The sequence below is a fragment of the Lissotriton helveticus genome, chromosome 1_1 (genome assembly GCF_964261635.1).
Source record: "Lissotriton helveticus chromosome 1_1, aLisHel1.1, whole genome shotgun sequence".
NCBI classification, from domain to species: domain Eukaryota; kingdom Metazoa; phylum Chordata; class Amphibia; order Caudata; family Salamandridae; genus Lissotriton; species Lissotriton helveticus.
Genome location: NC_136057.1, coordinates 1,705,859,231 through 1,706,003,409, shown reverse-complemented (window position 1 = coordinate 1,706,003,409; position 144,179 = coordinate 1,705,859,231). Strand labels below are relative to the sequence as shown.

At 47.6% G+C, this 144,179-nt stretch overlaps 1 protein-coding gene across 1 annotated transcript; it reads left to right on the top strand.

Moving 5' to 3' along the window:
* The first annotated feature begins 63,718 nt into the window (after positions 1–63,718).
* On the top strand, positions 63,719–130,420 carry MMP19 (matrix metallopeptidase 19). The gene is made up of 9 exons (XM_078689078.1): positions 63,719–64,720; positions 71,627–71,715; positions 100,216–100,346; positions 103,952–104,164; positions 105,037–105,282; positions 107,434–107,559; positions 109,050–109,214; positions 117,460–117,587; positions 129,396–130,420. Exons 1-9 carry the CDS (start codon positions 64,631–64,633, stop codon positions 129,624–129,626), a joined length of 1,419 nt encoding a protein of 472 aa, XP_078545204.1. The 5' UTR covers positions 63,719–64,630; the 3' UTR covers positions 129,627–130,420.
* The last annotated feature ends 13,759 nt before the right edge of the window (positions 130,421–144,179 follow it).

Below are 144,179 nucleotides of genomic sequence, written 5' to 3'. Positions count from 1 at the left end.
GTTACCGAAACCACTGATGAGAAGCAAATACGAATACACATTTGTAGTACGCAAGCAGGAATGACAACGACAGACCACGAGACTTGATAGACTACCTTTATTGTACAAAATAGGGGTATAATCACAGTGTATGCGTGAGCATGGGCAAAGTGGGCACCAGAGCAGCTACATCATTGGCAGTTAACGAGAGGGCAGAATGCAGTATCAGAGCATCAACAGGGCATTGTGGAGTACAGAGCAGGTACATCATAGGCAGTAAACGAGAGGGCAGAATGCAGTATCAGAGCATCAACAGGGCATTGTGCAGTACAGAGCAGGTACATCAGAGGCAGTAAACGAGAGGGCAGAATGCAGTATCAGAGCATCAACAGGGCATTGTGGAGTACAGAGCAGGTACATCATAGGCAGTAAACGAGAGGGCAGAATGCAGTATCCGAGCATCAACAGGGCATTGTGCAGTACAGAGCAGGTACATCATAGGCAGTAAACGAGAGGGCAGAATGCAGTATCCGAGCATCAACAGGGCATTGTGCAGTACAGAGCAGGTACATCATAGGCAGTTAACGAGAGGGCAGAATGCAGTATCAGAGCATCAACAGGGCATTGTGCAGTACAGAGCAGGTACATCATAGGCAGCACGTGAGAGGGGCTAAGTGCATCAACAGTCCATTGCACAGAGCAGGTCCATCAGAGGCAGCACGTGAGAGGGGCTAAGTGCATCAACAGTCCATTGCACAGAACATGTCCATCAGAGGCAGCACGTGAGAGGGGCTAAGTGCATCAACAGTCCATTGCACAGAGCAGGTCCATCAGAGGCAGCATGTGAGAGGGGCTAAGTGCATCAACAGTCCATTGCACAGAACATGTCCATCAGAGGCAGCACGTGAGAGGGGCTAAGTGCATCAACAGTCCATTGCACTGAACAGGTTGATCAAAGGCAGCACATGAGAGTGCAGAATGCAGTATCAGAGCATCAACAGGGCATTGTGCAGTACAGAGCAGGTACATCATAGGCAGTAAACGAGAGGGCAGAATGCAGTATCCGAGCATCAACAGGGCATTATGCAGTACAGAGCAGGTACATCATAGGCAGTTAACGAGAGGGCAGAATGCAGTATCAGAGCATCAACAGGGCATTGTGCAGTACAGAGCAGGTACATCATAGGCAGTAAACGAGAGGGCAGAATGCAGTATCAGAGCATCAACAGGGCATTGTGCAGTACAGAGCAGGTACATCATAGGCAGTAAACGAGAGGGCAGAATGCAGTATCCGAGCATCAACAGGGCATTGTGCAGTACAGAGCAGGTACATCATAGGCAGTTAACGAGAGGGGAGAATGCAGTATCAGAGCATCAACAGGGCATTGTGCAGTACAGAGCAGGTCCATCAGAGGCAGCACAAGTACGTGTCCCTACCAACCCGTCACAGGAACCACAAGAGTGCCACGCAGTTCTCAATGGACACACCATGTGAAATAACATTTGAGTGAAGTGTTCAGCACCTCACATCACAGAATCAGGGGGACTGCGTGAACTACCTGCCTCGGACACACTGGAAGCACCAGCAACAGGAGTGTGAGACACAGCCACAGCCCGAGTGACACACACATGGGCCACGGACCCAGACACACTGGCAGCACCAGTAACAGGAGTGTGAGACACAGCCACAGCCCGAGTGACACACACATGGGCCACGGACCCAGACACACTGGCAGCACCAGCAACAGGAGTGTGAGACACAGCCACAGCCCGAGTGACACACACATGGGCCACGGACCCAGACACACTGGCAGCACCAGCAACAGGAGTGTGAGACACAGCCACAGCCCGAGTGACACACACATGGGCCACGGACCCAGACACACTGGCAGCACCAGAAACAGGAGTGTGCAATACAGCCACAGATGTAGTCACTGACACGTGACCCACTGACCCAGACAGACTGCCAGCACCAGAAACAGGAGTGTGCAACACAGCCACAGATCTTCTAACTGACACGTGAGCCATAGACCCAGATACACTGCCAGGACCTGCAACAGGAGAGGGCACAACTGAGACTGTGCCACTACATGATGCATGACAGCCAACAACAGACACAGTGCCACCATCTGATACATGAGAGTCAACTGCACCAGCGCCACTGGGACAACTGAAATGATGAGCCACAGGGCTGTATGGGCCAGGAGGCAGGGTGGGCCTGGGAGCTGGGGATAGCTGACCTTGAGCCAAATCGGGGTTGGCAGGTGTCAATGGTGTGTGTCTGCGTTTCTTAGGGATGTGTGAGTGCACCCTGGACAGGACAGGACTGCCAAGTGGTGGGGACTCTAAAGAATCACCACCCACCATAGGTGGAGCATCTGCAGCCGGGGATCTGGTTTCTGGGGACGTGCTGGAGCCTGCTTGTCGTTTGCTCTGTGCCTGCCGCCTGGACTCGGAATCATGTGTAATGGGGGATGCAACAACAGGGGACACCCTCCTCTGCTTCTGACTGGCCTGGATGGGAGTGGAGGTATGGGGGGACTCCGCCGCGGAGACATCTGTTTGGCGTTCAGTAGAAAACATCAGCCTCAGTGCAGCCAGGGGTGAAGTATGCCTGTCCTTGATTGCGCCATTGTCCATGCTAGATGCCTTGTCCGTAGGATGTGCCTTATCCTTAGGTGGAGTGTTGTCTCTGGATGTAGCCTGTGCCCTGGTCGCCGCCCTGTTCCTGCCAGCAGACTTGTCGTCTGTGGTGCACCTGTCTCCAGTAGACACCTGCTCTCTGTGTGTGTCCCTGCCCTTGGGAGATGGGCCTTGCTCTGCTGTGGGCCTGCCCTTGGGAGTCTCCCTGCTCCTAGGAGGTGCCTTTGTCTTGTCACTGTCCTTGGGAGTGTCCCTTTCCTCTGCTGTGGGCCTGCCCTTGGGAGTCTCCCTGCTCCTAGGAGGTGCCTTTGTCTTGTCACTGTCCTTGGGAGTGTCCCTTTCCTCTGCTGTGGGCCTGCCCTTGGGAGTCTCCCTGCTCCTAGGAGGTGCCTTTGTCTTGTCACTGTCCTTGGGAGTGTCCCTTTCCTCTGCTGTGGGCCTGCCGTTGGGAGTCTCCCTGCTCCTAGGAGGTGCCTTTGTCTTGTCACTGTCCTTGGGAGTGTCCCTTTCCTCTGCTGTGGGCCTGCCCTTGGGAGTCTCCCTGCTCCTAGGAGGTGCCTTTGTCTTGTCACTGTCCTTGGGAGTGTCCCTTTCCTCTGCTGTGGGCCTGCCCTTGGGAGTCTCCCTGCTCTTAGGAGGTGCCTTTGTCTTCTGACTGGCCTTGTCCAAGGTACAGTCCATGGACATGTGAGTATCCCTTGCCTTGGGAGTACCTTTTGTGTTGAATGCCTGTGTAGCCCCTGAAGGCATGTCCCCCAACAACACTTGTGGATCCTGTGTGTGTACTCCAGTGTATCTGACTTTGTCTACGTGAACAGATTTAGCTGATCTAGGGGATGGGGTCTGTGCCCTGCGTGCCCTGACGTGCTGTCTGACGCTGCTTCTAGTGCAATAACCTGTATTTGAGTCCTGCTCAGAATAATCACTACCCCCTGAGACATCCAGTGGTGTAGATGGGGAAACAGAAGTAGCACCCTGTTCATGCGACTGTACTATTGCAGACGACACACTGCTTGCCAATGACTGCACTGTCCTGTGTAGACCTGCAAGATCGCCATGCATCCCTTCCATGAATGCCACCACCTGCCCCAACTTCCTATCATGGTCCTGGAAAGCATTTGTCATATTGGTCTGCCCCACACACAGCTGTCGCAGCAGATCAACGGCCTCAGCACACAGTGTATTTTGGGTCACCGTGGCAGGGGCAGCGGTGCCTGCACCGAACGCCACTCTGCTCCCCCTACTCCTCCGGCCACGAACAGTACATGGTGCAGTTGGCGGAAGTGTGGGCCCTGTGTGCTGTCTTCCGACAGAAGGTGATGAGTGCCCACTCCCAGTCTGTGACAACAGTGCAGGCTCACCAAGAGTGTCCGACGAGGAGGACGATGGTGTCTCCACATGCGAGTCCTCAGGGACGGTCCTGTCCCCCTCTCCGGCGCTGGCCTCCTCTGTGTCAGTCTGCGTGTGTGCGAAGTCTGAGCCGGACTCATTTCCTCGACTACTCTCCACCGTCTGTGGCTGAGTGTCCTCTGTCATAGCTGAAATGCACATGAAAGATGTGTGAGTCATGGGCAGACTGACGTACAGAAGGACCAGGATTGCCAAATTACATAGCTGACAAAGATTTTGTAGCCCCCATCCTGCACACGGCCCACCTCTACCAGTCATCCTCACATTTCCTGCCATGGGGCCATGGACCACTAGGGGATGTGCTTCAACACTCAACTACTAAGCAAGTGGCGTGTCAACATGGCGGACCTGGATGTCAAATGACAACCACCCAATGGGACCAAAATGGCATCACAGAGATACATACGCAACACGGAACTCTATACTGTGTCTGTGCACCAATACATGCATAGTACTCACAGGTTTCCTACACAGACAGTATGCTCACCGCTAGTTTGCTGTTGATCGGCACTCAGACGTTCGGCCAGTTCAGGATGCGTCACTGCAATGATACGGTGCATGAGAGGGGTCATGGAGCGTCGGGCCAGACGGGGCGTCCTTGGAATCATGCCCAGTGTTACTTCCGCTACATTCTTGCTCAGCCTGGAAATGTCGTCCCAGCGTTTGTGGCAGTGTGTATGTCGTCTGTTGCACACCCCCAATGCCCGTACTTCCCGTGCTATGCTCCTCCACAGGTCCTTGCGAAGGTGCAGCTTGACCTACCATGATGGGAGACAAAAGGGTTTAAGTCAGTGGACAGTTGGCCTGTCACACACATAGGGGCAAGACGTAACTGTCAGCAGCCATGCACAATCAGGAACATATGCCTAGCCCACACTACACAGCTAAGATAGAAATAGGCCTGATTATTTGGCCCCCTCATGCACACCAACATGTCCCACACTGCACTTACCACCCATCCTGGTGCGCCGTAGAGGCGTCCATAGTTGCGGAGTACACCGTCCACGAGGACATCAAGCTCCGCGGCGGTGAAGGGTCGAGACCGGATCTCTTTGCCTCTCGACATGGCAAGTTCACGGAGTATGGCACTAGAGCAGCAGTCGGTGGTCAGCTCAGCAGCAGCAGCAGCAGGTCGAGGTGATGGTCACAGGCAGCAGTCGGTGGTCAGCTCAGCAGCAGCAGCAGGTCGAGGTGATGGTCACAGGCAGCAGTCGGTGGTCAGCTCAGCAGCAGCAGCAGGTCGAGGTGATGGTCACAGGCAGCAGTCGGTGGTCAGCTCAGCAGCAGCAGCAGGTCGAGGTGATGGTCACAGGCAGCAGTCGGTGGTCAGCTCAGCAGCAGCAGCAGGTCGAGGTGATGGTCACAGGCAGCAGTCGGTGGTCAGCTCAGCAGCAGCAGCAGGTCGAGGTGAACAGGCAGCACTGGTCCCCAGGGTAGGAAGTGTCATTTTGGCCAACACACATATATAGGGCCCTCAGCACGTGTCAGTGGCATACGTCGCCAGCAATTGGTCAGCCCTGGAAGCGTGTTCGTGAAATGGGCCAATGACTGGCCCTGTTGTTGCGGTGCACTGCTTCCGCTACTTGCGATTGGCCATATGCGGCCAGCGTCCCTCTTCCCATTGGCTGCATGTGCAGGGACCGTCACGGGCACAGATCGGCAACCGCACGTGCAAGCTTCAGGCACGGATGCTTCAGTTGCAACAATGTTCTATCACTGGCGCCTCCATGGCGGTGCACGTACTCAGCGCGGGGAGGTGCAGGCCTATACACCGTGTAGATGTACTCAATGGACATGCCAGTTCATGACCCCCCTTACAGTCACATTGCATCATCCACCGTACACCGGCCGGAGCGGCCGGGCCTAGGACGGCCGTGCCCGGCCATGTCCACAACCGCCGTGCCCGGCCATGTCCACAACCGCCGTGCCCGGCCATGTCCACAACCGCCGGGCCCGGCCATGTCCACAACCGCCGGGCCCGGCCATGTACACAACCACCGGGCCGGGCACGGCGGTTGTGTACATGGCCGGGCCCGGCGGTTGTGGACATGGCCGGGCACGGCGGTTGTGGACATGGCCGGGCACGGCGGTTGTGGACATGGCCGGGCACGGCGGTTGTGGACATGGCCGGGCACGGCGGTTGTGGACATGGCCGGGCACGGCGGTTGTGGACATGGCCGGGCACGGCCGTCCTAGGCCCGGCCGCTCCGGCCGGTGTACGGTGGATGATGCAATGTGACTGTAAGGGGGGTCATGAACTGGCATGTCCATTGAGTACATCTACAGGGTGTATAGCCCTGCACCTCCCCCGCTGAGTACGTGCACCGCCATGGAGGCGCCAGTGATAGAACATTGTTGCAACTGAAGCATCCGTGCCTGAAGCTTGCATGTGCGGTTGCCGATGTGTGCCCGTGACGGTCCCTGCACATGCAGCCAATGGGAAGAGGGACGCTGGCCGCGTATGGCCTTTGGGAAGTAGCGGAAGTTGTGCACCGCCACGGCGGCGCCAATTATGTTATCTTGTCAGACGCTGCACCGTGATGTGTTGTGTGCAGTTGCGTCATGAGGGTTGTGAGCGTGATAGGGAAAGGTCATATGTCATACAATATAGCATGTGTGTCCATACTATGCCCATCGGTCGGCACACAATGGGCAACAGATGTGCATTTGTACGTGTTGACGTCGGGTGTGACCCTACAGACGTTCTTACATCTTCACAACTACACAGTACATCACGGCTGTATGGCCAAATTATGCATCTGTTGTCAGTGTCTTGTTCTGGCGAGGTGACTACAGTGGTGGTGGTACACATGCATTCCGTGTATGTGTTTTGGACGTTGTGTCACCATGCATGTAATTACCGTATGCACAACATTATTGGTGTTGGCATTTGTGCTTGATGACATGGCGTGTGTATAATTATCGTTTGTGTGCATGCAGTTGCATGTGTGTCTGTGATGTGGCTACTAAACATTAGGGTGAAGACTGAAGTTTTGTCAGTAAGGTTCACATGTGATGGAGTTGTACACGTATGCGTCGTTTGTAAGTTGACCTAAGTTACATCTCTCTCCCACACAAGAGGGCTCCAAATGTGCATCGCCCATACACTGTGCTGGAGGATATGGTTGACGAGGAGGTGATTCGGAAATTCCGGCTGGATCGACGTCGGTTGCTGGAGCTTGTGGCTCAATTGTCTCCTCATCTGCAGCCACGTAGGACGTATCCTGGGTCGATTACACCCACTGCAAAGGTCATGGCGGTACTACATTTCTTTGCTACTGGCACATTTCAGTACACAGTTGGACATGCCGGGGGGATGTCACAGGCCATGTTCAGCACGGTTCTTCGGGATGTCTTAACAGCTATGATGCTGTACAAGAATGACTACATACATTTCCCACGGCCGGAAGAGTTGGCAGCAGTCAAAGCTGACTTCTATGCACTGGGCCACATACCTCACGTTGTGGGTTCAATTGATGGCACACACATCGCTATCATTCCACCACGGGCACGGGAGCAAGTTTTCAGGAATCGCAAACACTTCCATTCGCTGAACGTGCAGGTGGTGTGCCTGGCAAACAACATCATCTCCCATGTGTGTGCAAGATTTCCTGGCTCCGCACATGACGCCCACATCATGCGGAGCAGCATTGTCCCACGACTCATGGCAAATCTGCGACCCGGTCAAGCGTGGCTTGTTGGTGAGTGTGCAGTGGGGACTCTTGTGATCTCTGTGTTGCATGGGGTACCCACCATATCTTGTTGTGATGTTTGTGTCTGTCATCCCCCTACATAGGCGACTCGGCGTACCCAAACCGGCCCTGGCTCCTCAGTCCCCTACGTAATCCTACAACAGCGGGTGAAATGCGGTACAATGATGCACATGGAAGGACACGGAGAGTCATCGAACGTACCTTTGGACTGCTAAAGTCTAGGTTTCGGTGCCTCGATAAGACCGGAGGGGCCCTGCCTTACTCACCAGGAAAAGTATGCAGGATCGTGATTGCCTGCTGCATGCTCCACAACCTGGCAGTACGCAATGACATTGAACTGCTGTTGGACCCTGAAGACGAAGAAGTTCCTCGGCCTCCCATCCCACCCATGTCGACTGATGAGGATAGTGGTGAGGAGGAAGGTGTGGACCAGAGGCGCCAGCTCATAGATCTCTACTTCCCTTGAATGTGAGTAACTACCTCTAGTGGCGGTTGACAATGCCTCATGTATGTTTGCTGGTGTTGTGTGGATGTGGGCTTCATCAGCTGGGTGTTGTTTGTGATGGTTGCATATGTGTGTCTTCATGTCTTTGGACATACAAGTCTCCATGATGTGTGTGCTCTCATCCCATGCTTTTGTGATGGTTGTCGTTTGTGTAATGTTGCTGTGCATTGTGTTGTGATGTGTGTGAATCTGTTTCCTGACGTGTGTTTGCTGTCTCTGATTTTCCCTAGGTCACTCCCGCAGCGCCATGATCATGTACGACTATGATCCCTGAACCTGTTTACGTCTGTTTCTGAAGGCAATCATGTGAATAAACATGGAGGCAAAACATCATTGTGTGTGTAAGTGCAATTTATTTACAGGTTGTGCTTTTGTGCTGGTGAATATTTACAAGTAAGTGGGGTGGAGGGAGTTGGAGTTGAAGGTAATGGCAGATGAAATGTCCGTGCTGACACCACATTGGGGGTGTCAGGGTAGTCCAGCAGACCAGTGGGAATGATTGTCTGTGGGACAGGATACTTAGCAGGGTGAATGCCTGGCACAGGCAGTGACATTGTCATTGGCGTCCCCTCTTGGAGCGTGTGGATGGCGCTCCAACACTGCTCTCAGCCACTTCCTGCCTCGGCCGGCCCCTCCGTCTCTGAGGTGGAACAGAGTCAGCTGGGAGGGCAGGTTGTTGATGGGCCACATCCGTCGCCAGGGGCACAGGTGGTGGTGGCGGCGGTGGAGGCGGAGGTGACTGTGGCGGTGGAGGCGGAGGTGACGGTGGCGCTACGACAATTGGTGGAGGGGGGGGGGGGTTGTTCCGGCCAACCCATTCCCTCCACATCGTTGCCTGCTGGCCCATGATGTGCACCATCTGGCCAAGGAAGCCAGAGATTTCGCGCAGGATGTTGGTGCTGTCCACTGAGTCCTGGTGTGCACGATCAGCGTTTGCCTGGGACAGGTCGTATGACGCCTGACACCTGGCAAGGGCTTGTAGAGACTGTGCCACTGGATGGGGTAGCTGTCCTTCCTCTGCACGGCGGTGTGTGGCTTGCCTGATTGGCTGATGTCCCGTTGCCTGTGTATGTGGCCCACTCACCCTGCTTGTGTGTGAGGCCGATGGACCAGCGTCGTGCGCTGGGTTATGCTGGGTGGCAAAGGCAGGAGTCGTGGTACTGGTGGTACTGGTGGTACTGGTGGTGGTGGGGACTGTGCAGATCACAGAGACAGGTGTCGCTGGAGTCACACATGCGACGTTGGTCGGTCCCGGGAGTCCCTGTGAGCCAGATGGCCCTGGCTGCGTGCTTGGTCCCGCTCCATCCTCCGCACCGGAGCTGCCTGTGTCCTCGTCACCAGAGAGTCCTGTATGTGTGGGAGGCGAGGCTGGCGGCCGGGTACTGGTTTCCCCAGTCAGTTGACGATCACCTGAGGGACAAGATAGAGCTGGTCAGTAATGTGGACATTACATGGTCATATAGATTTGTAGACATTTCTGTTTCCTGTCGCACACACCCCACCCTCCACCACCACCACCCTCCCCGTGAACATGGGGGCCTGTTGGGAGTTGTAGTTTGGGCCTCTCGCACACCCCACCCTCCACCACCACCACCCTCCCCGTGTACATGGGGACCTGTTGGGAGTTGTAGTTTGGGCCTCTCACACACCCCACCCTCCACCACCACCACCCTCCCCGTGTACATGGGGGCCTGTTGGGAGTTGTAGTTTGGGCCTCTCACACACCCCACCCTCCACCACCACCACCCTCCCCGTGTACATGGGGGCCTGTTGGGAGTTGTAGTTTGGGCCTCTCACACACCCCACCCTCCACCACCACCACCCTCCCCGTGTACATGGGGGCCTGTTGGGAGTTGTAGTTTGGGCCTCTCACACACCCCACCCTCCACCACCACCACCCTCCCCGTGTACATGGGGGCCTGTTGGGAGTTGTAGTTTGGGCCTCTCACACACCCCACCCTCCACCACCACCACCCTAACCCGTGTACATGGGGGCCTGTTGGGAGTTGTAGTTTGGGCCTCTCACACACCCCACCCTCCACCACCACCACCCTCCCCGTGTACATGGGGGCCTGTTGGGAGTTGTAGTTTGGGCCTCTCACACACCCCACCCTCCACCACCACCACCCTCCCCGTGTACATGGGGGCCTGTTGGGAGTTGTAGTTTGGGCCTCTCACACACCCCACCCTCCACCACTACCACCCTCCCCGTGTACATGGGGGCCTGTTGGGAGTTGTAGTTTGGGCCTCTCACACACCCCACCCTCCACCACCACCACCCTCCCCGTGTACATGGGGGCCTGTTGGGAGTTGTAGTTTGGGCCTCTCACACACCCCACCCTCCACCACCACCATCCTCCCCGTGAACATGGGGGCCTGTTGGGAGCCATGTACATGTTTGTGAGTTGGTGTCCAACGTGCATGGGTTGGGGCGTAGGAGATGTTTCTTCTCAGTTGTGTGAGCCTGACCATGTCGTGCTGATCGTGGTGCTTGGTTTGTACTCACCAGTCTCTTCTCCTTCGTCAAGTCCGTCTAGGCTCTCTGGGTGTAGTATCACCAGCACCTTCTCCTCCCAATCGGTGTAGGGTATGGGCTCCGGGGGTGTGCCACCGCCAGTATGATTGGCTCTAGCAAAGTTTTTAGCTCGGATGCCCTTCACCCTGGTCTTCAGGTCATGCCACCGCCTCTGAATGTCATGCTTCGTCCTCGGCACAGTCCCCGACGCATTCACCCGAGTGACGATCCTGTCCCACATGTGGTTCTTTTGCGCCACGGACGTCTGCTGGACTTGGGCCCCGAAGATGTGGGGCTCAACACGGATTATTTCATCTACCATTACCCTCAACTCTGTCTCCGTGAATTTCGTTTTTTTTTGGGTGCCATGGTGTGTGGTGCTCAGTGTGTGAGTTGAGTGAGTTGGGGGGTGCAGGTGTGTGGTGTGTGATGTGTAGGATTTGTGTGGTGGGTGTTTGTGTGGTGGGTGTGGTAGGGTGGTGGTTGTGTGTCTTCTATGTGAGTTAGCAGTATCTCGAATAGGGCCTCTTGCTAGCAGCAATGCTGTGATGCAAAGGATTGTGGTAGTGTGTGGGTGTCATTTTATAGTCGTGTCTCAATGGTTGTTGGCAGTCAGGTGGTAGGTGGGCGTGTTGACTAGTGTGCATTATTGGATACTTGGGACGTGTCATGGTGGCTTGTGCTTGGTGTTGGTGTATGGGGGGGGGCGTTGTCAATGTGCGTATGTTTGCTTTGGACTTGCGGTACACTTTCTAACATTTGTTTGCCGCTAGGGATGTTGTGCGTGTTGGCCTTCCGCAGTGATGCTGTGGTTATCGTTGCATTCTTTCCGCCGCGGACGTGGATGGCTGTGCGTTCCGTGGTACGGGCGGATTTATCCTAATTGCGGCCACGGAGTATTCACAGGTATGGCGGTACATGTGTTATTTTCCGCGGTCATTTCCGTCCGCGGCAGTGGTTGTTCAGTGGTTGACAATGAACACAAGCACAGCACCACTCAACAACACACATAAATACCACAAAAACACTCTCCACCACCACAATATTAAAAAAAGAATAACAGATTAAATCTGCAACACCACTGCACCACTAACAACAAACACAGCATCAGTAACTACCACCACAACAAAAATCAGCACCACCACAACTACATTCAACACCACAGCAACACTCATAAGTCCACCATCCAAATCCAAAACAACAAAACAACAGCAAACTCAAAAATCACAAAAAAATTACAATACAAATCAAAGGCAACCCTAAAACAAAATTGACATAAACAATCTAACACAACACTCCAAATCCACCCTCAAAATACAATCTCCAACTACTACCTCAAAATCCACTTCACCACTACAAATTCACACTCAAAATCCAAACTCAAACACCAGCATCAAAATCTACACTCATTCAATATATCGGCATACACAGACACACAACACTACTACACCGCCCTCTCTCTAACACTATACCAACATCACTCGCTATACCAGCCTAAATCACTCTAACGCCTTCTATAATTACATGTTTACCTGTCTTCACCCGTACTAATCTTATGATCTATTCCAGAACTTCATTCTTTAAGTCCCAGTTCTCAGCAAAGATGCAATGTCTCAATATTTAAAGCTTTATTACTAAAGTAAAAAAAATATATTATTACACTTTTGATATTGATTTTTTAACAAAAAAATAAAACAATAAACATAATCTTCACAAAATCAGATTACAAACGTTTAATATAGTGCCATTATAAATTACAATAACTATTAGGTAAGTATTAATTACTTTTAACATTTAAAAGCCGGACAGCCGGCTCGCACAGGGCCAGATTCGGCAAATCTGGCTCTTTGCGAGCGCTTTCATTACATTTGGGATTCATCATCCCAAATGCAATATTCGCAAAATCTGAAATCGCTAAATTGCGAGGAATTGCATTTAAGGAATCTCTATTTGAGATTCCTTAAATGCAATTCATGAACCAATTTAGAATTGCGAATTCGCAATTTTTGGCCACTATTTACCGCGAAGTCTGACTTCGTGGTAAAAAGCGAAAAATTGGAAAAATGCGCTTTAGTGCAATTTTCTAACTTGGATGTTACACACACACATGTCCTTTGGACATGTGTGTGCGCAACACCAGTGTAAATCACCATTTCAGGGGTGCTACAGGGTGTTCTTTGGACACCCTGGCACCCTTGAAATTGCTTTCTTATTTGCGATTCGCTAATTGCAAATCGCAAATAAGGATTAACTCCCCATTCATTCCTATGGGCCTATGGAGTCATTCCTTAATTGCGATTAGCAATTAGCGAATCGCAAATAAGGAAGATGTAGAAATCGCTATAAATTTTAGAATTTCTACATGCATCCCGTTTTGCGAATCTTTAATAGCGATTCCTTAACAATCGCTATTAAGGACTTGCAAAAGAGGAGCATGATGAATCTGGGGGATTGTGATTATAAAAAAACAAAAAACATAATTTTGCTACTTTAAAAACGTCAACATAAGTTAAAAAATTAATACATTTGCAAAACCAATAGCTCCAACTTTCCTACTGCGAGACCTATTGGCAACGCCAGTGCTTGTTTTTGTTTTAATTATTGCTTTATAGACAAGCTTGGTCAAAGCCAACAACTCACCACTCACATTATATAGGCAAGACCTGCTGGCTTTGCCAGGGTTTATATTGATAAATAATCATCCAGGGATAGGTCATTCTGGGAGTTCAGATGCCTTAACTGAAGTGGAAGGGAGGAAGTCTCCTGTGCTGTGACTGCGATGGGGGAAGGGGACAGACAGATCAAATCAGCTTTCTTGCCATGGTGCCTGCTGCCTGAAAAGAAATGTAAATGTATGCAACTTGTAAATCTACAAATGTAAAGGCTGCTTAGTAGCTATTATAGACTTTAATTGATGGAGTTCACTTAAAGCTTCATGATTGCAAAGATGTACACTTCTCTAGATAGATAGATAGATAGATAGATAGATAGATAGATAGATAAACTGAGATAATTTTTTATTGTTACAAGTTATTTAAAACCATCACAATATAAAAACTGCAAACTGCTTAAAAGTGATGAAACAGTGCAAAAATATAATATAGCTTGTTCAGTTCGTCCATTTAGCAACCCATGACAGCCATGGTCTTCCAGCCGCACTATAGACTCAATTGCGAGCCTGATCCACCAAAGTGCAATGTGCAGTGTTATACAAAAAAGGGATTAGGACACATTTCAAGCCCAAGGCTAAAAAGGGCTGGTTGATGTATTAAGGGCAACTAAAAGTCAAGTGGGATGACCTGCAGTGGGCTGGTTGGATAAAAGAATTAAAAACATTTTCTAAAGGCCTAGCCAATTCAATGTAATCCTCATGGAATTGTAAGTCTTATAAAATAAGGAGAAGATAACTACTCAATCCTTACAAGAAAGGTTTGTTAGACTTCCAAGGGATCAATAGAGACCAGATGATCAATTAATAGATTATTATTGGTAAAGTGCATTGTGCAATACAAGCGGGAAGCTTTTCTACAGAGCATCAGGTGACTAAAATGCAATTTTAACCTTCGACTGATAAGGTGCCACTGCAACCAACTTGGCAAAATTTTTATAGCTGTACTCTGCTGGTCAGATTCTTTTGCAGTGCAGGGTGGACAAACCAAAGCCGCCCCCAGCTGATTAGACTTTGTCAGTTGACAGGCGCAATAAGATCAAGCTGGCAACGCTGCGGCCAGACTGAAACTGAGGTAAACGTTTATGATTTGGATACAATTAGGTGAGGCTGCAGCTTCATGCAGAAATCCATTTTGGCTATGGTATGAGTACCTGTTTTTGAAGGTGAAATCAAGGAACAAAGTGAGGTCCAGCTAGAATGGGTAGAATGGATAACAACTCTCCGGCGGGTAGAATGGGTAGATTCAGTGCTTCTCTAAGGAATTTCACATATCTAACTCATAGCTACAGTTCTATATCGCTCAGACATGCAGTGATGGCCGTGTTGAGAGGTATTGTAAGGGTGTTACGAGGTGAGCTGTGGAGTGTGTATCCTTTTAATGGAAAGTTATAAAAAAAAGCATTGGCAAAGCCATATATCTCGCCTACGCAAGATATTAACTTTGTCCATTTTTTTTAGCTATGTTGTACAGCAGTGAGGCTGCTTTGCAGCATGGTTGAAAGTTTAGTTTTTAAAAGTGCTTTGACACAGCCAGCACTTTTTTTTGACTGGGGTAGAGAGGGCGGGGCATGAGGCAACACGGAGGGCGGGTTGGGGGGATCGCTGTGACTTGACCAGCAGTGTCCATTGTAGGAGAGTAGGGCCTTCTTCCTATGGTTACCGCCACTTTTTGCTGTGATTCTCTGGTTTTTCGACTTTAGTGTGGCTGTGGACCTGCTAATCAGGCCCAAAGCCCAGCTGTTCTCTCTCTAAATTGATACCATGTACTTTAGGTACATACCAGATTGGTTACTGGGTCACCCTTGTGAGCCCCTGTATAGTGTACCATAGATACCCAGGGCATAGGTGCACCCTGGGCCTACCAGGGGCTGCAGCATGTATTGTGCCACCCCTGGTTTGTCTTCCAAACTGACACCACAGGTCTGTTCACACAGCCTGGGTAAGGTGGTGTAATCACCCCTTACTTAGATATAGTATATCTATATATACATAAAGACACATATATACCTATGTCACTCCAATGCCAGGCCGTAACAATCCTGGAGGCAGAGTGCTTGGTTTTATGTGAGTGGGTGCCCTAGCATGAGCTGAGCCCCTCTGCAGCTTTCGGAACCATCTCTTTATAGCTGTTCTATGATATGGCCATACATATACTCTTAAGTGCATTCTAATCCTTGCGGTTAATGCTAACTTTGGCTTTATCAAAACATGTTGTGTAAGGTGTCAAACACTTTGAAATACTACACCCCCGCCAGTTCTGGCATTGGGGTTGTAGCATGGGTTGTAGCATTCCACCCTCTAGAGGTAGAAGACATGTAGTTACTGGTAAACCCGGTTAAAGTTAAACAGAGCCTCCGCATCATAAAATGGATGCTGCTGCCACAGACACGAGTCTGCCCTCCTGCCGCTGGACGAAACTCCGTCAGAGGAGGCCTGGACAATAGGTTTCCTGTCCCGGGAGGTGCTGGCACCTCCCCAGACAGGCTTTAGTGTATTGCAGCAGGGAGGGCTGCATTCAGTGAATGCATTCCAGACACTGCCTGGGGCACACAAGGTGCTCCATACAATTCCCAGTTCAAACTGGTTGCTGGGGCACTCTGCCCCAGCTCTGGTGCGCAACTGGACAAAGGGAAAGGGGTGTAACCACCCACTTCCCAGGTCCACTCATAGGAGGGACCTTAAAGGTAGTCCAGCCCCTAAACTTAGTATAAGTATAGGAACCCAGTCACTAGGACTTTAGATTACCCTGGACGAAATTCTGAAACATATATCCTGGACCTTCGACATTCCATTTCGACTGGAAGACGGAAGATATCTCCCTTGTGGTCATGGAGTGACCACCCTGTTCAAACAGGCACCAACAGCAACTTTCCCGGTCTGCATTGTCGAGGCTCCCGCTGGATCCCAAAGAATCTGAGACACAAGACACAGACTTCCAGACATCTCTGACCCCGATCTTCGCTCCCAGCAAAGCTGAGACCCGTGGCGGACACGAGAGACGTGATAGCGGAACTCCTGGACATCCTGCATTTTGCAAGCTGCACCTACTTCCCGAGGTATCTCGAAGTTGTGCATTGGGGTGCTTGAAGCCCCAGATCCGAGCACCATTTGCACCGAAGCTCAGAGGCCCCCACTCTACGAGTGTCCCGTGGGCTCCGCTTTTGTATTTCAGCTCGACGGGTCTTCGCGGTTCCTTGCCCATTGGCTAGTGAGCCCCCCGAAGACTTTACTTTGAATCTAACTTTCTTTCCTTATTGCTCCAGGCTTGCTCCAACTTCCCTGCAAAGGAGAAGTTCCTCAGACCTTGCTGGTCTGCACCGAAGCCCATATCGACTTCCTGCGTGTGTTGCGTTTGCCAATGCTTGTTAGGTCCAATCCGGATACCGACGCCGCAGTCAACTAGATCCTTTGTGGGACAGCTCGAATCCAGCTCCTGGTTGTCGTCGACACCTCCTGGTCCTCGTGGCTGAAGAGACAAGCTTCACCTCCTCACCTGAAATCACCCGACATCTGGTGGCATCTTCCTATCGCCGCCCTGGTCACTGGCAAGTGACCCAGACTCTGTCCCTTCTGCTTTCAGGTTCTACAGATCTTCGATCCACCCTTGGATCCACCCGGACACTTTTCCTCTGGTCGCCTGCAGCACTTCTTTGCAGATCTCCATTGAAATCGACGACGAAACCCGACACCAAAAGAGACCTATGCACCCGGCTTCCGTGGGTGAAGTAACACGAGTACTCTGGTAGTCTCGAGGGTATTGGCCCTCCTAGTGTCTAAGTCCAAAAAGGTTCCATCGTAGTTTATTTAGAAGTATCCTTAAATTGTACATTTGTAACTTGTTCGTTTCCCATAGAAAGTCAATGGTAACCCGCGGCTGTGTTTAGTCACTGCACGCGGCTCCTGTGGGCCTCCTACATCCTAACCTTTGGTTGTTTAGAGTAGCCCCAGCGATTCCACAGGCCCCAAGCCTGCTTTCTAATTCTCATGTGGTTCTTATACCACTATTTTAGTATATGGTTTGTGAGACCCCTAGAGCAAAACGTATACTGTGCAACTTATCATATGCTAATTAAGTAACTTGTATTGTACTTCTACCTCTGACCTCATAAAGAGTGCAGAGGGGTTGTGTTTAGAATAAGTACCTATATATTTGATATATATACCTTGTGTGGTGTGCTTTCATTTGGTACTCCAATGATTATACTTGGTAAAACAACTCGCTTAATTCGCTCTCTGAAGTCTTAGCCTGAAGACTGCTCGTCACTGCTACCCCTAGGATAGCTTTTTATAAGGTTGACTTTACAACCACCATCAATAAGGGTCGATTAGACTGGTGCAAGGTGCCCACAAGAACTAGTGGACATCAAATGCCAGGCTAACTTTTCACATCCGTATCATAGCACTTTTTTTGTTATGCTGTATGGTAGGCTTGACGGGAAAAGAAATTCAACTGGGTACAGTCAGCATATTACTTAAATGTTTATTGTGGACGCCCATGTTTTTTAAGTTTAAATAAACTATATTAATAAAGATCTTAAACCTAAATCTTGTTGATCATATAGTGGCAGCCTATCTTATACTGTGTGTAATGGAAGTTTAAAATAATGACTTACCTATTCACAGTGCTTTCTATCACAGGCTTGGACCTCTTAGCACTAAAAATAAACAAATCACTATTCCCTCCTGCACCATCCAGGAATCCATTGTGTGGCTCTCTGGTTACACACACAGACCTCTTCAGTGATCATGTTAACCAATAGAGGTGCCATAAAATAGTGCATTTCACACTGATTAGTTTAACTTGCATTTCTTTTTCATTTATTTATTTATTTATTTAAAGCTTGTAATACGCGACAGCTACCCACAAGGGTTTACCCGCACTAGAAGAAATAGAAAGCAATGAAGCACAGAAAGATGGTAGGTTATTGGTTGAAGAGCCAGGTTTTGATGGCTTTGCGAAAACGAGCATAACAGTTCTCGGAGCGAATGTCAAAAGGAAGGGAGTTCCAAAGTGTGGGCCCTAAAAACGAGAACGACCTACCGCCCATTCTAGACAATCTGTACTTGGGCACACAGAATAAGTTTTGTGAGGAGGAACGGAGAATAGGTTTTGACAAGAGATTGCAAGTAACTGGGCGCATTCCCAGCCTTGATCTTGTGCATGTAGCTCAAGGCTTTAAATTTCACTCGGCTCTCAACTTTAAGCCAGTGAAGGTCTCGGAGACGTTTTGTGATGTGGGCAGTTTTATGACAGCAACAAATCAAATGTGCAGCAGCATTTTGTGCTAGTTGGAGTCGTCTCGTGACTGCCTTGGTCGCCCCCAGGTAGAGTATGTTACCATAGTCCAACCGAGAGGTCACCAAGGCGTTCACTACGGACCTCCGGGTATCAGTTGGCAGCATCCCCAAAAATTTTCCTCAGCCAGCGTAGAATGGTGAAACAAGTGGCGGCCACTTTATTGGCCTGGCATTGCATTGTGAGGCCATTGTCTATGATCACACCCAGGTTGCGCACTTGCTCAGAGGGGGATGGAAGCGGGCCAATCTCAGATGGCCAATGCCTAGAGCTCCAGAGGTCTTGTTTTTGCCCAAGGATCAGGACTTCCGTCTTCCCTCCATTCAGTTTGAGCAGGTTTAGATTCATCCATCTGGATATATCCCTGAGGCCAGACTGAAGGAGGGAGGTGGGGGCCTGGTCTGATTGTGATAGGGAAAAGACAATTTGCGAATCGTCGGCATAGGTAAACAAAGTTAGCCCAGCACGTTCCGCAATGTAGGCCAAGGGAGTGACATAGAGATTAAAAAGGAGGGGGCTGAGAATCGAGCCCTGGGGAACCCCACAAGGTAATGAATGGATTTTGGAGGTAGTCGAGTGTGAACAAATTTGAAAAGTCCGGTCAGTCAGAAAAGATGCCAACCAATCCAAGGCTTGTCCATCGATACCCATGGCGGCAAGGGAACTGAGGAGTATGCTGTGGGAGACAGTATAGAAAGCTGCACTGAGATCGAGCAATCTCAGTGCAGCTGTGTCACCTCGGGCCAACAGAAAACGGAGGTTCTCCGTGACGCCCAGGAGTGTAGTTTCGGTAGAGAAGCCAGGATGAAAACCCGACTGAGAGAAGTGTGATAGGTTATTTGTGACAATGAACTGAGACAGATGGTGATGGATGTGTCTCACCAAGACTTTGGAGAAGGCTGGCAGCAAAGAGATCGGACGAAAATTGGAGAGAACTTTAGGGTCAGCAGTGGGCTTTTTCAACAATGGAGTAACCATTGCATGCTTCCAGCAGGCAGGAACCGTGGCAGTTTTTAGTGAGAGATTAAGTGTAGTGCAGATCGTAGAGAGCTGTGGGAGATCCAGTAGACGCAGTATCGGGATGGGCAAGGGATCGGTAGGTGAGCCCGATTTCACTTTACACAGAATCTCAAGAAGGGCTACGGGGTGCAGGTCAGGCCATAGAAGTAGGGGAGCATAGGCGGGAGTAGAAAAATAGTTTATGACCCCAGGATTCGCGGATGGTATAGGAGAAGTAATACTGTCGCTTTGGTTAGAGATGTCTTGATATATCTTATCAATTTTTGTAATGAAAAACTGGGCAAGCTCATCGCATTTGCTGCTAGACAGGGGCGGAAGTTTGGCTGTGGTGTGAGAACCGGCAAGATTTTTGACCAAGCCAAAGAGTACTTCGGACTTATTTACTGCTTCAGCTATAGTATTGGAAACATAGTTAGCCCTAGTCAGAGCACAAGCTTTGTGGTAACGCTTCAATTCGCTTTTATAAGTAGAACCTGCCGTAAGGGAGTAGTCCTTTCTCCAAATTCGTTCTAGTTTTTTACAATAAGACCTATCCGCTTTTAATGTTTCGTTGAACCAAGGTGCCGGTGTTTTATGGTTTGCCATTTTCTTGTGGGAGGAAGGAAGGCAGATATCAATAGCATCAAGAAGCCTAGAATTTGTTACACCTGCTACTGCTTCCATGTCGGTCGACTTGAACAGGTTAGTAGGAAGATGGGTTTCAGGTGTGAATTATTTTATTTGTAGTTACCAGAAGGTGCTAGACCAATAAAATAGTTATAGAATGTTTTGCTCTTTCTAGCCATGCCTATGACCCCTCCTCCCTCCTCCACGCTCAATGACTCTGCCCCATTGCACACAGAACCTCAGCTCCCATACTTTTGTTAATGCATTGCAACCACTGAGTCTGAGCCTCTATCAGTTAGTACGGGGCTCCTCTGGGAAACATCAATCAGTACAGTGCTGTCTCATTGTGTTGCTGTTTCATTTTTTAAGTCTTAGCCAAAACTGTTTAATTGTACTAAATGTGTATGTATATTTATTTAAAGGGACTTTCAGCCAGCCTTCTTCATCCATTAGACTGTTGCTGTGTAATTAAACAAGATCTTTTGATTTTACTAAAATTATATAAATAATATAGTTAATTATATAGGTTTCTAGCAAGCCCTCTTTATTCACTGGTGAGTTGGTGTGTCATCCATATGTTTGAGATTTTGCCTAGAAAGCGCATGCACTGTCTCTGCAAAACATTTTATTTACATATAGTGGGCTTACAGCCCCCCCATAGATTACCATTGGTTATCTTCAACGTAATTTTCATTTCCTTTGTCCACGTTTCTCACGGTATACGTGGGTCATGTGCTTTTCCTGTGTTTGGCCCTCCCCTGGACCATGGACCAAGTACTTGTGTCCTTCCACGGCTCACATCTTTGGAGAAACTTTTTTGGGGTTAAAGCACTTTATAAGAGTGCTTGTGTTTTCAGTCCATCCCCCATATCCCCATTCATGTAGCTTCTGTTCAGTCCGATCCGCAGTCAAACAATGTAAGCAAATTAGCTCATCCATGACAGCAAATCGGTCCATTGTTGTGGCACAGAATATTTGTATCCTTGTACTATAAAGTGTGAGGTAATTCTGCATGCCTTCCAATAAATAACTCTGCAACATTGTTTCTTGTCCCCAAATATCATTTAACAAGTGAAACATTATTTCTGCTGCTTTATTCTACTTTCTCCAAAATTGAGTGCTCACCAGTGCAGCGCCTCTGTGAAATATTCCAAACCCCAGAGTGACTTCTCTTCAGAGATTAAGCACCCCGTAGAACTTGACCTGAGTCTTTGACATAGGCCTTTGACTGGATCGTGGATTTAGATCGCTTTCTTAGGGACAATATGGAAAGACTCCCACATCAGGTTGTCATTGTAGGAGATTTAAACGTACACCCCTGTGGGAATTCAGCAACCAATAGGCTTAACGGGTTGTACCAGACTCGAAGGCTTTCACTTTGATCATACCCCTCGTGGCAATTCGATGAATGCCTTTATGGATGATTTTGATTTACTTACTGCCATGTCCCAGGTGGATGATCACACCCTCTATGAAACACCTACCTTTAAAGGATGTGCGGGGGGTTCTTACATCGATCATATATTTTATACTAGCAACCTTAGTTCCCATATGTATGACTTTAAAATTTTAGAGAACTCATTGAGTGACCATAATCCTGTTTGTATTCATCTTTGAGGTACGTTCCTCAACGTACAAGAAGAAAGGCTAGACAGTGGGGTTTTAAAATGCATGGACGGTAATAGACGTTTAAAGTGGGAAATGGTGAACTCGGTCCAACTTTATGAAAAGATTAACAGGACATGTAATGATGAGTTATCCACCTGCGTTTCTCCCGCACCATCAGCACAGGAAATCCTATCAGCCTTTAATGGCATAGTCATTAAAGTCGGGGAAATGTTAACAGTACCCTCTACAGGTCGGATTTGCCAAAGTGGTTTGATCACGCTTGCTCTAAGGCAAGCCGTGATCTAAAGTCAGCCCTAAAAGCTAGACCAAGGGACCCGGTAAACACTAGGGCAGCTCGGCTTGTCTACAAAAGGGCTTTGGTTAAACGCAAAGTAGAAGTAAAAGCGTCCATTTGGGAAAACCTGCTAGACCCTGCAACACTTGGTACTAGTACTAAATTTTGGGGTATTATAAACAAACCCCTGTTTGAATCCCCAGGTGATTCCCCTCTAGGCACTAACATATCCGAAGATTGGGTCTCCCATTTTAGTTGTATTTTTAATAGTGATATATCTCAGCCTATATATGACAAAGGTGACCCAGGGACTAACCCCCTGCGCTTCACGATTTGTGAGGTGGAGAAGGGCATCATGGGCCTAACTAGTAAGAAAGCACCTTGGTCCGATGGTCTGCCGCCCGGACCTCTTTAAATCAAGGACATCACTCTGGGCACCCGTTCTCTCTGCTGTATTTAATGCAGCAGTTGACCATGCATGCCCAAAGTCTTGGGGGCTGTCTACAATAGTCCCCGTCTTTAAAAAAGGGGACCGGGGAGGAGCCAAGATGGCGACTGGTACGGACGTGTAGGTTCCCGGCTCCACCAGCTCTCTTCCTCCGCGCTGATATCCTGATCTCTATCCTGGTGATTTGTGGCGGCGGAACGTTCACTAAGCTGTGCTGACCTAAATTGTCTTCCCCCGGACTCTCAACTCGCCCGGCAGCCGAAGATATCTGTGCAGAGACTCCGAGCCCTGACCCCGTGGCTATACTTCCGTCCGTCTCCGAGTAGGGGAGGCATGGGGGCGGCCGGGGTGTCCGTGCGATACCGGTGCTGAGAGGGTGGCGATATCCTCCCGAGACGGACTCCTGATCGCGCTGCCTGCCGTGGAATACTGCGACCTGCGCCCTGTGCCCTAGCGCCTCGTCGAGACGCTCTGCAGATACGGCGTCTTTGTTTGAGGCGGGTGGCGAGCGAGAAGGAACATACGGCCATGTTTAATTGACGTTGGGTGCCTGCTCTCCTGGCCCGGTGTAACGGCCTGCAGCGCTTCGGTTCTCAGTGTCGAGAGCCCGATCGGCATCGATTTAACGGGTTTGGCGCCCTGTATTGCCGACTGGTCACGCCGCACCCGCCTCGGAGATTATTCTGTGACCCACTTCTCATGGCTGTATCTGTTGCTCCGGGGAGCGGGGGAAAGTGCCCGTCCCTGTCTGCGGCTTGGGTCGCCCGGAGTGCGCTGGGGGACGGCTCGCGAATTCCTTCCCGGGAGCATGATGACGAGGGTCTGCAACCACCGTTTTCTTATGGAACTATCCTGGCCGCCCTGTGACTTTCGAGCGGAAATATGTGCGGATTTTTCAGCACTGGGTGACCGCTTCGACATAATGGAGTCTGTTCTACGGCAGGAACGCAGTGTCGGAAGCCAGCCAACTTTGAGACTCTTTCCATCGGAACCTACTGGGGATGCATTGTTTTCTTTTACTCGTGGAGAAGACGTGATTGCCTCTGCCTCCACTGATGCCTGCCACCGGCCGTCCAATAGACTTGCCTGCGACACTTTGTTTCCCCTATCTCCGGGGCCTGCCACACTGTTGCCTGCGACAATGTTTCTACCTCGAGACCGGGACACGCGACTGCCGGCCCCTTCGCTGGATTTCCCCTTGTGGCCTTTGTTCATTGCGCTGGGGAACCTATACTTCCCCGATGGCCTGGGGGAACTGTTTAGTGGGGACAAAGGATTGTATGGTGATCTTCGACGGCCATTTTGTGTAACCATGTTACTGTCCTTCTTTATGCTGCCATTTTGTCTCTTTGTCTTGGTGGGGGCGGGCCTTCTTCATGTACCTCATTTTGGGAAGTCTCCGAGATCTGGCCAGGGCTAAGTTCCTCCTTTTATGTTGCCGGTTGCTTGGTTGGTTGGAACGGGATTGGGATTCTCATACATTTGTTTCAGTCATGCACGGCGTATTGTTTTTCCCCACCTGTCTCTACATTATTACTTAATTCTGAACTATCGCGGACTGTGTGGGGTAGTCCTTTTGGCTGGTGGGCTGGGACCGTTTGGAATTGCTCCTCCTCCCGCTTCACTTGTTCTTGTGAGAGTTGTAGAATAAGATGGCCTTTTCTCACTCTCATATTTAGGTGTTAGACACGTTATTTTCTTATTTTTCCTTTTCTTCACTTTCTTCTCTTGTGCTGCATTTCGGGTTCTTCAATGGGCGACAGGCACATTGTCGGGGGGGGGGTAGGCCATAGCCTCCGCATTGTTGTAGGGTGGGGGGATAGCTTTAGTTTTCCTTATTTAGTTTCTATGGGCCTTTTTTCTTAACTTTCTGCGCTTTCTTGTTCTATTTTCCGTTCTGGGTCTGCGACAGGGGTTAGTAGGGAGTGGGTGGCGCTGGTGGTGGTACGAGAATGATTCCTGCTATTGCGTTTGTTTTACACTGTATGGCCCCTCTGATGGGGTGCACATCGCTACTGTTGCTATTATTTATGCTGCCTACTCATGTTGTGGAATTATTGTACGGACTCAGTTCTCTTTGCACCTATTCTTCATTGCTTTATATTTGATCCGAAAAACTTTAAACTTTAACCTTTAATGCTCCTTCTCCTTGGCGACTAGATTTCCTCCAATGTAACTGTTATTAATTGTTGCTATACCACCTGAGACCGCTGAGAGACCGCATTGCTAGCACCTATGCTCCAAAGTATTGTGGCCGGCCTGACGGTTGTAGGCCCGTATTTGTTCCCTTTTTCATGCACAATAAAGGTTTTAAAAAAAAAAAAAAAAAAAAAAAAAAAAAAAAAAAGGGGACCGTAACAGCACATCCTGCTACAGGCCAATATCGTTAATCGACTCAGTCGTAAAAGTAGTAGGTGGTGTAATCCTGAACAGGTTAACAACCTGGGCTGACGAAAATAACATAATCTCCCCAATCCAGTATGGCTTTAGACCAGGCCATTCTACCATCTCTCAGTGCCTCAACTTATACATGGTTTTGGGGAAATACACGTTGGCATGTCAGGGCACAGTCCACATGGCTTTTATGGACCTCTCGTCAGCCTTCGACTGTGTCAACAGGGCTAAACTATGGGAGGCTATGAGAAAGATGGGGGTGGAGCAGACCCTGGTAAATTTCTTGGCGGATTTACACCAGGACACCCGAGCTAACGTGCGATACACCCAGGACCTGAAGGTGACCAGGGGATTCAGAGTACACCGGGGTGTAAGACAGGGCTGCATCCTGGCCCCGTTTCTTTTTAATTTATATATTAATAACTTGGAAAACACACTTTTAAAAACATGTGTTGACTATCCCTATGTCGGACGCAAAGGGCTACCTGTCTTACTTTACGCGGACAATGCCGTCTTACTGGCAAGGACCGCAAAAGGGCTTCAATTGCTGCTTGACACCTTTTTTACCTTCATGAAATCCCGGGATCTCTCCATTAATAACTCAAAATCATTTGTTATGAACGTAGGTACAGCACATAACAAGGAGTTACCATTCTATGTAAATGGGGAGAAGATATCCACGACAAAAACTTTTTCATACTTGGGGGTCCTGTTCGATAACCAACTGAAATGGGGCCCCGCTTTACAGAAGAAAAAAGGGGAGATAACACGGGCAAATGCAGCAATTTTTAATTTTGCGAGGAAAATGGGGAAACGGCCAATTGCCGCTCTTTTAAAAGTATATCAGGCCAAGAGTGTGGCAATAGGCTGTTATGGAAGTGAGTTATGGGGGCACACAACTGTTAAGGACTTGATAGTAGTGGAGAACAATTTTATGAAACAGCTCCTGGGGTCCCGAGAGGAACTGCAAACTTCATAGTGCACGAGGAGCTTTCTCCTTATTTAGGTGACATCATTGCACTTCGGCCTTTAACATTCTGGCTGAAGTGCTGGCTAAATAAGGACCTCCCGCTAAACCACCAGCTACTGAGAGAAGCACTGACATGGGATAATCCCGTGGCTAAAATATCTGAAAAAATGTTTCTCCGCACTGGGGCGTCCTGAACTCTTGTCAAACCCCTACTCCATCACTGTAACCGACGTAGAGTCCGTGAAAAACACCTTTTCTCTTTTGCAGCTTTTTCAGCGGGAGGAGGTGGAACTAAAGAAAAGCAGTAATAGAAACTATGTTGTCCTACAGACCACACTAAGCATGGAACCTTACTTAACTTGGCCAATGTCGAGCTTTGACCGTTTCTTGTTAATTAGGTTTCGGCTGGACCTCTTTCATTTGCTGCTAGCTGTTCCAAGAGGCAGCCACCAAGGCCAAGTGCTACCTTCCTGCAGCTGCGACTGTGTGTCTCCGCAGGATTTGGGGCACTTTTTATTTTTTTGCCCTTTTTATGATATTCCCCGGAGGGTTTACCTCAAGCCTCTTCTCAAAAGACTGAACTTTATCCAGGATAAACCCGCCCTTTGTTACCTACAGCTGCTAAATAATGAATGCACTTTATTTGTAATTAGTTTTTTAAAATTAGCCTTAAAATTTAGAGTCAGCATGGATGGTTAACGCTTGAAACTGTTGTATGTATCTTTTAACAGATCAATTGTGTTTTATACCTGGGGTCAAAGTGGTTTTTAATCATTCAGTTTTTATGATGTTTATTAAACTGTGCTTTTATGGTTGTTTTCTGCTAATAACCGAATAAAGATCTTCTGACTCTGACTCTGACTGCATTCCTCTACTCCACTGAACTCTATGCCACTCTTCTCTGTACCACTATACTCAAAAATTCAAATTTCAAAGCTTTATTCGATTATTAAAAACAATCACAAAAGCGGGATACACAGAATACATGATATTAAAACACCAGACTTTTCCTATGCGACACAGCTTTAAGTAAAAAAGTAGCAGTAAAAAAGCAAGTATCAACGGAGTCAAGAGCAAATAACAATTTCATGGCTTGGGGAGTAGTGTACACAGAGTGTTTTATAAAAACAGGTCTAAGATAATAGCGCCGGAGGTGTAAGTAAAAAGGGCAGATAAGCAAAAAGTGCAGAGTGCATTGCCTAGAATGGCCATCACAGGGACAAGGGGATTGGCTATGGAATTTCATCACTGGGAAGGCCACTAGGTTATGAACAATACCAAGTCTTAATCTCGTAAGAACAAACAGATGTGATTGCTTGGTAATAAACTTGAGATACATAGGCATGCCCTGATCCTCCAACAAATTTGAATGATAAAATACAAAGGTTGACATGGAGCCACATTTTGCTTTACGTAAGCTGGATTTAGTCCCAATAAAAATATTTTTAAGTTCTTTTTTGGAGACAGTAACAGCACTGTATGGATCTTTAACAATGTCGAGGTTAAGGATAGTGCTGTAGGAGGAAGAAACATAACTTAGCCAGGGGATTTTGCAGGCTTTGCTCACCGCCGGTGTGTGAGTAGTGTGCAACCCCACCCCCATTTGTAACTTTAAGCTCCCTTGAGCAGCGGGCTGACGAGCCTGGGATCCCGCACCTACGCGCCTGAGTGGTACTATACCTGGCAGATATTGGCAGCCATCGGCAACCCCAGTACACGGCCTATCCCTGCTGATGAGGGGTAATACCCCGAAACACGTGTCCAGGGATGGCGAAGACAGCGAAGATAGCAGGAGATCGAAAGATGATGCATCGCAAACACTTTACTACATTGACCAGAGTCCTTAGGGGCGACACCGCCGGTGTGTGAGTAGTGTGCGACCCCACCCCCATTTGTAACTTTAAGCGCCCTTGAGCAGCGGGCTGACGAGCCTGGGATCCCGCACCTACGCGCCTGACTGGTACTATACCTGGCAGATATTGGCAGCCATCGGCAACCCCAGTACACGGCCTATCCCTGCTGATGAGGGGTAATACCCCGAAACACGTGTCCAGGGATGGCAAAGACAGCGAAGATAGCAGGAGATCGAAAGATGATGCATCGCAAACACTTTACTACATTGACCAGAGTCCTTAGGGGCGACACCGCCGGTGTGTGAGTAGTGTGCGACCCCACCCCCATTTGTAACTTTAAGCTCCCTTGAGCAGCGGGCTGACGAGCCTGGGATCCCGCACCTACGCGCCTGAGTGGTACTATACCTGGCAGATATTGGCAGCCATCGGCAACCCCAGTACACGGCCTATCCCTGCTGATGAGGGGTAATACCCCGAAACACGTGTCCAGGGATGGCGAAGACAGCGAAGATAGCAGGAGATCGAAAGATGATGCATCGCAAACACTTTACTACATTGACCAGAGTCCTTAGGGGCGACACCGCCGGTGTGTGAGTAGTGTGCGACCCCACCCCCATTTGCTCATTTTAAGACAATCTACAATGATCTGTCTAGTAAAATCAGTTTCTGCTTTAGCCCATATAGACCTCCAAACCATTAGGGGTCTCATTCCCAACAGGTCGGTTAAATAGTACAGGCTCGCCTCACTATGACACAGTTCATTGGAAGCCGAGGATGGCAGGCAAAGGAGTCTTTTAAGGAACCCGTTCTCTGTAACTTGGAGTTCCTTATGAGGGCTGTAGCCCCATAAGCCAGACCCATATAGGGCAATAGATACACACCTATGCCTATAAATGTTAAGCATGTCCGGTATGCGGCGGCTACCGAGCTTGGAAGCAAAACGGAAGACTCCAGTGGAGCTCTTAGCCATCCTAGCATTTACATTAGAAAGCTCCTGTGTCCAGGTCCCTTTATTATTAAAAGTCACTCCGAGGTAGCAAAATCTATCCACCACCTCAATTTTTTGATTATTAAAATGAAACTGCTTTATTAAATTCATACGTTTACCACAAGCCATGATATAGGTTTTAGAATTCTTAACTTTCAGCTTTCTGTCCTTGATGAAATCATAAAAATAATTCATTAATTTTTGAAGCCCATTTTGGGTGCGCGAGAGTAATACCGTGTCGTCGGCATAAAGCAAGACGGGCACGTCTTTGCCACCAATCTGAGGGGAGTCAGCCTCAACCTTCTTCAATTCAGATTCTATAGAATTTATAAAAAGGGAAAAGAGCAAGGGGGCCAACACACAACCTTGTCTAATACCAGACTTAACCTCAATTTTCTCTGTACATTCCCCAGCGTGACCAAAGCGGATCTGAGCTGATAATTTACTATAAAGTCTAGCCAGGAAATGTATTATTGCTGGCGGGGCGCCCATACCTAAGAGAGTGGACCATAAAATATTATGGTCCACTAAGTCAAAGGCGCTCGAAAGATCAGCGAAACAGAGAAATAAGGATCCCTGTTTTGCTTTAGTATACTTTCCAATAAGGAGGTCAAGATTAATGCATTGCTCTATTGTCCCTAATCCTTTGCGAAATCCATATTGGGATTCTGCCAAAATTTTGTTTTCCTCTGCCCATTCCTCCAGCCGCACCAAGAGAACCCTACTCATGATCTTAAGGGAGGAATCAAGAAGGGAGATAGGGCGGTAGTTCTTAGCCTCTCCTCTATCTCCCTTCTTGTAGATTGGTAATATTATAGATTCACTCCAAGTAGGTGGGGTACTCTCTAGGACAGAGGCATTAAACACCTGGGTTAAAAGTGGACTCCAGAGTGTCTGGTTGGATTTGTATAGGTCAACCGAGACCCCGTCGGGTCCTGGGGCCTTTCCCCCTTTACTTTGGCTAATAGCCGTGACAACCTCAGGAAGTGAGATGTCCAAGGGCAACTTCGTTCTGGGCAACAGGGTAGGAAGACTAACACTGTCCATCCTAGGCGGATTAAAAATCCCGGTAAAGTGAGCAACCCAGTTTGCCTCACTCACCTGGGCTGACATGATTGGGAGAGCTTCTTTTGCGAGGAAGGGACTATTAACCGTTAACCAAAATAGCCTACTGTCGCGCAGTGCTGAGGCTTGGTTGAGGGCAGCCCATGCTTGTTCCCTTAACTCTTGTTTCCTCCGTGTCAGGTTCTTTTTATAGGTGAGTCTGAGGGATTTAATAACCTCCCTATCTCTGGGGTGTACGGCTAAAGCTAGCTTAAGTTCCCGCAGGGATTTGGTACACATACTATCGAACCACCCCACATTTTCCTTCTTAATTCCGGCTTTGGTGATAGTAAGACAATCTTTTATAACAAAACCTAGCTCCCCAAAATAAGCTATAATACACTCACTAGGGACCTCTGGATCTAGACATTTATAAATTGCGGCAAACCCTGCTTCAATAATTTTCACCTGTAGTTTCTCGGAATTGTCTAAGCACCACTTTATACGGAAACCATTCTGTCTGCAGGGGGTAACGTCTTCAATTATCAGACGGTGGCTGTTTGCTGGTAACCCCCAGGCGGAAATAGACATGGTGATGGCATTGTGGTCGCTACTTCCGAGGTCAACAACAATGGGGACCGTACAAAAAGAAACAAGATGCGTAGAGACCAGTATATGGTCAATAACAGAAGCAGAGTTCAATCCTACAAAGGTAGGAACAGGTTTGCCATCAGCGTCTGGAGCCGGGGGGTGTATCATAAGGTCCATATTTAACATAAATGAATTAAGAGAGTCTCCATAAGGTGAGTGAGCAAAATGGGCCCGGGATTCCCCATTATCCCCGTCGAACCCGCAGATCTTAGTAAAAGAATGAGGGCAGGTACGAAAGTTAAAGTCCCCTCCCCAAATGAGGTCCATTGGTTTTTGTGTTCCCTTTCGAATGATACTTATAGCAGAGCCCAGCTCCTCCACCATTAGGGTGTCGGATGCATCAAACTTGTTATTATAATGATTGATTATCATTAACATTTGTCCCGTGGCGAGTTCTAGTATTAAAATTTGGGAGTGTGGACCTACGGGCTGGTAGAATTTCAAATGAGCTGGGAATTTTACAGATAATAAAATTACCAGCCCCCCTTTAGCCCTGCCCATGCTAGACCTTTGAGCCTGGTTGTTATACGACACAAAACCATCTAAATTGACGTCAGTAGTTACCCAAGTCTCTTGTAGGCATAGGATGTCGAAGTTAGAAAGAATATCTCTCCAGCCTAAGATCGTAACATGTCGACTCCATCCAGCAATATTCCAACTAACAAACTTAAAACCTGAGGGACAGGGGGGGTTTAAAGAGGGCTGGAATGGGCGTAGTAGAAGTTTCAATAACAACAGGGGAAGCCAATGGAACAGGGAGTACAGTAGGGGCAGTTGCAGACGCTTGTGTAGAAATATTGCAGGGACCAATTATCGGGCTTAGACCCATGTCAACGGCTAAATTGGTTTTTGGAATTCCTATTCCCTGTGAGCTTAAATATACCAGGGCACTAGTTGGGAGTTTTACAGGGGTGTGGGAAATAGAGGAACTAATGCTAGTTGATGCAAAACCATTGCCAAGAACAGGTAGAGTATGATCATGGGCAGGGGGCAGTCAATCAACCCCCTCAAGTCCGCTCAGACAGCTAAATCGGTTGAGGTCATGGAAAGGTGACTATACTCTATGCCACTGCACTCTACGCGACTCCACTCTACTCTGCACTACTCTGCTCTATGCCAATGTACTCTACTCTGCACCACTCTATGCCACTGCCATCTATGCCACGCCACGATGCATCAATCCACTCTGCTCTACACCACTCTATTCTACTCTGCGCCACTGCACTCTACTCTGCAACACTCTACTCTATGCCACTGTACGCCACTCTGCACTGCGCCACAGCACTCTATGCTGCACATCTGCACTCTACGCTGCACCACTGCACTCTGTGCTGCACCCCTGCACTCTATGCTACACCACTGCATTCTATGCTGCACCACTGCACTCTACGCTGCACCACTGCACTCTACGCTGCACCACTGCACTCTACGCTGCACCACTGCACTCTACGCTGCACCACTGCACTCTACGCTGCACCACTGCACTCTACGCTGCACCACTGCACTCTATGCTGCACCATTGCACACCACTCTGCACCACTCCACACCTCTGCACCACTCCACACCACTGCATACTACATCACTCTACTCTACTGCACCCTGCGCCACTCCACTCCAAGCCACTCTACTCTGTGCGTCTCCACTCTGCTGTACTTCGTTCCCCTCTGGGTCTGAAGACATGCCAAGGATTCGTTAGGACCACAAAGGCGTAAAACATGTCGACCCCATTGAAAACTCCCCAACAAAAAACCTTAGAGCTATCCTGTTCCATTGAACCCACACTATAGCATTTTCCTCTTTTTAACCCGGGCAGGGGGACCATTATATTAACCCCTTCCATGCTGCCATCGGCCATTGGCCGACGGCTGCACTACCTCGCTGGTGCTGCCGTCGGCCAATGGCCGACGCGGCCCCGCCCGTTTTGCAGAAGTGCTGCACTTCCGCAAAATCGGCGGCGCAGCCGAGGGGTTAAATTACATTCCGGCCACTCCTTAGACAGTTTTAATTCACTTAACTTTCACTCCATCCTACATATCTTACACCCCCAAACACATCTCAACCTACACATCATGAAAACAAAAGAACTCCTACAAAGAGCCCTCTCGCGGGGCCCGTTGGGCATTGAAGCACCGGCACTACGAGGAGTATGCCCTATGATGAAGCATGACACAATACTGTACTGGTCATTAGAATCCCCGCCTGCTTTGACCCTCTCCAACCTCTCTCTTTAGGAACAGCACCCCCTTTTTGTCTAACAGATATTATTTAGGCTCATGGGTGCTGTGCCTTTAGTAACTCTGTGCCCCCCTCTCATATGTATATTATTGTCCTATATCAGCCATCAGCTAACTTCACTTTGAGTAACAGCATTTTTACCTTTCAGAAGGAGCACACCCACCCACACACAAAGGAGCTCCCTTAAGTGACAGCAATTATTTTTTTTTCAAGACCAATAGTTTTGCTTTTAGCCATTTAAAAAATATATATATTGTTGAGGATCCAGCTGTTACCTCAAAATATATTTTTTTCAAACCTCGAAAAAAGAATCATTGAGAATACCCCCTGGTTTTGGGTGTTTGGCTAGTACAACCTTTCATGGGTGGGAGAGAGTGAGGATATTGCATATGGCAGCAGACTGTTGGTGAACAAGGGCTCAGTGTTTCTTCAGGTACAGGGAAAGTTAGGGGACGGAAGGGCCCTCACGCACTAGGGAGAAGGCAAGCGTGTTTGAGCGAGACGTTCATGGGAGAGAAAATGTAAAGGTTTCATCACCAATAGCCCTGCACCCTACTTGTCCAGTCCCCCCATCTTACTAGTGGCGAGTCCTCCCTTGGCCCCCTGTAGTAGTTGGCAGCAAAATACTGAGGGGGTGGTTTTTAACAGAGACCCTAGTGCAGGAACTCGGCAAACGCGGGAGTTAAATAACTCTTTAAAAACTGTCTAGACTGGTTTTGTGCCTGGTTTGTTTTCAGGCCCGACTCTTTGAAATGTTGTCTTTCTTTTCCTTGTGTTTAGTTACTCGCTCTTTATTCCTTCTGCTGCTTGCAGTCGTTTCATGAGTTACTGAATCAGTTCTTACAATTTCTGTAACGTACGCAAGCACCGCGGCTGAATAAGTGTTAAAAAACATATCCTACACTTCCGCAGAAAGTGCCAGTGCACGGAGCCGGGCAGACACAAATCCCACATTCACCCACCGCGACTGGTCACCTGATCCGAGCCGCAGCCGGGATATGCCCAGGTGTGGCCGCCGCTGCCTTAATTCACAAGGGTCCGTGTGGGGGCCTCGGCGCCAGGAGTCCAGTTACCGTGGGGGCCCAGGAGAGACTTAGGGTACATTCCCACCGCCTGCCCTCTGCTGCGCGCGGTAAGGCGATCCCTGCAGGACGGGTGCCAGCGCCGAGGCCTGCAGAGAGCGGCCGCTCCCCCTCGAGTCCCCCAGAACCGCGGCCGAAACTCTGACAGAGGCGCACTCTTCCCACCAATCACCGCTCTCCTCTCATCTGAACACGCCCGCCGTCAACATCGATTTACAGAAAAAGAACACACGCCACCGTCTGGAGCAGACACCTGTGGAAGGGCGTGTGCCGGCGTCCATTTTGCCACAAGACCACATCCATGTTCGACCTTAGTGTGCGCTTTAGCCTTTATAGAATCTTATAGAGTGCTTTAAATGGGCCGGTACTCACCGGTACTGAGTACCGGCACTTCTAAATTTTCGGCGCTTGAGTACCGGAACTTCTCTTTGTCCAAAGAGAGTACCGGTACTCATGGGCCAAGCTAAGTGATATTGGCATTTACAAAAAAAGAAGAGCAATACAGCTGAGAACGAGTGTGTCTGTTTTCCTGAGGCATTTATTCAGAGTTGGCAGGAAGTTTGGGAGGGGCAGACTCACACTGTGATGCCTGCGGCAGTGTCCCCCTGGTTCTGATGACCGAGATAATCTGCTAAATGGCACCGCTGTCTGAGAGCCCTGCTTGTTGGGCCTTTTAAAGACACGCAGCACCTGCTCTCAGACTCACGCTGTGTGGTACACAAACTTTACAAGTTCAAACTGCCTCCGTTTGCAAACATGGGTCACTTTCCTGGTGCTCGGGCATATTTTCTCTCCCAGTTCCACCATGTCGGTATGCACCTGAGCTCGTAACAGCCAGGCCTCTTTGTTAGAGACAGGCTAACTCTCTTCTGAATTTGCTGATCTGCCGGACTACTGGGGCACTTTGAAGGGCTGGCCTTCACAGATAATGAACTAGTTCAACTATTTATGCTGACTGGTAGCCTGGCCCATCAGAGCACAGAGGGTGATGACGGGGTGTGTGGCACTGTTTCTGCAACCACGTGATCAAAACAAACCGGGCCCAGGTTTGTGACTATACCCATGGCAACCTTTCACTTCTGCTTGACCCCGAGCTCTCTGACTGCCTCTGGGCACTGTAGTGGAGATCACGCTGGATGTGACCTGCTGTGCTGTCAAGCTACTCCAGCAATGAATGCCGAAGCAACGCGGCACTGGTAATGTGTGACATTGCATTTCTGTGGGGTGATGTGGGAAAGGAACTGAAATGCGTTAACCTAATCTGTGATGCGTGGGCTGCCTGTCTATGCTTGCTGCACTTTCTTCGTGTGTTAGAGGGAATGGGTGGGCTCTAGATCTCCTAGAACTCCTAGGGCCACTGGCACAAATGTCACTTTCTCGTTTAGTTGCAAGAGGCACAGCAGGAACTTTGAGGGGAGAGAGATCAAAGTGAGGGGGTTAGGGAAGAGAGCGGAGTGAGACTGGATGGATGTACAGAAGGGAGGAAGGGAACTGGACTGGTTTGATCATTTGTGCCAGGGTTGCTTTTGGTCCTCAGCCTAGCCTTAGTAGGTGGGTTCTCTTTTAATGCCTGGGAGGTGTATAAAAGAGATGTATTTATGCAAGCAGTGGATACTTTATGCAGACCTGCATTTAAGAAGAATGTATTTGTGCAGATGAGGCCAGGGATGGAACGGGCATGGATAAATGCAGATGGGAGCTGTATTTAAGTAGGTGAAGGGAAGCTGTACTTATGTTTTAGAAAAACTATGGAGATGTATGTATGCTCGCGAGGAGCTGAATGAAGCAGGTTAGGGGCTATGTGGGATGTGTCTATGTAGGTGAGGGTTTGCAGGGATCCCCCACGACAGGGGCTAAAGGCGCTAAAAAGGCAGGAAGTGTCGTGATCAGGAGGTGACAGTCCGAACATCGGCCTCAATATGGTTGCATTTCCATGTAAAATTTTAAGAACTTTGATCTAAGACAAACTTGAGAAATGTGTACTAACAGATGTCTGTTAAAAACAATGACATACAAAAAAATGCTGTTGTGTGCTTCCCAGGAGGGTATTCGAAAATGAATGCCCATTAAGACAAAACATGGACTTAGAATATAATTCCTAGGTGAAAGCCCAGAGAGTTGCGTTTGCCGTTTAATAAACAGCAGTGGATTAAAGCCATAATGCTCAGGTATAATGCAATACATGTAAATTGCAGAAGTGACTTATGTGTAAAAGAAGAGTTGACCAGAATTTAAAGAAAAATCTGCATTTTTATCAACTTGTTAAACTGGGCCACAAACACTGCACAAATGTGTTCAGTGGTGAACTTGAGAAATGTTAGATTTGGCAGTTAATGCATATTGTGTGGCTCTCCCTGGAAAAATGGGGTCCAGGGCGAACCAGACGAGCTGCTCGTAATGTCCCATAACTGGGCAGTTTGTGTAGTCTGTGTGGGTCTGATTTTATTAGAGAAAACCACAAGAACTACATGACAGGCCACTTCTCAGGGCGTTGGCCTCTTTCTGCGTGGTCGGTGGAATTAAATTTCACAGAATTTCGTCAAACTTTACTGCCCTGTTTTGAGGAATAAAAAAATACAAATTCACCCGGTGCTAGCACAGTGACATGTCAGGTTCAAGAATTATGGATTTCAAGCAAAGGAAAGTCTAAACATAATGGCCGATTTGTGACACAGTGAGGCAAGGTACTCCACTCTAAATTCACAATCAAGGCCTCTTTGCAGAGACTGGAGACAGCAAGCACAGATTCTATACGTGTAAAGTCCGCATGGCCCTCCATGCATTAGTAGTATTTTGCGTGGGCTCAGGTGAGCCTTGTGGGTGCAGTGACCAGAGCCTGCTGATCCCAGGTGCTGCTGCGCCTACGTCACAAAGGGGAGCACATGCCCTAAGGAGCTCATATGTGTCAGTACCCCACCACTCTGGGATGTCATCTGTGGGATGGGGTTTGCAAATTACACTGCAACGCCTTCCTCTGCTGTATTAATGCGGAAAAGGGAAATCAAAGGTGGAGCAGAGCATTCCTTTCTAATTGGCAGATGATAAGATAGTTCAGTGGACTAATGCAACCACTGCAGAGATCTTTGTGTCACCTGCAAATCTTATGTTCGAATTTCAGTGGGTCCACTCTGCCTTTTACCCTGCTGAGCTCAACAAAATGAGTAACATTGAGTTGGGTAACACCTGTTATCAGCTCCTAGAGTCCAGGTAAACAATAGAGTTTACTACCATTGAGGGTGTTATAGAACCATGAAACATCACTTTGAGACCAATTTTGGTTTATAGTGTAAGCTTAAAAATCACTGTACTGGAGAGAGCAGAGGTCTTCATCGTCTCTAAAAGGCTAAGCAACAGAATTTGTACCTCTCCTTGCACACCCTCTCCATCACTTCACTATCCTGTTCTCTGGGCACCCAGTACATAGGATTTTTAAAGCATTATATTCAAAACAGGACTGATTTCTCTGCTGATCATCTGATCCAAACCGCCCATTGTCACTTCTTTAGTGTTACAGCATTACTACTACCTATTTTAATGGTCCTCAACTCACAGGCCTCAGAAGGATAAAAAGCTGAGTTCGTCTTGCTGAGATTCGAACTTGTGAACTGTAGATCGCAGGACATATCAGAGACAAATGCTGAACATGTTTAGCCTTTTCATTTAGCATCAGGGATACAACATTATGTGAAGATAATCTGCTCACACATGTCTATTTTAGATTCCTCCTGAAAGCACACAGAGTGCTACAGCGAACAGCATCCACATGTGTTGTATTTACATTAACCTGATCTGTAGTCTCTGTCATGCTTTCCATGCTTTACAGGACAACAAGTTTCAAGAAGAAACAAACACTATCCTATTCCTCCTCTGATGTTCCCCCCGTAATTGAATATTTTGAAAATCTTCCATGAATCTGTCCTACTGGACTTATGTTTGAAACAGAGGGACCGATTTATCATTGAATTGCATTGCTCTTGTATCATGCTAGATGTTGCAAGGACAACACAGTACTAAAGTCAGATTTACCAAGCACCCGAAGACCACCTTACGTGGCCATGTGTTGCTTTGTAAAAGACAAGAGGGCTAACCATAGTTAAACCTTTCCAAAATATGTTAAGGAAAATATCTTGTGCAAGTCATATGGGATCTAGGTGTTGCACCATGAGAAGCTGACTTTAATAATAAATGTACTGTTTTGTATGTATAAGGGAAATGGAATAATCAAAATATACCAGAATATTTCGTATCATTATGCACATCTGCACACCAATTAAATCTCAATCACATTAAATGTGTGCCCCTGGATGGATCCCTTTGGACTGCCAATAGCCCCGCCCCTAACCCCATCCAAACCCCGCCCCTTAACCACACCCAAGCCCCGCCCCCTAGCTAACATCTTAATTTGTTGAGTATCTGCACTTATTTTTTTCCATTTAAAGCACTGATCTTATAACATAACATAGTTTGGCACAGAACTGTGACTCTACTTTTCTTATGTCTAAGGAACCTAGACCTCTCTCATCCTGGGCAATTTAACTGTCCAGTGCCCCCATCGCACTGTATCCGCTTCCCTGCATTATTCATTCACAGTTGTGATATTGTAATATCTTTCCAAAAATCTAATTGTATACCTACCTGTTCCATTCATTTGAAATTGTATATTTTGTAGGGGTAGGCGGAACTCGCAGACTTTCACTCCGTGGAATTTCTTGGAGTTGCATGAAATTTTCTCCAGATTCTGCGGAGTTCCCCGAATTAGCGGTAACTGGTAGGTTGTGCTGCCTTTTAGCGCCAGGAGGTTGTTCCGCATGAAAAATCAGCACATACGGCACCACGTGGTGCGCCAGATTTTCTGCTTGAACAGCAGCTTTCCCACTGGTAATGGTTGCGACTGTCCGCATTGGGAAAAATCTCACCTAGTGCCAAAAAAGTGCGCCAGGGAAGGCCAATTCATGCTTGCCAAGGCACTGTTGGCGAGCTGCATGCGAGAAAAAACTCTGCCGCACAGCATTTGGCGGTATTCGGCCAGAACTTTGTGTTATGTGCATAACATTGACTGTAATATTTAGGCCCAGATGCATGAAAGGAAAATCTGGTCGCAAAGGGGCAGATTCTCAGAATCTGCCCCTTTGCGACCAGTATTTTTGCATTTGGGATGCATCATCCCAAATGCCGAAAATCGCAATTTAAGGAATCTCGAAATTGAGATTCCTTAAATTGCGATTGCATTTAAGGAATCCAAAATTGAGATTCCTTAAATGCAATGCAACAAAGTAAAGAAATGAGAGATTTCGCTAATAGGGGGAGCAAATTACCATGAAGTTGAACTTCATGGTAATTTGCAAAAACTTTGAAAAATGCACTTTTGTGCATTTTTCAAAGTTTCATGTTGCGCACACACATGCCCTTAGGGCATGTGTGTGCGCAACATATGTGCACAGATTAATTTCAGGGGTACAACAGAGTGTCCTTTGGACACCCCTGCACCCTTGAAATTGCATTTTCAATTTGCGATTCGCTAATTGCGAATCGCAAATTGAGAATGTCTTCCCATTCATTCCTATGGGCCTCTGGACCCATAGGAATGAATGGGGAAGTATTCCTTAATTGCGACTCGCAATATGTGAGTTGCAATTAAGGAATATTAAGAAATCGCAATTTTTTTAGCGATTTCTACATGCATAGCATTTTGCAATTCCTTATTAGCGAATCCTTATTTTTCGCTAATAAGGAATCGCAAAATGGATGCTTGATGCATCTGGGGGTTTGTGGCCAAAACTCCACATCCTCTGTTGGCAGGATAGGAATTTATCGCCCACCCCTAATATTTTGAATCCATTGCCGCTAATGGCCTGCATATTGGGAAGCTATTGTTCTAGAAATAAATACATCATAAGGGGGGGGGGGGGAATCATGAATCTGATTTTGTATTGTGTTGTATTTATATAGCACTTACTACCCCAGAAGAGGCGTTGAGAGCTGCTTACAGTGAGTGGCACGCTACTCTGGAACCCAAGATTAGCTGTTAATCCAGTGGTTATTGTGTTTACTCATGTGCACTCAAAGTAAAATTGCATGCATTTACTCCAGTTACTTGTGATATGCTGATACTGGTTAGGTGTGATCATTAGTAGGGGCTGTGCAGTTTCAGTTGAATGACTGGTGATATAGGCTGGCAGAGATTAGATAATGTTAGGCTACAGGGATAGGGTTTTAGAGATGAGCGGTTGTGATCTATGAAATGGGGAATCAGCCAATTAAAGAATTATAATCAGAGAGATTAAGGCTGACAGGCATGAGACTGAGAGGAGGGTATACTCCGAAGGCATGCAGAGGATGGAATGTATGAAGAGGGTCACATTGAAGACAGAAAGGAGAGGGATCAAGCGTAAGTCATGTAGGATTTGAGTGTAGTGGGAGAAGGATTTCTGAGATAGCAAGCAATCGGGGGATGTAAGCTGTAGAAACAGATAACATTATGCAGGTCAGACAGCTTAAACATGCAATTCCAAGTGTACACATCATTTAAACATTAAGAGCCCCAGCCTGTTGTCTGATAAACCTAGGACAGCCCTTTTAAACATAGAATGACTTATCGGAACTTGGGTACAGGGTCTGTACTCCGAACAAGGGGAGTTGGCACCGAAAAAGAAGAGGTCTAATTTAAAGATCTTCCCTCTCTAGTCTGTAATTATAGGTTTTTTCACCTACTCACAAAAGTTAGTTATTTGGGAATGGCTGAGAGCATCTTGCCAATGCGCAGTCAGAATTATACCCTGTCATTTAATCCCATCCAAGTGTATATTGTGTTTGTTTATGTCTGTGGCTATTGTTGTGCGTATAAGCGAAGCAGAATGATGGCGGTCCGTGGGTTCTGTTTTGAAAGCCACAGGCCTGTTCCTGTGCACAAGATGGCAGTGATGTTGTCCCAGACAGTGGAATGTGTATCACGAATGATGCAAGACGGAGGAGACCTAGACAGTGGAGAAAGGGCAATGGAAACAAGACTCACATAGAAATTCGATTAGATCTTTTTGCTAAGAGTGGCTCCTGATTGGTCTTCCTATATCACTGCCACTTGGTGGGCGGATGGTGCTGCAGTCTCTGTTGTTTAGCGCGAGACGGTTCTTTTAGGTAAAACAGCATGTTTGTCTCTTCCTGATCACTATTTTGGTTCAGGTAGTTCACACCTCTTTGTGTCTCTGTTGTGGATGCACCAGACTGGAGACTACCCTGCTGTGAGGAGCATCAGTCCACACAAAGACTGTGTCTGCAGAATACACTAGAAGCAATTGAAACAGAAACCACTCCAAAGCAGTTCTTCTGCATGAGGATTTGTGTATATTATATGGTACGGCTGTGCGGCCCTACCATGGAATACACTTATGAAACTGTCTTGAATTCAGTCAGTCTAATTTGCAGAACCTTAAGCTCAACCCTGGTTAGCTATGGCTTGGAGCAGCAAGGCGTCAGTAAAGGAACTAGTGTAAAGCATTTAACAGTACCAAACCACAAAATAGGAAAGACGCGCAACACAAAAAAAAGCAACAGCAATTTATAAATATAGATCACATTTTAGTTAAGTTTTTCAAGTCCAAGATAAGCAAACTCCACTGGAGGATCCGGAGATACAGATTTCTAAAGAAATCTTAATTTTTAACCCAACTGCAAACAAGCATTGGCAGCCTTAAAGCTTGAAAACTTTTTTTAAAGTTTGTAAAAGTTAGTTTGGCTACTCCGGCCCTGCTTAGTTGACCAAACCCAACAGAGAGAAGGTCTGGGTGGGCATTAGGGGAGTTTGCTCAAGAATGCACCAGGTGCTGTGTGGTCGACGGGGGTGCCTTTGCTGTTATTCCTCGGTCCACGGGTCAGAACTTTGGCCACAGAGATCAGGGTCCCTTAAGTCCTCTTTGAGACTGTAGAAGGCCAGCAGTGGCTGGATTACTGGCCTCCATCCACAGCAGTCCCAGTGATATCCTTTGGTGGGGGTTGGTGTCCCTCTTGGGCAGCCAATCTGAACACAGATGGCACTCCTAGGTCCAGCTGACTCTGGTGCAACTTTTGGCCAGCAGCAGCTAGTAGCGAATCTTCCGTAGTGGCTACCATCTTGCCGATCTGGGCAACTACATTTGTTCTGACCCTAGCGTGGGTTCCGTTCACTGTTCTTCTGAGTCACTCCTTTGGATTGGGGCTGGGGAATCACTTTTCCCCGAGCCAAGGGCCACAGGCACCGTCCTCTCTTCGCTAGCCAAGGTGCAGCAGGGGCAGTCCAGCAGACTATGCAGTCTCTCTTAGTGCAGTCCATAGGGCAACAGGGCATTCCTTCTTCAGTCCTTGTTCCAGTTCCGACATGATCTAAGGGTCAGGGTGCCAAAGGTGCTATTTTGATTCCCAGAAAGTGCCCTGTTGGGAAGATGCAGTCACTAGCCAAGCCCTCTTGGTGATACCTTTCCGGATATGTGTGGCACCTAGCAAACCCAGAGTGCACTATTCTGTCCCCTTTCAAAATGATGGAACCCTCCTTGGATGTTAGGAGCTTGGTAGCCCACCCCAGACATGTGGCTATGTGTGGGCTACACAACCATGGCAAAACCGGTTTGGGCGTTGGTCTCCACTCTCTGTTCCCACTGCCAGCTTATCTACCTGAACAAAGGGCAGATCCTCAGGAGTGTGAATGGCATTTTCCCACCAAAGGTGGCTTCCCTTTCAAGCTCACATTTTGGGCTAACACCCTGAGTGGCTTCTTGCGACGGGGAGTTAACACCTAGCTCTGTAGCAGGCTGGTATTGCTCCTAAGCGTGTGAATCTTTCACACAACTCCCCAGGCGGGTAGAAAGCTGTCTTTAGGTGAGTGACCTAGTGAGGCCACTGGACAAACTGCGCTACAGAGTGTCAACTTTCAACAAATTGCATTTCGTTAATAATAACATTAAATTCGACCTGCTCATGAAGTCGGGTTTAATGGCATGATTAATTTGATACCTTTCAGTACCCAGCTAGGTAGTTCCATTCAGACATTAGCCGGCTGTGGGGTCACCCGGTGACTCTGTGTTAGCCAAAGAGACTACTAACTCTCCCACAGCAAAATAACAATTTAGAAGTGTGCTGTTAAGACCTATATAAAAATACATGTGCTACTTAATAATATACATCTCCCTAACTTTGAGCTCAATAGGCCTTATTTAAGGGAGACTTACACATTTTGCTACAGGAAGTGAGGGGTTTGACATTAGTCTAAACTGTTACCACTGCCCTTTCAGTCTGCAGTGTCTGGCTTGGAGCCATTCTGTATATTGTCACACACAGGGTGGCACAAACACTGCTGCAGCCCTGGGTGGACGCTCTGCTTTCATGTCAGTCCTTGACAATTTGGGATAGCCAATTCGACATATATATATTGTAAGGGGTTAGCACACTGGCACTGAGGTCTGGTTAGCAAGCCTCAGTGCACTTTCAGAGTTGATAAACCAGCAGCATCCGTCCACTAATGTGGGAGTGAATATGCAAAAAGAGGCATTTTGTTACATCCTGCCGGTGGATTTCTGAAAAAATAGCAACCCAGAGCTACAAAAAACAGGCAAGGCTGCAAGTGAGGGCTTTCACTTCTGCCTCTGACAAACGTCCGACTGTCTGAGCCGCACAGAGACCAAACTTCAGACACAAGGCAGAGAGAAATATCTCAAGCCCTGAAGTTTTGTGATTTCATTGGCATATCATCAAGGAGAGGCTATAAAATTATCGCAGCTTTAGCGTCCGTTTTCGGGCAAAAAGCGGCGATAATTTTATCGCCTTATCAGCAAAGACACGATATTGCGTGTTTTACTGACTTAGCGCCTGTTACATCAACGCCCTGCTTTGCATCGCTAATGAGACACACAGAAATTAGCAGGAAAATCTCGCTAAGCGACATTACTCCTATTATCAATCTGCACGCTAACCTGTGCAGCGATGTTAAAAGGAGCGCTAACCAAGCTTATCGCTGGTTTCTTTACGCCTGCTTTTCTTTTGACTAAACCATGTTAGCCTATGGTTGGTGGATTATAGGGCTGAGACCACCCAGCCCTATCAACAAGGTATCGCCTGTGGCTGTGCGTTTATCGCTGTTTTTCCAGTGATAATCGCACCTTTTTGCAACTATCGCTGGTTTATATATCGCATCGGAGATAAGCATTGCTGATAGCACGCTATCTCGGCGATATAAACCAGCGATAGCCGGCGATAATTATTCTTGCACTAAGCACACTTAGCGATAATTATCGCCGGTTGTTGCTGATATGCCCCTCAGTCTGCTTGGCGTTACAGCCAGGTGAGAGATTCCAGGTTGCAACTACTTCCCGCCAGGGCACCACTTGCACACAGTAAGAATTATATTGCTTGTGAAGTGAAACATGGGCTTATGGAAAATAGATAAGAGCCCTGTGCTGCACTTCACTAAGGAGCACAGTGAAGGTATGTGGGTGCTGCTGCGTGTGCCAACACGCTGCACTGCGACACAATTGCTACAGTTTGAGGTGGCATGCTTGTTCCAACTAAAGAAAAGCCAGTGGAATCCAGTTGTTGCCATTGTGTTCCTTGCAGAACTGGTGCTCGGCTTCAGATTTGGGCTGTAAACATTGTCCCAGCATTACCACTTTATCTCTAATGTTACATTGTTAAACTCTAAGACCTCTCAGTTAGCAGCTACAAAAATCCCATCTATGTTTGTAAATGTACAATCATAATACGTTTATACATATCTCTGTTATTTATGTACCACTTTCTTGCAGTACATAAAACTTGTGCAATTAATCATAACTACCAAGTTCAAATTGGTACTTATTTATGTGAACCTTGGACGGATGAACAACTGCGTTAGCCCTACCGATGTTTGACCCTGGAATCAGTTCTCTTCACAGAACAAGGAACTCATCCCACTGAGTTAACTTTAAAAAGTTGAAAGCGCATACCTTAAACAATATGTTCTTACAGACTTTTTTGTAATCAAGCAGGTATATCTGTACAAAAGCTTAATAAAACCAGAAAGCACATTTTCCCCATGTAAATTCACCGCATTTCCTTTCGGCCACTAGCCAAAGCAGAGGTTTGCAGTTCTCGCCAGAGTGGCTCAGCTTGCAAGAGATAGAGGCGTGAGAAGTTCCTGTTGTTTGTTCTCACTGTGTAAGGTGGATATCTCAGGTGTGAGGGGCATTGGCAGAGCTGTGTGTTGTCCCCACAATGAGAGGGGTAGCAGCAGGGTTTATTTTGGGTGGAGTATCACGGGGCAGTGACTAACCTCTTGGGTCCTTTTTCCGGCTAAAGTATGAGGCGGATGGCGGTCTGACATCCCAGAAGTGAGACCAACAATTTAGAAATGAATTAATAATCTGTGCGAGCCCACCGTGTTCCCCTCTGCATGTCTATTTCTGTGTCTTCTGATTACACGCGTCCACCCCCCTCAAAGACCAGTCTGTCTCATGCTGACGTCTGCCGGGGGTTCCATTACGATGCCCTGTGATTCAGGGCCCATCATTTCGGGTGAATCTCCACTAGGACAAAGGGATAAGCCCTTAGAAATGTTCCTTCCCCCACCACCTTTGAATGTGCTCCCACAACCGCGATGAGTGGGGCCCGGGTGACAACACAACTCAGTTTACATTACATTATCTTCGTTTATAAGCACTGAGATCTCACTGAGCTTCCCGGAAGCATCCCGGAGCCTGGAATCTGGTATTTTTAACTCTGTTTGAAGTCATCTGTCTTTCTTTTTGGCCCCAAAGGCCAAGCGCCCTCCTCCCTCCTCCCCCCCAAGCAGCTGGATGTTTCTTCATGTTTGGCCCTCCCTTGTTTGGTCGCTCCCTTGACATTTCCTTGACTACAGCTTCCTAGTTCGGTGTCCTTACCCACTGCTTTTGCCTCTTCCCACCCAACAATTAAACTATGTGCGCCTTTCTGTCTGTTATGCGGCGTTATACAGCTTGTTAAGCATTTTTACCCCACGAGGGGCTTCAAGGCTCTGAGAATAAGATGGGCTCGATAGAGCTGGCCACCAGACAGATTAACATTGGAAAAGTCGAGTTTCAGCTTTGTGCTAATGATGAAATTCGGGCCTTAACTAGAGTTTGACGGATGCAGATATCTGCCAATAAGCAGCAGATGTTGCCCGCTGACCTACTTGGCATGTTTTGACACCCTTTACCAGGGCTTTAAGTGGGGCAGGTCTTGCCAGCAGTAATTAACAAGCATTTGCAATGCAATAGGTCTCGCATTTGCGAGAGTTTGAGCTATTGGCATTGTAAATGACAATACCTTTTATTTATGTGTTTTGAAAACCTGAAAGCGGTGCGTAAATAAGCAATTTGTACTTGTAGTCCTTGCTTATGACAAGCAAGTCTGGCAGTAAACGAGGCGCAGTTACTGCCAGCCTTGGTTCTCGTAAGCAACGACTATAAGTAGAAAAGTGCGTGTTTACGACCGCTTGCAAGTTTTTAAATCACATACATAAAAGGCATTGTCATTTTCAATGCCAATAGCTCAAACTCTCACAAATGCGAGACCTATTGCATTGCAAATGCTTGTTTAAGGAGTCGTCAAATTTTAGAACCGCTTTTTACAGTTTAACATCCAGGCTGACTGAGTTCTCACACTTATTTAAAGAAACCCCTCTCCGTGTTATTTTCAGATCTATGCAGCAAATTATGATTTGAGTGACTGGCTGACACTTGCTACTTGAAGATTACAAGAAAATGTGCATTTACCCAAGTCGCAGTGAAACTATAGTTTGTAGTCGGCATATAAACAACTAGAGCAGTGAAATTAATCCCACACTATCTTTCTAGGATTGTAACTGGCCCCTGGATAGCTCCACAAATATTCTCAGTTATCTAGGGTAACTATTTCATTAGCAGAGGAAAAACAGGCTGCACATGCATATAACAGTAGCTGGTGCATTAATGTGACATGCTATCCTACTTGCATCAAGACTTGTAACTTTCTCATTACACATCTTGGAAGCTGGTGAATTAACTGAACAAGCTGTAAAACCGGCATTGGAACATGTGACCTCCATGATATACACAAATGTCTCTCCCTGTAAGATCTTTTACCTTGAAATGGTCATCAAACTCGTCAGCTGGGTGTCCAGGATGCACTGCTAATAGTGAGACCACGGTACATATTCTCTGGGTTTGTGATATTTATGCTGCCCCACGCCGGGCCTGGCTGTTACCGATCTGCAGGCTTCTTGGTACCAGGGTTGCGGCGGAGGCTGATCGAATTTTGCGTACAGATACATCTTTACCCATTGTACTAGCTATGGCAAAATTCTTAGGCTGGGCATGGATCTTGAGGGCCCACCAAATTGCACACTGTCCTTGATTAGACTTAATAATTTATATATTGTATATATGTAATGTGAATATTTCCAATGTTTTATTCTTTTAACCTGTGGTTTTACTGGTTTTAATGGTTGTTTTTATTCATGGGGTTTTATATGAATTCATGCCCGACATTTGTTTTAAAGTGGGACTCTGATCTATTGTTGTGTTCACACATGCTTTTATGATTGTAAAAATCGAATAAAGCTTTATGATGATGATATACACAATTGTGTGCCTCAGGTCACACATTTGTCTCTGGCGGATGCTCAAGTCACTCATATGAACCTAGCTTGCTTAAAGTCGTTTTTTGCTTCACACGCAGTGCAATACTTGAATTTGTTTTGAGACCTTTTGCTACTTTATTACCACATCCCATTCTAAACTGAGGTATAGGAGTACATGAATGAAGTAGCAATTTTCTAAAAATTGTAAGTGAATTGTTTAGACGGTGTTTGTAAGTAGGTGATTAGCTTTGAATGATTTATTTATAAAGTTTTATATAGCGCAAACTTGATCCCGAAGGATATCAGAGCGCTTTACAATTTGAGACAATTAAATAACTTCCCACCCTTACCATATATTTCCCTATATTAACCCACCACTAATCCTTTTTGGGTTCCGGAGTCGCATGCTGCTCAAGTAATAAGTAGCAGCCTTTTGTCTTCAGGGCACCAACTACCCATACATGTTGTAGCACTAGACTCGTTAAAGGTAGCAAGGCAGAGCAGGTCAAGCCCTACTCAGGGAGGTGGTGTGGGCTAATCCCTAGTCCGAAGACATGCAACAAACAACAGCAAATAAATTATTGACCGGTTAATTCTTTTACCTATAAAAAGAAAAAGTACTTTATTATGCACAAACTACTCAGTACTATGCATTAATTTGCAAATATACACCTGATGACAGGTGTAAATACCTAAGGCAACACTCTTTTTTAACAGTTCACACCCTTAATGAGGCCTGAAAACAACCACTATACTCACCCGTATGCTAAGCACAATATAATACAGTGTAGTTATCATAACGGACTTTGAGTTATTTTTATTATGAAAAAGAAAAGTGTGCAAGAAAAAAGTAGGGGGCAAGACCGCAGATGCAGGATCGACAGAGGCAAGAAAACTACAGTTCCAATTATTGTAAAAGGGTGCGCATATGGCACGGTGCACGCATACGGGATGAGAGGCAGTATTAAAATGCTTCTGTCATCATCCTAAGGGACACATCACGGTGTGACGCACGGAGACAGGATTGTGATAGACATTGGATGAAGGTTTGTTACACCTGCACCGCGTTGCTGCCATACACCACTACTTATGATGTAAGTTACAACAGTACAAAGGTTGATGTCCCCTGCTCACTGTACTTCCGCATGTCACCCCTCCACCAGCCGACCCAGAGGGGATTAATGTCAGTACAGCATTTTTTCCCATCTTATTTTTGTTTTGCTTCAGATATATAAGCCACGCGTGCCCATTACGTCACCTGTGAAAGCTCTCACGCACACCCATGTTAATGTTAGCACTCTAAATGCATTTCTAAATCCCTTTAAAATGCCTGGCCCAGTTTAAATTCAAAATAATTGCAATGGTTATCTTTAATACGATGGAGAGCGTGTTTGAAAACTTCAAGCATTCAGTACACAGAAACAAAATACGCAACTTCCCGTGGTTGACAGTAAGTATCCCGCAAGGTAACTCAGTCCTGCGGCATCTGATGTGCGGATGGCTGCACTGCGCCGAAGGTGTATCTCACGAGCAGCGCACTCCCCCCTCTCACGAGGCGTCCCTTTGCCATGTCCCTTCATGTGCAAAAAGTAGTTTTGTGTACCACCTGTCAGTGATAAAGGCAGTATCATGAGATAGGATCAGAGTTTGAGGTCAAAGGTAAGGTCTCTCCAGATGACTCCATATCACGAAGGAAACAGTGTTCTAGTACTGGAGTGGAGCACAACCCTGTGCATTCTGGTTTCTCTTCCTGGTTCACTTTGCTTGTCGTCCCAACTGAACAACAAGATTAGAATAAGAGCGATTTGCTCAAACACATAAGCGCAGGGCTGGAGCACTGCTTCTGTGGCGAGACATCATCTAGTAACCGGAGTCAAAGTGCAGCAGAAAGAGCAGCGTGATTTAATGGTTGCTGGTCAGGAAACATCACATTAAATCGCACAGTGTGTGTGTCTCGCACATCGCGTTGGGGTGGAGGGACTTAATGGCTAGACCGACTTCACAAGTGCGGAGATATTTCCGGGACACTTTGCACAATTGATATTGGTGCTCTTGAAGCAAAACACAAACAAGAAACGTTGCAGCATCGCGACTCTGGCCGCACCCACAAACAAGTCAAATGTGAAACGAATTAAGGTACACTCCGAAGGGTCGACCTTTACCTTCATAACCACGAGCAGGCAACAGCGTGCACGCAGAGAGGGAGCGAGGGCCGAGCCGGAATAAATCAAGCGAGCGGTGGGAGACGCCATGGACGCGCACATCGCTAGTCTGTGCGCGTACATGGTTTGTCTCCCTTCGCGAACGAAAGTGTCGACAATAGAATCTCGTCCCTTGCTCACTTTGCCACTGGATTGAAGCAAGCCTGGCTGATGACGGCTGTAATGCCAGAAACCGGTCCTAGGAAGCTTGTTTCCCGTCCAGGGAAGGCATGGCTTGGCAGTTCGGGCTGGACTGTTCCCATGAGGCACAGGGTCAGACTGATTTGCATATGGCCATGTCTGAACTTGGGTGGCAGAGTGGGCTAGAGAGCGGTGATGGATTAAACCCAGATCTGTTGACTGGGTGTGAGTGTTTGATTGATTCAGATGCTCAAGTTGGCAGGGTACGCTCAGACGTGAGTCCCTTGCTCACTTTGCCACTGGATTCAAGCAAGCCTGGCTGAAGACTGCTGTGATGCCAGAAACCGGTCCTACGAAGCTTGTTGGTGATGGATTAAACCCAGATCTGTTGACTGTGTGTGAGTGTTTGATTGGTTCAGATGCTCCGTCCATCACCACCCCCTTTTGTACTGCTTTGTTTGCCATAAGTTGGCAGGGTATGCTCAGACGTGAGTCCCTTGCTCACTTTGCCACTGGATTCAAGCAAGCCTGGCTGAAGACGGCTGTAATGCCAGAAACCAGTCCTAGGAAGCTTGTTTCCAGTCCAGGGAAGGCATGGCTTGGCAATTCGGGCTGGACTGTTCCCATGAGGCACAGGGTCAGACTGATTTGCATATGGCCATGTCTGAACTGGGGTGGCAGAGTGGGCTAAAGAACGGTGATGGATTAAACCCAGATCTGTTGACTGGGTGTGAGTGTTTGATTGGTTCAGATGCTCCGTCCATCACCACCCCCTTTTGTTCCACTTTGTTCGCCAAGGCGATGCAGCGCATGAGCTGCATTCGCTAGGTGAGACCTAAAAAACAACTTTGTAATGGGGCCGTGCGTCGATATAAATTTAAGTTCATCACAATTGGCAAAAATACAGATCAAATTCTCAAAAATGACCATAAAACCCCTTAAGGTATTCCATGTCAGTGATACAATCTCTGTTTACATTTACCTCGTTTTGCATTACCTAAGAATATTTTTTTTTTCAAGAAGCCTTACTATATTTTTTCCTGCAACATATGACTCTTTTACAGTGCATGCTGGGGACTGAGTTGCCTTCAGGTGTCTGAGTTAGTTGAACTTGCGGGTGGTTATTTATGACGGAGCACAATTGAGAGCTCTGAAGTTGGGGCTGAAGGCAGTGCTGGTTTCTCACAGTGCCTGTTAGTGAATCAATAAAGCTTGCAGACTACATGCACATCCAATCCTTGGCCTCTCTGAAGACTGGACAGGGTGATGGTCCCATACTGCCAATTGTGGGAAAGTAGGCGAAGCATTTCAGAAATATATGGGGGCAAAAATGGGATGTGTCTAAAAGAGCGAATGTTTGCTGAGGAAGGTGGTGTAAAGGGGAGCAAAGGTGTAATGAAGACACTCAGAAGACCATCACCCCTTCTACAGACATTAGTCCTGTTTAATTCACAGTCACATGTTTTCAGAATTGAAAGATTTTCAATTCTAATTATTCGTGACAAAATAATTTGATGCAAATAACAAACATGGCCAAAGCCAATAGGTCTGACTTGTTTTACAAGTGTGTGTTAAATTTTTGTGACCTTAATAGATGAAATAACAGAAAGCTTATAGAGAAGCAGCCATATACTGCTCAGGAGGCCCGCGGTTTGAAACACAAGTTTTTAGTTTACTTCTTTTAGGCCACACCTTTAATTTCTCGGGGAAAAGTTCTGCTTCTTTGGTCACACCCATTTTAGAGACCCTCCACGTTTTTCATCCCACTTAAAGCACTTGCTTACACACTCCATATGTGTCAAACTTGATATCCGCCGCTGCCTGTGGCGAGTGTCTGGCATCCACCAAACTCTAAATAAGGCCTCAAAAATTGGTCTTTCTTTTCCCTGAGGTTCAGAGGGACTTAGTTCTAGACCACCTGGGAAGCCTGAAACAAGAACACCAACCTCCTATCCTAGCCTCCCTGAACTTGGACAGTGCCACAGATTCCTGTTCGACTTAATGAATATGAATCGCCTACCTGTGAATCTGGCAGGTACTTAAGGTCTGATATTTTACCTGATATATTCTTGGCCCTCCTAGTAGGCTGCTCAATGTCCTGTATAGACAGCTCAAATATTTATTGTTGTCTAAGTGACCGGCAGCAGAGGGTACCAAGCGTCGGGGTCAATGGTCTCATTTATTTATCGGAAGGCAAATGCAGGCTGCTGCATCTTCTATTCTCTGCACGTTGTCCAGGTGGCCAGAATCACCTATATTCTGTGTGTGATATAGCGTTTGTAGCACCTCAGCGGGAGTAATCACGACTGTTGAACTTCTGACGCCTGTTCATAAGTGGGTGCTCTGTTGATCCACACTTTTCTATTTTCATTTTCGTTCTCCTCCGACTATCTCAGCTGCACCAGGCATACTTTTTTGTATGTTTTGTTATTTACCTGTGGCACTACTATGCTACTCCGAGCCTTTTGATGGTGTCAAGGGACTGACGCAGCAGGCTTTACATACAAAGTAATGGTCTGTCCTGTGGCCTATTACCTGTAAGAGTCGACCCCCCATACCTGTTAACTGAAAGACTCATACCTGTTAACTGAAAGACTCCTCCGTCCTCTCCTCACTCACGATCATTCCCTCTCGATCTCCCCCTGGTCCCCCTTTTCCATCTTTACTTTGTCTTTCAGCATTTTAAGGCGACTTGGGTTAGCGCACTGCTCGAGTCGCGGTACCACACGGGTGGACGGCGTCCCACCACTTATTTTACCGGGTGGACGTCGTCCCCCTGCCCAAAAGATGAACTTCAATTATGGCTTTCCTTGCCCGCATGGCCGCCCCTTCGACCTCCCAAGCACAAATCAGTATGCGTGGGTGCGCCGAAGGCCTTTGCTGTGATACTGTGAAGCCCCCTCGCCTCACCTCACCAGAGAGCTCAGGGGAGTCACTACATGAAGAGCAGCGGTGTGTCTCATCTCCACTGATGTGTAGCACGCCCTGTGGTGAGAGGTGACTCCTTTCCGTGATGTCACTTCCTGTTGTGACGTCACTTCCGGTGACACCACCTAACTTTGAGCATCCCCCCACTTCTTTTTGTAGGACTTGTGCCCTGGGTTAGCGTAGGACACAACAACACTATTGAATATAACACAATGCTGTACATACATTTATCCTAACATGGTCAATGTGAGATCATGTCTGAAGGAGGCAGTTACGCAGCAGTGCACCAGGGACACACATTGTCCGACTGGAGTATAACACTGGTTTAGGCTTTGGCCAAAGCATAGGTCATGATGCTCAGTGGCCAGTCACAGTAGTGCACTGGCAGAGACTGCACATAGCAACACAAACACAGTGATCGATGAAATACTTGAAGTAATCTCAGCATCTGGCAATCACTTGTCTTGGAGCAGGGTCAAGACTGATTTGCACATGGCTGGGTCCAAATTGAGGGGGCATGGTGTGCAAAATAAAGATGGACTTGATTGCGGCCCGAGTGGCTGGGATAATTTTTCCAATCACCATACGGGAGTATTTCAGTCTTGGACGCAATGAATTTGAGATGGCTCCATTTGAGTTTCCAATATCTTTGGGGCTTTCCAGTTTAAGAAGTATTTGTGGGTCATCTGTGTGGCTATAGCATGTGAGCTGAAATTCATTTATCATTGCTGGTAATGATATAGCATAGTGAGCTATGAACCAGCATCAAGGACTTGTATGCAAACTGCAACGCATGGGTTTATATGCTTATTGGTTTTTCTCAATCTGTTGTTATTATAAGGCTGCTAAAAAGTATTTCTTTGGATAGCAATAAAGTGTTCTTAGTCCAGACAACCCCAAGTACTGTGTTACGTTTTAAATCCTGACTTTGTGTTTTCCCAGGCCTTGCACTCTTAACATATAATCTCTACCAGCAAATACAACGTGTTATTCCTAGACCTGGAACCCCCTATTGTCTTATGTAACATCCTGTACATTGATTTACACACTTGTATGATCTATTGTCAATGTATAATATGTGTATGTATATTGTGTGTGTGAGATGTAAATCGCCCTGACACCCTGCATTGGAATGAGTAGCGCAAAAAGAATAATAAGTGCTATTTAGATTGTTATTTGTGTCAATACTTGTTCAGACCGATACATCTGACATTCTTGCACTGAATGCATATTTCGTAGATACAGACTTGAACAAAGTCAAAAATATGTCTCCAAATGGTAGTTTCTCTTAAATACTTGTGAAGTGATAACAAGCTGGGTGTCTTTGGGGCATATTACCAAGCAATAGCGATAATTATCGCTATTGCTTGGTTAGAGACAAAATTTTACCGCTGAGCTGCGGCGATTTTTACCGCAGATAAACCTTGGTATTACCAAGGTTTATCGCAAATGCGATAAAAAGCAGACGCAATGCATGAATATCGCTGAAAAGTCAGCGATATTCATGCATTACCGAGCTAATGCTCTTAGCCATGTTATCCACCTCTCATTGGATAACATGGCTAAGAACTGCTCAGGGCAGGTGTTAGCTTTTGGAGATATTCGCGCTTAGCGCGAATATTTCCAAAAGTTGGTAATAAGAGATAGCGATGTTAGCGACTGTTTCCAGTCGCTAACATCTTGGCACGCCCACTTTGCATGTCATTAGTGATAAATATCACTGACATGCAAAGCGGGGCCCAAGATGGTCGCTATCTCCTACTAGCTGTCACTAACTGGTGTTAGCGACAGCTAGGTAATAGGGAGATCATTGTATCTCCGCTTTCTTGGCTTTTAAAGCCAAAAAAGCGGAGATAAACCCCCTTGATAATATGCCCCTTTGTTTCCCTCTATTGCATTGGCACCCAGGTGTTAGGCTCCAGATGGCTCCACAGCCAGGATTAGAGTGGAAGAAAAGTAGGGCTGATGGGCCTTTAAATTCGGCCTTTGTTTTGGACCCAGGCCCGCCCAGCTGGAATCTACAATATCTTCACCCTCTCATTCACCTGCAGGTTGCTGCTCCGAACAGAGAGCATACAGTGTATGGGCACTGCTGAATTGTGTCCTGGTATTTGCAAATTATTCTGGGGTACATTAAGCATATTTCACTGGGTTCAGATTAACTCTGATCCAGCTCAATAATAGCTGTTGGATCCAGAATCCGTCTGGATCCCCCTTCATTCCAACACAGGTCATGACAATGTCTGTATGACAATGTCATGTGCAGTCCTAGGCGACAGCTGTTTTGCTAGAGTATATTCACAAAGCACTCACAAGGGTCAGAGCTATGCTAGACCAGCACAAATTTCCACTGTTTGTGACGCCTATCTAGTGTTTGATTCCTTGTGCAACAGAGTCAGGGATGAGACCCATATACACCCCCTAATCGTGATTAAAAAATCACTTTAACACTTGACAGAAAATGACCCGAACCAAGGTTACATATATAAATATTGTATTGACATAAATTCTTTAAGTCACAATATTAAATGAAAATTCATTTGGAAACTTCCCACAGATAAACAATTACAAAGTCTTGATTGAAGGTTTCAAATTTTCTTTATTCAATATTCCATTAAAAGATAAAATAATTGCCTGTTGCCAACGCGTTTCATCACATCCGTGACTTCTTCAGGGCTCAACACGTAATTTTCTTGACAAGAATCACATCAACCTTCGTGCATTGTATATAATCACAGAGTTTTATATTCTCAATAGATAGTTGGGGTTAGTATCATTCTATCCAATCGTATGTGACAGGGAAAGTACCTCCTGTGGACCATCTTCCAGTGGTCCTATTATCCAGTACCTAGCATTTGTGCGATTCGTCGTCGTCCGTTCTCGTACCCAGGCTGTGATCCTGTCGTTATCGTTTAATGGAATATTGAATAAAGAAAATTTGAAACCTTCAATCAAGACTTTGTAATTGTTTATCTGTGGGAAGTTTCCAAATGAATTTTCATTTAATATTTGAATAAAGAAAATTTGAAACCTTCAATCAAGACTTTGTAATTGTTTATCTGTGGGAAGTTTCCAAATGAATTTTCATTTAATATTGTGACTTACAGAATTTATGTCAATACAATATCTATATATGTAACCTTGGTGCGGGTCATTTTCTGTCAAGTTTTGCTAAAGTATCATGAACTTTATTGAGGCCATTGCCAAGGGGCGTAACACAGGCCCCCGCGGGGGTGGGGGGTCTCCCGAGCTACAGGGGGCCCCCTCAGCACTGTACTCAGGCCTGACAGCTCCGGATGAAATCCGGAGTGGGGTGCCCTCTTTGTACCTTGCAGGGGGCCCCTTAAATTTTCGTTACGCCACTAGCATTGCCTGCACCATTTTCTTGCTTATGTAGTGTTTAGGGTGCATCTCTTAACTTATATCGATAATTTAATCAATCACCCTTATTTAAGTGCACCCTTAAACATTTTCATGTCCATGACTTCTGAAGAACTGTAATCTTCATTCTCAGGGAATACATACTAATAAAAAGAGAACTTGGCACAGAAGCTGAAAATATGAAAAGACATCTTTATTAAATTTTAATAAGTGAGGCCACGTCACACAGAAGCCGTAGCAACTGAATGAGGTAGTCTGAGGAATACAGAGAACAGAGGCCTTATATATGTTTAGGAATACAAAACTCAACATAAAAGAAAGGGGCAGTCCTTGCTTTTGCAAGCATGCAAAATGCCTAACATTCCTTCTTACACAAGCCGGCCAAACCCATAATAAAAGACCACAACCCATATCATAAACAGGTCATAAAAGAAGGAACAGAAACAGATGAGAAGTAGGAGAATGGGTCTGTATGTGCATACCAAACTTTACAATCTCCTGTGCTCTGATCCTTAATCTTGATCAGCTACTGGGCAAGGAACTGGCCTAACAAGGTCAGCTTCAGGCAACAGGGTCAGTTCACTCAGGTCATCTAAAAGTCAGCTAAAGTCATCGGCCTATGTGAGGGCAACCACAAAATGGCTGCCATGCACAAAATGGAACCCAAGGGTTCAGAACGAAATCTTCAAATACACAGTGAATCCATCGGTGTAACATGACGAAAACACTCATACTTGCTGAGCTCACTGTTTACGGTTCGCTGTTACCAAAATCGTAACAGAACCACGACCTTTATGACCCAGGTTCAGAATTCACAGAACCTCACTTCTGGGATGCAAGTTCCCGCCCTCCTTGGAGAGGGTTGGCTCGGTCACAGTTTTCAGCTCACTTCAATTGTCACCCCAAATCGGGTGGCAATTAAAGGGATGTGTGTCCATGTGACAAAATAATACGTCTATTACTCTAGGTCTTGTTGCCTCGGTTTCACTGCTGGGTAGCAATGTAACATTAGTTACTATTAATTAACACAGTGTTACTCGTTTTATCTACATTGAGAGGGGAATGTTTGTTTATTTGTTTGTTGAACAGGTTTTAAAATAAAATGTATGGAAGGACTAAAGGCTTAGTTGGTCCCTTTGGAATTTAAAGCTGTCAATCAATGCATATACACAGATTTCTGCAGCATGTGCTGTAGTATGCCACCTTATCTTTGTCACTGGTTCACTGTGTTATTATTTCTACAATATTCAAAGTAATAGCCGCATAGTTAGACTGTAAATCATTTAATGTAGACATCTATATAAATCAATGCACCGTTACTCAGCAGGAGCCATACATTATTCCAAGGAAACTTGTTTTATTGTTTTTTTCCATTTGAACTACCGAAGCAAAACTCAGGTGCTAGGTGTTTGTAGTGGTTGCACATTGTAAACTAGAAAGTGCAAAATAATGTTTAGTTACAATGTAAGGCAATTGACTGGAGTCCGGTATATTTGATTGGTAATCATACATTTTTTTATATAACCTTTATTTATGATTTTGATAAAATTGTAGCAGGTATACATTTTCAAATGGTGAAGACAAGTGGAAGTTTACAGCAGAGTACACACATATGAGCAGGATGTACCAGCTATTGGCAGATCAGGTTACCATGCATTTAAATGCAAACCTTTCACCCTTTGCATCTCATTCCGCCACCCCCCAGTCATGCCTCCACTGGTGTCCGATTTATGCGGGTCACTCACATTGGTTTCATGGTGCAAAAAAGCATCACACAGCTCCCTCCATTCTCTGAGGTTATCATCCAGCTTATCATCTCTCCGTCTTGATTTCATATGGGCTTCTTCCACTAGCGTGTTTGTCTTTTGCTTCCTCACCCTAAGTGCGCGGGGTATGCCGAGACGTGGGTACCAGGCTCTCTGTGCCACTGGATTCAAGCTATCCTGGCTGAATAGGGCTGAAACCCCGAAACCGGTCCTAGGATGCTTGTTTCCGGTCCAGGGAGGACCTGGCTTAGCAGTTCGGGCTAGACTGTTCCCATGAGGCACAGGGTCAAGACTGATTTGCATATGGCCAGGTCTAAACTGAGGTGGCATGGTGAGCAAAAGAATGATGAATTAAACCCAGATCTCTTGACTGGGTGTGAATGTTTTGATTTGTTCTGCATTCCGTCCATCAATTGTGTGTCTTTTGCTTCATCCACTAGCGTCCACTCACGCACATCCCGGTTCCATGCGTCCACATCTGGGGTGCGTTGCCCCATCCATGTTACTGTGACTCTGCATTTCGCCAACTTTAAAAGTAACTGCAAAAGCTTGTAAGCTATCTTGCGCTTCGTGGGTTTCCGGAAGTGTCCCAGTAAACAGTGCAGTGGCAACCTCTCAACCCGAAAGCATGTGTCCCTCTGCATAATCTCCACCTCTTGGATCCAGAATTGATTTACCCCAGGGCACTCCCATGCTAAGTGCAGGAAATCCGTCCCAGTCTCACCACACCAAGGGTAAGCATCCAAATGGTCAAGGGCAATGAGGTGCAACGTCACTGGTGTCATGTAAGTATGATGTAGGAAATTGTAATGTATCAATTTAAAGTGTGTGTTGCAGGATACTGTATGAGTGAGCACCCGTATGGCCATCAATGCCCTTTCTCCTAGAGGCTCTGTCATGTCCGTGTCCCATGCCGCCCTTGACCTAGGTGGGGGCCCGTTGAGTCTACTCTCATTGCGTTATATAGGAGAGAGATCAGTCTACGCCCAGATCCACAGGTGAGCAATATATCCCGGTTCCACGCGTCCACATCTGTGTTGTCTGTGGGATATATGGGCCAGGTTACTTTAACTATTCCGTCAATCCAGCGTAATGTAGATAGTGACCCTGTCCCAACCTAAAGTCCCCACTTGCATATTCGTAGGAAATGAATGCTTCACCAGGGTAAGGGTTGGCTAATACTGTGCATCACCCCTCCCTCCACGCCTGGAATGAAATGTAAGCCATCATTTTCCACACCAGGGCAAGTATCCATATAGGAAGTTCCCGATGGAACGGTGCTCGTCTCAGGATTCTTTCCACGTATAGCTGCCAGATGCTCGCAGTTTGTCGGGCTATGTGGGGCATGTCATCCGAGACTCATGTACCCTCCATCAATGCTGTCTGGAGTCTGTCCGACTGGAAACATCCCGCCAACAGTCGTTTCTCCCAGTTGTCCCCATCTTCCAACCACTGAATTGCATGCCGTAAGTGAGCTGCACAGTAGTATACGTCTAGCCTAAGAGCTTCCAGTCACCCCTCCTCGTACCATCAAGTCAGAGTGCTCCATGCCACCCTGTTGCGATGTCCCGCCCTAAGCAGTGACACAAGCACTGAGGTCAATTGCTTAAATACCTGCCCGGGAATAGGGCACAAAGAGTTTTGAAGCATGTACAGGCAATGTGGCAGTACCATCATCTTGGACACCGCCAGTCTGCCCATCAATGAGTGCGGCAGTGAGTTCCAGAATGCCACCGATCACCACAGCACATCGACTACCCTGTTCACGTTTAGATGCAACAATTGGGAATCCTCCATCGCCAGGTTGGTAATCATTCATGAGAGAAATCAGTGAACTTAGCCAACAGTGATGATTGCACCTCTAACAGCCTTATCTGACTCTAAACAATTCAGCTGAGAACTCCATTTATTTAGAATACTGACATTTAAAGTGCTGTAGTTTAATTCTTGGGACCCCTTTCACTCTGTTTGACTGACCCTTGTGACTTCAATATCATAGACCTTCTAGATCTCTGCCTTATCAATACACTTTCTGCACGCCAAACAATTCACAACCTGACGATGACACCCTGACTCCTATATGGGGTGAAACATTTTCAGCAATTAGGTTTTTAGACTATGAATGCATGCCAGTTGGAATTATTTACATTGAATGTTTACCAATCATGATGATGAATTGCATCAGTCTTGTAGAGGGTTAAGATTGGTGCTTTGCAGGTTACACACTTTTCTTTTGTACAAGATGCAGTCATTTCTGAGCTTTCTTGCTGTTACTGAAGCCAAGGCTTGAGTAGCACACCAAGTCATAATTTTCCTTTATATTCTGGTACTTGTTGTTTCTTAATGCAGGACAACAAGCACCATAATTCAGAGAGAAACATTTCCCTAGCCTCTCATCAGGTTCGGACTGGCTGTACCGGGCAGTGGGCATTTACCCAGTGGACTGGACGTGTGGGGGCTGGTTTTATGGTCGTGGAGGCCAGAAAAAGCTCTGCTCCTGCTTTTGCTACAGGGGGCCCATATTGCAGCACTGCTGCAAAACTGGTCCCCCCAGTAAGAAAAGCGGGAGCAGAGCTTTTTACTAGCAACCCCCCTCCCCCCGGCCGGTGGAGCACCCATCAGCCAGTACTGGTTGCTGTTCCCAGTCCGGCCTACCCCTCATTACATTGAACAGATGAAGTTTACTTTCTTCAGCCAGTGCATTAACTGAGCTGCTCTTTTTGGATTGGAGAATGTGACCTACAATATACACAAACTTCACTGCAGATTGTGCATTGACCCACTGACCAATCTTATGCAGATTGAAATATTAGACCTGATTGTCTACAACCAGCATAATTCCTCACTGTGCTATTTTGCTTGGATTGTAACCTAAAGAGTACAGCTTATGTGCAGACTTCTACAGCACGTCCTTCAACCTACTGACCTATGTTATTGGGATGTAAACCTTTTTATCGAAACCTTACATCTAAATCTCAGAAGCAAACACTTTAATTACCTGAGCATCCCCACTTGGATGGGAGCCTATAACTTGTAGATGATACACTGATCTCAGCTCACTTACTTACAGCCCGTTATGCCAACTAGTATGTAGGGCAGCAGCACTTCTGTCTGTCTTGGGTACATTTATGTACGGTGCCCCAGCTGTCGCTCAAGGTCTTCATTTCTGTTTCCACAGTTTGCCTCCAGGTGTTCTTGGCCCTGCTTCTCTTTCGTTTGCTTTTGAGGGTCCACTTTGGAGATATTCTTGTGATGGAGTTGCGTTCTCTTCTGATGGTGTGTCCTATCCAGAATGATATCCAATGATTGAGTTAAACAGTTTTTTTCTTTTCTGACGTGGTCTGGGCGGTTCAGGAAAGAAAGAAAAGGTCTTTCCTGAAACGCAGGGACCACATCAGATTACAAAATGATTGTTTTTTGAACATCCTTAAAAGACTCCTGCCTTGAAAAAGTCCTCTGCCAACTGGCCATCGGGGTGAAACACGTGTTGGCTGTTTTGTCTCTTTTTTCAATACTACTATGTGCAACTAAGAAAATTTTAAAAAGTATCGACAACTGTTGAACTCAATCATTGGATATTATTCTCCACTATCATATCAAGATTAAAGGGTACGAACCTCCACTAACTACCAACATTACCTTTTCCCAATGGCTTACGGGTGTAGCCATTTGTGAGGCACGTACCAGAACTACATTGGGTCATTACAAAGGTAGCGTGAATCCCAGTTTTACCAACAACCATGTCTGCCTTTTAACCTGACTGTCATGAGTCTGCAGTTGACTGGCTTCCATTCAGATATGCATTTCTTTGTCCACTTGCCCTGGATGATGACTACTCCTTTGTGATGGTGGTTATCGTCAGCGCTTAATTTCAGTTCGTAGTTTTCGGTGCTCAGCATCGGCACTTAATCGTCAACATCAGCGCTTGTGACAATTGGGAAGAAGGTGGAGCTGTCTGGCTAATTTAGAGATGACCACAACAACAAGTAATTATTCATTCAAAGTACATTAAAATTACCATGGCCTGCCTCCCAAGCCATTCTTATAACTTTGGAGGCCTAAAATAGTCCAAATTTTTACACTGGTAGGAGTTTGATGGTTAGTAGTTGTGTTGTTACAGTCATTAGCAGCATGGGAGAGGCAATGTGTGGTGCAAGCTGCAGTAGCCTCCTGACAAGCCCTGGCACTTATGTTCTTACAAATTTAGCACTCATTATCGTCCCTTCATAAGTACAGTACCATCTCAACTGTGGTGGTTTTCATTCTGCCAGATCCTGTCCACCTGCTTTGGCTGGCCCCCCTCCAGGATTTGTAAGTTGTAGCGCCTCATCTCAGATGTTACTTGAGCCAGCTTTCCTGTGTCATAAGTAATCCGTATGTTCCAGAATTTGATTCTGGTCTTGCTCTTGGCACTCAGTACTTCAGTCATCATGTCAGTAGTTTCCTTGCCGCTTTGACTGTCATCAGTTGTTCATGTCTCACGCTGAGACTCTGGAAGTCCCTCGTGCCCAGAAAAGTTTGTGGTTCTTGTTGCCGTTTTCTGTATCACATGCTTTTTATGGGACAAGGTTGTTAGCCTTGTGCCCAACTCCCTAACCTGGAGGACCAGTGGAGTGTGCTTCATCTGGTATCGAATTTTTGAGCTGATCAGCTTGGGTGACCCTAGTAGGAAACTAGGCTCCCGCCGGCATAGCTCTCCAGGTCCCTGAGACACGCAAGCCCCTCACATAATTCAAGGTGGCGATCTGCCAAGCATATACACTTACCCACTGAGCATTCTAACCGGTATTGCGAAATGGACTTCCAGGAAAGCTGCAGACCACTGCATTTGGTAATCTCACTGAGATAACACTTCATAAAAATAGAGGCAACAATAATAATAAAAAAACAGTGGAGTCAACGGATTTATTGAGCCTTCAGTGTTGAAGCAGCATCCTTCTTTAATGTGTGGATTCAATGCATGCGCAGCCAATGCGTTTCACCCTGATTAGGCGGTGCGACTTCGAATCCCTTGGCTGCTTCATACAATTATACTTTAATCTCACTGAGATTGAAACATTAAACCTGCATACTACACAATTCTCTGCACCTAATGTATTTTCTTATTGTGCGGTTTTACTTGGATTTTAACCGTAGAACTGCAGTTTTGTGCAGATCTCTGCGGTAAGTCCATGAATCCTCTGAGCTCCTTCACCCCTGAGCTACGTCACTATGTGCAAACCCAGCCCTGACAGGTTAGAAAAAGAAGTCTACAGCATACACATTAGTCTACTGAGCTATCTCACCGATTTTGGATCACGGACTCTCAAGTTAACTGCAGGTTACTGCAACAGTGAGCTAGCTGACCGGAAACAGAACCGTATGGCTGACCGGAAACAGAACCATATAGCTGCACGTTGCCTCACAGAGGAGCTGCCTAGCTTGGATCATGACCTTGGACATGCAGGTGTTCCTTCCCTAGCTGTCACGCTCGAACTTGAACCTGTGACCTGCCGACCACACTCGAGCCGAATGTATATGTAGCTGGCGCATGACCCCGCTGAGGTATCCAGCTGCAAGGGGTAAAAACATTAACTAAAGTATGTTTTTTCATGAAAACCCTCCTTTTCCACCTTGGTCTTCGATAGTGAAAGCTGGTGTTGCGGATGAAAGTCTTTGGGTCACGAAGGGGTTAAGGGGGGCGCATTCCGAACCCGTTCCTCAGGGGCCGCTGCGGAGCGTGTGGGTGTCTGCGCGCGCTGAGTCACGCCTGGCCGCCGCGAGCTCTCTATAAGCGCGCGCGCGGACGGGGAGAGTGCGAGGCGCGCGGAGGGAGCAGAGGCTGCAGGCGCTCGAGCCCCTGGGACCGGAAACCGAGGCACCGGCGCGACCCTTCCGGAGCTCTGCGAAGAAAGACTTCTTTCCGGCAGTGCTATCTCTCGGCGGGACCGCACTGGATCCCAGCACGGTCGCAGGATCAGAGAGATCTCTATGGAAACAATTGCACTGAGGTTTAAATCTTGCACAGTGGAGGGCGACATATAAGGAAACTCGTACATATCGGAAGATCTGCTTGGAAACTCTTTGGCGTCCCTATCAGAAATTCGTGGAAAATGTTAGAAAGCCTTGCAGAGTAAACTTTCTCATTGAACACTTTTTGACTGTCTGACCATCGAAGATACCTGACTGGACACTCTTAGGCAGTCTTTGTATCGACAAGAATTTTGGGACTTTCTGCCTATCAAAGACACATCATTGGAGGCTCTATGATGACTTGTTAGTATTGACAATATCTCAAAAGTTACTCTTTGGCATTCTTAGTATTGACCATATCTCAATAGTTACTCTTCGACGTTCTTAGTATTGACGATATCTTAATAGTTACTCTTTGGCATTCCCTATTATTGACGAAATCTCAATAGTTACTCTTTGGTATACTTAGTATTGACAATATCTCAAAAGTTACTCTTTGACATTCCTTACATCGATGAGAATATCTCATTGGAAACTCTTTGACATCCTGAAGGCATCTTGTTGTACACTCTTGCACTTTTCTAGTATTGGACATACAGTACAATAATTTAATGTTCTGACTATAAAAGATATGTTATTGTAAGGACTTGCCTACTCTTAGTACTGGAAAGACTCACACCGCCCTAGTATCTGAGGTACATAGTAACTATCCCTACACCTGCTCATCTTCGTTGTTGGTGTTCCTTGTCGGTGATAATGAGCCGCCTCCTGCTTCTTTCGCTCATCCTGGCTGGTGGGTACTCAGCATATCTTCCTGACGACCTTGCGCCAGAGGAGGAAGCCACGGTAAGTGTTCTATTGTGTCAGTAAAATATCTGCCTGGTGTAATGCGCATCCTCCGGAGATCTGCGGGCTGCCTCAGGGAAACATGGTTGGCTGGATCCTCGCGGATATTACTCAGACTTCATTTAAATAATGAGTTCTGTTAAAAACAACTTTATAAAGCACGGACACACTCCAGAGTGAGAATTGAGTACTATATTACAATCAGTATTAAATGTTCCTTTCTATGAATGTGTCTCTTCAGCATATGTACCTTGTCTTTCAATATCCCTCTTATACATATATTTCATGCCTGGACTTTCTAACTTTTGGGGGATCACCCTTTCAGAAGGTCTCCCAAGCATGCCAAAGTGCAGCAAAGGGCTGAAGGAACCTCTTTAAAGAGCACTACATTAGGAGGCAGTAGCAGGCCTCAGATGCTGTCAAACGCCAGCTTACACCTCCAGTCACTTCTTGAATGTATCTGTGCTTTTAACACATACCATGCTCTTCTGCAGCTTTCTGCCCAATGCGAGCGTCACATACATACACTTTCAGTGTGTGATGAAGCTTGCACTGCTGGTGCCGCTGCAGTATCTGCTCTGTGTGTTTGAGTGTACGCAGCCTGCATTCCTGCTGCCTATGGTGGTGTGTCTGTGTATGGGGTGTGTCTGGGTGCAACTGCACTGCTTCATGTGCTGTGTATGTGTGACCAAGCTTGCACTGCTGCTTATGCAGTATTTGTTCATTATGTGTGTTGCACTGTTGTCTGTGCTGCACCTATTCCGTGTATAAGTAAAGCTTACATTGCTGCTTCGTGTGTGTGTGTAATTTGCTCTGCTTCCCTTACGATGCCTGTGTGATGGAAGTTTTCACTGCATGTCTTTCATTTGAGGAAATTAGATTGCTGCCTGCACCAAACATTCTCAGTGTTTGTGACTATGCACTGCTGCTTCGATTCATTGAGTAGAAGAAGCTTGCACTGGAGATGCGTCGGTTGTCCTTTCTCTGAGCCGGCGCTGCTTCTGTCTATACTCTACCAGTTCTGCCTGCTCCAGGCAAGCCTGCACTTCTGCTGCTCGTGCTGTCATTATTTTACATGTGAGTGAAGCTTATACTAGTGCTCGCTGTCCCTTTTGTGTGGGGGAAGCTCGCACTGTTGTCTGTACTGAATCTGAAGCTGTCAACCAATTGGTCCGATGTGGTGTGTGACATGACTTTGAATCTACCAGGAATGTAAAAGTATTTGATTTCTATGCATATGCTTTAATTGTTAAAAAAAACAGACAATTCCCAAAAAGTCAATCTGTTTGAGAAAGGCTAGTAGGACTCGCTCAATGTACAATATTGGGCATGGCCAGCTTGGCAGCTGTGGGTACGCCTGCATTGCTCCTTATGCCGGACATATGTTTTAGAAGGATGCACTGCTGCTTGTGCAGTGCATGCTTGTGTGTGAGAGAATGTCGTACTGCTGCTGTACTGAATGTATTCTCTCCATGAAGAACTCTTACAAGGTTGTGGCTGCCTTGTTCTATATGCGTATAAAGTGTGACGGAAGCTTACTACTGCTGTGTTGTACCCCTACAGTCCTTAAGGAAAGCTTACAGTGGTACTGCTACTACCCTGCTGCCTGTTCTGTATTACTTTTATCTGCGAGGGAAGTGAGCGCTGCTCTGTTTTGGCAAGGGGACCTGGCACTGTTGTTGACTGTGTTGGATCTGTTTAGTCCCAGACAGAACTTTCAAAGCTGAGTTCTTTCTGCTGTTTCCTGGCTCCTTTCCACCAGTGCAGGAATGAATTTCCGTTCCCATGAGTTCGAGCCCTGGAGGCAGTTGTTCTACACATGTTTATCCACAGGGGCAGCCCTGGTGCCGCCCGCAACGTTTTGGCCTGCTTAGGAGTTCTCAGCTGGGCTTCTGCAGCTGGAGAGGGGCAGTTTTCCTGTGAAGCCACAAACCTGTTGGGTACATTCCATGGCCTTGTTTGGCAGAGGAACATTACTAAACCCACGCCGTCAGCCCATTTCCCTAAATCTGGTGACCTCATAGCCTGGTCTATCTTCCTGTCAGCCTCCTCAGTGTGCGGCAAACCACAAGGCACAGTGGGCTAGAGAGCACTGACACAGCTGGACCCTAGTGTGACCTTGGACCAAGTTCCCTTTCATCTGTTGGCATCCTCTAGCAATTTGGGGTCTTAAGGGCTGGTGTGATGACATTGAGTCCCAGCTGTGCAGTAAACCTTTGTGTGACCTTAGCCTGGCAGGCCTCTTCATCTCCCCATTCTCCACTTAATTGAACTACTTTTAGGAGAACTTAAAAAATGTGAATGTTGTAGCGCTCTGTAGGTGAGCTCCAGACACTTGTTCTTTTTGTATGCCCCTGCTTACATACAGATGTCTTCCAGATGCCTTCCATCCATGATGAGGAAAGTCAAAGATAGGCATAAGCAACAGGATCAGGCAGCACAAAGAGCAGCGCCACCTTGTGGCATGGCGTTGCCTGAGATGTTGATCTAAGCAGATGACAGGCTTCTCCAAAGCTGTTAGTTCGTTTATTGAAGTCTCGCCTATAGTTAGCTTTTAGCTGTCTGTTATCGAAAGCCTATTGTGGACAGTACTAATACTCAGAGTGAGCTTAGGGCCAGCCCTTTCCTCACCTTTTTGGCTTTCTTGTCAATCTCATTTGTAGGCTTTTTGTTCAATATCTTTTATTCCTCTGTTTTTGTTAATCCCCCATTGTGCATTGCTTCTTTACCACACTTTAGATTGGATTACTTGCATCCTAATGCTCACATTCAGGGATTTTTTTTGTTTTCTTTTAACACACTATGGTAGTGCACTCGTTTTCTTGCTCTCTCCCTCTTATGCTGCTTTTTTCCTCAGTTTTCTGCCCCACCCGCACACTCTTTGTTGCACCATCGTCTCTCCATCCCCCAGCTCTTTTGCTTCCTCAATCTCCTCTGTTGCTCCCCTGCCCCCATTAACCCTCTACGCTGAATTCTCCCCCATTCCTCACAGTCCTTTTCATTTTTTTGAAAGGCCCGGCAGTTGCAGTTGTAACCAGGCTGCTCCCTTTACAAAATGCATTTTCGGAAATGTGTAAATTATTTGTGTTTTATTTGCTGCCCTAAAATTTATGTCCACTGTTGGAAACCAGCTATTTCGGGTAGGCTAAGGCTGACGCCAAAGCCAGGCCGAAACCACCATTCCAGTCAGGGCAAGGAAGTCACACGCCAAGATAACCCCTGCTCACCCTCTAGGTAGCATGGCGCGAGCAGTCTAGGCTAAACTCGGAGGCGATGTGTAAAGCATTTGCGCCAGTGCACAACAGCAACAACATACTAGGTACACCACAAAAGAGACTCCACACAAGGTTATAGTAAAATAACTTTTGTATTGTCAAAACATATCAGATAGAAATCACACATGTACATTGTGCCAACTGGCACGGCAATATTCACAAGGGATTATTTACAAGACAGGGCCACATGGGCCACTGTCTGAATCAACACTTTGCAGATATAGAAGTACTTGTCAGAAATTAGAATAAAAGTATATAAACTTCACTGTAACACAAAGTAACAGTTATAGATCACATCCAGTAACTACTGGGGACAGGTAAGTACCACCTACGCAACCCTAAACCCCTTAGGAGACTGTCGCGCAGGGGACCAGGACCTCACTAGGACCACCTGTACTAAAAAGAACAACCACCTAAGTATCACACAGCATTTAGGGGTCTAAGAAAGAACCCATTACCCATGATGTATGAAACACATTCAGAGGAGTAGTAAAGGAAAACCACCTAAGTAGCACACAGCGTTTTAGGGGTCTAAGGAAGAACACATTACCCATGATGCCTAAATGTACATTCAGAGGAGTAGTAAAGAAAAACACATAATGCATAAACCTACACATTCAGCGGTGTTAAGAATAAAGCACATGATGCAATAAAATTACATTCAGAGGTACCAGAATAATACAGTAGCGCAAAAGTCACATGATGTCTAAAAACATTCAGAGGTGCAGGAATAAGACATGATGCAAGAAATCACATTCAGAGGTGCAAGAACCATACAATTGCGCAAAACCTACATAAGCCACCACCCGTGGCAGTCCCTAGGCCAACTGGCCTTGTTGGGGCTAGAACGCCCTGAGTCTCAATGTCAGGGGCCTAAACGATGCAGGGGCCCACTACTTGCTGGGCCCCTGGGAACACTCACAAGGGCCTAAACGTTGCAGCTGGCACTAAGTGCTGCGCAGCTGGGAAGGCCTGGCACCACTATGCCCTCGCTGTCCCACACAGGGACTCTCTCCTGAAATTGCGCCTAAACGGTGCAGCTGCCCACTAATTGCTGGGCAGCTGGAGATTCAAAACTGCGCTGGGGCCCTCACTGGCCCTAGAACGAACTACGCACAAGGTTGGAGCCACACAGGCCCTGAAACAGCTGGGGGCGTTGGAGCCATCTGGCTCTAGAAATACACCCGCCCCCAAGTCCTCCGTGGAACTTTCAAACACCTGGCCAGAGCAGAGCCACACAGGCTCCGAACAAACATGCCCCCTGAGCCTAGCAGGCTCTTCGAACAACTGTGGGGTCGTTGGAGCCAAACAGGCTCGTAAACAAAATATGGCCCCTCGGAGCTTCTCTGGGCTCACGCACGTTGGGGCGACCCACTGCCAACTGGGGCCGCCCTACATGCACCAAAGTCAATTATGCCCCATAGGAGCCTCGGGGCTCGCCCAACAAGATGAGGCCCCTTGAGCCTCTCTGGGCTCGCAAAACGCTGGGGCGACCCACTGCCAACTGGGGCCGCCCTTGAAGCCCTCGTGGCTTCGCACTGGCCACAGGCGCGAGCTCGCGCCACTGGGGGGGCGGACACCGTCACCGTGTCCCGGCGCCCCTCCTTTCTTCTGCCCCACTCTGCCCAAACTCACCGGCAGCCCATTGCGGGCGGGGCGACAGCAGGTCTCTGCTCCCTCGAGGCTCTCCCTCCATGCGGGGAGCCTCGCGCCGGCCTTCTCTCTTCCTCGCCGGGGCTCCCTCCGCACACGGGAGCCCCAGCCGCCGACCACGAGTCTTCTCCTCTCTGCAGGGCTCCCTCGGCACACGGGAGCCCTGCCAACCGGCCGCCTCGTCTCCCCGGGGCTCCCTCAGCCGAGAGGAGCCCCGTCAACCGCCGCCATCTCCCGCGCCTTCCTTTCTCCCCCTCGCCGACTGCAGGGGGCGGGACTTCTGGCCGGCCGCGACAGGATTGGCCGGCCGGTCAGTCACTTCCGGGTCACCGCGGACAGCGCGGCGGCCCGATCCTTAGGCAGGCAGGCGGGGGCTGATTCCTCCTACGGGCCAGATGCCTTAGCGCGCCCAGCGCTATAAGCGGACATAAAGCGCTCCTAAGCGCTAGGAAAAGTCCAGATAAAGCGCCCTCAAGCGCTTGGGGAAAATGACGCGCTCCAAAGCGCTAGACAACCGGCAGAGCGCTCCCAGGCGCTCGGGAGGAAGCTCAGCGCCTCCAGGCGCTAGAAATACAGTTCCAGCACTATCCACAGGGCAATGCAGCTCCTCCACGCTGCCAAAGCCCCAGAGCCTCCCAGGGGGGCAAAGCCAAGTCCCCCCCTCAGCCCAGGCAGGGCAGAGGGGTCCCCCAGGAATCCAGGCAAGTCCATCAGGAGTCCAGGGGCTGGGCAGGACTCAGGGATTCCCAGAGCCCAAGCAGCAGCACGCCCCTGGCAGATTCAAGTCAGAAAACAAGAACAAATTGGAAGGGAACACAGCCCCTTCTTATACACAGAAAAGGCTTTGAAGTCTTTTGAAGTCTTTGTGTAAGCGAGCCCTAAGCCCTGGGTGTATCTGGTTTCCCTCTCCTGTCAGCCTCAGGTCAGAGGTGACAGTGGGTTATCAGGAGGGAGAGCCATCAGGGGTGGGCCGCCAGGCACAGCCTGGTTCCACCAGACGCTCTTTCCTCCCCTCCCTAACAGCAGATGGGGGCCTTTCATCTACGGCTGACTCAGACCCCCCTCCTCCAGACAGTCCATCTACCAGCAGGCCCAGGCATCCAGGGCCAGGCCCATCAGCCAATCACGTGCTAGCAGACTCACTACACAATTATGCTAACTTCTAAAAGTGGCGCTTCTGGGCTAGATACAGCCGTGCCGCATATACCATTATGCAGCATTCAGTCTCACGAGTTCACACATATCAAACTCGCCCCTGCACTCCCCACGCATCAGGAATCTACCATGGGCATACATATTTCCCATTCATTCCTATGGGAGGGCAGGGCGCTCACCATCCATACACAGAAAGCACACGCACTTTACACTGTACCACAGTGAAAAAGTGCGCAGGGGCCTAAAATCACCAACCCAGGTTCCAAAAACAGGCTAGGAAAAAGCAAAAAGTCACGGGGTGAACCTGCCCAAAGGACCCGGTCCAACATCCACCATCTTGGAATGTTAAACAAGAAAATAAATAAAATGGCGGCCAAGTTATGCCCTACGCGCGCATGCATCATCAGACTGCCCCCACTGTCATGTCATGATACATATACATGCATGTATGAAGATGACACAGGTGTGATTAAATATCGTCACACTTTTATTTTTTGTGCCGATGCTGCACAACATTAGCAAAAAGCATTTCTTTTTTGCCGAACCTGAACAGCATCAGTAAAGAGTATTGGAAAAGCCAATAGGTCAGCATTAATAGCCAAAAGGCGAGATATACTGACTTTTACAATGCTTGTTTTTTTTGTTGAGAGTATTGTCTTGATTTAAGAGCGAACGCTCATCCAGAGTCCTGGTCTCTTCCCCATTTGTTAATCTGCTTATTGTGGAGAGGAAACACACATAGACAGGTTGGCTGCTCTATCCAAACACTCTTGTGTCTGCTTAGTCAACCTATGAATGATGCTGGATATTTCTTCCTCCCCAGCATTACCTACTACAGTTTGGCTACCTACAGAAACCCCTGGAGAATCCATCCTATGAGTTCCAGATCGCGGACATCGAGGAAGCACTGAGGTAGGTGAATATGGCCTCTAGAGGTATGTTATGTTGATTTGTATAGCATACTAATCACACAAGAGGGTATCCAGGCACATGGGCAGGTGTGTAGGTGTGTGGTTCTCAAGGTTCTTATACAAAGAGCCAGGTCCTCAGCTTCCTGCAGAACTCAAGAAGTGAGGCTGATACTCTGGTTTGTTGAAGGAGGTCATTCCATGTCTTGGGTGCAGTGTAGGAGAGCAGTGGCGGCTGGTGACTCTCGAAAATGTTGGGGCATTTCTAGGGTACTTACTGCTGTTGCTACCTTCTCATCGTTTATTTATTTTTGCAGTTTGTACGCAGCGCAAACTCAACGAATAGTATAGGAGCACTTTGCATGAGTACCATTACATTGCATAAGATACAAGACATAGTATTATAAATAAACAATCAACTTACCTCAACGGTCGATCTTCTTTACACACCCGAGGACCGACTCTTTGAAATCAAACAGCACTGCGTGCTAAATTGAGATGAGCAATTCATGCTGGTCGGGCAAAGTGAAACTAAACACCATGCATCTCAGCCAATGAAAGCACTGCTCTCACGCTGTTTATAATAGGAAACAACATAAGAGCAGTGCAGGGATTGGCTGGTATAGACGATCACAGCACTCCATCCGAGACCGATGGATCTGTGTCTTGGCTTCCCCAGCTCAGTGACAGCGATGGCTGGGGAACCCTGAACTGCGCATGTCGGGTTGACCATAAGCAAAATACAGGTTAAACTGACATGCACAGTTCTTTAAAAAAGCCCTAGCTGATGGTCACCAATAAACCAAGCCTACTAGTGAAAACAGCACGCCTAGTGTCTACCAGGAGAGGCAGCTCTGTGATGGCATACATAATGTGTATATGTGAATGTAAGTAATGGCTCGCAGTCAGAGGGTCAACGTCCCAATGGAGAAAGCGCCCCTGAGTGAGCGTGCGGCAGAGCATAGGTGTCTGGGCAAAGTGTATGCGGCTGTTCAGGTATTCTGGTCCTGTGTTGTGTAAGGCTTTGTATGTATGGTATGTGTGCTTGAAAAGTTTGAATTGGCTGTTCTTGTTAATTGGGAACCAGTGAAGCTTCCTGAGATGCAGTGTGATGAGGGTGCGGCATGGCAGGTGGAGTATGAGACTTGTCGAGGTGTTCTGGATGGTCTGGAGTTTGTATAGGAGTTGTTTGAAGATTCCAGCGTAGAGAGTGTTGCCGTAGTCCAGCCTGCTGATTATGAGTGCTTGCGTGACCGCCCGTCTGGTGTTCTGAGGTAGGACTTTAAAGGTCTTTCACAGCATGTAAAGGATGTGGAAACAGGAGGTGCAAACTGCATTGACTTGAGCTGTCAAGTTGAGCTAGTCATCTAGGATGATCCCTCGATTTCTTGCATTGTCTGTGTGTTGGTCCTAGCTCCATCAGACACCAGGTGGTGTCCCATGGGGAGGTCCGTCAGTCAGTCAAATCACTTTATTCGGTTAAATAAAACCATAAAAGTACAGAACATACAAATATAGGCCCCTACAAAATGCACTTAACCCAAATATTTCATAAATTCATATTATAGTACATAAATATACACCACTGAATTTAAGAACATAAATATATCCATAAAAAGTCTAAAAAAAAGGCAATCAATTACGTCGGTTCCTGAGTCTCACAGCTGCTACAAAACAACTTGCTATATAGAAATTTCGCAGGGCTCATTTAGGAGTTGGAGGTACATTAGAGCCGGTTTAACCTGAGTAAATCCCTTTCTCTTTAAAACAGGAAATAAAAACGTCTTTCTGATATCATTATAGTGTTCACAGAACATGGTGAAATACATGGTATCTTGAGCTGAAAAATTGTCACAGGTACAAGGCTCTAGCTCATTTTGTTTACACCACCCTTGTGAATTACCTAGAAAGAAGTGTATAAGATTGAACCGAAACCTAGTTAAAAGCAAACGATGGAATGGCCTATTTACAATCTCCAAATATGGTTCCATCCTAGGTACAGTCTTTAAAAGGTAATGTGCTCTAACGGACGGTTTTATTAACTCCAGCTCTTCTCGCTCATTTGACCACACATTCAGGAGCTGTGTTCTGACCCGCACCAGATCAGCACTCACAATCTTATCCGGATGGTCAAAAAGGTCTTCACAGCCCACATCGGCTAACAGGTTCTTAATATAATACAAGCAAGTAATTTTATTAGCTCCATCCAGAGAGATACAATCCCTTATAATTCTGTGGTTTAGGTCAAGTTGTAAATTAAGCCACGTTTTTAACCAGCAAATTACTGGGGCTAGCTTCAGTTTATCCATTATATAGCTCATTCCTAATTCTTGGTGTACAGCAAAAGTTGGAGTGGATTGGGGGACCGACAGTAGGTTGCGGAGAAACTTGTTCTCCACTCTCTGTAACCCCTCCATCAGCCTATAACCCCAAATGGATGAACCCTACATAGCTTTTGCTACACACTTGGATTTGTATATATTTAAAATAGCATCTACCGGTTTTGCCCCTAGCCGCTGTGCAAATCCATTTACTGCCGCAATTGCTCTAGTCCTCGCATTGATCTTGACCTTATGTTGTGCGGCCCAGGTCCCTCTGTCATCAAACAGAACCCCTAAGTATGTAAACACGGGCACCCTGGTTAATTCTATGCCTTCACAATAAAAGGTTCTAAGGTTGCTCTTTTTTTACCTGCCTAAGGTCATTACATGAGATTTAGCAGTGTTTACCCGAAAGCCCAGCAAATTCATGAAGAGACAAAAAGCATCTAGAAGCTTCTGTAAACCGACCAGTGTGCGTGCTAATAAAACAGCATCGTCGGCGTACAGAAGTACTGGGCAACGATCATGACCTATTAGCGGGACATCCAAACTAGCCAAATCTAAAACTTTGCCAAAATTATTAATATAAAGGGTAAAAAGCAGTGGGGCTAAAATGCAGCCTTGCCTTACTCCCCGGCCTGACTTAAAGTACCTAGTACAATTGCCTGCTTGATCAATCCTTATCCTAGCAGTAAGGTCCTGATGCAGATCTGTTAGAAAGGAGACCAAGCTGGATTATATCCCCATCTCCATTAAAATTTGCCACAATTTTGACCTATTGACCAGATCAAAAGCTGACGATAGATCCATAAATGCCAGCTGTAATAACCCTTCTTTAGCTAGAGTATATTTCCCTGCTAATAAGGATAGGTTAAGACACTGATCTTGAGTCCCCTTGCCACTTCTAAAACCATACTGAATGTTAGACACAACATGGTTTTCGTCTAGCTAATCCGTTAATTTACCCAGGATCACTCTCCCTAAAACTTTAACTACTGAATCAATTAGGGAGATGGGTCTATAACATTTAGGGTCCCCTCTCTGGCCTTTTTTAAAAATGGGGACAATGATGGACGAAGACCATGAAGAAGGAAAACCTTGTCTGGCACAAACATTAAAAACATTGGTCAGAATTTTGGCCCAGATTGAGGGATATAACTTATACAAGTCCGCTGGGACTCCATCAGGGCCTGGAGCCTTATTACTTATCATATTTCTGATGGCCAGTTCTACATTCTCCTCACTAAATGTGGCAGCCCCTCTTGTAGCATGTACAAACAACTGGTCCACGCAATCAGGTGTCTCATAAATGGCCTCAAAATGGGCAAGCCAATATCCCTCTGTGATATTACATTCAATTGGAGTGTTATCTGTACCCGAGAAGAATGGCTTGTTCACAATGGCCCAGAATCTACTACTATCTTTAAGCACTTCCACCGAGGTTAAAGCTTCCCACGCCTCTTTTTTAATTTCGTTTTTTCTGGTATGAAGTGCTGATTTATACACCTTTTTAAGTGCTCCTATTCGGTTTTGGTCTTGGGGGGACCTTTTTAATGCGATCATCAAGTTACGATGTGCACTGGAGCAATTACTATCGAACCGCCTCTCTCCCATAAATTGGCCTGGTCTAACAGAGCAGGTCAGGTCCGTAGCTACCTGAGCGCAAATACTTTCAAAGGCCCCCAAAACTGCTGGACCCTCATTCGGCCCATTCAGGAATATTTTCATCTTGTCTTCTACCTTTATGGCTAATTCCTGGAAAAAATGATCATGTAATACTTTTGCCCATTTTACCCGCCTGCCTTGATCTGTGGGTTTCAAACTAAGTTCCTCTCTCTGCATCCCTGAATTCCTTTTCAGCCCACAGCTTCTGTCTAGTTCGAGGATAACTGGATTGTGGTCACTATAATGAGACCATCTAGTATTATAAGAAACAACCTAAACAGGCATAAACATAAAATCGATAACGGTGTTGCACCCTCTGGTGGTAAAAGTAGGGGTCGTTTCTGATAGTACAGTATCACTTGGTTCATGGAGGTCCATTTCTTTCAGGAGCTCTTCCAAGCAACCCCCAGAACGTGTATGCTTAAAGTGTGATGGGGCATACCTTGCTAAACCAATGGGATCATTACCCCCTGGCAGTTCTGATTGCAAAGATGAATATTAAAATCTCCCATAATAATAATCGGGTGATTCGTGGTTTGACTCTCACGATAATGTTCCGAAAACACTCAAATTAAACAAATGTTTATTTTCCATAGAACAAACTGCTGAATTATAAAAATTAACCACCAGCAGTTTTAATGAATTATGGGCCACATATTTGATTGCTAAGTAGTTGGGGGTCCCTACCATAACCTCTTTATGAGTTCCCATGAGAGCGAGGGAAAACAACAATAAAAGACCACCTTTGGTTCTGCCAGAGGGAGAGTGCTGTGCAAGCATGCAATACGATTTAAACTCATCAACCCAAAAGTCGCCCTCTGTGTCCCAAGTTTCTTGAAAACCCAATATATCGTAGGTTTTAATCAGCTCTAGCCATCTAGGATCCTCCTTTTTAGCTCGTAAACCTGCTATATTCCAGCTTAAGATGTTGCAGTTCATAGTGTTAGGCCCAACTACGCCAAACAAACCTGTTTCCTCTCCATTCCCTGCAGCCCTTACTGAATCTGGGAGGGCAAAACACGTCATTGGTTGTAGGTCACAAACTTCACCACCCTGTGGGCTCTGCAACTCATTGGCTCGTTGAGGACCAGCAATAGATCCCTGGATAGGAATAAAGGTACTAGTCCCCTCCTGACTAAGCATGCTAGAGCTAACATTCTGCACTATCCCAACACTCACCCCGAGGGGTTCCCCACATCCCTCCTCTTTGTGAAAATCCACTCTACCACCACAAAGGTGGAAAATCTCATAGTCAGTCTGAAGTCCCATGGGGAGGTCTTGTTGCAGAAGACCAGTATTTCTGTCTTGTTGGAGTTGAGCTTCAGTCAGTTGATTCGTATCCAGTCTGCTACCATGACCATGCAGTTGGTGAAGTTGGTTTTGGTGGTGGTTGTCTTCTGCGTCAGGGAGAGAATGAGTTTGGTGTCATCGGTGTAGGAGAGGACTGATGTCTGCTGATTGGATTATTTTGGCAAGCGGTGTCATGTATATGTTGAAAAGGGTGGGGCTAAGGGATGATCCCTGTGGGACTAGGCATATCATCAGTTTCTTGGTCTCTGCTGTGAAGGGTGGCAGACTAACCCTTTGGGTTCTTCCGGGGAGGAAGGAACAGATGCATTTGATAACTGATCCTTGAATGCCAATCTCTTGGCGTCCTATGATGAGTGTGTTTTGGGAGACAGTGTTGAAGGCTGCGGAGAGACTAAGCAGAATGAGGGCTGCTGTTTCTTGATCCAGAATGATTCAAATGTCATAAGTGGCTGCGATGAGTGCTGTGGTTCTTTCTGAATCTTGATTGAGTGTTGTCTAGAAGATGGTGTACTTTGAGGTGAGTTGCTTGTTGATGGCCTTCTCAATCACCATGGCTGGATAGGGAAGGAGGGAGATGGGTTGGAAGTTGCTCAGTTGATTCAGGTCCACTATGGTTTTCTTGAGAAGGGTGTTGATTTCTGCAAGTTTTCATTCCTCTGGTAAAATGGCAGATGTGACGAAGGTGTTGATGATGTGGGTCAGGGTGGTGCTGATTGGTCATGTTCCCAGGTTGTAGATGTAGCTGGGGGATAGGTCTGTAGGGCCCCTGAGTGAATGGTCTGCATGATTGATGCTGTGTCATTTCTGGTGAAGGTTGTCCGTACGATCAGGAGGCCATTTTGACTGGTGGTGGATGGATTAGCAATGAATTCTCTGGGGTTGGGATGGTGTGCAAAGTTGCTGTAGATGTTTGCGATTTTGCTGTGGAAGAAGTTGGATAGGTTGTCGCAGCGTTGTTGGGAGGCAGCGATGTTGACAGTGGCTGAGGGTGAGGTGAAATCCTTGACGATCGAGAAGATCTCCATACAGCTGTGTGAGCTTCCTTCAATGCAGTCCACTAGTGTTTTTTTCTTGGTGTCTCTTATTTGCTGATGATAGTATCTGAATGCAGCCTTGTAGGTAGTTCTGTCAGTGGTGTCTTGCCTGGTCTCCATTTCCTTTCTAGCAGTTTACAGTGTCTTTTGGTGTCTCAGATGTCTTCTGTGCACCAGCTGGCCTGCTTGTTTGATCTACACTGCTTATTGCGCTTGATGGGTGCAAGGGAGTCCACACAGTTCTTGATCCAGTTTTTGAAGCTGTTGATCTCCTTGTCAAGGTTAGGTTGAGCCGTGCTGAAGGCGCTGAACCAGTCTGGTTCTGTGTTTTTTGTTCCCCCAGCTGCGGCTTGGAAGGCTGAACCTGGTAGGAGGATTGACTTGGTGTGTTGACTTGGATGTGGATGATTGACTGTTTGGTCCATCTGAGTGGTGTTAGAAAAAAAAGTTGTACTAGGTAGAGTGCAAATTACACATTGCCTCAGTAGTTTTCCTTTTCACACATTGGTAATTTCATTGTTACCAATCATCACTAAGACACAGCATCCACCTGTTGCACTGAATTTAGTTCTTGAAGGTCCTCAAAAACCATAGGCTTGGGCGCCACTTTTATGCTGATGACACCCACATTTTGAGCAAACAGGGCAAACTACAACATCACTACATTTACCTTATATCTAGAAAAAAATTAGATTTGGATGAAGAGCAGCAGCTGAGTGGGAGTAAAACAACTACTAATAGTAGGGACCAGGTATCTAATACTTAGAATTAAACAAGCTACTACAATATGTAGAATTTTTGACCAGTCTGTCCTTCGTAAGTATAAGGTCAATAACAAAAAAGCTTAACCCATCTTCAATTACCACAAAATATGGGAATACACGTTGCCTTGTGCCTCAGAAAAACAGAGCAGGTTGTTCAGGCCAGAAAGGCCCTTCATTGGCCACTTGTGATAGAGTGGTTTCAATGCAAGTGCCTCGGATTATTGTTCAAGGGTACGGGAGGCAGTTCATCCACGTACAGAAGAAACAAAATGGCCCCCTACATTCTGAGTAGAACACTTTGGTCCTTGACAGCAACTTCCTAATTCAAATACTATCTAAGCTCATCATTGCAATAGGTAGAGAACATTTAGGAGTAAGCTAGTAGAACTAAATTCCTCAACAAACAAAATAAGAAAATAGGCTATTTGAAACAAAAAACATAGAAAAACATGCTATTTTGAGCACTTTTCTTTGTGGCAACATTTGGACAGGGGCAGCTCCTCGCAGTGCGAGAAAGCCAAAACATAAAATGGTAAAAAAATTTGGTTTTACATTGCGAGCGGGCAGGTGGGCAGAGCTGCCTGGGCAGGACAGGAGTGGTGTGCCCACTCCTGGGTATGCATGACTGGTTTGGTCAGCTCTCTCGGGCCGCCCAAACCAGTCATGCACTCTCTGCACTTCTCCATGCAGGCTGCTTTGCAGCCTACATGGAGAACATGCACTCCCCTGCAACCCCTGGCTGGGCGGCGTCCCGACCAATCACAACACCCCACTGGAGTGTTGTGACTGGCTTAGGGGAGGGGAGGGAAGCTGCCTTCTTCCTGGCAGGTCTGAACAGAAAAGCGATGCCAGCTCCTGCCCCCTTGGCAGTGTATGCAACTAGACCACCATGGAGAAGGAGACTCTTGTATGTTCCAATGGCGGAGCAAAAGCACTGTGATGCCAGCTCTGGCTTTTTGGAGCAGGCATTGGAGGCAGCTTTCATGTAGAGTCTGAAGGCATGGCCAGGTGGTTGACCTAGCTGCTTCCATCCACTAGAGAAGCCCCCCCAATGCTCTTTCATACTTCAGCCTGCAAATCCCACTGTTCTGGGCACTATGGTCAGTCGATGCACGAAAGCATCATGGCTCGGAAGTGCTGGCTCAGGCATGTGAATGACAGGTGCACGGCGCCGCCCCTGTAGATCCTCATTGGATGAGTTCTTAGCACATGGCTGTGAGTGTGATTGGCCACAAACTCTGGTCTGTCAGCCTGCTGCTGGGTCACGCCATTAAGGGGCTGACTTGTTCATATTTTTTCAAGACCGCAAATGTACAGGAAGTGTTGTAGTGCCGCTTAGAGACAAAATGTAGGATGACACCATTAAATCTGTAGAGAGAACTGGGCCTCAAAAGCTGTTGCCTGCCAACCTATTGTTGGCAACTATCTTACATGGCAACGTTTTATAATAGAAAAGTGGGAGATTTTGAAGGAAATGGGGGAAATGTATTTTCTCCATTGGCTTATATTAAAGCAGAGGTAATTTTAGGTGCGAGACAGCTAAAATAGGCCTTTTTTAACAAATCAGGAGTCTCCTGCCTGAATCTGGTCTATTGGCATGTATGAACTATGTTTTCTAGGGTTCAACGTTTAGACCGTGGTAGCTCCCTGAACACCAAAATGCCGTAGATCAACCCCTTCACCAACATGGCTCCCAAGCTTCTTCGGTCAAACAGCAAAACGAGTCTCTCTTTTGGTGACACTGACACAAAGTGTAATGCATTTAACTTAGTTCGTGGTGAAAAGTCAGTGTCTAAAACAAGTTCACAGCAATAGTTTCTCTATTATACAAAAATTGAGCAAAAAACCCTCGAACGTGTTGAATAAAAAAAAGGTTCTGTAATGTCGCCTCCTTGCCCCCACACTATGCACTGAGCCTCTGTACGTTGTATATCTTCTTTATTCAACTTATCATAAAGCAATGTGAGCATTAGGGTTGCCGAGCGTCTGCACTACTCTCGCTCCGGTTGAAGGACTGGACTTTTAACAGTACCAGCGGTGCCAGGGAACAACACCTATAACCTTCATGGGATACCTGTTTCGGCGCACAATTTACAGAGACACGGGACACTTCCTTCGGCGTCAAAGATTCAAGGTTTATTTACTGCAGGGAACACAGAAGTCACAACAAGTACAACACGTGCAACTTGGGGAGACTGCTTCAAATTGGTTCTGTGGAGCGCTCCTTTTATACAGAATTTACTCATAGGACAACATGGTACACAAAAGTTTACAACCTGGTTCCCATAATTATCCCTCAGAGGGGTCGCTTTGGTCACTTTGATACACATAAGGTCCGGAACATAAGTGCGGAAACATTTGGCGGTTCCCAACTGTAAAAACCCATCTTCCCAACATTAGTGAATTCCAATCGGCAGTAAAACAGATCGAAATAGGGACAAAGACAGGTGCAGAGGAAGATGGAGACAGTGGGGAGATCGAAAAGGGTGTAAAAGGGGAGGTATCAGGAAACACGAGATACAGGCATCAAAGGGACGTGCCTAATGAGATGCACGGCTGAGACAATAAACCGGCACGGCAAGATGAGTCTCAAGCGGGGCCATCTGCCTTACAGTATCATCCCCCTCATCGTAAAAGATATTTACAAAGAACATGTGTCTTCCACAAATATCTTGAGAGTCCCAGGGTAACGAAGCGGACAGTGTCCGTTCGCTGGCTACTTGAGGGCAAGAGACAAAATGGATGCCGTATCTAAGATGGAACCCGTGGGTACAGATGAAAAACCCACATATTAAACGAACGGTTTAAGTTAGCACCGCGAAACTGCGCACACTTACTAAACTCGTCATTTGCGGTTCTTAGATACCAGACTCGACCATATTCGTGCGAGTCGAAAACATCACTTACAATTGTCACGGAACCTCAGACGCTCCTTTTGCCCTCATGTAGGCAAGCACTAGTCGGAATCATATTCGATATTCATCAGACCCTCGAGATGTTGCTGTAGCATAGCTCTGTCCAATCGAGACCCCTTGGTAACAGGTGGCTGTCTCATACACGTTGTAGCACAGAGGCCACATAAGGCAGGACCACACTGCACGCAAAGGCAACACGTGAACAGGAACGCTACAACAACTCCAATGATCATCAGAATCTTCCAACCCCAAGTCGACATCAGGCCCCAAATCCATCCAAGTAGCGTCCAATCCCCTACATCCACGTGTATGGATTCGGAGATCTTATGCAACTTCGAGATGGCTTGATAGACAGTCGGAGCGTTATCAGGAATGAAAATACAGCAGCTCGAATGGATCACCTTACATACCCCACCTCGATCTGCTAAGATCACGTCTAAAACCATACGGTTTTGTAACGTCATAAGTCTATCCGCCTGAAGTTCTGTGGTGATATTACCAAGGGCACTGGCAGTAATATTAGCTGTCGATTCTACCACTCGAGTCAACTGTCTTAGGTTCCTACTATTAACCATAGGTCCCCAAAATGGGAGGAAACCCTTGAAAAAGTCTCCTGCCTCTTGACCGGCAGTATCCTCTTCGCTAATTACGCCTCTCACAACTCTAGTTTTGTGATAATCTGCATCTACAATAAACGTCGGAGGCAACAAGTTTGCGATAAAACATGAGCCCATGAAGTCAGAGGGCAACCATGCATACGCACGATCATGACAAATAAAGTATGTACCCTTGGCAGCCAAAAACACAGGGGACGAGACCATTGGCAAAATATAATTTTCAGTGCAAGCACTCTCTCCAAGTCGGGCTTTCGATCTACGGCCGCGACCTATTAAACAAAAATTGCCAATGTGGGGTACGACCCATATCGGAGGCGAGCTTTTAAGCTGTTTTTCACCAGTGAACACACTATATTCGCCTCTACTTAGGACCCTATAGGCTTGTACCTCTTCTTCAGGGATAAGCGAGGGATCATAGATATCACTATCTAAATCCTCTATTGCTATAGACAAAGATTTTTGGTACGAGGTAGGACCAGAGTAGGGGGAACGTGGTTCTCGAATGGGGTGGAAACCCAGTGCGCTTCGAAACATTGTTTGAAATGCTCGAGCAGACCCTTGGGAGCTATACGGTAACACCAGATATGGAATTCCCTTATCCGTAGTATGCGGCATCAACCCACACACCCAACAATTAGTAGTGTTAACCACTAACTGATGCTGATGAAGGAGCTGAATAAAGGAATTGTTGCGGAATTCTGCACGTCTAGCCTGCTCGTGTTCAGGTAAAATGTGAAAAGAATGAGGAGAAACAGTGGAGGTGAGTTTAAGGTCAGGGGTAGGAGTAGGTATGGTAGAAGGCAAGAAGTAAGACATCGTGTAATATACTCCACCCGCCAATAACGCAGAAACAGTCACAAACAGTACGAACATTTGGAACACAAAACATTTGGTACGACTGAGTTGCTGCAGCTTGAATCTTTGTGCTTGAGCTCTTTCCAAGTCCATCAGCTTCGAAAATGCCATTCCCTATGACCGTCCGCAACGTTTCTTGACGCACTTCGTTCTGTGTAGCAATAGTCAATTCCTAGGAGTTCCCAGGAACCGACGGTCTTTAACCTAGCGTCAAGACCTACTAACCAGAAGGAAGTACGCGCGCGGCCCTACGGCCTTTATTTCACAAATATATGTATATATGCGAAATCAATGTCTCTCAGCTGTGGAAACAAAAAGTGTAAGGAACGAAGCTCAATGAATATGTACAAAATAATTACAATAGTATGAGTGTTCAAACTGATCATGGAAAACGGGATAATGCACTTGTCAAGGGACAGAACGGGGTTTTTTATTAGTCTTTAGTGCTGGATCGCAAAAAATATCGGGTTTTCCCAGGACGTGTCTGTTCGTTAAACAAAAGATCCGTTGAAGGGACAACGCCCTGTTGATCAGCTGAATGTTCTGGTCTTGAGTCTTCTGATGACAAGTGTTCAACAATGCCTTTTTGCTGCACTGAGGATTCTCCGACAGGTTGTGCGTCGCTGAAAGGTACAAACGTCGGCAATCCTTCGGTTTCAGTTGATGCAATGCCTTTCCTCACCCACGAGTCTGCTGGCAACGGGATGGGGACTTTCTTGGTATGGGTGGCATGCACCCAATTCTTCCGCCCCTCAAGACGAACTGCAGTTCTCGTGGCAAGGAGGACCTGATAGGGTCCAGTGAACCTGGGATCCAAATTGTTCTTGCGCGAAAAATTTCGCGTTACCACCCAATCTCCGGGCTGGAGCTGGTGGCCTGGACCCTCCGTCTGTGTCGGCAATGCTTCGTGAACCTGTTGGTGAATTAACCTCAGTTTAGCAGTCAAGTCATGAAGATAATCGATCAACATTGGATACTCAAGATCACAAAAGGCACCCGGTCTAGGGACCCCCCAAACATTGGCAGGACGACCGAACACTATTTCATAGGGACTGAGCCCTACTCGGGAGTGTACAGTTGCCCTTGTTGACAGCAATGCTAAGGGTAAAGCGTCAGGCCACGAAAGACCTGTCATAGCCTGAATCTTTGCTAGTTTTAGTTTAAGGGTGCAGTTGTACTTTTCAACCAAACCAGCTGACTGAGGATGATTGGCACTATGGAATTTCTGATTAATTCCAAGGCCCTTGCACACACTCTTCATCACACTCCCCACAAACTCACTTCCGTTATCTGACCACACAATTCTAGGCATTCCATACCGAGGAAAGTATTCCTTCAGTAGGATTTTCGCAGTGGACAAAGCAGTATTGTCTTTGAGAGGATAGGCCTCAATCCATCGGGAGAATGCGCAAACAACAACTAAAACGTATTTCAGGTTATTGCATCGCTCCATATGGATGAAGTCCAATTGGATCACCTCAAAGGGACATGAAGGGGGAGCAAAACTACCAGAAGGAGTTGGGGTTCCCTTACCAGGATTGTACAACATACATATCATACAATTCTTAACCAAGCGTTCAGCACATTTCGTAATACCATCATTCTTCCACACAGGAAACAGCAATTTACAGATACCTTTCGCGCTAATATGTGCTAACCCATGTGCCATAGTCACAACAGCCAGCACATACGCATCAGGCAACATCCATCTTTTCTGTTCCGATAAGTCAATCCAACAACCATTCGCATCCAACTTTCCCGTACTTTCTTTCCACTTCGTCTTTTCAGTCTCGGTAGCCTCATTCTGAATTGCTTTCACACTCTCGATAGTGTTTTCACACATACTTGATTCTGCAGGCCACCTAACCGAACTCGTCACATACATTCGAGTGCTAAGGTTCCGGGCAGTCTCCTTAGCAGTCTCATCCGCAAACGCATTACCACGACCAACATCATCCGTCACCTTACGATGCGCACTACATTTAACAATCGCCACTTGCTTAGGCAACGTAAGTGCATCCAAAAGATCATTCACGAGCTGGCCATGCTGAATCTTCGTACCATGTGACGTAAGGAATCCTCTCTCTCTCCACAGTCGTCCAAAACTATGTGCCACACCAAACGCGTATTGACTATCTGTAAACACATTCACCCGTTTATCTTTAGACAACACACACGCTCTCGTCAAAGCAATTAACTCAGCAGCCTGAGCCGAATTCTGACTTAACCTTGCGTTTTCCACAATCGTTCTCAATGTAACTACAGCATACGCAGTTGTCACATCACCATTCGGCAACTTGAAACAAGAACCATCCACATACAAAGTACCATCGGGGTCTGTCAATGGAGTATCTTTTAGGTCAATGCGACCCTTAGTTTCCTCTTCAGTTTTGAGATAGCAGTCATGTACTGCTTCATCACTTGATTCTGTGTCGATCGGCAGCAATGTTGCTGGATTCAACACATTACATCGTTTTATCCGTATGTGACTGGCCAGCAACGTCAACTCATATCCAGACAATCTTGCACTTGTCAGATGTTGAGTTTTCGTTCGGTTCAATAGAGTGTCGACTGCATGCGGAACCATTACCGTGAGCATATTATCCATGACTAGACCTGCGGACTGTCGAATGGACGCCGCAGCTGCCGCTGTTGCCCTTAAACAACTTGGCAGAGCTCTTGCTACTGGGTCTAAAGTCGAAGAAAAATAGGCACATGGGCGTTGCTTACCACCAAAAGGTTGTGTCAAAACACTCAACGCGCAACCATCCCTCTCGTGAACGTATAGTGTAAACGGCTTACTGTAGTCAGGGGTACCCAACACAGGAGCCGAACACAGCGCATCACGTAATTCCGAAAAACTTTTCTGACATTCTTCAGACCAAGGTACTGGGGATGAAACATCCTTGCACGTAAGGGCTATCAATGGTTTCGCCAACAATGAAAAATTTGGAATCCATTGTCTGCAGTAGGACGTAATACCTAAAAAGGCACGAACATCTCTCTGAGTTTTTGGCACAGTCATTCGGGAAATCGCTGCAATTCTTTCTGGGGTCAACCTTCTCCCTTCTCTTGACAATAAGTGACCTAGATAGGTAACTTCTTGACAACAATACTGTAGCTTTGAAGGTGACACCTTGTGGTGTAAGTCATGTAGATAGCGTAACAGTGATACTGTAGCCGTTTTGCAAATAGATTCTGTATCAGCTGCCACTAAAAGATCATCCACGTATTGAATCAAAGCTGCACCCGTTGGTAATACAAAGGCATCAAGTTGACCTTTAAGTGCTTGGCTGTAGATTGACGGACTCTCACAGTAGCCCTGTGGAGCGCGTTTTAGCCTAAAACTGCGACCACTTAATGAAAATCCGAATAGGTCTCTGCTTTCCTCTGCAATTGGGATGCTAAAGAAAGCATTCTTTAAATCGATCACTGTGAACCAGGAGGCAGTTGCCGGAATCATTGTTAGTAAGGCCGTAATGTCGGGAACCACAGGAAATTGCGGAACTACTATTTTGTTTACCTCTCTCAAATCTATAACAAAGCGATACACAGGAGGTTTGGTTGGGTCAGTTCGTTTCAGAATCGGCAATACAGGGCTATTACATACATTTCCACGAGTTTCTTCAACAACACCTTTTCCAATGAGATCATGAACGATTGCTAACAGCGCTCGTTCGCCCTCAAGAGAAATACGATATTGAGGTAAACGCGGTAATCGCGCATTTGGTTTCAATTGAATCACATAGGGTGGAATGTCTAACAGGCCTACATCATTAGGACCTGTGGCCCATAAGGACGCAGGGAGAGAACTCAATTCCGGTGGGAATTTATCGACTGACAAATACATGGGAGAGATCACTCTCCGTCCTAATGTAAGCTCCACTCCTTCGGGGGAACAATACAATGTTGCATATAATCGTTTCAACAAATCCAGGCCCAAAAGATTTTCACCACAGCCTGTAGATAGAATCAGTGGAGCCGTTAGCTCACGAGGTCCAATCATAAGAGGCAAAGGGTTAGAAACTGGGTTACTAACAGGGGCGCCAGAGAATCCAACGGAAACATTCGTTAAGCCAGACAAAGGTGCGCCAGGGAGTTTTGAATGCATGATGGAACTTTTCGTCGCACCAGTGTCTAACAGAAAAGGCTCAACTACACCCGATGTAGTCACTGCAACGTAAGGCCCACTCTGATCGACCGGAACTGACACTACTCCCTCTCTTTGTCGTTGGCTGTCCTAGTAGTGGTCATTTACAACAGTCTCATGCTCTGCATAATAATCATCCACATTATACTGTGCAGATCGAACTGACCCCGCATTTCGCTGGTCAAAACAATTATTTGCGTCTGATTGATTTTGATAACGATCACTCTGATTGTGTGATGAACCACGACCTCTACCACGTGGTGCTTGTTGGGGACCACCACTACGATTTCCTCGTGCTGACACACCATTCAGACGGTCTCGTAAGGCTAGACAATCATATTTTAGGTGTCCCTCTTTCCTACAATATGCGCACTGATTATACCCAAGTGAAGATCTGTAATCAAAGTTGTCAGAGCGCGACTGTATTCTATCGAGCTGTGCTCGTGGTCGATACTGCTGTTGTGAATCATTTTGGTTTGATCGTGGAGGGTATGCTTGCTGCAACAAAACCTTCGTTTTGAGTTCTTTCGTTTTCTTTTCTACACGATCACTTTCTTCCTTTTCCCTATTCTCATAATACTGGGCCGTTGCTAGTATTTGCGCAGGGGTTGAAACTGCCCACGCACTTTCTGAATTCTTCAATTTGTTGCATAGCTCAGGCAACAAATTCGACACGAATTTGTCAACGAATAACCGCTGGCCTCCCACAGCGCCCATGTCCTGGCCGCTGTGGTCGACAAACGCTTCCTCAAACCTTGTAAAGAAATCCGAGACACTCTCGTCTTTCTTCTGCTTACAAGCTGATAACTTATCCCAGTTCACCTTCATCGCTGGCATGAGAGTTTTCATGAGCGTAATTATTTTCTGAGGCAAATCCAAGATCAACTGTTCAGGCTTGGCCCCACCGACTTGTAATGCATCAGCTGCTAGCAGTGCAGCCCAATCACCCCCTAATTCAACTGCGTGATTGGCTTGACGAATTTTAGCCCAAACTGGTTGCGGTACAACGTTGCCAAACAACATGTCGATGTCGGCAAGGTTCATAATAGAAGCTTCTATCAGTTGTGATAACTCCTTATAATAACCAGCCGGATTTTTACGCGGATCAGGCAAGGATTGCTTCACTTGCAAAACTTCTGATCGTTTCCATGGAAGATGTATCCACACTCTACGAAAATGCGGTAGCACCGGAGGGTTTGCATTAGGATCGCCAGGCACCCACAGTGGCGGAACCTCTCTCATAGGATACTGACCAGGAACCGCTTTCCAGTTCTCAGTGGTATCATCTAATGACACCCGAAAATGTGCTGTGGGTCTGAACGCTAATAAGCGTTCCACGGCACGTCGTACATCGTCTCCTATAATCATACCGTTCGAAAAGTGACTCTGAAGTTCAATTATGTCGGACGGTACATTATCTACATCATCATTGTACCACTCTTCTCTCAAAAAGTTACACATCTCCTCAAATACGAATCTCTGCGTAGGCTCATTAAACTGAGAAAACGTATCAAAGACTACACGTGGAGTGTAATTAGCAGGATGTTTCATCCACCTATGTGCCATTGTTACTAACGTCTCTTTCTCCCTACCACTAGGGATCTGACTCCGTCTCTGAGGAGTTTCAGATGAATCAGACGAAAATAACGGACCAGAAAGAGGTGAATAAAGGATAGCAACAGAGTTAGGAACACGCTTACGAACAGAAGGGGAAAGAAAAACAGGGGCAACAACACTGGAAGTGAAAGAAGGCATAGTAGGAACAGACAAGGTAGTCGGAGTAGCAGAAACAACAGTCTGCGAAGGTACAGGTACAGGAGCAGTAGGAACGAGAATAGGTGGTGAAACAAACGTAGGGTTAACAGCGGGCTGACCCGCAGCCGCTGGAGCAACAAGAGGTATAACAGGAGGTACTACAGGAGCAACTACAGGAGCAGTAGCACCCTGTACATAAGGAGGTGGTGATTTCATCAAATATGATAACAAGGAATCCTCCTTCAAATCTTCTTCTTTCTTTTCTGATTTATTCGGTAAAACTGGGTAACATCTATCTATTTTCATGTGATGCAATCTAGTAGAGATTTCCATGTCCTTTTCTTCTTTGTCTTGTCTACATTCTCGTATAGCTTGCATTACAGGAACGAACTCTTGCTTTTGATCCTTTTTAAGTTGTTTGATTTCTTTCTGCTTGGCCTCTTTACGCCATATCCGAAAGGAATCAAACATAGCTGGCCTCGCTTTCTTTAAAAATAGTTTAGCCTCAAGATTATCTAAAATCGAAAGTTCAAAAGTTCCATGTGGTGGCCATCTAAGATCACCGTCTTTCTTTGTATAACGAATCCAGTAATCATTATATATTATAGGACCCACCCCATGTCGACTATAAAGATCATGTATCGGAGTTCCAACTGGAGGTATCGGACACGAGTCCTCCAACCGGGAATCCATTGCGCAACATTTGAAAATACGAAACAAACCACTATGGCTAGGCATCGTGCACACTAACCTAGTATCAAACTTCAAGGATTACCGAAGCAATGAAACCTCGTGTAAGTCAAAACCCTCGGTTTTTGGCAATTGCAACTGTCAAATAATACTAAGAACCAATACTAAGAACCACAAATGCAATGGAACCATGCAATACAACAAAGCCTTAAGGCTATCACAAAGCTCGGAGAGCTAACCACAAAGCCTGAGGAGGCTATTACAAAGCTCAGTGAGCTATTACAACAAAACCCTTAAAGGTTAACAACAAAGCTTTCAAAAAGCTAGAACAACCACTAAGGACTGGGAGCGACCCACAAATACTTAACTCAGAACTTCAATGGCGTCACCAGGAAGGCCCGTCTATCGTCTCGCTTGTACATAAGGTCTACGCCGGGCGTCGAAGACAGGTCGACAGTCAGGGCATCGGTCCGTCGCAGCCGTCAGGAGGCGGGAATCTTCGCAGGGAAAAACTTCGGGCCACTTATTTCGACAACAGGATCGATGAAGCGGGGTGCACCTTCCCTCGGAGATTTCACACGAAGTTCCTCACGATCATCAGGCTTTGGACCGGTACCGCTGAAGTCGCCCCACGTTGGGCGCCAACTGAAGGACTGGACTTTTAACAGTACCAGCGGTGCCAGGGAACAACACCTATAACCTTCATGGGATACCTGTTTCGGCGCACAATTTACAGAGACACGGGACACTTCCTTCGGCGTCAAAGATTCAAGGTTTATTTACTGCAGGGAACACAGAAGTCACAACAAGTACAACACGTGCAACTTGGGGAGACTGCTTCAAATTGGTTCTGTGGAGCGCTCCTTTTATACAGAATTTACTCATAGGACAACATGGTACACAAAAGTTTACAACCTGGTTCCCATAATTATCCCTCAGAGGGGTCGCTTTGGTCACTTTGATACACATAAGGTCCGGAACATAAGTGCGGAAACATTTGGCGGTTCCCAACTGTAAAAACCCATCTTCCCAACATTAGTGAATTCCAATCGGCAGTAAAACAGATCGAAATAGGGACAAAGACAGGTGCAGAGGAAGATGGAGACAGTGGGGAGATCGAAAAGGGTGTAAAAGGGGAGGTATCAGGAAACACGAGATACAGGCATCAAAGGGACGTGCCTAATGAGATGCACGGCTGAGACAATAAACCGGCACGGCAAGATGAGTCTCAAGCGGGGCCATCTGCCTTACAGTATCATCCCCCTCATCGTAAAAGATATTTACAAAGAACATGTGTCTTCCACAAATATCTTGAGAGTCCCAGGGTAACGAAGCGGACAGTGTCCGTTCGCTGGCTACTTGAGGGCAAGAGACAAAATGGATGCCGTATCTAAGATGGAACCCGTGGGTACAGATGAAAAACCCACATATTAAACGAACGGTTTAAGTTAGCACCGCGAAACTGCGCACACTTACTAAACTCGTCATTTGCGGTTCTTAGATACCAGACTCGACCATATTCGTGCGAGTCGAAAACATCACTTACAATTGTCACGGAACCTCACGGTCGCCAACTGCCGTTATCCCGGTTCGCGCCTTTCACCAATGTCCACTTACGCATGCGCGCGCCTCACGCTCCAGTCTATAGCGTGACGCGTCATCGCGTACACGCTCATAGACTAGAGCGCACACTACATATCTCCCCTTTTTACAGAAAACAAAACAACCTTTCCCCAACTCTCACTGTGTGTCCATAGTCCTCAAATGTGTCTCTGGAGGGCACTCAGGTTTGGCGATGCCTATGGCTAGTGTCCACTCAATTCAAAGTCTCTATATCGAGAGGGCACAGTGACTGCCCTGCCACTACGGGTGTGTCTTACCGGCATGTTCTCTTCCACCTCTCTCTCTCCTCTCGATCTCTCTCCATCTTTCTGATCTCCACTATGCACTACACCGGCCGGTGTAGTGTCTCTGGCGGTAGACGCTGTGCTGGGAATTTCCGCCTCACTGTCCTCTCCTGCTCCATCGGGCAGGACTTCAGCGTCGTGCACTGTTTGAGGTCTGGCTTCTTGGGAATCCACTTGTATCTCTATCTCCTCGTGCTTGGGCCACACAACTATCTTGTTAACTCTGGCCATGCGGTCTTGGGACCACACCCTGCCGTCGATGAGGAGGGCTGCCCTGCCTCGCACCTCCTTGACCTGTAAGGGCTGGCTATACTTGCTTTCGCCTTTCTTTTGTAGGGTAGGGAGTTTGACCCTGACCCATTCTCCTTCTTCCAGCTCTGTCCCTTTCGCATTGCGACGTTTATCATAGTGTGCGGCATAGATCTTCTGGGCCTTCTCCAAGTTGTGCTGAACCACCGCAGGGGACCATTTGCTGGTGATGGTCTTCTCTCTCCATACTACGTTGTCTCGGGTGAACGGGTGTCGTCCTCTTAGCACTTGGAATGGACTGTACCCCACGGCCGTGGGGGTGATCCTGTAGGCCCACAGCATACTCATCACTTCGGTCTCCCAGTCCTTTCCCTGCGTGATGGCTGCCTGTATGGAGCCCATTAGCACGCGGTTGAACCGCTCCACTTGACCATTGCATGCTGGGTGATAGACGGCCGTGTGTTTTGACTCAATCCCATTCCTCCTCATAAACCTAATCCATTTGTCTGAAACAAACTGTGGCCCATTGTCACTGAGGATATATTTGGGGATACCTTCTCTTAGGAACACCGTCGTCAGGAATTTCAGTATCGTGTCCGTATCCATGGTCTCCTGGATGTCCACTTCAGGCCATTTGGAATACTTGTCTATTACCACACATAAATACTTGTTGACCCCTTTACTGTCCAGGACCGGCCCTAGTATGTCGATGGCCACGTTCTCCCAGGGGCTCTGCGGAGTGTCGAACTTCCCCAAGGCTGGTCGGAGTGGTCTTAGCACTTTGTCCGCTCCTTGGCACTGGCCACACTCCCTCACTTGCCTTTCTATGTGGACATCCATGCCTGGCCACCAATACATCTGCTTGACACGTGCCTTGGTCTTCACAATACCCAGGTGTCCTTCGTGAAGTTGTGTTAGCAACCTGGATATCAGTGAATCTGGTGGTACGACCCTCTCACCTCTGTAAATGAAAATTCCCGAGTCACTTAGGGACAGTTCCTCTCTCATTTCGTAGAACCTCCGTACTCCTTCAGTGAGCTTCCTTTTGTCAGGCCAGCCCGACGTCAAATGTCTCTTTATCTCCACCTTTTCCACGTCCTGCTCATAGGCAGCCGCCCATTCCTGGATACTTATCGTCGTCTCATGGTCTTCCATGCTGGCCACCATCTCTTCCCTATCCGGGGCCTCCTCCGGCGTCTCTTCCATCGCCGCAGCCCTGCTGAGGTAATCTGCAACCCTGTTTTGCGTGCCTGGTAGGTACTCCACATCATAGGTGTAATCGAGTAGCTTAAGCGTCATTTTTGCTATTCTCGGGGTCGCTGTTTCATGGCCCGAGGACGTCAAGACTTTGATCAGGGGTTTATGATCGGTTTGAAGCTTGAATCTTGTGCCCCAAACGAACTGCCGGAACTTGCCCATGGCCCAGGTGACCGCCAACATCTCTTTTTCAATGACGCTGTACCTTTGTTCCGTCGGGGACAGCGCGCGTGAAGCAAAGCTGATCGTTTCGGTAGATCCATCCTCCCTCACCTGTGCCAGAACCGCTCCTAAGCCCTTATCACTGGCATCTGTAGTCACTATGGTCTTGCCCGAGGGGACATACCCTTGCAGTGGAACAGCATGGCTGATGCAGTCTTTTATCGTGTCAAATTCCACTTGCGCTTCTGAGTCCCACTCAAACTTCGTCTTGTCTCTGATGAGTTGCCTCATTCTGTATGTCCTGGTGGCGAAGTGCCTCACAAACTTGCTATAATACTCGGCCATTCCAAGGAATGACCGCACTTCCTCCTTGGTGCTAGGAGCTTTGGCATTCCTGATGGCCTTCACATTTTGTTCCTTGGGTGATATTCCCAGCGTGCCGATCTCATGCCCTAAGTATGTCACTGAGTGGGTTCCAATCTTGCATTTGCTCCATTCCGCAGTTAACCCCTTGTTTTGCAGCACTCCCAGGACTCTATGCAGCTTGCTGTCGTGGTCTCCTTTGGAGGCGCCCATCACCAAGATGTCATCCTGAAAGTACTGTACCCCCGAGATGTCCTTGAACAGCCGATGCATCAGCTTCTGGAATACAGCCGCTGCGGATGCCAGGCCAAAGGGCATCCTCCGGAACTGGTAGCACCCAAAGGGTGTAATGAAGGCGGTGTACTTCCTACTCGAAGGATGCAGCTCAATCTGATAGTACGCTGACGTGAGATCTATGGTGGAGAAGTGTGTTACCCCTTTTGTCCTAGCGAGCATCTCCTCGATTCTGGGCAGGGGAAATCTCTCCACTATGAGATTTTTGTTGAGCTCGCGGAGGTCAACACAGAGACGAACCTGTCCATTGGGTTTCTTGACCACCACCAAGGGGGATAGCCACTCCGCACTGTCCACCGGCTCTATGATGCCTTGCTCCTCCAGCCTCAGAAGTTCTTGTTGTACTGCTCCGCTAGTGGAAATGGGTATGTTCCTGACTTTGTGTACCACCGGTACAGCTCCCTCCTTGAGGACCATTCTGTGGACGAACTTGTCCAGTTTTCCGACTGAGCCATCAAAAACCTTGGGGTAAGCAGATTTCCAGTCTTCATCTCTAGTGAGGGGCCACTCGTCCGTCAATAGAATCTGCTCTTTCCCGCCTGGGTTGAGTATGATTCCTAGATCCCCAGCGTCTCTCCACCCCAGCACTGAAGGGCCCTTCTCCGCCACATACAGGGTGCACGTGGCCGATCTTCCTCTGAATTCAAATGTGAAGTCTCGGCACCCCACCAGTGGAATGGCGTTCTCGGTATACGAGATGGGTTTGATGTCCGGCGGCCATAGGTCTGGCCCCACTACTGGCGCGAAGTCCTCTTCCCATATGGATCTTTGCACGATGGTCCAGGGAGATCCTGAAACGACAGCCACATGTACCTTCACTCCCCCTATCAGCATGTCCGTGCGAGGCTTATCTCTTCGCTTCCCCGCCACTTCCAGCACCTGGTCCTCGATGCATAGCACCAAATCTCCATCTTCCAGGTCGTCTTCCTCGCTGATGTCCGCTGTGGCCGAATCGACGCATTTGACCGTGGACTTCTTCCCTTTCTTGCGGCATACCTTTTCAAAATGGCCGACCAGGCCACAAAACGCGCATCTGGCGCGGAACGCGGGACATCGTTTATCTTGGGCCGAATGCGCCGTGCTGCCGCATCTGTAACACGCAAACTTGTTGTCTGACCCTGGGCGGACCGTCTGTTTCCCCGTCCATCTCGACTCCTTCCTCTGGTCTCCATACATCCCTCTGGGTTTGCTGGGCTGGGGCGCCTCGTCGATCTTGTTAATCATCTGTCTCGGTGCGCCCTCTCGTTTGGCTGCATCAGCGCCGCGTTTAGACATTTCTGCCTTCTTGACCATTGCAACAACTTCTTTGAGTGATGTCTCGTTCTGCGCCCATAGTTTGTCTTGGACAGCCCTGCTGGTGGTATGCATGACAATCTGGTCTTTGATGTACTCCTCCTGTAGAGCACCATACTGGCACGTGATGGCCAGACGTCGGAGCGCTGCCACATAGTCATCAATCGATTCGCCGGCCTCCTGCTTCCTCTGTTGGAAATTATACCGGTCTATGGAGACACAAACTGCTGGACGGTAATGGCTGTCCAAGTCATCTAGTGCATTCTTGAAGACATCCGTCTCAGTCGCGCCCCTTTCCTTGGGCACCAGGTTTTTGAACACTCTCACCCCTTCCGGGCCCAGGTTGTGGAGTAACAGTCTCTTCTTTCTTTCCGGGGTGAATGCCCCTTCATTTTCATCTTCAAGTGCCTCAATGTAGTTTTGAAAATATTCCTTCCAATCCTCCCATTTTAACTGTGGTTCCCCCGGTCTGGGCAGGAATGGGACAGGGGCCATCAGGGCCGATGCTTGATTCGCCATTTTGGCCTCGCCTCTGGGGTCTACCGCCTGGGCACTGTGTTGGACGGGTACACCGGATGCTCCTGCACTCCCTGCCGTGTCACCTTGCCCTCTGGGACTTCCTGGGGTGTTGTCCCTTATAGCCTGCGTGGGGTTGTCAGTCTGCGCCCCTTCCTCTGTCTTGGGGGTGATGCCTTTGGCTGCCAGGGTGCTGGCTGTAAGCTCCGTTCCCTAGCACAGCACTGACCTGGGTGTTCAAGCTGTATTGTCGGTTATACTCGTGCTGTTGCGCTGCTGCCACGCCCTCTGCTCATCCTTGTTGCTGTTCTGTCCTTCTGGTTGGTGTGGAGCTGTTGGAGGGTGCCTGCTCCTGGCCACTGTGCTCAATGGTGTTCGTGATCCCACCCTCGTCGCCAATGTAATGTCGCCTCCTTGCCCCCACACTATGCACTGAGCCTCTGTACGTTGTATATCTTCTTTATTCAACTTATCATAAAGCAATGTGAGCATTAGGGCGCCGAGCGTCTGCACTACTCTCGCTCCGGTCGCCAACTGCCGTTATCCCGGTTCGCGCCTTTCACCAATGTCCACTTGCGCATGCGCGCGCCTCACGCTCCAGTCTATAGCGTGACGCGTCATCGCGTACACGCTCATAGACTAGAGCGCACACTACAGGTTCGACTAACATCAAGATATTTCCTTTTTAAGGCGTGCCACGTTCAGAACAAATATTCCTTTCCTAAGTTGGCATTGTAAGCAATTAGCCTTGCTGATATGGTATTGAATAGCATCTTGGAAACAAAATAAACTATACTTTAAAATGAAGTGAGCTAGACGGGCCTTTTTAAGTTGTTGGATCCGATAAAATAAGAACACATTTAAAAAGCTTTACCCAAAGAACCCAAATAAATATATTAATCACAATAGTTAGACGGAAAGTGTAATGACTTTTAAGAAAGAGTGTATTGGTAAAGGGACTGGGTAATATTACACTTTAAAGTTGCCAATGACTGAAAAGATGCAAACCCATAAAAAATAAGCGACAACGAGCAGTGCAGGGGAAAGTGATGTTCACTTCTGTCGAATTTGGGAGAGGACCACCTAAATTTGCCCTCCCTGGATCAACTCACATTTCTTACATTTAAAATGCTGTAAATCAGCTCCTATTTTCTAAAAAAAAACAAAAAAACAGGTCCAAGAATATTGCCACGAATGAGTTCAGTCCCCAGAGATGTTCTCTCATTCATTCCTTGTAGAAGCCCCTATAAGTTAGAGGTTTCTTCGAAGAGGAAAGCCTTCTCGTGTTTTCCTTCACATGAGGAGAGTGTTTGCGATGCGATCTGCTAAGCAGGGATGTGCTCTTTGAGGCAATGTGCCGGCTGAGGCGGTGTGCCAAGATTTCCTGAGTCGAAGGCCTACACGGAGAACAACCAGCTTCCCCTGCGAATTCGGAAGGAATCAGCTTGCAGGCTCACTGACCCTGGAAGCCCTAATGAGATTAGAGAGGCTCAGGTGTTGGTTGAGGTATTCCAGGGACAGTCAGGTCTTTGAGGCATGCTGTGTCTCTGTTGTGTATGCACCTGCAGAACTTGGCTTGTACTGCCCTTGATTCGTCGCTGTTGTAGACACGCGCCGGTAGATATTGCTTTTTAGGCTATTGCTGATCATTCGGCTTATGATAGTCTAACTGGCAACGAGTGCCCTGCTCTGCGATAGACTTTACCAACATTGAAAGCAGTAGATGGGTCAAGCGTTGACCAGAAGCTACAAAGTGGTATAAGAGCTTCATGTTACTTGCACGAGTAGAGTAAGTACTCCAATGTCTTTCAGTATTTTAACTGTCCAATTGAACACAAACCCATACTATGACTTCAAATGACCATGCTCATCTTACTCAACGGCATAGTTATTTTGCTCCTATGTAACAAACCTATTCCATAAATAAAGTCATGAAGAACTCTGTGCAAATTGCATGACAACTAGAATATAAACAGCAGGACAACTGTAGTATCCATGTACAAGACATTGTCACTAAAGGTGTAAAGGCGCCCATAAAATCTGAGGACATATCAATTTAGCATCCATACCTGGAGTTTTCCAGTAAGTTCGCATTAGAAGAATTTTGAAAATGTCTGACACTGCATGGAAACAGCAGGACAAATGCTAACTCTTACACTTGTGCAAATTACTGACTCTGGGCTCCTACAGAGTAGAGTGCTATTCGTCCACTAAGAACTTCCATGCCTTGTCGGGCATATAAGTGCTAAAAATAGATTTTCCTACCATTTGACAAATGTGTTCCTATTAAATCATTCATCAGAGGTTCTGGAGTGCGAGAAACACAGAGAACCCTCAGTTCTGCAAGGGTGTCTTTTTAAAGCCGGCTCATGCAAGGAATGACTGGACTTTATTTTCAATGAATGTCGACATACTGGGTTCAAAATGGCTGCCATTTTCTCAGTTATGTTAAGCAGTTTTTGTATGGCACAGCTTTTGCAGATTACCCGGCCTCTTGACGCTTAGTTCTCCTGAGCAGGCTGCTGTCTGTGTTTGTGCATTTAATCAAGAGTGTGTATTTGTGTTGGGTGTAGGGACCCAGTGCGGCGGGCCCAGCCAGACATTTTCCTATCCCAAGTAAGTGTGGGTGACGTGGAGGTGGGGCTCAGTAGCAGGGTGGACATGGTTCAAGTATCCAAGTATCTAAGTTCACTCCCAACCTCTTTTGGCCCTTCTGTGACTTTCTAGTGCTCACACTCTTGTTGTCTGTGTCCAGTTTTGAGAGGTTGTTTGCATATGTTCATGAATGTCAGTGTTTCATCTCCATGGGTGTAGACAGTGGCAGCTCCTCCGCTAAGGCGGAGGAGCGTCACCCCACTTCTTTTTTTACAGTGAAAGACAGAGAAAATAAAATAATAATAACTTGCGTTATCATTTTATTTTCTCCTACTTCCACCCACAGCTTTGCGTGAGGGGGCAGGTGCAGGGGAGGAGTGGTTGCACCCTTCTAAAGCGCCCAATGACTGCTTGGACGGCCCTCTCGGACCGTCCAAAATAGTCTTGCTCACTTTGCATGTTCCTCATGCAGGCTGCATCGCAGCCAATGTGGAGAACATGCCCCGGCCTCCAGCCAGCATCTGAGTGCTGAAAATGGCACTCAGACCAATACCAACGCTGCTAAGGCAGCACTGCGATTGCCTGACTGGGAGCCTGGGTGTTCTTCCTGTGGCAGACTCCAAGCGAAGGAGGACTACGGAGGAGAGACTGGCAAGGAAGCCCGCTGCGTCTCCCCCCTCCTGCATCCACCACTCTACCTCACATGTCCTCCCCCCATCCCATCCCCGTCCCCCTACCTCTGATCGGTGCCGGCCGCACCTGGGTGTAGATATTCTCAGCCTGCAATTTAGGAGCTATAGAAAGTCCACCGAGGAGAGGATGTATTCTCAGCTCAGCAGATTGTGATGCAGCTGCATGACGCCCAGTGTGGCAGCATTAAACACCCGAAAAGCTACAACAACGGAGAATCCAGGGTATAGGGCAATAGTGACTGTACTTATCTATAGTGTGGTCTTGTATATTCAAATAGTCTGGGTGCCAAGGACCGGAAGCTAAATACCCACAAATTACAATCAAGCACTATGATCCAGCACTCTCCACAAAAGGTCAATAACAAACAAATAGATAAACAAATGTAATGAAGTTTTTCTAGAATCCGTTCAGCAGGGCTTTAAAAGTTCTTTATTCTTATTCTTCAAAAAATACGTAGCCAACGTGTTTCGTCCAGGAGGACTTCTTCAGGGCAACAGAGTGGTGAATTTGACTGTGCTGTTAATCTTCCAATCTTGTCCCCGAGAACAAATATTCATTGAGGGCAGCACCTTATAGATTTGCGTGTTTGTTCTTTCCTATATTGGTTAGTCCATCTATACTTGATAATTTATTCAGTCCTGAGATATATTATTCAATCATCCAGTTCTTGCGCGGGGATAGCCACCTCACTATATTGGGTAATTTCCGTAATAATCCTCCATATATTTGGCAAGAAATTGTCTGTCTGTAATATGTTCCACGTCCAATTTCTGTGGCGTATCAAATCCCCCTTAGTCTCGATAGAGCGCCGTCATCTCGAATCGCGTGGTTGTCCTCAATATCGCGAAAGGCTGACGCTAATCAAACGAGCGCTCCAGATCCAACAACCGATAACCAATAGCAACAATACTGACATCATTCCAGGGGCCCAGGCATGCTACAGCTTGTTTAGCTTTCTGAGGTTGTGCTGTCTCAGTAGTTTTTTTTTAATATAACACAGACTATAGACGAATCTTGAAGGACTTCAGATGGAAATCTTAAGAGTAGGACTTCGATTGGAAATCCTTTAGTAACCGCCATTTTCATTCTTCTTTCTAGATCTTTCCAGGCGGCCTCTGGACTGCCCGTCACTGGGTTCCTGGATGAAGAAACTCTGGAGCAGATGAGACAGCCGCGCTGTGGCATGGAGGATCCCTTCAACCAGAAGACTTTTAAATACTTGCACCTCGGTGAGGCGGTAGTTGGGGGTGTCTCTACCTTCCCATGATGCTTTGCTTTTTTGGGTTTCTGTGTTAAGCCACATTGATAAGAGATACACTGCAACTAGATAGCTATGTCAGGAAACTGCAGCTGAGGATTCTTTATGCAGTAGTTTGTAACCGCCTCTGCGTATTTAACGGGAGCTAAGTGCAGTGCCCAGTCAGAGTTTGCACTCGCCATTGTCCTGAGGAAAGCAAACAGATAGTTACAGAAATAAGACACTAAGTAAATAGGGAAAAAAAGATTTTGTGCTGAATTAAATCACTTTTGTGACACAAACATGGCGTAAAATCTTAGAAAAACTCCCCCTCAGTGCTCAGTCACTTTATTTATTTATTTTTTTTTTTTTTAAAACCTTTATTGACATCAAAAAGGAGAGACAAGTCAAGGCCTACAACCCATCCGGCCGGCCGCAATGTACAATACAATCAGGAGTCACCAGGCAAATATCACATAATCAATCAATACAAAGCAGAGGCCGTACAATATAAAAGGGGGGAGAAAAAATTCGGGAACCAAAGGGCTAAAACACAGGAGTAAATAAGGCTTAATTTTATAATATGGGGAGAAGACGTATGACCGGCGTACTTTCAATACGGAGGCATCCGATATCCCGTAATCAACTGCAACATTAATAAGGGGGCATGGGGCCAGAAGATCGGGGGGGACAATACAATGCATTCACGAAATCAGGATATGTGAGACACAAACAGCCCCTGAGCATTTTTCTCGTAACATGCCCGCCACCCAGGACACTACCAAGCCAGAACAGAGGGATCGGAAAGACAATAAACCAAAACCAACTCGTCATAAGAACTTCTAGGACACCGAGAGGAAAAGGGGGGTAGGGAAGGGAAAACGGAGGGAAGACAAAAAAAAGACAATAAAAAGGGAAATAAAGAAATAAGAAAAACGAAAGGAAGAAGACACGCCGACCCAGGCCCCCCGTGGCAGGAAGACAGGAGACAAAAGGAATAGCGGCCCAAGTGGGGGATGGCAATCGGGAAGAAAGACAGCCGAAACCTATCAGGAGGATTAACGACGCCACACCCCCCACCCGAAACACACCAAAGGAGGTCAGGACAGACGCGGCCTCACGAAAAAGAGATAGAAAAGGGCCATAGAACCAGAGGACAAACAAAAAAATAGTACCCAACCCACCCGACCCACCCTGCACCCCTGTAGAAGGCTATGGCCTACCCTTCAGACAGCGTGCCTGTCGCCCTAAACCAGAACCCGAAATATAGCGAGAAGTAAGAAAGAAAAACGAGACAAAAAAGGAACAACCAAAGCGAAGAAAAAAAGGACAGGAGGGAGGAGCAGAATAACTATAATCCGAACTGGCGGCCGCAGCCCTCCGCCCAACCAGAAAAATACAGTCAAAAACAGTCCAGGACGACACCCCATCACGCGCTATAAAACATTAAGAGAAGGGAACCGCCCACCTTTCTACGATGAAAAACAATGACACCACTAAATCGTATACCGGGAATCCAACAGAAGTCGTACATTTCACCCCCAACCCTTTTGAGCGACAAATCCCACCCACCACATGGCAATGTAAAACCACATACTAAATACGAAATCAGCATATAGTCGAGTGGAATGGTGACTAACATAGCTACGTGGGGGGTAGATAGATCCACAAGGGAGCAATAGTCCGAACCGAAAGTGTAGATGCATCAACAATCGCAGCACGATCAGTGAAAAACAGGAGTTCAGTTGCGCCACTGGATCGGGCGAGGTGGTCCCAATTATAGACACAGGCAATGTCATCGAAGTAAGCCCAGGAGGCAGTCCATCAATAGTTTCAGGCAACAATGTCGAACATGGTCGCAATACAGCATCCAAGTCCCCGGGGTCCGAACCATGAAAAGCAGGGCGCCCCAAAGTCACCGGCACACTACACGATCTTCGATCAGCGGCGGAGACACTCAAGTCAATCGAGGGGGGCGAGGCAATGAAGTCATCGAAACAAGAGGGCGACAAGAAGAGATGGCCGCCCAAAATGGCGGCAGATCGTGGCGGACCCACCGAGACTCCCAGGGCCGGGAAGCGTGTAGGGATCTCAGTGCTTCCAGGATATCTCTGACTGTCGGTTCACGTCCACCAGATCCGCTCCCCACACGCTTAGGCAACACGGGCCCGCCGCCACAGGGTGATTCTCGTTCCAGAGGGTCGGTCGCCATTTCGTGAATCAGCCCAATCGCCGCCCACCAAGGTCCCAGCAAGGGCGGCCTCGATGCCAAAAGGATATCCGCCCAAAACAGGTCTCTGCCAGCACCAGCCCCGGTGCCCCAAACAAGCGGAGTCCGGGCCCCGAGGACCAGGGCCGCCGGACCAAGCAGCGGCGGAGAGAGACCCCTTCACAGAATCAGGTCCCGGGGCCTCTCACCCACGACGGCCGCGCGGCCACCAGGGCAGGCCCGGGTCAGGATCGCCGGGATCTTCGCACATCGGCTCCCAACACTGGTTCTCGCTCTCGGCCGGGGCCGAGAGCCGTCGGATCCCGCCAGCCAGGTCCCGGTCCAAGTCTCGCAGAGGCCCCGATCCCTCGGAGGCCACAACTCCGGAGCCACTGCACACCGAGACCCCGGGGTCGGATGGTAAGTACAAACAAGCCGTTATGTTTCAATGCCCCAAAAAATGTGTCGTCCTCGGACAGGATAGAAGACAGGATCGTCAATCAGGACGGAGGGCTGCGGGAGCCGAGCTAAAGGGCGACCATCACGGCCGCGAGCTAGGCTCCTCCGCCTGCTCAGTCACTTTATGTCATTGGCTCTGGTCCCGGAGCTAAATGACGTTGTGGTGCAGCGGTGACTCATAGTGGACAATGAAAGTATGACATAGCAGAGGTCCTTGGGTAAACCAGTCATTGTTGTACCAGTAAGTATATGCTGTCCACCCTAATGTATGATGTTGGTCCAGTTCTAGAAGGTTGCAAGGGTGCTGCCAGTTCCAAAGCAACTTTGACATCTGGTGTTCAGTCAGAATATATAAAAGTGTGGGATTTGCTAAGATTCTGCATGGAGTTGACAGGCACCCGTGCAGCTGTGCCATCTATTGTCCTGTCACACCTCTGCATTAGGGGAACACAGTGAAAACCCCCACAATCTGCCTCTTGGCCACAAGGGCAAAAAGAACAATTGATGGACAGAATGCAGAACAATGTAAAACATGCCCAGTACAGAGATCTGGGCCTACATTCATCATTTTTTTTAAAACAAATTCCCACCATGCTGTTCCAGTTTAAACCCAGCCATATGCAAATCACAGTCTTGACCCTGCTCCCCATAAGTCCAGCCCGAACTGCCAGGCCAGGTCCTACCTGAACCAGAACACAGGACCGGTGTCACCCTAGTTTGGACTCTTCGGTAGAGTGTAGCTTGGTTCCAGTGGCACAGTAACCATGAGACTCAAGGGTGCTGCAGAGACTTTGTTTTCGAAAGATGAGGCAACTTTAGAACTAACGTCTCTGTAGTCTAGTAGGTTCTTTAACTATTTAAATAAAACATGTTTTTTTCAAGTGATTAGACAGATAATTATATGGAAATGTACATATTTTTGTTCTTAGGGCGCTGGCGGAAGAAGAATTTAACGTATCGGATTTATAATTACACCCCTGACATGACTACCAGCGGGGCCCGCGCAGCTATCCTATCAGCCTTCAAGTACTGGAGTGATGTCACACCACTGACTTTCCGGGAAGTCAAACGTGGTCGTGCCGACATACGCATATCGTTCCACCGACGGGGGACAGGCTGCTCACGTCCTTTCGATGGACCTGGTAAGTCACACTGACGTGCAACGTCCATAATTTGATAATAGGAATAGAGGGGCAAAACGCTCAACATTGTCACAGGAATTATGCACTATAGTGAATCAAACCTATATGAATACTACACAATACTGTGCTAAACCACTGCATTATCATATAGATACTACACAATTATGTGGCAGACACATTACAAAAATAGTACTGCTCTATAGCGTGTCTTCCCTGGTGCATTAGCATAGAATTCCTGCTCTAGTGTGTGGCATATTCGCATTTTTGTAATATCAATGGTGTAAAAATCATGGCATCCACTCACAAATTATACATACTCAACAGTACTAGTGGGTGCTGTCCAACACTGCACTACCATATGATTACTGTTATAGATTGCACCATACTTTGTATTACATAGGGATATTACACAGTAGCTTCCCAACCCTGTAACATTACCTTAGCAATATTATGCTACACTGTGCCAAAGACTCAGCATTACCATAGGCATTCGGCATACTAACGTGCCAAACCCACAGCAGTACTGTCAGTATACTGCACTTTACTGTGCCAAACATGTGATATTGCCATAAGCATACTGCATAATGTGAAAAACCCATAGCATTACCAAAGGTATATTGCACTTTACTGTGCCAGGCTTGCAGTATAGCCATAGGAATACTGCATTTAAGTGTGCCAAACAATGCATTTCATAGGACTACTGATCTAAGCTACTGAAAGTGCTCCATTGCCTTATGAATACCACAATACAGTGCGCCAAACTATCTACCACACTGCCGAACTACCATAGCCTCCCTTGAGTGTACATGTCACCATTGAATTCATCAATGACATTCACCCTCGTAACCACTGTTTCTTCCCTGGCCTCTCAGGTAAGGTGTTGGCCCACGCGGATATCCCAGAGGAAGGGACGGTGCACTTTGATGAAGACGAGTACTGGACCGAAGGAACCTACCACGGGGTGAACCTCCGCATCATTGCGGCCCATGAGCTAGGTCATGCCCTGGGGCTTGGCCACTCGCGGTATGCCACCGCCCTGATGGCACCGGTCTACAGTGGCTACAAACCCAACTTCCGGCTCCATTTCGATGACATCAGCGGTATTCAAGCCCTCTACGGTGAGTGTGGCATCATGTGCAGTGAGCCTGCAGCACCTATATTACACATCTGGTGATTAAAATAAACTAGGGGTGAGTGAAGAATTCCGCTATGCCGGTGGAGTTTGCTAAGTTTTGTTCGCTCCGCACGTAGTTCCACAAAACTCTGTGAAGTGACGCGGAGTGGAGTTTTTTATCTTGCGTAGCTTGCCAACATTAAGTTGGCAAGTGCGAAAAATCGCATGCCAGACCTCCTCCTGGAGAAATTTCTCAATGTGGGTGGTTGTGGCAGGTCGTGACCGCTTGCATTGAGGAAGATACCACTCGAGTAGAATATCTACTCGAGTGGCAGAAAAAAGCAGCTCAACTCTGGCACGACGCGTAGTACCGTTCACTGTGATTTTACAATGTGGGAAATACTCCCGGCGCTAAATATCAGTGAACGCGACTTAACACACTACGCCGCCTCACGGAACTCAGGAGTGCAGCGGAGTTTTTTCGGCACTTCGCAGAGTTCCGCGGAGTAGAACTCCACCCAGGCCTAAAATAAACCCAGCCACTGGATTGTCAGAGAAGTTAGAACTCCCCAAACAAAGCTATAAAATGAGACCTGACTCCCCTTGGTGCTTTCTTGATGACAGCAGTCAAAGTCCATTAAAAAGAATATGGGAACTGTAAGCCTGACTGCAATGGGTGCGGGTTCAAAAGTCTGGCTAAAAAGAACAAAGTATTCTGTAACTATTTTGTTGGTCTTTCACTTTGAGTTAAGTGGATAAAACACACATCTTAAATGGAAAATGAATGCAAGTTAAATTAATCAGTAAGAAATGCAGTGACCTATGTTATGAAACCTCTGCTGGTTAATTCGGTCACTGCAGTTGTCTGTGTGTTTACCGCAGAGCCAGAAGATTTCATCCTGGTGGCAATTATAAGGGCAGGCAAACCCTACTTGGGAGATAGCCAGGCTAACACACAATGGGTGTCAGTGTTTGCCCCGCGGTGAAAGGTCTGCAAATGAGGGGGTGCTTGTGCGTTTAGATATAGCTCTGAACTTCACTGTAGGGCACAGAAAGCCATCCAATGCTGCTTCCCTCACAGCCAAACTTCCTGTGACACAAAACTGCCCTCCCCTCACTACAGCGTGTCCTCTAAATGTTACATGTTACTTACATGATAGAGTTGAACTTGTTTCTCTCACAGACTGTTCTCATTCCTTTGAACTCTTGGGAGGGGGGGGGGTCAGTTAACAAACTGTTGGAGTGCCCGTCAGATTGTTCAGCCTCCAATTTCCAGAGAAGCATTTCATTTCTTTTTTTGTTACTGCTTTGTCAGTGCCCTCCTAATTAGCCACCTCCATAAGCAGACTTTTGAAAACATCTAGGCAGCTGTTGAATATGCCCAAGGCTACTCTAATTATGTAGCAAAGAGGGACCAAACTATGTTGCAGGATTGGCCAAATTGGTGTCCAGAAAAGGCAAATTAAGTGGCAAAAAGCGGCACTTTGTGTGGCAGTGTTATTTCTATGGTTTGTCAATTAACATGCATTAACAACGCCTGGCGAAATGTTTCACCCTCTTAGTACCAGTCTAACACCTGAATAAAGTACTTAGTATCTGAAATGTAGCCAAAGGGTCTACCATTGCTCGGTACTGTGTGCCGCGCTATTTTGGTATAATTTGATATGTGATCTTGAAGCAATGTCTTTGTTGGAATCTGCAAATTATGCAGTAGATGTGAATTATGTGGCAGGTGTGCTAAATGCATAGGTATGTGAAAAATTCCACATCTGCAGAATTGCACAATTCCATTGGCTTTGAATATGCGAAAGACTATGGAAATATTGACGTCCCGCTCTTTTTTTTACAATTCTATTTTATTTCAGTGGTACCTACCAGCGGAGTGCAATTTGTGCTCACCTACACACAAATAGTAGCCTTGTTGAAATATTTAATTGGCTGGTCGGTTGGGTGTATGTATGTTCAATGTTCATCAAAGTTTTCTAGCAGACACCCAGAGCTTTATAAAGAGCCCCACTTTCTTGGGCCTTGACAAAAAGCTGAGGTCAGCCCCTTTTAAACATAGTGAGAAGTAGGGTAGGGTGTGTGTTTGTTTTCTCCTCTTATGTTATCTCTATGTTCTTCGAATAATGTTGATTTTTCTGTGCATGTACAGGCAAAAAAACAACTCCACGGGAGGAAGAGGAGGCCAGTCCCACTCTGCAAACCACACCGCCGAAGCCCCTGCCAACCAGTGCCATGCCAGACCCCTGCAAAGATGACCTGGATGCAATCATATTGGGTAAGAGGCCCTAGTGCTGCTAAGGAAAACCTTGCCACCTGGAATGGTTGGCATTTTGGGCGACGGATTAGATTTATGTGCCACAGGCTGAGCTTCTATTTTATGAATGCCTCCTATGGCAGCAGTGAACCTCTGTTACAAATGTAGATATATCTGGGAAGCAGCAGTGCACCAAAATACACTCCTGTTTTCTGCAGCTGGTAGTGTGCAGGGTTGGGTCTGCACTAGCATCCACTCACCCTGCTTACACTGGTGCAGGAATGACATCCAGTGGGAAGTATGGCACTGGCTGAGGTCCTGAAGAGAGCACACTAACATTGGTGCGGCTGTGACATCTCGTGGATAGCCGGAGTACGGCATAGGCTGAGGTCTTGGAGGGAGCAGACTAACATTGGTGCAGCTGTGACATCTAGTGGACAGCCGGAGTATGGCATTGGCTGAGGTCCTGGAGGGAGCAGATTAACAGTGGGGCGGCTGTGGCATCTAGTGGACAGTCGGAGTATGGCATAGGCTGAGGTCCTGGCGGGAGCAGACTAACAGTGGCACAGCTGTGACATCTAGTGGACAGCCAGAGTATGGCATTGGCTGAGGTCCTGATGGGAACAAAATGACACTAGTGCTGAAGTGATACCCATAGCCATTCAGAATGTGGATGTGGTTCTTAACCTTTTAACTTCTATGGACCCCAAATTAATCATTACTGGAATACAGGGACCCCCATTGAATCATTATTGGAATCCAGGAGCTCCCACTGAGTCATTATTTGAATGTGGGGACCTCGTCCTAAGCAATTTCAGTGACTTGAACCACAAAACAATACACAAAAATATGGAATTAAACATTCATCAAACAAATACATAAATAATTAAATATTTTATTTAATTCACAAATATAAAAATACACATCTCAATTGCTCTTCTAAATTCCATGGATGCCACCCATCGTCCATTCTGCATACTGTTTGATGCTTGCAGCTATATTGCTCCCACAAATCGACCAGAGGATACCAACTTAATGTTTTTGTAGTAACTAATTTCAAATCACTTCACTTTCACAGAACGTTGAAACATTTTTCATTTTACATTTTGCTTCTTCATGTATGTACACTTTATCTATTTTTTAATTTACGAAGCAGTCCCGGGCCCCCTGAGTAGGTGTTGGAGGCCGCCAGGGGTCCCCGGACCACAGGTAAAGAACCACTAGAATACAGCATTGGCTGAAGTCTAAAGAGGTGCAATCAGACACTGGTGCTGCAGCGCCACCCAGAGGCCAATGGGAGTATTTTGTTGGTTAAAGCCTTGATAGAAGTAGTCAGTAATGTCATTCTTGCACACAGGATTGTGCTTTTTTGTTGTGGGAATATGGGGTGTAGGGATTGGCTATGACTCTCGACTGCACATACTGGTGCCCCAGGGATGGCAGCCATGCAGCTGTTGCTCTTTCTGCCCTTATTTGTCATTCAAACCTGACATGTAACATTCTCCACAAAGGGCCGTATGAGAAGACGTATGCCTTTAAGGGTGACTATGTGTGGACGGTCACCGACTATGGGGTAAACCCACTGATGAAAATCCAGAGCTTGTGGAAAGGACTTCCTGGAAACCTGGATGCTGCTGTGCACTCTCCGCGCACCAAGAAAACCTACTTCTTTAAAGGTGAGGGTGGAGATCTGATGAGGAAATATGCAGCGGGGAAGGATGAGCTATGGATGGGAGGGGAGTGATGGGGCAGCCGCCATGTCACTGGAGGGGACATGTGGGATAGTAACGTATGGAATGAGTGGGAAGGGATGTGAAGACACTTGGTGGGGAATGCATGGCTGACACTTTTGGAGCGGGGAGTGCGGTGAACTTCAATTTATCTTGGTGGTGGTGGTGGGTGAGACAGTGAAGGTTCTAGTCAGTTGCCAGGCTCTGGCTCAGCTCAAGGTGCTCATGATCCCTCATGCCAAAAACATGAGGAGTATTCATGCGACCCACACTTTTACTTCAATCTCAACGCCTTCCTTGTTATCAACCAGCTTTCCATGACCCCTCGACCTTCCTGCAGCACAGGGGCTGCACCATTGCCGTTTTGCAGATGGGCTGAGATTAAAGACCCTGCAGAGTGCTGTTAAAGTGCTTGTTGAGGGATGTAATGCCAGTGATTTTTCAAACAGATGGTTGTGAACCGACAATTAGAAAAATCATTAACATCATAGCCTTCTTCGAGCACTTTCACACCACTCTGCTGGGTCTTGATGGTCAGCCCGTCTGCAGGCACCCCAGGCAATGAAAAACGCGCAAACTCTGCCAGCTGTGGGCTCTTGTGAAAGTTGGGCTGTAGGTGAGCTCTGCACTTCACTTGTGCCAGGTGATGGGCATGCAACTCTGTGGACTCTGCCTGATCTTTGTTTTATTAACATGTGTAATTGCCTTCACTCAGATCGCGTTCCATGTTAAGGGTGATGTTGTAGAGTACACTACCCTGGATTCTGTTAATGTAACTCTAATTTTTTTCTAGAAAGACTTCTCTTTTGAACTTCATTTAACATGTAATTTATTTAACTGATGTAGCTTCTCAGGTTATGAAACACAAATCATTGCACCTTGATGTAAAATAGCAGAGAGAAATAGATAAGCATGTAGTGGCTTGTTTACACTATGTACCACCAGGAATCAAGCTCCTCTTCCGTGTAGTCCTGTTTCAATATGCCTCCTTCTGCTTCATCGCCACATCCAAGAGCAACTTGAAATAAGTCAGCTTGGGTTGTACATCGCACAGAGAGAGGTGTGGCGCCGTGGCCAGGGTGACTGACGCTGGAATCTGGGGATCACGGTTCGATCGCCGGCGGCAGATTAGCCCAGCACCATGTGACTGGGCAATAGCTTGCTTAATCTTCCTGACGGCCCCCAGCGCCTAGAGACCCTTACGGGTGATTGTTCACGCTTTACAAATATGGATTATTATTATTATTCTTTTGTGCACGGTTTACTAGACATTAATGTTGCTCCAACTACAACAATAACCTCGGCCACACACAGGGTGCACATGACAACTGCCTTGTCTCTTGGTTCACGCACAGCATCTTGGTTAGGGTGGTGGCCAGGGCCAGATTGTTGCTAAGGTAATATTTATAAACAATCACTTCTAACAAATCTTCTCAGTGCAGTATTAGAATGCAATGCCGAAGAATGCTTCTGGCTGTTAAAGAAATATGGTTTTTAATGTTTGAAGCATTAATCAAATTTTCACGTGCCGTTTTGTTGCACGATTTACACGCTAAGTATACTGATGGCTCAGCTGGGCTCTGGCTTGGCTCTCCCTGTTAATCTGCTGACCAGCCACTTCCATGTCAGGGGGAGCACAGAAATACTGTAGGTAATAAGTGGGTTGGGTGGGCACTGCATGACTGGGAACCGAAGAGCAGCCCTGGCAAAAATGTTCAAACCAGCCCTGCTCCCTTCCCCCTCTCTCTCTCCTTCTTTTTTCTGTCTCTCTTCTTCTGTTCCTCTCCGTAGGATATCTCTTCATCCTCTTTATATGTCCTTCCACTCTTTCATTCAGAGAGTTTCATTCAGAGAGGCTCCACTGTTGCTGCTGCAGAAATGTGGCAGAGGCAACAGCAAAAGTCCTTGGACTTTAAAAACCGATCTCTACCGACTCCCGGGAAATGCCTGATGAGATAAGTTCTGCTCTGTAGGTGGTTGCTGACTCCCTGGACATTTGGGATGAACATATACATTATTAGGGAACCAACCTGCTGGGATCAGCAATGTGACATACTGTACCCAACTGCTACTTTCGGGTGTCACTCCGTCATATTATTGCACTCCTTGTCCCACATGTTGGGACATCCTGCCACCTAGTGGTAGGAATCGAAATGGTTTCACTACGGTGGAAACCAAAGCTGTGCGCAAAGCAACACTTTCTTTCCTCTGCTTTTCGCGTTCACAAGGTCACTGTTTTCCTATGAACAGGATGAACGGGATCTGATTTTCTGGCATCCATAAATAAATTCCCGTATTTTCGACTGGTCTCTTTGCCAAACCCTGTCTGCTGATGTTTGAGCAGTTTTTCCTTTACCCTTTTCTCGAAGATCTTTTCTTACCCCCCTCATCTGGTTCCAAGCCATGCCCGCACCCTAGTGCCGCAAACTGTTTGCAGTAGGGTGACCAGTATTTTAAAGCCAAAAACTGGGACATTTCCCAAAAATAGAAGGACTACACTTTTACTTCAACCCAGCTTACAGAATGACAGTGCTCCTTAGCAGAGAATTACAGAGGTGGTAGTAACAACATACATAAAATGCCATTTTAAAGCCGGTAGCATGCCCTTATAACAACGGCTAACGCCCTGCTTTGCAAAACATAAAAAGATACCTCCCACTGTTTTCAGTCGATCCACTCTAAAAACCGGGACAGGAGCTGAATTTCATGAAATCTGTGGGGACAGCTGGCAAAAAACTAGGACTGTCAGGGCAAATCCGGGACGCCTGGTCACCCTAGTTTGCAGCCACTCCCCAACACTGCTGTCATGTGTCCACAACCACGCCTTCTAACGTGTCGCTGCCAGGGGGCACTTGAAAACTCTTGCAGCGTTTATGAAGCAATGATGAGCCAGGACTTGCAGGTAAATATTGGGTCTCAGCTCTCCTCCACCTAGTGCTTAATTTGAGCCGGTGGTTACTGGTGCTTGGCACCATCACTAATGAAAGTCTGCCACATGGTGGCGCTGTCTGTCTGATTTTGAAATGAGCACAACTACAGTTGTTTTATAATTCAATGTACAATAAAAAAATAAGTAATACCTGCCGCCCACGCTATTGTCATAGCTTTGACTGACCTAGAATAGTCTAAATGGCCACTCTTGTAGAAGTGTGATGGCTAGTACTTGTTTTGGTACTGTCATTGGCAGCGCTGACAGGGGCACTAGATAGTGCAAGCTGTAGTGGACTCCTGAAAAGGGCCTTGGCAGGTACTTTTTTAAAATTTATTTTTTTACGAATTAAGCACTGCCTCTGACTGGGAATTTATTAACTTTCGACCGTCATGAGACATACACAAAGGCTCTATATGCCCTGGCGTAACCATAAACGACTTTGCGCCTGGTGACATAGTCATTTTTCCCAGCGAGCGTGGCGATTTGTTCAAGTTGAACCAGTCTGTTAGGTGTTGCAGATGCTGATGGGAGTCGCGCGAAACCAGGCCCTAGCGGTCGAGAAAGCATCATGCTGAACCTTCAGCGTCTGCATCTTCATACACCAGAAATAGAGCCCTTGGCATGCGGCCATTTTAGTGTCAGTGACCCACCCAGTCATTCCATGGTCAAGATTAAAACCTCGCTGAATAGAAAGGCGTCCCTCGTGGGCAAGGATGGTACATCCCTGGAGAACTATGGATATAAAATATGGCATCTTGGAGATAGCGTGCTGAGGTAGGCTGAAAGTTCATCAAAGGTTCTTTTCTAGTCTTATTGCAATTACATTTAAATAAAGGTTTGTTGAATGCTGGTCGTTGTAAGTCCATGTCCTTGCAAACGCACAGGGCATGCATGACAATTTGAGTCCATATCTACACACTGGATAAAAGCGATCAGAATTTAGTCCACATAACCTTGCTTCTAAATCGTTGGCTAAAGTCAAGCTCCAGATTTAAAATTCTTGAAAAAAAAATTATGATAAAAAATGTAGCTTTTAAGGAAACTGCACTGATCCTCCCCCATGCATTAGCCGCACCATATATAGTACTAAGCTGTTTATTTAAGAGCAGTGACAGATAACATGTGCAAAACCTATATGTTTCATTTTACATTTGAGATTTTATTTCATTTTTTTAAAATTACTTCTCCAGTCACTTTAAATTGAATTTGGATAATAAATACATCGGAAGACTTGAGCAACAGTTTTAGTCAATTGGAGGTTGGAATAACTCGAAGTCAATAATATACTACAGCCCATTCGGTTCTGTAGGGCTCAGTAGAAACCAATGTCTAGTTCAAATCCTTGATAAGGAACACCTGTTATCTGAGTTCTTAGCAAATATCCTCAGTTAAAAGGGAGGATTGTACACCCAGGTACAAACCTAAACTCCAAATCACAGAGCAGGACTGATGGCAGGTCAGAGATACAAATCTTTTTAAGGTCTTCATGTTATAGTAGCTAATATGAAAAAAAGTACTCATCCTTTAGTACTAGATAATGCAGTGGTACCTGCTTTTATGATAATGAAGAGTGAAAGAGAACTCCCAAAATCCGCTGCACAGTAGCACATCGGAGTGTCTGACTGAACCAAAATTTCCATTTATTCAGTTTTTTGTTTCCAGTTTGATTATTTTCTGATGTAGTGTTGCAAAAAAATAAAAAAAAAAGTGATGGGTGGCGTGGTTGAGTGAACCCCCAGCCCCTGGTAATTGCACCAGGACACATTCCAGTCCATTGTTTGTCTGGCCATTATTCCACACCAGACAGAGACCAGCCATATAACAATTTCAGTCCTGCCCGATAGGAACAGTCCAGCCTGAACTGCCCGGAACGCCCCTCCCCCCACGCTAGGCAGGAAAACGAGTGACCCCAGCCTGCTTTTAGCCTTGCCACTGAGGTGCGGCACTGAGCACAGGATCCTTCTTCGGGCACACCATTTTTGCTCGCAATGTTCTCAATCTACCCCTTGTGATCAAGATGGGAGGCAATATCCGCCCAATCAGAGACCTTTTTCAAGGATTCACGCATACTCTACCCAAGCTAGGGTGGCTACCAGTAATAAATAAGAGCTTCGAACTTGCCTGCAACAGCTATGTCGATGACATGCAGTTGACTCTCAAACTGGAAAACTCCAAAGATGTAGGAAAATCGAAAATCATCAGCTGCCTCATTGGTCTAGATCAATAGATGACATGGAACCATCTGAGATTAAATGCCTCAAAAACCCAAATATTCACCTGCGGTCAATAAAAAAAGTCATGATCCTCTATACATCTGGCAGGATGAACTAAAACTTGCACCAAAAATAGCTAAAGGTTCAAAATTTTTGAATTGTCATTACACCGCACTCACCCTGAATGTTAAAGTGGAAAACGCTATCTAACTCTGCCTTCTTTATGATGAGAATACTGCAACACCTTTTTCCACATCTTTAATTTCCTCTAAAAAAATTAAGCAACCACATCACTCATCCTCTTGAAACTGGATCACGCTAATGGACTATACCACATTATACCGCTCACAAGTATGAAAATACTACAGAGAATTCAGAATTCATCAGAAAGACTGCTTCTACATGTAAAGACACAAACCCACATCTTGCCTGTCCCAAAGGCTCTACACTGGCTTCCAGTTACAAGAAGATCTTTCTTCAATCTACTATGCATGAATCACTGCAATAAATGGTGAAGGACCTAAATAACTCCAATGAAAAATGACAAAACACTAACAGCAGGCAAACCAGTAACCTACATTCTAAGCAGGAACCCACAGCTAATCACCACAACCTACTGCAAAAATATTGTTGGTGACGCAACCCTTTTGCTGTTCAAGTTGCCAAATTATGGAACTCTACCTGCTAAGTTTAGAGCCACTGAGGCTAACTTACAGGAGAATGGCTAAAAGCTGTCTCCTCCCACCATGATCCATCCAAGAACACCTCTATGCTCTCCTGAGCTGAAGGAAACGTTTTCTGCAAATCAAGCACAGTCTGTGTACCAGCAGATGGCCCCTGCTATCATAACAATAGTACAGTAAGAATCAGTCCACTACAACAAGCCACCCAAGCACTTAATTCAAACATGAACTGAATGGCAAGGTCCACACATTTTTACACTGATGATCCACTGCACCAAATGCACTCAAAAACCCCAGGAGCTATCCAGGAGGAACTATCTGATAATATTATACCCACATTCTCGAAGAACAAACACCTGCTTGAGAAGTGCAGGACTAACATACTACAATGTATATCGTGGCCTACCGAAGCATCAAAGCTCAATACCATCGGCTATCAAACCATATGCATGTTTTCCCCTGCCACTATCTCCCTCCACTAACTAGCCTCCTCTCTTTTTAGGTCTTGCCTGAGCCAGCGCATGCGCTGCTCTGGTGAGACATTTAGTAACTGGGTTTTCAGAGTGCTTCCATAGGCTTTTGCCGGCCTCCAGTGTGCGGTTACGTGCGTGTGGACGTGCACAGCTGCCATCTGGCTTTCTGTATTAGCTCATTAAGACTTACGTTACAAGAAAGGGTAGACCCAATAAGTGTCGCTGGGACCTGGGTGTATATTAGTACATTGGGGAAGGGGTCCCAGTACACATTCATTAAAAATAGAAAGAATAGTAAATTCAAATAAACATGGAAAACATAAAGAAATATACCGTAACGGTCGGGTAGGTACACTGTTATTTAATCCCAATGTGTCTTTGGAAAATCCCATATAAATTGCATCATTTATACATTAAAAATTTGTGCCCCAATGGGTGAAAGCGAAGGGGTAGGTGATGGTATAAGTGAAATTTCGTGCAAGGAATGGGAAATAATGCAGGGTAGGTCATAAGGCCCTGAGCAACATAAAATGCTAGTTCACTGGCTTCAACAAAGAGCCGCAGTACAGTGCCATAAATGTCCACAACTTTTACAAAGCCATGCTGAGAGCGCTACAATTAATGCTTCCTAGTTCAACGCAAAAGCTGGAGGGTGTGTAGGTTGTCGACGTTTCGACCACAACGTATATGTAGGTATAGCCTTGAACTTCAAAAGGGTGCTTCCTCAGGACAGGAGTGACGTGGAGGAGGGGCAAGCTTCTTTCAAGAATAAATCAAGGGTGAGATAACCAAGAACAAAACAAACAAAGCTGCAGGCACGTCGGCTCCAAACAGTGATGATCGGTATATTGCCAGTGAAACATTGAGAACGTTCGGGATAGACTCCACAGTCTCGTGCTTCACCGGTGTCGCTCTATTTAGCATTCTGGGGGCACGGAAAACAGCAAATCTCCCATCTCGTGCTCAAGTCGCCAATGTTGCTCAATTAATTACCGTGCTGGGGGGAATGAAAACCAGTGTGACTCCTGCGAACCGTCTCTCTATCAACGCAGGGTAAACCTGAGTAAACAGGTTTACCCTACGTCTCAGGGATAAATGACTAAACCGTACTCATTTGTCACTTTTCTATGTCACTTTTTGTAGCCTAGGTTCAATAGTACTTTCACTAGGACACCTAACACCATTGTCTAATTGTTCAGTTTTTGTACAGTCATAATTGTGAAATTGAATACTCATGTATATATATTGTGTTATATACTTAATTTCTTTATAATTCATTACATAAAATTTTCATTAAATCGTGAAAGTGTGTAGTCAGCTTCTCTTTTTGACATCCCTCCAGCCCTTTTCTATAGCCATTGTGCATTACTATATCAGAAACCTTTCATACTATTCCACAGGAGCCATTTGTTTTCTTAAATAGCATCTATTAATTTAGGCACACAGTGCCACCTTGTGGCAGACTGTCACAAGTGCCAGTGTTGACAATTAAGTGCCGGGGCCGAGCACCTAATACCAGCAGCTGAAATTAAGCACCGGCGAGCTGTAATGAAAGGGCAAAGACGTGCTCTCCTTTCCCTGTTATATCGCTTTCCTCCTCTGTATTCACCAAGCCTAAGAGGGTCCTGTCCATCAAATGCAGCCTTCCTGAGAAGCACCTTTGTATAAGACCTCTTTCCCAGATAGGCCCCATTTTCCAACTGATCTTTCCATGAAGCCTTTATCCTCTGAGTGAAGATGTCATGCCAGAGGCCTCTCCTCTCATAGCTCTCATACTGCGAGAATTCTTACTATAATCCCTTTTTTCCTCCCGACTTCCGTACCCCACGCAACTCAATCTAATTTTGTTAAGGCTTGGCCCTTTACCATCCGCTTGTATTTTTTCTGTAGGTGACAAAGTCTGGGGATACACGGATTTCAAACTGAACTACGGATACCCGAAACTGTTGGCCCGAGTGCCCCCCAACATCGACGCAGCCCTCTACTGGGAGGGCAACCAGAAGATCTTCCTCTTCAAGGTGAGCTGTGACTGTGACATTATTCCATGCTAAATCGTATAGCTGGTGAGTTGGCTCACGGGGTTAGTGCATGTGCTGAAGAGGTATGTTTGCAAACCGCAGATTACAATCCTGGTGCAGCCCAACTCAGTCTGCCACCCATTCAGTGTTGATGAAATAAGTGCTGTTGTGTATGGTACTACCTGTTATTTACTGCACTGTAACACTGTCAGGAAGTGCCATATAAAACAAATATATAAGCTGTTGCATATGCTCCGGAGTACAGCGTTACAGGAATCCTATTTGGCTCAGTTTGCTCATTTTTGATGGACACTTCTTACTATAGATTCCTTGCCTTTTGAATTTCCCCAAGCTCCAGACTGGATCTGGAAAGTTTATCTGCAATAGGCCCAGCATACCGGCAGGTGGCATCATCGGACACCGTGGAAACCTGGTCCAGCCTTGGAAGGTGACAACACATAGCCATGGATAGGTGCTAATATCAGTCAGTTCTTTTTTCTGCGCCCATCGACGTGGATCCTGAGTTCTGCTCCCAAAGTGTTAATCGGTTCAGGGACTCCCTAGAACACATACTGTTACAATGTGCATTACAGAAAATGTCCCCTCCAAAGACTTCAGGCTTTAACCCTCACCACACCTGCTGGAAACAGGTGCTGGGCACAAATCCACGTGATGTCTGCCTTTGGTGCTTAGGTTCCAAACATGACTCGAATGTTGCGATAAGTGCTCCCTGATATGTCCAGAGGCTATCACGGATCCGGAAGTGGAACTTTGTCACTGAGCACAGAAAGCATGGACGATCATGCTTGCAGTCACTGGCCTGTTCGTGATCCAAGTCTTGGCTCAAAGCTAGGCCCTAGTTGAGGTCGCCACCTTCAGGTAAGTCCATGATGGAGACGAAGGACAGGCCTCTCCGCAAGAACAAAAAAACTAATGTGGAATCGACCATGCCATACCTCTTCCGCTCCAGGCAGTGGTCGCTCATTTGGCATCCAGGATCCAGCTCCACCGCCATCATCTGACTCTGATCCCATTCTGCAGCTGAAGCCAGGAGCCCTGAATTTCCCAGCCTTGGTTGATTCCACCGCAGGTTGAAGCCTTCAAGGAAGTGATGCTGCAGTTTGTTTAGACAATTCCAGGTTCCCTGGAGCAACTATATCCCGCGGTCCCCCAGGGCCCTGAAATGAACTTCTACAGTCAAGGCCCTCCCCAGAGTCCGCCGACACCACTATGGCCATGTTCGTCCTCTTGCTGGTGGCAGGCCATGCTTCCACACCATTGCTGAAGCCACGTAGGTTCCAGACAGTACAGCTTCGGCCTTTCCCAAGAGGCACTGATTCCTCATCTGACCCCAATGTTCGCTTCGTTCCAGAGGCGAGTTTGTCTAACTGTTTCCCACGATGAATACAATAAGGAGGCAGGCAATTTCCTTTCCCCTTACTACATAGATAGTGGCTCAAGCTTAGATTTACAAAATCTCCTCTGAGACAGAGATGGACTCGCCATTTGGTGACCCCCTACTGACGAGAGTGTCTCTTTTACTGTGGTAGTTCAGAATCAGAGGTTGTAGAGCTGCAGTTGCCTACTGTGGAAACCAAGGCACATTTGTCCACAGACATGTTGCAGCCAAGTCCTTCAACTTCCACACCATTGCTGCCCTTCAATGTGGACCTGCTGGAGATCATAATGCCAGCCCCATTCAGGCTTTGCTCAGTGCCAGTAGTGAGTCGACCTATTGCCAGCACCCTAGGCCTGACACAAGGGACCCGGCCTTCCTGACAAAACTTCACACACCGAAAGCCTAGCTGTACGGGTGTCTGACAGTAAGGTAAACCCTAATTCCTTCCCCACCTATCTACCCAACCGAGAATAAAACACATTAATACACTGGGAAGCAGACTTCTCTTGCAATCAGGCTCTGAGACCCCTTTAATTTTTTTGCGTTCTGGGGAGGTGCACTCATGCCCTTCCGGATGCGGGAAGCGAGATCTTGCCTATCTGGATACCACAGACCATTGGCCATGCATTTGGCACCAGCGTGGTGGTCCAGCGCCATGCCGTGCCTGGAAGCACACCATGGATTTTTTCGGTCAAAGGCAGGCATCCCTGAAGGATATACATTTAGATAGATCCAGACTTTTCAGCTAAAAGGTGGACTCTGCCTTGGAGGACTTCAAAGACAGCCGACCTACGGCTCGCTCCTCCGGTCTGTTGCCCCTGGCCCACCAATTTCGCCAGCAGTCACAGAAATTACTGGGCTACGCAAGGGACCCGCCTTTTACTAGAGGCAGCCCTTCAAACCTATCCAACAAGCTGCTCACCTTTTTCCTTGGCTCCCGGGTATGACATAGTGGTATAGGCTGTGGCCATAAGCTTAGGTCGAAGACCTCTTCCTGTTGCCAGCTGCAACCACTGCCAAATCACTCTGATACTCCCTCCTTTGGACACCAGTGGCCAAAAGGAGGCAGGATCCGTTTTTTCTGTCTAGCTGGTAGTCAATTACCTCAGACTGGCAATTTTTAGAGGCTGTCCAGAATGGTTACACGCTCCCTTTTCTGTTTACCCCCTTCATTTTCCTCCTGTATTGGCTCAGACTTCAGTGGATCATGCCACCCTTCCCTCATAGACACTGCATGTCAAGGGAGCTAGAGTCCCTGAGGTGGAGACGCACAGTATACTACTCCAGATACTTCCTGGTGCCCAAGAAGGATGCTGGCCTGAATCATATGATAGACCTTTGGTTTCATAATACCTTCTATTTGAAAGAAAAATTCTAGGTGCTACTTTTCTACATGCATTTACTCTGAACACTTCCAATTCACCATCAGTCCTTTTGGTCTCCCTTCTACTTTCTGGTGTTCATGTCTTCAATGGCAGTGGCCATGACTCATATTTGCAGAGTTCTCATATTCCCGTACCTCCCAGATTATCATTTCTTTTTTTTTTGCAGAGTTTTATATAGCGCGAACTAGACCCGAACCGAATCAGGTATCAGAGCGCTTTACATCAAGGTGGGCTTGTCACACTCAGTCATCGACCACCCACAGGTGACAATCCCACCGCTATTTTCCCTTGTGCTCTCCATCAACTTGCTGAAATTCCACAATCAGCCACCGCAGAGGATTCTCTTTAGTGGGGCTTTTCTAGATATGGAGGCTTCAAAGCCTTTATGTCCCTTCAGGCTATGATCCAGATATTTTAGGTTCATTCCTGTTTGTGGCTGGTCAGTTCTGAGGCATCCTGATCTCCTGGCCTAGAGGATCTTGCCACTGCCCCATGCCTATTGGCACATGTGGGCTCTATAATGGAATTGTTCACCTTCAATGAATGGGCTCAGCACTAGGGGTGCCCCTGTTTTGGAAATGGCAATCCAGGTCCTACAATGGTGGATGAAAGATGCCAAACTGACTTGTGGAATACCACTCTCCCTGCCCCACTCAGGGCTCTCGGTGGTTATGGCCACAATGATCTCTGATCTGGGGAGACCACTTGGATAAGGTGGAGATTACAGGCCTTTGGTCCCTGATGGAGCAGAGGCACCACATCAATCTTTAGTACCTGCATGCCATCGGGCTGGACCTCAAGGCCTTCATGCCTTCCACCAAGGGCGACCTTGTTCTCTTGCTGACAGACAGTACAACGTGGGGGTCACGTGCCATACCAGGAGAAACTAGGACTGTGGCACTGGCTGAACTGTCCGAGGTTTGCCCTTCTGTCGTCCACCTGGCAGGTTCCCTGAATGCCAGGCTAGGCAAGCTCAGACCGATTGCCTTCGACACCAACAGCCCCATCAACGATCGACGATGGAACTGAGTCCGTTCAAGCGCTGCCCCGTTTGCAACTCGAAATACCCTCACATCGATGTGCACCCGGTGTGCAATAAATGTCTCTCACCGGACCACGACGAGGCCAGCTGCGTGGCCTGTTCCAAATTCAGATCGAAGAAAACTCTTCGTCTTCGGCGCGCTGCACGACAGTCGGCGCGGGAGTCGGCACCCGAACCAGAAAACATCTTCGGGGCTGACGACGAGGAGGGTGTACCAGAGGAGGATCCTGATCAGCACTCGGATCCCGCATCGGAGCAAGACTCCAACTACAATGAGGACGAGGAACAACTCTACGTCCATGATGAAGACATCGTCGAGGTAGGAGACGACGTACAACCTATCGGAGCCGTCGACGACGACTCGAGCTAGGCCCAACCGCAGTAGCGGGGCCCCATTAAGACTCTTCCACGGTTCAGGTCGAGGCATCGCCGGAAGGCCTTAGCCAAGATCTTCGTCCATGTTCTCTAGTCCCGCTTCAAGGCCCAACGTAAGAACATTTCCAAAGAGCCATCGGTCGATCGGCCACAATCAGTGGAAAAATCGAAACCGAAACCAAAAGACACTAAATCGAAACCGAAACTGGTGAAAGCAACCATCGGCTCGACGACTTCTGAACCTACCAAGTCCAAACGTGTGCTCGACCCCTCAGGGTCGGAAGGGGGCGTCGACCTGAAGATCGGAGCGACAAAGCCCGTGTCTACAGTTAAGCACGTCACGCTCACGTCGACGTCGACGTCCGGCTCCAAAGATGGCGACTCTTCCAAAGGACTCCAGGCCCAAAAAGCCATCGATCCGAAGATTCGGAAGCCGCTGTTAGTCAAAGCCTTCGAGCCGAAATCCAAACTCGGCCCGAAAGAACAGACCTCATTGAAGCAAACAAACGTACCTGCTGCGCAACAACGGCTCGAGTCGACGCAAGGCCACAAGCACACGGAACTGTCGAAGTCTGTCGGATCGAAGACCCCTACATCGAAGTAAGTCAGTCCGTCACCGATGCTTACGGCGCCGATAAAATATGGACTGCCCCCGACGGCACGGCCTAAAACTGTCCAACTCCCAAAGGCTACCGACTCATCCAAGTCACCATCAGTAGCCGCTCCCACTCAGCATAGGACGGAAGACGTTCTGTTCCAGCCACCGTCCTACGACAGACCAGTCGAAACTATACATCGACTCCGAATCTGGTCGACTTACCGTTTATAAACGGAAAATCCTGCCTGAAACTCCTATGGACTCTTACAGGATACCGCTAAAGAAAAAGAGGGACTCTACCGCCTCTCCTACCCTTTTTGAACCCATCCCACCATATGGGCGAGACTATACCTACTCTCCCACACCTGTCACTGAGGATGAGGAGGAAGGGGACAATGAGGACCAGTTTAACTATCCCATTGACACAGATCAGGATGAGTCCCAGCCATGGGCTGACACTGTTGACCCTGATGAACCACACACCACCCCTGACACTCAGTCATATGTGGTCAAAACTTCGCCTACTGAAGATACTGCTGCGTTTAACGCACTAATTGAAAGGGCAGCCCATAACCATGATGTCGACATGCACGCTGACCCCGTGGAGGAAGACTTTCTCTTTGATACGTTCTCAACATCAGAAAGATTTGTAAAAACTCTACCTATGCTCAAGGGTGTGCTCAAACATGCTAGTGACATTTTTAAAGAGCCCACTAAAGCGAGGGTGGTGAACCCCAGAATTGAAAGGAAGTACCGGCCTGCGCCTGTGGACCCTACGTATATCAAGGGCCAACTCCCTTTGGACTGTGGTGGCTAATGCTCGTAAAAGAGCGAACTCTCAAACAACTGGTGATGCTCCTCCTCCGGACAAAGAATCCAAGATCTTAGAAGCTTCTGGGAAAGTATAGCAGCTCAAGCAGCTAATATTTGGAGGATCTCAAATACACAAGCCCTGTTAGCAAGATATGATAGGGCCCACTATGACACGTTAGAGCAGCTACTGCAACACCTGCCAGATGCTTATAAGTATGGAGCAGAAATGCTTATACAAGAAGGGAAGTTGATCTCCAACGCGTCCATTAAGTGTGCGTTAGATGCAGCTGACACAGCGGCTAGGGCCATAAACACTAGCGTCATGCTCAGAAGGCATGCCTGGCTCCACATCTCTGGTTTCAAGTCGGAAATCCAAACTACTCTACTTAATCAGCCGGTTAACCCTGACTTCCTGTTTGGTCCTGAGGTAGACACCACTCTAGAAAAGATGAAAAAGGACACTGAAACTGCAAAATCCATGGGAGCTCTGCAGTCTCAACAGTTAAGGGGCGGTTCCTTTCGTCGCTCCGGTAACAGGGGAGCTTCTAGAGGACAAGCATCGCAACAAGCCCAATACACCAAGGGAGGCATGCAAACCACCTATAACAAGAACAATAGGGGTGGATACCGTGGGAACAGTACCAAAGGCAGAGGACGTGGAAATAATAATGCCAGATCCTCCGCCACTAACAAACAGTGACGTCTTGTCACTGCCCCCCGACCATACAACACCGGTCGGGGGAAGACTTCAGTAGTTCCTGCCAGTCTGGGAAAGCATTACCATGGACAGGTGGGTGAGACAACTTATACATCCCGGTTATTGTCTGGAGTTAACCTCCACTCCACCCAACATACCCCCAAGGCACCGTCCTATGTCCGCAGAGCACATGCACTTATTGCAGCAAGAAGTCATCTCCATGCTGCAAAAAGGGGCCATAGAACTCGTGCCTTTAGAACAACAGGGTACAGGGGTGTATTCACTGTACTTCTTAATCCCAAAGAAAGACGGGTCTCTCAGGCCCATTCTAGACCTCAGACCCTTAAACCATTACATCCTATCAGAACACTTTCACATGCTTACTTTACAGCAAGTTCTGCCATTGCTCAGTCAGGGAGATTTCCTAGCAACCCTAGATCTGAAGGATGCCTATTTCCACATTCCCATTCACCCCAGTCACAGGAAATATCTCAGGTTCACCATCAACAACCAGCATTACCAGTTCAAGGTCCTGCCTTTCGGGGTCTCTACAGCCCCCAGAGTGTTTACAAAGTGCTTAGCGACAGTGGCCGCGCATCTTCGGAGACAACACATCCATGTTTATCCGTATCTAGACGACTGGCTTGTCCAGGCAAAATCGGCCCAGTGGTGTGCCAGCCACATGTCCCGCACAATTCACCTCCTACACAGTCTAGGATTTTCACTAAATTACCAGAAGTCTCATCTTCAACCCGTACCTGTACAACAGTACCTGGGCGCAGAAATAAACACTCTCACTGCCACAGCGCAACAGAACTCAGCGAGAGTCAACAGCATGCAGGTGATGATTCGAAAATTCAAGGCCACAACACTCACTCCCCGCGCAAGTGTTCCTGCAACTAATAGGCATGATGGCCTCCTGCATCTTTATAGTCCCTCACGCGAGGCTATACATGTGTCCGCTTCAGGAATGCTTGGCGTGCCAGTGGAACCAGGCTCAGGGACAGCTGAAAGACCTAGTGTTGGTGACCGGTCGTGCATACAACTCTCTGCATTGGTGGAACACACAAAACCTTTGCAGGGGACGACCATTCCAGGAGCCTGTACCACAGGTAGTGCTCACAGCGGACGCATCTCTCCAGGGCTGGGGAGCTCATGTCCTCCATTATACTGTGCAGGGACTGTGGACCACGCAGCAGAAAAGGTTGCACATCAACCTACTGGAGCTGATGGTAATCTTCATGGCGATGAAGGCATTCAAGTTGCATCTCTGCAACAAAGTCGTGCTTATCCGGACGGACAACATGACTGCGATGTATTACATTCAAAAGCAGGGAGGGACACACTCTCCACAATTGTCACACCTAGCACAGTGCATGTGGAAGTGGGCCATTCAAAGGAACATGTTCCTCATGGCGGAACACCTCCCAGGCAAGGACAACCAGATGGCGGACCTGCTCAGCAGACACAGCCATCAGATGCACGAGTGGGAGATACATCCCTCAGTGCTACAACCATATTTCCAGCAGTGGGGTCATCCAGAGATAGACCTATTCGCCACACAAGAAAACGCAAAATGCCACACCTTCGCCGCCAGGTTCCCACACCCGCAGTCTCAGGGCAATGCGATATGGATGAACTGGTCGAACAGATTTGCGTACGCTTTTCCTCCGGCACCACTCATACCGCTGGTAGCACGCAAACTGAGGCAGCACTCCATGACACTCATCCTGGTTGCTCCAACGTGGGCAAGGCAAGCATGGTACACCACGTTCCTAGAACTTCCAGTGGTGCCCCACCAGCACCTAAAACTCACACCCAGTCTCCTCACTCAGAGCCATGGAGACATTCAGCACCCAGATCCGCAACAGTTGAGCCTTGCAATATGGCTCCTGAGGTCATAGAGTTTGGCTACCTGAACCTGCCCCCTGACTGTATGGACATCATCAAGGAGGCTAGACGACCTACCACCAGGGCATGGTATGCGGCAAAATGGAAGCGTTTTGTCATCTATTGTTCCAATAATGACATAAATCCACTGGATGCTTCCACGCAAAACATCATATGTTATTTGCTGCACCTATACAGATGCAATCTAGCGTATAGTTCCATCAGGATACATTTAGCTGCAATGGCAGCTTATCTTCAAAATAGACAGCACCTATCCCTTTTCAGAGTGCCGGCCATTAAAGCTTTTATGGAGGGACTCAAAAGGGTCATTCCTCCAAGACACCCGCCTTCGCCTGTCTGGAACCTCAACATAGTCCTCACCAGGCTCATGGGTCCACCATTTGAACCTCTTCACTCTTGTGAGATACAATTTCTCACATGGAAAGTGGCTTTTCTGGTGGCGATCACGTTGCTAAGACGGGTTAGTGAGCTGCAAGCCCTCACTATTCAGGAGCCTTTCATTCAAATTCAGGCTAATAGGGTAGTGCTGCGTACCAACCCTAAATTTATGCCCACGGTAGTGTCCCAGTTCCACATTAACCAAACTATTGAACTACCAGTATTCTTCCCAAATCCTGATTCAGTAGCAGACAGAGCACTACACACACTAGATGTTAAAAGGGCTCTCCTGTATTACATAGACAGGACTAAAGATTTCAGGAAAACTAAACAACTGTTTGTTGCCTTCTCTCCACAGCACAAGGGCAACCCAATTTCAAAATCAGGTATAGCCAGATGGATTGTTAAGTGCATACAGATCTGTTATCAAAAGGCTAAACGCACACTAACAATTCCCCCAAGAGCGCATTCCACACGCAAGTTAGGGGCATCCATGGCTTTCCTAGGTAACATTCCTCTAGAGGATATATGTAGAGCAGCCACATGGACCACCATACACACATTCACCAAACAGTACTGCGTGGATGTACACTCAACACAGCAAGCTGCTGTAGGTCAAGCTGTTCTCAGAACTCTTTTTCAGACTGCTGCAGCTGGCACGGGCAACCGCCGCTAGGGAGGGTACTACTATTTATTCTATGCATAGATATAAATTCAGCAGCCCACATGCCTCGAACGGAATATGCTACTTACCAGTATGCATCTGTTCTTGGCATGTAGGGCTGCTGACATTTATATTGCCCGCCCTCCTCCCCGGTGCCTGTCGCAGCTGTAGCACTCACAATTATTCTCAGGCATGGTCATCACTTACTATCTCATACTCCATCTCTGCCACAATGGCGAAAAACAATCTGAGCATGGAGGGGATGCCCATGCGCACTGTAGTCCAGGGGAGGAGCCACCTATCTCGTGATACTTCGAAGACTCTTCCAGGACAACAATGTGCAATCATCCGGACCCAACACCAGGCGGCGATCTATGCATAGATATAAATGTCAGCAGCCCTACATGCCAAGAACAGATGCATACTGGTAAGTAGCATATTCCTTTCCAAAGGTACAAAACTGCAAATCCTTGGCAGCAGGTGCCCTATAAAAAGTCATTATTTCGGGTCCCTTAGGCAGATGAGCCTGGGCATCCAGAGTTAGATAGGGCAGTCCTTTTTAGGCCCTCTGGTCTCATGTTTTGCTCTTGTGCAGATGTGAACATGCACAGGACAGTCTACTGAGAGAATCAAGAAATCGCTCTGGGTGCACACATTTGCAGTGTAGTGTGTCCAGCATATCTGGGGTGCCTTGGGAAGTGTAGCCGGTTGGTCACAGCATCCAAACCCAGCGGGAAACATCCTTTACAACGAAACTTTTACAACGCACTACCATTACGACGCAACTTTTACAACGCAAACTATTACAACGCATAGCGCTTGGGGGCGCTCTAGGATAGGGAATAGGTTAATTTACTATCCAATAACCTTCCCTAGTGTCCACGGGGACTGGAGTTGGAATAGTAAATTAAACTATTCACTATCCAGCGCCCAAAAGCATTATGCGTTGTAATGGTATGCGTTGTAAAACTTGCGATGTAAAGGTAGGCGTTGTAAAAGTATGCGTTGTAACGTCATACATCCAAACCCAGCCTTCCACCTCTCACAGGCCGATCAACGAGTACCACTGGGTTTGGAGGATGTCTGCTATTTGTTGCCGACCTGTGGTGCCGGTGCCTTCCATGAAAGAATGTATTATTTGAGCCTATTTTTCATCGTTAGAATGGTCAGTCCTCTTCAGCTCAGTTCGCTAGCAGCAGCACGAGGGCAGATTTGCTATTCCTGGAGAGTCCTAGAAGTCATTCAGTATGCACTGTCCACACAAGTGCTTCACCAGGGTACACATAGAACTTCCAGGGTCCCAGGGCAGCTGCTCACTGGCTCTGGAACAAGGTCTTGTAAAGAGATGAGCTCTTCCCGGGGCGATTACCCGGAAGCACTTGTGGTTTGTGTTCCCAGCTCCAATAGAGTCACAGTGGGAGTCCGTGAGGGCTCAGAGGGCACTGAGGACTCCAAGCCGATGCATTACACAGAGGCGAGCAATGCCAACCGTAGGGCAGAAGAGCACCTGATGCCACCTGCGGCCTAGTAAATCCTGCCCTTGGGTCATGCACGGTGTAGGATTACCAGGCTACACAAGTTAAGGCACCTAAGGCTGAGCATCTCAGTTTCAGAAATAAACTGTAAACTCTGCTTCTTGGTAACGTGTAAATTATGTTTTTGTTATGTTCAAAGAGTTTGCGCCATAAAACAACCTGGAAGGAACATGTTCAAGAGACTCCAATGTGGCATATTGCCTGGCTAGAGCAGAGGCCACAGGGAGAACAGGCAGGCGTGAGTTAGGCTCTAGAAGCAGGCCCGGAAGAGCAGACAGGTGGAAACACTGTGAGACGACTCCTCAAACACAACGGGAGCAAGCCTGAGGAAGACTGGACAGGAAGGGGTGGGAATGAGATGATGGGATAGAGATGCAGCAGAGCCAAGAAATACTAGCACATGGGGGCGAGCATCAGGCCAGAAGGTTAGAATGAGAGCAGATCCCAGGAGGGGAGTCAGCTGTAGACATGGCACAGCTGGGAGTCCTGAGGACATGGTGCTACACAGTTTCACCAGGGGGGGCGAATAAATGTCTGTGGATAGGGTACAGGGATTTCAGAGGTAGTGGGTTATTACATGGGACAGGGGCTTCCGAGGTGGCTGACAGTCTGCCTTATTGGGCGGTGGAGTACCTAAGGGTGCAGTTTCTGAATGCGTCAAGGTGTCTTGGAGGGCGGCAGGTTTGTTTCAAGGAAGGACAGGGAACTAAAAGAAAGAGAATAACACAGAGTAGCAGTGCTAGGAACAGTGTGTTTCTGAAGACAAAAAGGTGTGTTTTGGAGGCGAGACTCAACAGAAGTGAGGAACACAGGAGAGAGCACACAGGGGGGTGCAGTGTTGCACTGGATGGACAATTTCCTAGAGAGATAGAGGGAGACAGTAAAGCTGACATCATAGATTGTTTCTCGTGGACAGACGGATAGAGTCCATGGAGTGTGGGTGGAGGAAGATGTTTAAGATGAAATGTCACCCTTTTTTGGTAGCTTCACTGAGACTTCTCCATTTTTCAGGGTGACGGTTACTGGCAGTGGGACGAGCTGGCATGGACTGACTTTACGTCGTACCCCAAGAAAATCTCCAGCCTCTTCACTGGTGTTCCCTCAAACCTAGATGCTGCCCTGACCTGGAAGAACAAGAAGGTGTATTTCTTCAAGGGTGACAAGTACTGGCGGGTGAACCGGCAGCTGCGTGCGGACAGGGGTTACCCGCTCAGCAAGGCCGAGCGCTGGATGCAGTGCTAGTGTACTGGCAGACGCTTGCACGAGAAGCAACAAAAGAATGGGGCATCAGTCCCACTTCTGTCCCCTTTGAAGGTACTTGCATTCCACCGCTGCCAGTGCTAAAGGAACTCATATCCCACCGCTGCCGCCAATTTGTGCTGTCACAGAATTTCGTGTTTGGCACCAACTACACTTTTCTCTCCAGGTCTTCATTATATATTTCATCCCTGCAAAGCCCAACATCCGTTATATGGAGCTGCATCCTGTTGAGAGGAATTACTACAATGCTGGGCAAGGAATACTGGCCACTACGCTGCCCCTATAATGCTGCATGTAAATGTTCTATTGGCGCGTGTGCAGCACGAGTACGTTCTTTAGGTGGTCACCAGGTAGAAAGACCAGCGGTGTAAGCGGTATCTATGTAAGAGTGGGTCACATTCAATAACAATATAATTGTATCTGTTTCACAGTTAATACTGGGATTTCTATGGTGCCGGGGACCAGTTTAGACCCACACATTTGTTAGGCGCTCAGGTGTAAGATTAGTTTTCTAAGCAAACAGTGCCACCTGCAGGCAGATGGTAAAATTACATGCATCAATGCATGCTCTTTTGAGGTTACAAGAGCACAGCTCATGCTGAACCATCGAATGTTAAACGTTTCTTTGCAACTCTTGGTTTGCAGTTTATTTTTGTTTTAGATTCACATGCTGTGCATACTCCTGTTGCTGAATGTCGAGCTCGAACATTGCTAATTATTTATGTCCTCTCCCAAGAGAGGGTTTCGAAAGTTACAATAAATACAATATGACACTTCTCATTGGCGGGGCTTGTTGTTATATACTCTAACAATCTCTTATATTTGAAAGTTGCACATGAATTTCTCATCTGTGTCCTCTCGACCAAACATGACTAGGGACCTTGTTTAAGCCTGTGTTTAGCGAGATGTCTATGAGGCAGTAGTAACTTGATGTTTCATAGCAAGATGAAGGTACATGTGTGGGAGAGATTGAGAGGCGAAGGGGACGGTAAATGTGACAAGTGAAGAACTTCTGGGATTCCAGAGGGTCAAAAGCAGTTGCGGCCGGTGCATGTACACCGCAGTGGGGCAGCAGAGCGTGGTGGGGGACAGACGACGGAATAGGTTTATTTATTTAATTTGACCTATTCCATCATCTGTTGACTCTCCACACTGCCCCACCTTGCTTACCTGTGCCGGACTCAAAAGACAGGAGGGTTGGCACTTAATAATGAGTCCTCCTCTAGCCTTCTCTTCCCTCAAAGCCAGTACTGACCAGGGCATTAGGAGTGTGTGTGCATGAACCATGGTTCTGTGATGAACAATATGTATACCTGATGTGTGGTGGTCAATGGAAAAGCACACTTAAGCATGTGCACAAATGAGCGTGCGGTGTAGTGTCTTTTTAGTGAGAGAATGTGAGTGGCATCTGTATGTGGTTGATGTTTTTAGATATGCAGGTTTGATGAGTTTATTTGTAAGGATATTTTGTGTTGTGGAAACAAGCACATCATGGTAGGTTGGGATTTATTCTATAAGCTTAGTGCACACCCGGGGACCTCTTGGTACCAAAGCTTTTTTCTTCCTGGAGAACAGCTTGGAAATTATGATATAGCATTTTTTCAGCACAGCCCATATTCATGGAATCTTTCTTTTCATAGGGCTAAAAATTCATCTAAAAAAATAGGTGCCCTTTCAAATGGACACAGTGTTGATACGGACGATTTCAAGTAGCTGTGGTTACAATAAAACATTTCTGGAGTTTTGCACACCCACAAATACTGCACACGTTGCACTGTTCAAATGCCCTGTAGATAAGTTATATAATGTGTTTCCATGAAGCTTGAAAAAGGGCCCCCTCAATTGAGGGTAACACAAGCCAGTGTTCAGATTGTGCATACTTTTAATCCGGTTGCTAGAAGTCTTCGGAGGAGTACCAAGCTGCACTTTTTTGGCTTCTCAATTGTGCACATTTTCCCCATGCACTCTTCATACCCCTGGATCCTGGCTTTTGCCAACTGTATCTGTCAGGCAAACAGGCTTGGGTGGTGAGGCTTTCTCAGTTCTGGCAGCATTACTCTGGAATAAACCGTCTCTCCACTTTCGAGTCCAACCAAAACTTTCTATAATTCTGGCGTTTGTTAAAGCCCTAGTTGCATCCAATCTGGATCACTCTTAGTATGCTAGGGCCACGTTGCTTATTGGTCAACGTAGTTTGTATAAATATTAAAATACAATAATGGAAAAGAAGCAGGACAAGATTCAATAGTACTCACCTCTAAACAATATGGACGACATCAAAATCCAATGATAACAGTTTATTTTGAACGGGGGGCATGGCTTGACTACCAAACATAGCGGACAAGTAGTGAATAGCTCCCCAGCCCACGATAATCTCGATTCATCCACGGAAGCAGAATGTGGCACTTGGCAGAGGATTGATGCTCCGACTTGCTGGGCCCCTTTGGTCTCCTGGGCGACACCTGGAAATTGATGCAGGGCGGTAGCTAGCCTGCAGAGCACGGGCAGGTGCAGCGCAGCCTTGAGGTGTAGCAACCCTACCTGGACCTAGATTGGCGTGTGGCAGCTGCCGCTTCTCTGGCCCCAATCTACTGTCTCCCCCTGGTTGATCGAGGAGCGGAGGAACTGTGGGACAAAAATACTTATTGCCATTACCCACGGCCCACAGTTGGCATTGGGTCTCGGGCCACAGGTTCTTCAAGGGCACAGTTGACCCTCCGCATTGGGGTATTAGTGAACCACCCTTCCCTGCCAGGCTTAGGAGCCATTTACTGAGGGCTGGCTTCCTCAATCTCACCTGACTCTGGATCTAACATTCCCATTTACCAGTCCTTACTTTGGGGGTGCTGTGAAGCTGAGTTCATCACTTTTGTGCTTGCTGTGGGGGTTGCCCTCGAACTGGACTCTGTTGTGCACCAAAACTGCTTGTGCTCCAATAGGCCTGCCGTGCACCAGCTATAGGTGAGTTGGGTCTCTGACACCGCTGGCCCCTCGCGACAGATCCCACCCCTCCCACCCCACACCCTCCAAGTGGGGACAAGTTGGATCTGAAAGAGACACGTTAGTGATAGATTCCTTACCTTAGAACATAACCAGGCGTCGGACTGGATCCAGAAAGTTTTGCTAGCAGTACCCCTGTGCGTCAATACGTGGCATTATGCGGCTCTGCTTCCGTTGCTGGTGTCGTATGCGCCGAGATGACGTCATAGAGACTACTTAGGCGCCACCCATGCGCACTGACGTCAGTTATTTCTTTTTCCGCACCAGTAAGAGCAGAACCGGTTAGAGCACGTACCCTAGTCACTTTTTGACTATCTTTTTGGGACTTTTGTCTCTTGTTGGTCTTCTCTGGTGTGTAGGGATGCCTGGTTTTAAGTCCTGTGGGGTCTGCCTTCACAATATGTCAATGGCAGACCCCCATGATGTCTGTCTCTACTGCCTAGAGCGCAACCGCGACTCCCGGTCCTGTCAGGACTGTCGGGCCATGACCCTGAAGGCCTTGAAGCAGTGGCGCAGGAAGTTGCTTGAAGTTCGGCACTCGTCCCAGCACTGTTCGCGGTCCAGGAGCCGTTCTCAAGAGTGCTTGCGGGGCCACCATCATCGCTCCTCGGGCTCCAATTCTTCACCCTCGGATTTGGGTAAGAGACAACACAAAAAGAAGTCGGAGAAGCACTGTCGCTCTACGACGTCCCCCCGTCGGTCCTCAGATGCGGACGAGGGAGACAGGGGTTCCGCCTCTGCGGTTCCATCGGAGCCTGAGAGTCCCGCGGCCTACCTGCCTTAGCCGGGTCCGTCGGCGACTCCCGCACAGGTGCCAGAGTTTCTTGCTGCCATGGACCACCTGTTTTTGGCCCCGCTTACGGATCCTGCTGGACCGACGGCTCCGGCCACGGCGCCAAGAGGTCCTACACTGCCGGCTGCGGCCCCAGCGCCACCCTCGGCTCCGCAGTGGATGCCGTTGGTCCTGCCTCTGCCCTGGATCCCGGACGGTTTTGTCCCCACCAGGGATCCGAATTGGGATGTGGCGCCGGTTCAGCCCAGGCCAGCGCCGATCACGGCGCCGTTTCCGACACGTGTGTTCTTCCCCTGGTCCCTGCCCCACTGCTGCAGTCTGCGCCGCACACAGGGTTTGCCTCTCCCCCATCCACTATGGAGGAAGGTGCCTCGTATACGGTGGTGCTCCGTCGGGCAGCTGAGGTCCTTAACCTTGATCTCCTACGGTGGCCTTAAAGACTAATCTCCTCACTGAGGTGCTCCAGTCGGTGTCCACTTCATCGGAGCCGCTGCTGCCCTTTAATGACGCCCTCACTGACGTCTTGTTGGGCACTTAGTCGCGGCCGGCCACAGGGGCCCCTGTGGATAAGAACGTCGCCTGGCATCATCGCCCGGCGCCGGGTGATCCTGCCTTTCTGACCACTCATCCTACGCCTGAGTGCCTGGTCATTCAAGCTTTGACATCCCAGATTGCCTTTCCCACGGCTCTGTCGGATAAGGACTCTAAGAAGCTGGAGTGGCAAACGGTTGTTCTCGTCGACGAGCTTGGGGTTGTGATTGGTGAACACCGCATGTCTATTGGGCCGCTATTCCCACGCAGTGTGGGATTCCATTGCTCAGGTGTTGCCTCAGTGTTCTGAGGAGGTCCAGGCTGTGCTGTCCCAGGATGTGGCCAAGGGGAAGGACGCGACTAAATTTGCCATTCGTTGTGGCTTAAATACCGCGGACTCCCTCGGTAGGGCGATTTCCACGACTGTGGCACTTTGTCACCATGCCTGGTTGAGATCTACTGGGTTTTTCCCAGATGTCCAGAGCTCGCTCGAGGACATGCCCTTTGATGGCACTCGCCTGTTTGGTGATACGGCCGACAGTGCCCTGGAGCGTTTTAAGGACTCTCAAGCTACGGCCAAGTCCTTGGGCCTTTCCGCCACGTGCCCGGCCACGTCTACTTTTCACTCCTTTCTTAGCCAGGGAAGGGGTGCCCCTGCCCGCTCGTTCAGTCAAAAGATTGCGCAGAACCAAACTCAGCGTGGCTATGGGCGCGGAGGCCGCCGTGGCGTCTATGGGGGCCAGTGTGAAGGTCAGTCCACCTCCGTCCCTGCGGCATCCGCCTTGAAGCCTTGCTAGTCTGAGCTTTGAGATGAACCCCACGCCATTGGGTAGCAGGATTCATCATCACCTTCCCCATTGGCTTTCTGTTACTTCCGACAGGTGGGTGCTGCAACTTCTCCGGAGAGGTTACTCCCTCCCCTTCGAGTCTACCCCCCCTGGCCATGCCACATCAGTTCCACCTCATGTTGGGGTATCACTTCGTGCTTCTCCAGCAGGAAGTTATGGCCCTCTTGACCAAGGGTATTATTTACAACAAGGGGTGGTGATGGACAGAGTCTCTGAATTAAGCAGAGTACTCTCACCCAGTCAAGAGATCAGGGCTAGATCCAACACCGTTTTTTAGCTCATTGCACCATCCCAGTTTCAGAACCTGGCTGTATGCAAATTAGTCTGTCCCTGGCCCAGTGCATCATGGGAACAGGGCAGACCAGACTACAAAAGCCAATTCTTACACTGGGAAGGAAACAAGCTTCCGGGGACCGGTTTCTGCCATTTCAGGCGTCTTCGGCCCGGCTTGCCTGAATCCTGATGGTGCAATGAGCAAGGGACTCACATCTGAGTATACCCTTCCACGCTTAGGGTGGACAAAATTATTTACAACAAGGGGTGGTGATGGACAGAGTCTCTGAATTAAGCAGAGTACTCTCACCCAGTCAAGAGATCAGGGCTAGATCCAACACCGTTTTTTAGCTCATTGCACCATCCCAGTTTCAGAACCTGGCTGTATGCAAATTAGTCTGTCCCTGGCCCAGTGCATCATGGGAACAGGGCAGACCAGACTACAAAAGCCAATTCTTACACTGGGAAGGAAACAAGCTTCCGGGGACCGATTTCTGCCATTTCAGGCGTCTTCGGCCCGGCTTGCCTGAATCCTGATGGTGCAATGAGCAAGGGACTCACATCTGAGCGTGGAAGGGTATACTCAGACATGAGTCCCTTGCTCACTGCTCCATCAGGATTCAAGCAAGCCGGGCCGACGACGCCTGGAATGGCAGAAACCGGTCCCCGGAAGCTTGTCTCCTTTCTGGTGAAGAATTGGCTTGGTAGTTTGGTCTGCCCTGTTCCCATGATGCACTGGGCCAGGGACAGACTAATTTGCATATAGCCAGGTTCTGAGCTGGGATGGGGCAGTGAGCTAAATAACGGTGATGGATCAAGCCCTGATCTTTGGACTGGGTAAGAGTGGTCTGCTTAATTCAGACACTCTGTTCATCACCACCCCCTTTTCTGAATCATTTTGTCCACCATAAGCGTGGAAGGGTATACTCAGACATGAGTCCCTTGCTCACTGCTCCATCAGGATTCAAGCAAGCCGGGCCGACGACGCCTGGAATGGCAGAAACCGGTCCCCGGAAGCTTGTCTCCTTTCTGGTGAAGAATTGGCTTGGTAGTTTGGTCTGCCCTGTTCCCATGATGCACTGAGCCAGGGACAGACTAATTTGCATATATCCAGGTTCTGAGCTGGGATGGGGCAGTGAGCTAAATAACGGTGATGGATCAAGCCCTGATCTTTGGACTGGGTAAGAGTGGTCTGCTTAATTCAGACACTCTGTTCATCACCACCCCCTTTTCTGAATCATTTTGTCCACCATAAGCGTGGAAGGGTATACTCAGACATGAGTCCCTTGCTCACTGCTCCATCAGGATTCAAGCAAGCCGGGCCGACGACGCCTGGAATGGCAGAAACCGGTCCCCGGAAGCTTGTCTCCTTTCTGGTGAAGAATTGGCTTGGTAGTTTGGTCTGCCCTGTTCCCATGATGCACTGGGCCAGGGACAGACTAATTTGCATATAGCCAGGTTCTGAGCTGGGATGGGGCAGTGAGCTAAATAACGGTGATGGATCAAGCCCTGATCTTTGGACTGGGTAAGAGTGGTCTGCTTAATTCAGACACTCTGTTCATCACCACCCCCTTTTCTGAATCATCTCTTGACCAAGGGGGCCATCGAGCGCGTTCCTGGGCCAGAAGTAGGGCGTGGTTGTTATTCCCACTGCTTTCTGGTCCCCAAGAAGGACAAGGGGGGCTTGCACCCCATCTTGGACCTCAGGAACGTCAATCGCTTCCTGCGGAAGGAGAAGTTCAAGATGTTGACTCTGTCTAAGTTCTTGGATGCCCTCGACCCTGGAGACTGGATGGTAGCGTTGGACCTGCAGGACACATATTTTCACATCTCCGTTCTGCCGGCCCACCGGCGTTACTTGCCGTTCACGGTAGGCCAGGAGCATTTTCAGTTTGCCGTGCTCTGCTTTGGCCTTACCAGTGCCCCTTGCGTGTTCATGAAAGTGAGGGCGGTGGTCGCAGCTCACCTGCGCAGGTTAGCCTGTTAACCTTCCCGTATCTCTACGACTGGTTGTTAAGGCGGGCTCGCCCCAAGCAGCTGTCACCCACCTTCAGACTACGGCCGACCTCCTGCATTTGCTGGGATTCTCCATCAACGTGCCAAAGTCACACCTGAGTCCCTCTCAGAAGCTCCCCTTCATCGCAGCGGTTCTGGATTCAACGCGGTTTCGGGTTTATCCTCCCGAGCAGCGAGTCCGGGATATTCAGGCTATGATTCCGATCTTTCAGCCTCTATCCCGGCTTTCAGTCAGGATGACCCTCCGGATCCTGGGCCTAATGGCCTCCTGCATCCTGCTAGTGCAACATGCCAGGTGGCGTATGCGGGCTCTGCAGTGGGACCTGAAGTTCCAGTGGGCACAGCATCAGGGCAACCTGTCCGATCATGTCCAGATCTCGGAGGGCACTGCACGACAATTGCAGTGGTGGCTCACGAATCGCGGGTCAATGGCAGATACCTTTCCCTTCCCCAACCTGAGCTCACAGAGAGGACAGATGCATCCCTCCTGGGATGGGGTAGGCCACTTGGGAGAGGCGGAGATCTGAGGCCTCAGGTCTCCGGCGGAGTCCCGGCTCCATATAAACCTTTTGGAGCTCCGGCGATCCGACTTGCACTGAAAGCATTCCTTCCCTCTGTCCGGGAAAGTGTGGTGCAGGTGTTCACGGACAACACCACTGCCATGTGGTATTACAACAAACAGGGCGGGGTGGGGTTCTGGACCCTATGTCAGGAGGCTCTGCGCCTCTGGGCATGGCTGGAGCATCAAGGCATTACCTTGGTGGTTCAACACCTGGCAGGTTCTTTGAACGCTAGGCCGGACGTACTCAGCTGCCGGTGCTTGATGGATCAGGAATGGCGTCTGAACTTAGACGTGGCGCACGGTCTCTTTCAGCAGTGGGGAGAGCCAGTTAGATCTATTCGCCCTTGAAGAGAACGCGCAATCTCATCAGTTCTGCACGTAGGAATTTCCAAGGCAGCACTCGCTCGGCTATGCTTTTCATAGCGGGTGGAGTTCCGGTCTGTTGTACGCCTTTCCGCCTATACCACTTCTGCCCAGAGTGCTGAAGAAGCTTCGGCGTGACCGGGCCCAAGTCATTTTGGTGGCTCTGGACTGGGCACAAAGGTAGTGGTATCCTGAGCTACTCAGCATGGCGATCGATCCCCCGATCTGACTGCCTCTTCGGGAGGATCTTCTGTTGCAGCAGCAGGGGGTGGTCCTCCACCCGAACCTGCCCAGCCTCCACCTCCATGCATGGAGATTGAGCGGCGACAGTTGACAGCTTTCGATCTTCCTCCTGAAGTCTGTGATGTCATTCTAGCAGCCAGGCGTCCCTCCACAAAAACGGTATACGCCTGCAAGTGGAACAAGTTTGTGGCATGGTGCACAACAAAGTCAGTGGATCCCCTTTCTGCCCCTCTTTCCGGAGTTCTTTTGTTCCTTCTTTCCTTGGCCCAGCAGGGCTCTGCTCTGGGCACTATCAAGGGTTATCTTTCTGCCATCTCTGTCTTTCACCGGCTTCCTGATCAGCCTTCTCTTTTTAAGTCCCCAGTTGTTAACCGTTTTCTGAAAGGCATTACGCACACTTTTCCTCCTGTGGTGTTCATCATGCCTCAATGGGACTCAAACCTTGTCTTGACATTTCTGATGTGCGCTCCCTTCGAGTTCCTTTATAACTATTTATTTATTTATTTATTTAGAAGTTTTGTATAGTGCTGGCTGGACCTGAGGGTATCAGAGCGCTTCAGGTACAGTTATGAGCAATTCTTGGCAAAGACAAAAAATCTGCAATTTACCAACTCAAGAGCATTATAGACAAAGTTACAATACAGATCTTCAGGCTGAGGGGTTTCAGGAAGAGGAGTTAGTTGACCTTTCCAAAGTATCTTGTGGATTTCTCCTTACTTTCGAGAGCGCTCTAGGAAGAGGGCTTTGAGTAGGAGCTTGAATTTCGGGAAGGAGGTGGTCGTTCTGATGTGGGAGGGGATGGAGTTCCAGATCTTAGGTGCATTTCCCGCTAAAGATTAATTTGAGGTTTTGTGTGTCCGTGATTGCAGTGGGATGAGTAGAAGCGTGTTGGAACTTCTGAGGTTCCTGGACTGGCCGGCCCTTTTGAGTTTGGCGGCCAGGTATTCTGGTTTACCTGTGTGCAGGGCTTTGTGCGTGAGACAGGCTGTACGGAAGCTGGCTCGTTGATCAATAGGGAGCCACTTAAGTTCCTTTAGTGACAGAGAAATGTGCTCGAATTTCTTAGTTCCTGTGACCATTCTTGCTGCGGCATTGAGGGTAGTAGTCAGGGGACCTAGGTGAGATTTTGCTGTCACGGTCAGGGCTGCGATTCCATAATCAATTCTGGAGAGCACCAGTGCCTGGGTGACCTGTTTAAGATCTTTCGGGGGGAGGAAGGGTTTTATTTTGTATAGCAATTTCAGATTTAGGAACGCACTTTTGGCGGCTATTGAGATGTGTTTTTTCATGTCCAGTTTGGGGTCAAGGGTAATACCTAGGGATTTCACCGAGTCTGTTGGCGCAAGGGCACCATTGCATCAATGGCTTTGAGCCATTCTTCAATTTGGGGGTTTTCGTCTCTGTTGGAGATGAGGGGAACTTCTGTTTTCTCTTGGTTGAGTTTAAGGTGGTTCACTGAGAGCCAATGTTGGACCTCTTTGAGCGTGACATTTAGTCTGTGTATTTCTTTAATCGAGGTGGTTTCCAGGTAAAGTTGTGTGTCATCTGCATAGAGGTGGAAGGGGATGTTGGAGTTCCTGAGAAGTGTGGTAAGGGGTTCCATGTAGATGTTGAAAAGTTGGGGAGAGAGTACTGACCCTTGTGGAACTCCTCTGTTGATGGGAAGAGGGTCAGACTCAAAGTTATTGATTTGTATTCTTTGCGTGCGGTTCTGAAGAAAAGAGGAGAACCAGTTTAGTACCGTCATTTCAATGCCCGCTCTTTCATGGAGGACTTTGAGGAGCAGGGTGTAATCAACTGTGTCGAATGCAGCCGATAAATCTAGGAGAATGAGAAGGCTGCATTGACCTGAGTCAAGTGACTTGTGAAGATCGTCTATGACATTTAAGATTGCAGTTTCGGTGCTGCATCCCTTTCGGAATCCTGATTGGTGTGGGTCTAGTAGCTTGATATTCTCTAGGTGTTGGGTTAGCTGTGGAAGAACACATCTTTCTAGAGTTTTGGATAAAAGAGGAAGGTTCGATAACGGTCTAAAGTTGTAAATATCCTCAGTGTCTAGCCCAGGTTTTTTCAGTAGCGGCGTGACTTGTCCTACTTTTAGGCAATCTGGAATGATTCCCGAGCTCAGTGAGCTATTGATGATCTTGCACCAAATTGGGGCTAGGGTAAGCTTCAGGTCTTTAGCCAGGCTCGTGGGCAGCTGATCTAGGGAGTGGGATGAGGGTTTGGCGGAGGCGATCTGATTGACTATCTCTTCTTCCTGGATGGGGCGTAAGGATTGTATTTCTGTCCTAAATGATTGCGTCAAGGATCGCTCCTCTGTGGTGTGTTTCTTCTGAGCAGTGTTGGATCATACCATTATCTAGCAGGAGGCTGTTGAGAGATTGGATGAGCGTGTTTTTTGTTTCATTCCATCTTAAGTTGAGGTTGCCCAGAATTATAGTGTTGTCGTTGCTGAGTGCGCATTGGGTGATCAGGTCAGAGAGCTGTGCTCCAAATTCGTTGGAGTTGCCTGGAGGGTGGTACAGGAGATGGCAAAGAAGCGACCTGTTCATGTGCGATTTGATGTTAACCGACAGGCATTCGAAGGAGTTATATAAGCACGAGGAGCTTTCTGAGATGGAGAGGTCACTTTTATGAATGATTGCTATGCCGCCGCCTCTATGCTCATGTCTATCTTTGTGGATAATTGAGAAACCGGGTGGCACCAGCAGGTCCATGTTGGGGTAGGACAGGGTGTTGAGCCAGGTTTCCGTGATGAACGCTACATCTAGGTCATGGGAGAGGATGACTTCTGCTATTGCAGTTGCATGTTTAGTATTAAATCTTTTTATTCATCGCATAATTATCGACCCATGCTTGTGAAGGCTCCGGCCACACAATAACAATGCCAAAGTAACTCCATAGCAGGCGCAAGTGCCATACAAGGTGCGTTAAACACAGCAAGCCGCCTACAACCCAGTTGGGCCGGCCGCGTCTAAAGGCAAGAGAACTAGTCGAATGCTATAGTCAAGTGTGCAAGAAAACCAAACCCCAAACGAACCCCCCCTTTTCCCTTACCCCCCTCCTTGTCCGCTGAGTGAACCAAGCAAAACCCCCAGCCATTCCTGCAGCAATAAATAGGCAGTCTTCGAACAATTTTATATCAGGACTCTCCGCTTGCGCGCCTTGGCCTTGGGCTCAGTGAGTGGAGTGTCTGCGAGATGCAGCAGTCTCAAATAGCGGGGGCAACTCAGTTCCCTGAACTCCCCGGTGAGCAAAGTCAAGAACGTCCGCCAGAGGTCTGCGAACTCCTCACCCCTCCCCGCTGCCATCAGGGATAGTTTCTCCATCCCCAGTATTGTCCAAAGTCTGTGTAGCCAGCCAAGTTGTACAGGGGGTTGCAGGTCTCTCCAGCGGGCCACTATGTTCTGCACAGCGGCCCCTAGTGCGATGGCAATCAGCCTCCCTCTCATGGATTTCAGGGGGGAAAACAACGCATTTGGTAAGCCAAGGAGTATATAGGCAGGGAATCTAGGGAGCTGGGTGTCTAAGTGCGTGTCTATGAGGTCCAGGATGATGGACCAGTATTGTCGCAGCCGCTCGCAGCTCCATAGCAGGTGCTCAAGTGTTCCCCGCTCCCCGCATCCCCTCCAACAGCGATCGCTTGCTTGGGGATTCCTGCGATGGATTCGCGCTGGGGTATGATACCAATATGTGGCTACTTTAGTCAGGGTCTCCGTGAGGCCGGTGTGATAGGCCGAGTGCCTGGCCCTGTGGTATATCCCTTCCCATTCTTTGCACGTGAGTTGCCTCCCCAGGTCTTCCTCCCACCTAGCCCTCCCTGAATTGTAAGTGTAAATGTTGGAGAGGAGCAAGTGTTGGTATAAATCTGAGAGTAATTTCTTCTCGGATGTGCGTGTGATGAGCCATTTCAGTTGCATGTTTGGAAGCAGATCTACTGTTGATGAGCATGCAGATCTACTGTTGATGAGCATGCAGTTAATGGAAGGTTCTTCTTCGGGCTTCGATTTGCTGAGCTGGACTCTAGGTTTGGAGGATAGGTGCGCTGGGGGTCTGGTGACTCTACGGGGGGGATGGTCCCTACCCGCTCCAGTAATAACTTGAATTGCGGATTTGGGAGAGGAGTTCCACGGAGGGACCTGTACTAGGGTGGGTGGAATCACTTTCTGTGTGAGTGAGGGGTTAGTGGGTTGGTCGTATGATGAGGCGAGAGTGGTCGCTTCCTGAGGGTAGAGGTTGGGATTTGTTCTTCTAGGTCTGTCTGCCCGTGACTCAGTCCACAGTTTGTAGAGTGAAGGACGAGATCTGGGGGGGGCAGGGGTACGGTTGGGGGGCAGTGATTCATTCCTTCTAGGCTGAGATAGGATGGGGGAGCTGCGGAATGATGGGTGGGCAGACGGATTTTCGCTAGGGAGGATAAGGTTTCATTCGAGCCACGGACCAGGGTTTCGAGCTGAGCTTCCAGAAGGTTGAGGCATTGCGTCAGATTATTTGTGGAGGTGATGAGGGGGGATGGGTGGAGCTAAGCCCGGGGGGGAGGGGCTGCACGATATGTTGCTTCTAGATGGGTTATGGGGAAGTGAGGGTGCTGTCTCTGGATTATTGTCCATCTGCGATAGGGCTGGTGGAGGGGGGGTTGTGGCCCAGTTGTGATTGGGAGTAGTGTTCCTCTGGGAGGGTGGCTGTGCTCTAGCTGTGTTGTGGTTGGCGGAGGGGGGGCTGTGAATCGGTTTTGCTTGGGAGTCAGACTTCTCTTTGGACGGATGCCTGTGCTCTGGATGCGATCAGGCTGGTGGGGGAAGGGGGGCTGTGGATCAGTTGTGGATGGGGACAGGCTCAAGTCTGGGAGGCTGGATGAGATGGATGTAGGGGCAGGGTTGTATGACAGAAGGATCCATGGTTGAGAGGGACGCGGGGCGGGCGGTGTCACTATACGACGGGGGATGGGCTCGGGCGGGATCTGATGACTTGCTGATTGTTGGAGTCTTCCCATGGGGTAGGGGGGTCCGCGAATGGTGTGTGTTGTGAGATATTGCCTTCTTGAGTGAGGGGAAAAGGGAGTCTAAGAACTCAAGGTTCTCGTTTTTTGCATGAATTAGGATGGTGCCGTTCTCAAAAATGGTAATGGAGATGCATCCGATAAGGGTCTGATGTTTCAGATGAGAGAGATTGTTAGTTTACGCCTGTGTGCTGTGATGGTGGTTTTGGAGACGAGGAGGTGAGAGTTGAAGATAGAGACCCAGAGGTCGAGCCTGTAGGTGTGGACGATGAAGTCCATTCTACGTTGCCCTCTAGATGGGCAGTGGTATGTATCTACAACTAGCGTTTCTGGATGTTGACTGATTACTTTGTGTTTAAAGTGTTTTTTCGCTTTGAAGGAGAGTCTGTGGGGGAAAGTTATAGCAAAGGCGTTCTGTCCGTGGGGTGTCAGGTAGTTAGGTGTAGGGCGCGGATATGTGTCCAATTGCGAGGCCGGGGGCATCTTAGCTAGGCAGGAGGAGGAGGTGTTCCTCTTGTGCGAGGGGGGAGAGTGCCGTGCCGGATGGAGAGTGAGCTGCTCGACGAGGTGTGTAGTGGGGTAATAAGCGGTGAAGTCTCTCTAGTGGCGTGGGCTATTGGCTAGGCAACAAGGGGTCCTCATGTGTGACCCACATGTGCGAAGGAGGGAGAGTGTTGTGCCGGGGGGGGAGGCTGATTGATGGGGTTGAGGGTTAGGGAGTTAGACGTGAGGTCTGGAGACCCCTCTGGTGTTCCTCGGGTGAAGAAGCCTTAGACTCCCTCAGTTGTGGGTGCGTAACATGTTGAGGGACCCCACTAACCTGATGTTGATGGGTCGACGGGAGTCTGTTCTGTATGGGCAAACCCGGTCTTTAGCACTAGTACTTCCAGGCCGGGAGCTCAGC

Excerpts from the sequence above, each read along its gene's own strand:
- MMP19 (XM_078689078.1), top strand. The coding sequence starts at position 64,631 with ATGAGCCGCCTCCTGCTTCTTTCGCTCATCCTGGCTGGTGGGTACTCA. Across the intron at positions 71,716-100,215 it reads GACATCGAGGAAGCACTGAG|ATCTTTCCAGGCGGCCTCTG; the intron begins GTAGGTGAATAT and ends TCTTCTTTCTAG. Across the intron at positions 117,588-129,395 it reads AGAAGATCTTCCTCTTCAAG|GGTGACGGTTACTGGCAGTG; the intron begins GTGAGCTGTGAC and ends TCCATTTTTCAG.